Raw genomic sequence first — 144,179 nt, 5'->3', positions numbered from 1 at the left:
AGAAGCCTAAAAAAATTATTTTGTAAATACCAGTGGACTCGAAATACTACTAAAAACCACTTAAAAACTGTTAGAGGCCCCCACAATTATTCTAGATTTCTAGAACTGTCAGAAGTTGCCAGAGCCTTCCAAATACTACTGAAGCACTTCTGATAATGTTAGAGGCCTCTCAAAGTGTACTAAACTTTTCAAGAATTTTATTTCTAATTTCCGGTGGAGTTATTCTGGGAATGATAGAGGTCTCTAAGTACTACTGGAAACCTCTTAAAAATAGTTACAAGTGTCCTAAACCTATTTCATTATTTACGAAATCCCAAAGGCTTCTAAATACTACTAAAAACCTGCCAAAACTTGTTAGAGGCCACTGCAAGTATTCTAAACCTTCCAATAATTTTAAAAAGTTGCCAGATTAATATCGAGTCATTATGGAAATAATACAGTATAAAAAAAATTGTACTAAACGTAAAAAAAAATTGCTAATTTCTAAATACTACTGGAAACTAAACATTGTTAGTGCCCGTACAAGTGTCCTATATCTACGAATAGTCTTTTAAATCCTGTCAGTGACCTCTAAGATCATTTAGGAAATGCCAGAGACTTCTAAATACTACTGAAAACATTTCAAAAACTGTTAAAAGTAAGTATCCTAAACCAGCCAGAAATGTTAAAAATTTGCCAGATTCAGCTAAAGTCATTTTGGAATTCAAATTTATAAATACTATGTATAAGCTGGTTGCCAAAGTGCATTCAAAGTATGTAGTTAGTTAATTAAGTTTGACAACACTTCATTTCATTTCACACTTATTTTACACTTACTTCTTATAGTATATCTAAGCATTTCAATTTTAAGATATTTTTTAACACAAAACATTAAAGAGACCATTTTCAAAATGTCTAAATGTTGTTTTTTTCAAAACTTGACATAAAATTCCTTATTTTTGTAATGGTTTATCGGAAATTAGTAGTATGTTTCATAGATATAATTCTAACTGATATTAAATGAAAAAAGATATTAAATTCTTTATTGTTTTGGTAATGAGGTAGGTGTAATAACAGGTTGGTTGAGGTTTAATAAAACCATTAAGGAAGTCAGAAACAATATTTATTTTGACACTAAACATTTATTAGATTTTCAAGCTTTTGTAACATAGTGTTAAGTTAGGATTTAAGAAAGCATCTAATAATATTGCTAAGGAGATGACATAAGAAAAAACTACTTTACAAATTATGGTATACAAAGTTACAAAAGGAAATGGTATTAACTAAAATATGTATTGCAAACTGTTTTTACATTGTTTCTTAAATTAATAATTTTTGTTATTCTACACCACTCCACATAGTAATAGTAGATTTACTCTCCATTGAAATATTGTGGTACTTGATAAGAAAGTAACCTGTAATTTGAGTTATACGAAATTGGTTGATTCTTGACGCGTGTCGTCCATGTTCCCATAAATAAAGCTCTAAGTAATTTATTGACGGGCAATAAAAATGAATTTTACGACCGCGTTAAGCTCGCCTTGGAATTTATAGAGCTTTGATTCCAACTGGCTTCTTGACTACTGGTCTTCGTCTTCCACTATCTTGTATTTTTGCAACATTACAACTGTAATTTAAAACGTTCCACTAAAATTAAATATGACTATCGTAGTACCGTAATTCTTGCAACAGCACTAAAAATAAAAAAGTTTCAAACTGTCTGTGAAATTTAACGTTGCCCAATATGCAGGGTAAATTGACGAGCGTATCCAATCGCACCTGTTGGCTAAAAAGCTTAAAGAGAAAGTGCGTTTTTTTCCAATTTACGATCTTCACCCTTTATTTACAGCGTCACAATGGGATGCTGCAACTAAAAGTAACATTAAAAAGAGCCTTATAAAGGAAAGTTGTGCAACGTCGTAAAATTTTGAAAGTTTTCTAGGAACTTACAGTCGTTATAGAAAGTTGTTTAGTGGCGTTATTTACAACCCTTTTTTTCAATAATTATGCTTGTGTAGGTATCGGTTCGTGGACTTTTTTCTAGAAGCAACCAAATTAACAATATAAGCTCCTAGAGACATTGGACAAGAAAAACAAATAACACTCACCCGGAACTGAATAGGTAATATATCTGCAGCACCTGGTCGTCCCCAAAGGGGAATTCCCCATTTATAAGCTTGCGTTCCTCATTGCTTTCCGTTTCCTCTTCTGCAATTCTAGAATGGCCGTTTTTGAGTCGGGGGGGATCGTCCTGTGGGACAAAATAAGACAATAAATAAAGGAGAAAGCGTAATAGGCCGCAAGGAACAATCCTGAATGGGAACAGGGCAGGTAAAACAGAAATAAAACAAGACCGTAGGGTGGAGAATCAGTGGGGTACGTTGAGTTATACTTTAACTTAAACTGTGTTGAGTTTATTAAAAAACATTTTAGTTGCTGATTTTTCAGACAGTTTCTACTTATATCAATAAGCAGATTTAGCAAACAATTTGTTGTTAAAAAATTATTGTACGTCTTTGGTTTTAATATTGGCTACGTGCTGCCAGCCAATGAAATTAAGGTCGACCTTGACGATCTTGGTCGCATATTCTAGCGGGCCAAAGGTGGTGTTCTTAATAAATAAATTAGCCTTGGTTTGTTACTCTGTATTTGATTAAATTCACTGGGATAAGTTACGTCAATGTTCAGTGGCGTCCTTGGAATATTGATATTAACTAATATAACAGAGAATATGATGTTGTTTTTTCAGAAGAGGTATGGTAGTTTGCCATGTGATCTCCATTTCAGCCACGTGTTTCATGGTACCTTATTTTTTCATTTTGGTTATATTCCAGATTCAACTATATCAATTTACATAATATGAGTAAATAGGTTTGAACAGAAGGAAAATTGTTTTCCACACTAGCCACAAATCATATCTATCAGAAGTTTTTTGAGACAATAACAATTCAACTCAATTTTCCTCAACTTTTGTCCAGATTAATTTGGAGATTGAAGTCATTACTCTGGGTTGTGTTATATTTGGACTTTTTTTATGGTTTTTAAGTTTTGCAATCTACTGCCAACGTTTTGAGACTAATTTTTTGTGGTAAGTTAATGAATATGTTGGGAACTCTACATGTCCAAAGAATTCCAACTAATTAATACTCACTTGTATAGGTTACTATTAAGGTTCTATTAATACTTATACTAACAAATATAACTACATTTCAATTATTTTTACTCACTCACTTTTGTCACTTTTACTGATATCAGTGGGCTACTATAATAACTAAAATAATAAGAATAACTTTATAATGAATTTTTTTTATATGATAATTTGAAACTGTTCCTACTGAAAGAAACTCATGGTCGACATAATTTTTTAGATAACTAAGTCTTTTCATAAAAAAAATTAATGATACAACTTTTAGTGTCTCAAAATTGTATGTGTTTTTTTTTTTAATCAGACGAGAATGCAGAATGAGTCTAGGTATTAAATGATCCTCTGCAGGATATGATACGTAGGATAACCGGGTGTATAACAAAGTTTAAATGTCCAAGTGGGAGGAAGTTTGCTGCTTAGAAAAATATGTAGCAAGTTTTTAATACATTTGCAGTTGGTTGGTTTCTCTGAAACTACGAGACAAAACTTCGTTCCCCTATACGTTCTAAATTTTTTTTGGCTAAAACAGGAATAGTACAGTCGTCAAAGTAGAATTATTTTGGTATTTTGGATAACTTTATAAAACTGTCAAAAGTGTGAAAAGTAAACGAATTGTGTTCAAGTTTATGTATTCAATATGAGTGATTGAGGCAGTCAAAGGTAAAACAAAAACAATCAAGGTCTCTCTAAATCAACTGGAGGAAATCAAACACTGCTGTATAATAATGGAAAGATGTCTTCAAACTTATGCTGATTCTTTACAAATATTTGTTCAAGAGTAGTCATTTCCAATTGATATTTGGAACTAACGTATTTCTCAAGCTTTGAGGTAGTAGCCAACCCTGTAATCGCTCTGTTCATTTGACTCACGTATTTCTAATAAGAAGTATAGAAGACAGTTTATGATGGCTTTCTAAATTTGTTCTAATACAAAAACGAGGATAACTGGATAGTTAGAGCAAGCTCATCTGTATCGTAAATGTTCACATTTATTTGGTACAATTTTTTTTGCTTATAACCAATTTACTTGTCAATAATTTAATTCTGAGTAATGTCTTTTAAATGAACATTAACGTAATACGATCACTTACCCCCATTTGCACCGTCGAACTTTAAGCCTAGCTTAAATTAAGTTTAGTTCAGTCTGTAACCATGCAGAGGTGGAAAAAGTCACAGTCTGAACTACAGTTATTTTAAGCTAGGCTTAGAGTAAGACGGTGCGAATGGGGGTTAAACAACTATTTTCCTTAATAATTGTCACTATTAGTATTAGAGTGTCCGACAGTATGTCCGTTAGATGGTGAATCCCAATTAATTAAGATATTGGATTTGAATCTTTATTATTGAATCAATTTTGTATTGTTGCCGCGAAAGCTATAATTTTTCTCAAATTTGTGTTTATTTTAAATCCATAATAGCTCCTGAAGATGGTCATTTATGTGACCGAAACTTGTTGAGCAGACCTTACCATCTAAGGTCATAATAAAGTATTGTGGAGAAGACTGTTTGTCATTTCCTTCCTTTCGTACTCTTGCGACTCCACTGAAAGAATATGGACTACTACTTCTTTCTGACAACTTTTATAGTTTTTATGACTAGCAACAAAAACATTTTTAACTACTCTGTATAATTTCAAATCAATTTTTTCCTTTTTCCTTCTTTCTTTCCTATTCTTTCTAAGTTTCTTTTCTTTCTAGTCTTCTTTCTACTTTTGGTAGCCCTTATTAAAAACAAACTGTGACAAGCATGTTTTGTTTCTACGATTCAAGATAAACGAATGGGAACAATTTTATTGAAGCAGTGTTTTGTAAAAAAAAAATAATGTACCAAAATCTCGGAAATGATAAAAGAAGTTTAGAAGCAGATGGGATTCTGATTTATAAGAATCTACAGAGTGTCCCATTTAAAATAACTAGGATGCTGCTGCAATGATAAAACTATTTTAAATCACGCAATTTTTCAAAATGATCCTACGTCCAAATATCCATAAAACGTCTAAGGTACCATCCGTCGTCTAAGGTACTGTTGGATATTAGTTCATACAAGTTGAGGTTCTAAGCAAAATGAAAAAATGTGCCAAAACGGGGCTGCATAATTATTTTTTTAATAATTGGTACAAGATTTGCCGATATAATATGATAGTTTTGTGTAGTTGTGCTCTAATTTTTATTGTAAAATTTAGAGAGCTAGTGTTCAGCATGTTTTGACATCAATTTGTTGTACAATTTCTTGTTTAAAATGAAATACTTCTAATAAACCTCACCCTTTCTTTTGTATCACACATCAAAATGTGTGTTTTTATAATAAATGATGCTTTACCAAGAGAAATTATTAAAAGCAGCCATCGAAACAATAATTTGTTCAGAGTATGACATTGATATTTTCCAGCCGGCATCATGCATAGCTACACCCACATAAGATAAAATGTCTGCGTATTTTCAAAACGACCATTCGCCACCGAGTAGCTTCTTTAAATATTTATATTGTAAACATTTCCCAAACAGCCCGCACCAAATTTTTGTTTCATCCTATTATAAATCCTTCATGCAGTTATTGGTTTATTTACGTGTAAGTCAAGAGGTATGAGATTATCTCTAGTAAACTGTGAATAAACCTTTATCGTGCTTTTTAATTGTCGATTCCGACATTTTCGTGTAATCAAGATATATCACTTGTGATGGCGATTGGCTGGAGATTTAAGTTTCCAAACTCTTCAAAAATTTCTATCACGTTTTCTATTTATATTTTCCTTTATGGAATCTATTCGTGCTACGATGGCGTCCTTCGATATTTCCATATTTTCAAATCGAAATATCGCCGAAACGCTCAACGAATTTTAAACTCTAGAACAAAAGAATTCGTGTAGACAAATTAAGAATGTCCTAAAATGGAACAGACAAGGATAGGATATCGAATCGTGACTGGTTTCTCAGCCCGAAAAACAAACAAAGATGCAAACTAACAACAGACTCCATAAATTCCCCATTTTAAAGCCCCACAGGCACGTCAACAGTCTCCACGTCTCTTATTCCCCGTCCTTTTCTAGTTGTGATTTTCGGCAAGTCTGGCCCCCAGGACAAATAATATAAGTAATTTGGGTGTTGAGATAGGTTGGGGATACGATGTACTGTGTTCCATAAAACACCGGAAGATCTGAAATGTGAGACGATAATGTGCTTTTTAGAGGATTTTATGGGAAGATTAAAGTCTGGTTAAGACTTAAGACTGCTTGTTTTCAGACGAAAACATCTTTACACCTTTTAATTGCTTTCAGTAAATCACCTCTAAAGTTTTTTGTTTTATTGTAGGAAATGCCAGTTAACACTCACGTGCTGTGTATAAATAGTTTTTAAAATTAGCGTTTAAAAGAATGAAAGTATAATTTTGCCAATTTTTGGCTACGACATTTATAGGTAAGTTTTATCGTGCGAGGCATGCCAAGAATTGCACTCTCCCATAAAATATTCAAGCTTGAAAGGTTCGAATCGCCCTATACACAAATCAGCCTTTTTCTGTCCAGATTTAGGGCGATAGCAGCAAATTTGGCACCCTAAAGCAGACGTTGGCATTCGCTTGTAGAGTTTGAGCAGACAGAATATTTATGACAAAAAAGTCAACGTTTGAAATATTTAGTCTAGTACGCTGACCTTTGGGCCTATCTAGTTTTTTAACCTTCTAATAGATTAAATCTTAACCTTTCAAATCAGTTTCCATGCAATCAAGGACTGATTGAATTAAAGCTTCTCGACACGACTTTATTGGGGTGCTCTAAACGTCCATTCATATAAATATATTTTTCTATTGTATGTAAATCTTCGGCTTGATTATGTTCACTTCCTTAACTACAGACAGAATTTCTTTCGGTTTGGATTCAGTCGGTGATATGAAATTAATGTGAGTTATTAGACAGTTGAAGCGACGCATATGAAAGTCGGCGGACAATTTATGATCACGTTCCTGCAACGTTATTGCCAATTCAATGTATATGATAAATTCAACAGAAATTGAGTAATTACGAATTTCCGTTTTCATATATGGTGGTCCTCGCCAAGTCCAGCTGTATGAAGCATTTCAGAGTTTTCTTTGGAGTGAAATGAGAACTTATACAGTATGATGACCTTTCAAACAAAAGTTTGTAATAAATTACTTTTATTGTCGGTGGCACCATATACTACAGTGTGTTTCACAGGTGTGGAGCTTGATACAATACAACTTTTATGTGCGTATAATTAAAATTTCACACATTTTCTTAATCGAGATATTAACCTATAAGTTAATTGCATCAAAGCGCATGTAATTTGTTAAATGTGTGTGTAAAATACTGTTATTTACGTTATTCAAGTATGATAATATACTAGCATTATTAAGGCGTACAATACACCAGTCATGTATGGAAATTTTGTTTATGAAAACTAGAAAAGGTGCCAGAAGGGCTGCATTTTGGGAGTTTTTTAAATAAGCTCATTTAATCTTGTAGTAGGTAGTTAAGGATCATAATAAATTAGTAATAATTTTTGTTATAATTTAATAATAGTGATTTGTTTTCTATTAGAAACTTTTCTACTTAAAAAAACAAATTCAATTTTGTTCACGTCAATCAATCAATACATTGTTAAACAGAAAATTTTAAGCTCTATCCCATAATGTCCACAAGCAAAATTTAACACAAATTTTTTGAAAACTCATTGAATTCTTCATAGAAAAGTGTCTTAATAATCTTTATTTCAAAACTGCAATTTACGTGGTTTATAAACTAAAAAGCAACAACAGCGTATTCTACATCAAAAAAATAATGCTATAGTTTGCTATATAAACCTTTGTTAAAACATATTTCAAATACAGGGTGATTCTCCACTAAAACAAGTCTTTTGTTTTATTGTATAACCGCACAATTTTTGAGTAAAAAAATAATTCAATCAACATTGGGAAACCAAAACCAGATAATAAACAGTGTTCTTAATTTGTTTTTTTAATAATTTGCTTTTATATTAAGTTTTTGTTTATGGACCAGTTGTGTGACAAGTGACAAGAAACAAATACAAGTTATAAACAATTACTTTCCCAACCTAAGTTATCCATATTTATATTTTCTTCTTACGTTTTTTTGTAAATTATGACTGTAGTTTGGCAAAAAGTATTCCAGTTGTTTGACACATGAAATAAATTTTACAGTGAATTTGGTAGGAGTTTTTACAGATACAGCTGCATTGCATGCAATTGCATTGAAAGAAGTATAAAAAATAAAGAAAATGTTTTATTACTACCTGTGGGATAATTAATTAATTGTTATATTTTTTGTATCACAAAGAAAAGAAGGAAGACAAGCAGAGCGAGAAGAAAGCATGAAAAATTGGTCTCAAAGGTCTTAAAATCTTTAACTTACACTTCAAAATAAAGTGTAGAATATCCTTATGAATATAAATATAGAAAATACTAAATTACTAAAAACAAAAAAAATACCATACAGTTTTGTTTTTTGCCTGAAAATGTTAGATTATTGTCTCCGACATTAAAAAAGATAGGTACATTTTTCCTGAATTCTGAGCTCTGATTCTCTTAAAAAATATAAAACAGGTTCAATATTTCTGTTCAATCATATTAAAATGTTACCAACATAAAGCATTCTTAATTTTGTCGAACATTTATAATTATTTACAATTGTCTTGTTTTCAGTTTAACTTGTATTTTAGTTGTTAATTGATAACATTCGATTCGTGTTTAAGTTTTAGAAAGATTATTATTTAGAGTTTAGTAACAATTATTTTAATATCAGATTATATCATGAAAAAGTGGTAATTTCGGCTGTAATTAAAGCTTCAGCAACATCGGTTTAGCAATAATGGGATTTTGAATGCTGACAGTGGTATATTTGCGGCAGAATTTTATATTAGTAGTTTTTAGTAGAATTCATTGATTGTAGTAGAAAATTTCTGTACTATTTTTCTGAAAATCTGCTAAAAATTCTTGAAAGACTCTTTGACACAAAAAAGACAAAACTACGGCCTTAAGATAAAATAATAGGTCCACTTGATTCGAAACCACGAAATTGACCCCGAGGCAGAACAAGCGGCAGCTCAGACAAGCGTGGAAACCCCCGCGCCCCTCTTTTGCAACAGCAACCCCCGGGCCGTTGCCACGGTAACGGGGCCCCGAGTGGGGTTCGGCCATCTTGGCACTGCGGCTGCTGGTGCACTCCAGCTGATTTAGAGAGGTTGCCCGTTAAATTTCCATTGCTTGCACAAGGATGCAATTTAAGCTTTGTCGCTTCTAAGCGGTTTTGTTCGAGACGGGGATGGATAAATTCCGTCAGATTTTCGGGGATGGGGTTATTAAGATATGCGGCCAGTTTTGCGAATGCGCCCAGGTCAGGGTTTGGATTATAGCCGACCAGGGGTGTGAAGGGGTTGACAATGCGGGGGTGCAACTTACTGAGTTAGCTAAGTAGTTTTGTCTGGTTTCCCCAGTGGAGAATTATGATAAACGCAGTCTTGTGCAAATGTGATGTGACTTCACACACACTGAAAGGATTATAATCTTCATAATCGTGCATGTATTCTTTCATATCTACTCAACAAACATTTTCATCATTTTCTGTTTCAATCATGGAAATTACTCTATTTACATTTTTTCTGCGAAAATCAATAATAAAATATATGAAGCTTGAAAAATTAAATAGCAATGAAGTCAGAAGATACAGAAAAAAATCAAGTTTTACTGAACTTTCAAAAGGATTTAAGGGGGTTTATAAGTTTATGCTCCATGTATCATGTTTGAAAAGTCTGAGCCTATCAAATTAATGTAAAAAAACCAATCGTAAGTATCTACAATGTTGTTCATTATGAAATGGCAACGAATTTATAAAAAGTATTAGCCTATACCAAAAACCCTATACAAGTAACCAACCAACTGTGTATACAGTGTGTTTCAAATTTGATTCTCTACATTATAAACTGAGAAGCAACTACTTTCGATTATTCTGTGTGTAAAAAGTGACTATTGAAAATAGCCTACAATGCTAACATTAGAAAAATGTAATTTTATGTCTGACAACTTTAAATCTTATTTTCCTGCTTGTGAGATATAGGTAGATATCATCTTAACAGAGTTTTCCCGCTCAGTGTTATTCCAAAAGAAACAGAAATACGATACACTTTCTAAAACTGTCTCTAACCTAACATTAATATTTTAACCTTCTACAGTGACAATACCAGTTCCAGATCATAATCTACAGAGAATCAAATTTTAGACACAGGATATATCATGTCAATCGAAGTTTACAAACATTAATTAGAAATAGATAATAAATAATATTTTAGTTTTAATTATCTCAATGTTAGTTAAAGTGTCGTTATTAATCTCTTCTACTTGGAATTCTTGAATAATTAAGTTGTATTTTGGTAATGAAGAATTGGTTTTATTCCGACTTTTCAAAGCCTAAATCATCTTATTTCTTATGTTGGAAAAGTTCCACAACGATAGAGTAAAGTAATACTAAGTTTTTAGAGAACTATTCATAAGAACATTACCTAAATATGTTAAGTATACCGACCGTCAATATGTAGAAATTTGACAATATCTATGTTTTAGAAAGTTTAACAAAAGCAATGGTAAAAACGTAGAAAATTAAACGGAAATTATTAGAACTACGTACTTATAAGGCCGAGTATCAAACTTCGTAATTCCTTATTATTGTTAGTTCAGTTAATTCTTTATTGCTAATATTTATTTGGTATTTTTGAATCGTTAAATGTTTACTTAAAAATTGGTTATCGATAGAATGAAAGATATTGGGAAAACTTTGGATAAGTTGTGTATAAGTAGTTCGTGTTTTGGTAGTCCATCTCTTCCAAATCCCAATTTAGTAAACACTTCAACACGGTTTTAACTCCCTATAAAGTAAACCAAAATTTTTAGCTGAAATCATGTCTTCAAAAAATATTAAATTCTACTTTATAATTTTAATAACGATTTGTATTTTATTAATCTATGTTCTGTAAATTAAAATCATGTTCATATACTTTGTTTTTGGTCTTGTTTTAATAATATTTTTTGGCTATGTCACTCTGTAATTCAAAACGATAATTTATGCAGCTTGAATTATAATATTGGTTTTGTTTCTTGCAATTTAGGCAAGAAAAATACAAGATATGAGTTTTTATGAAAATTGAAATCAAAATAAATTTGTTTAAAAACGCTAATCTGCCAGTCTCTTTTTTGACATATTAAAATCGTTTACCATTACTTTTAGTTTAGTTAATCTTATTAAATACTGTAGTGATAACTTAATTTTTTAACAACAAAAAAAAACACAAACAACATTTTTAAAAAGTTTTCTGTTGATTTACAAAAAAAAAAGCAAAAGATTTAAGCAGTTTATTTATTACAGATAAACGGAAGTCTTGGAAAAAAAATTTAAAATTCAAATAGGTAATTTTCCTAATACTTCCGCGTTTACAATTTAAATCTTCCATTGAATTTCATATATTCCTTGAACCCATTTTCTCGTCTGTACTAATGGTTTAGTCGCAAATTTGTCTCACAAGCATTTTTTTATTTCAGTCATATTACGTTTTAATGAATAATTAAAATCACGACCAAATGTTACATTGGCATTAACTAAACAGTTATGATATAAACAGAATAGATTTATTTCTTGGAATACCAAAGCAGATTATTCAATTTGTTAAGTCCAGCACGTGGAAAAAGGTCACTTACCTTTGATTATACATATTGTTACATAAAACGCACATTGATTATCTGAACCCATTCATAAATGATTTTTTTAGAACGACACTTGCAAATATTTTGCTTTACATAACAGATAACAGAGAGCCTCAATCACACTTATTTTTTATTTAAATTGCAACTCACCATCACTGTACTCACTCCAAACTTTGAAATAGAATGATGTAACATCAAATCAACCCCTTCTTCATGGGTGATAACTTTCTCTTACCGAACAAACCCACCTTTACAAAGAATTACGTAACTTTCTCTTTTTTTTTGTGTGACCCAAAAATTGTTCGAAATTAATTTCTGTAAAAAATACCAATTTACAGGCAGTTGAACCACCATTTTATTCTTCAAGCAGACCATCAACATATTGTGAATATAAAGTAAGCCAATCAATGGCGTCTCAACGCTTTCGATTATACCTGGCTCCACGATAAGGGTCAAGAGCCTGAATATTTTTACTATCCTATGGGTCAGTCCAGTAGGCAACCCTATATACACGTGGATTTAAGACCATCCACCATAACATCGTTATGTTTAGATTACTTTCAAATTGTCCAGTTGGTTTTTGAGTAAAATTGCTAACATTTCTGGCTTTGAATTTGGAGGAGAATTTCCTATTGTTGAGATTCTTTCGAGGATCAAATGGAAGTTTGATAAGAGTATCAAAAGTGGGTAATGGAAGTTCAAAAGTTTCTCTTAGATTGAATTCGTTGGTTTCTTACAACAAACTCAAAGTTTGTTCAGTGTTTTATTTATAGGAGACTCGTAGTCGGTTATTTGATTGAGACTCTGCGATTTTGTGTAGTGAACTTAGTTAGAAGCTGGATAAGAAAGCTAAACTATCAACTGATTAATATAACCAGGGCTTTCTTCATTGGTTTTTTTTGTCAACCTAGTTCCTTCACCTTTTTTATTTTATTACTTCAAACAAAAGGTAAATATTGTTGGTACAAAAGAATCTGAACTAATTTGAGCGTACACAATTCTAAAAAAGTCTTGCTATGATGGACTTTTAGTATATTGACAGTATGTTCTTCCACACACATTGTTTTAATGCTTAATTTTCAATTACAAGATTTTTTTGTATTTGAAGTTTTACTAGTGTAGCTGTCTATATTAATACTGACTGGTCATATCTCACAGTAATAGGAATACAGGATAATTGTTGCAAACTGCTTCGTCAAAGAAACACTTTTGAATGAATGTACAAATTTATCACATTTTTTCTAAACTAAGTACTCACTTAATTATAAAAAATTATGATATAAGCAAACTAAACTAAATTAACGTGACGTCAAAAATTTGAAAAGTTCAAGCCATCTTAATTGGCACAGAAAAAACATTTTGGCGTAAAAAGTTCATTTAAATTGGGTATGTAGCCATTAATGCTGTTGCCAGATTTTATAGCCAAATATAGACTCTGGAATATTTAAAGTGATTTTTAGAAGCGCTATAATAACTATATTATACCTTTTTGAGAAATTTACAAAGGTTTAATAGAGATTTTTAGTTGTTATGTTTCGAAAGTCTTTAGAGGGCATTGCAATTTTGAAAATAACTGTATAATGATTCTAGGTATACATAAGTGAAGGTGCTACAGTGTATTTAGACACTCCTGGTATTTCTACAGTGATTCTAACGCTACCTTGCAATACTAAAATTTCTTTGAATTATTTCAATTTTTTTTAGAGGTGATTTTTATAATTATTTTTGAGGCCTCTGGCAACTGTACAAAGATTCTGTAGTTTTCCTAAAAATTATAGCAATAGTCAACAGATTCTTGAAGGTTTGAAAAGTTTTACAGGTCTCGGGCACTTTAAACTAATTCGAGAGGCATCTGGCAATACTGCAAATTTCTCTAAAGGTTCTTAAAGTTTTTAAAAGCCTACACAGATATAAAATGAGTTCAGACACTTCTGGGCATGTTTCGAAAATAATTTAGAGCACAATTTTATAAGGCTTAATAGACTTTGTTCTGCTTAATAGACTGTTGTAAAAAATTGTTGGAGGTTTGAAGACTTTTAGAGGATTAGGGATATCTGGCAAATATTAAGATTTTCTTGGAAGAGTTCTTGAATCCTCTGACAAAATGTTTTTTTGTAATTATAAAAAAAAATAATTTCTTTGACACGTGGACTATATCATCCTAATTTTGTTTGAATTTTGGTATCTGTGGAATAACTCCTGTTTTGCTAATGTAATTTATATTAATTTGCAGCCTCATTAGAGAGAACACTTTTTTTCAAAAAGAAACATATTGTTGTCTAATTAGTGATGATAGAAGCTAACTATAATCACATTATTAAATTTTCTTGCAATGTAAATAATGTGGGTTTTCAAGTTTTTACAATAATACATTTAGTATTCAATCGTACTCTATTGTTGAAAGTTCTGCATTAACCTCTTAAAAAGCATTTTGCAGTAGTTTTTTTCAAATAAATCATAATTGCTACAATTTGGATTACACATTGCAAAATACAGAGAAAGCTGGTTCAAACATTTATTTGTGTAATTCAAAAACAATCAAAATTAGAATATATTGAAATTACTTCTTACGTAAGTACCTATATATTTTAAACTTCTACTATTATTACTCTTAAGTGACTTAAAAATATAAGGATAATAAGATGTAAGAAGAAATAACTAGGTACTAAACTTAAAGTTAGTAGTAAATTTGCTTCTAATGAAAATAAGAAAATAGTCCAATTTTAAATTAGATTAATTTACTTAATACTAATTTTAAAGCTTTCATGACCCTATATTCTTGTTTCAGAGTGTATCATAGTTTGCTTTTTTTCAGTGTAGTTTTTCTGACATTACTAAAATTCCAGAAATTTTTTTTTAGCATTTTTCATGCATTATGAGCATCTTACCAAAAATACATACAAAACAAAGGCCTAAATCTCTTTCTTATAAATCAACGCATAATCTGTTGACTAGTCTGGTTTGTCTGTCTGTAGCCTATCTAGACTAGTTAGTTAGAAGGTTTGATAACCAAATTCTTGTGTAAGAGCACTGTGAAGATAACATTTTTATAAAATGAGTTTCGAATGTTTTGATTATACACATAATGCTAAATCATTATCACTTTTGATATGCCTACAGCAAAGCTGCATGGTAAGTTAGAAGTTAATTAACATAAAACGTAAGTTAGGAAAAACTATTTCTTGTTGTATGGAAATTTTATTTTCTTTTATTTTATTCAAGTAAGGCTAATAGCTAGATAAGCTTTAAAAAAGTTTTTTTCATTAACAGTTTTGGAGAAGATCTTCTTTTGTTTAATTAATTATAAATATTATTTTAATAACAACCCATTTAGATTTAATGATGATAGTTTGGATAAATTATCTGTTTTAATCTGTATTTTCCGAAAAATACTTTTATGGATTATTTGCTATTAAAGAAGCAGGACTAAAGTAAAGAAAATAACATTATAAAGTTTTATGATTTTATTAAGTCTTACTGACTGCTTACATATTTTCTTTGTATCATTTAATTTGCGTTCACCTTAATCAATCCAATGTGGTAGCCCACTTTCTATACTAATTTTAACAACATTCCTATAAAGCAAAATTTTTTTTCAAACTTCAAACTATATTAAGTTTAAGACACAACACATACATTTTCTAACATCAAACAAAATCTCTAGTCTAAACAGTATGAGTGGCCCGGCGCATTCACCATATTTGCCACAGCTCAATAAAAATTCTCATCCAAAAGTAATAAAACGGTTTGAATGTGATGTCGTAAAAGCAAAAAGGAATATCGACCCAGAGGCTTTGAACAAGCCCATAAACTTTGACCTAACCTTTTTTTTTAGTGCCGGTTTAATCTGAAGACAAATCGACTACAAGAAATGTCTAAAACAGATTATAAATTGCTATATTACAAATCTAATTACTTTAGTGTACATGTACATTACAAAATTGTATGTAGTATGAGTATAAAAAAACTAGCCTAAACTGTACTAATTAATTCCAGGATTGCTAATGGACGTTTTGATGTTAAATCCCATGTAGAAATGTCGCCTCCTGTTACGTATACTGAAGGTATACCGGACAGAAAAACACTCAGGATACATTCAGTATACGTACAGGGGGTTGCATTCGATCATCGAGGGTGGACTCCATCATGGTTTCGTCATCTCACTCCAGCACAACTATAGGAAAAAAGAACACTTAATTTATTGTACCTTACTGTATTAAGAACGATACTAAAGGAGGCCCAAACAACCCCCTAGGGACCCAAACTACAGTGAACAAGGTGCCTCGAGTCTGTCCTGAGGGAGCCATACTCGCCGCCACGTTGTTCAAGGGTAACTAAAATTTATTTCGAACCCTTCGATATTGAAGGCAATAGATTTCGAAGGGCCAAATCCCTAGGCAAGTGTTTGGGTTTTTAGGTTGCCATGCAATAAGATGAAAACTACAAAGGGGTGCAAGAAAACATTAAAAAATCAAACATGCATCATACAGGTGTTGCGAGTTGTTTACTTACTTGTCGGTGTTTTCTGTTTATGCGAACTCTGGAAGGTCTGAGAGACTAGAGAAGCTACCAGCTGGAGATCTGGAATAGCAATGGACTAGGCAGCGTCGCGACGTTTCTATCCAGAAATCCGACGCCGACGCAGTGGCGTCCTCCCCCTTCGGTCGTGGGCTGGATTCTTCGTTTATCTGGCGTAACGTTTAGACCGTGACGTTCGGGGTGTGGTCCCTATATACTGGATGATCTTTATTTACACGACGTGATTACTCTGCATGGCAAATACATAAATTTGCCTCTATTACTGACGGTGGACTTTAGACTGTGAATCAGGCCCGTCTGGTGGCCGGGCTTTATCACGGTTTAAGCCGGCGGACGGGCACGTTCTGACGTTCATGAATGGTGTACAGATTAAACGTCATGGCATGCATAAGAGGAGGGCTGCATTTAGACGATCGGTTATAAAAAGGCGGAGTTAGTCGGGTGCTTCTGTTCTGTGAGTGCGACAAGGACGTCGACGTCGTCAAACAGAGATACCGCAGGCGTCAATACCATTACCTATAAAAAAGACTAAATTTATTAAACTATTTCCGAAGGGTAGATTGGAAAACTAAGGATATTAAGATAGAGTACGTTTTTGGCAGTTTAGGGCTTACTCTGTTTTGATGGACCTTTTATGATAGCTGTTAGATTACTTTTTGGCTGTTTTATAGTATTAATAAGTACATAATCGTGTATTACATTCATAATTAAGGCAATTTTATAAATAAACACACTCGAGAAAATCGAAAAAATAAAAAAATTTATAAATTCAGAAAACCAACAAATTTTGTAAAAAAAATATTTTTATTACAGTTCATACACAATAGACAGATAACCCCACACACACACATTGTTATCTAACTTTACCCAACTAACAAGAGAATGCGGTATCGTTAGCGTTAAAATAATAACGCTATACGATAGCCCCTTATTTCCAGGCTCATAAAGAATAAATTATGTTTTCTGTAATTTTAGACCCTCTACTCTCTGATGTCTCTGTTTTCCTCTTATATGTATGTATGTCTAATAATTATTGAGTTTTTTAAAATTTTTACCATACATTTGAACTTAGGCTTGTACTTAATTAAGTATACATACTATCAGTAAATTAGTTATTAATAAAAATATCAATGAGTTTTACAGAATTGTATCTTTAATAGAGATCCACATTTTTGAGTTATCAAGAATATTATGAGTTTCACTATTTTACAAAAATACATTGAAAATTCCTTCTTTCAAAAATTTCAAACCTGAAAATATTAGTATTCCACAAAATACTAATGTAATGTTGTTATTATCCAGTTCAAAAAAGTTTTTTTTTTTTTAAACACTATTACTTTGTGGCATATGTAATAAATTGGGTGGAGTGTGAAGGCAAACAAATACCTACCTCAAAAACAAATTGTTGTAGGTATCTAATTTATATAAGTCGAAGTAGCTGCTCTTCATTCAATTTATTCATAAAATTGTGCAAGAACTTGTGCTTTTTTAGAATGGCAAAAATCATTAGAAATTTAACTTTTTGGAACCTCTATTTTTGTCAATTTTCAATAACAAATTACCCCCGTACCTACACCCTGTAGCTCAAAAAACTTCGGCATTTTATTAACACATTTAAGTTACCTTGATCTTTTTTGATCAACAATTTCAACACATTGATGTAGGTATACCAAATAGTACTTGTACTACTAATAAGTGTAGGTACTCAAATTACTCTTTTTACATACACAATCATCAATAATCTAGGTATTTCGGCATTTCATAGGTTATTGTTCTAAAAATGTGATCAACGACAACCATAACTCGCATAATAGTTTCGTACAAATTGTATTAAATTGTAAGAAATTTCAAATTTATTGTCAAATTTAATTACTTAATAAGTAGCTATAAAACTACTCATCACATCATCAAGCAAATTAAGTAGCTAAAAACAGTTTTTAAAGAAAAGATACGTAATATTTGACTAGTTAAGGAAATAAATCCAGCTATTTCAAAATTTTACAGCAATACAATGTGTTAAATAACCGATATTAACGTCAAAAAGTAATTCTGGTGGCAATTTTGTTAATATTTTTGTGACAAATTTATGTTACCCAGAATTACGAAAAATCAAACGTTGAAAAATCATACCTTTTAGATTTTTTAAGAAGAGTTAACGTTTTTTAACTTACAAAATTAAATCTATAGGTAAGTTAAGATTTTCTAGTTCTATACAGGTCTGGTTCTTTATTGTCTCAATTAAATTAATTTCATACGAAATAAGTCTTATTTATTTTATAAGAAGTTTATTATTATTAGAAAATGTAACTATACAAAATAGCTATTAGTGTAAAACTGTATAGATATCGCCATTCCTAAGGCTTAATAGAATTACTACATCTTGATGTAAAATTTGGCACACCTTTTGTTAATGGCTGTAAAGACCAAAATTTTTATCTATAATTAATAGTAAAAATCATTAACTACTCAAAAATTATGGAAATTAAGAGAACACTGCAATTAATTTATTTTTAAAACTCTTCTTATGTTATTTTGACAAAAAATTGGTCCAGTTGTCATTAGTAATACTGTGTGCTATTCTTAATTTTACTTTTTATAATGTCTTTAAATTAAACTCCTTTAGTTCTGCAGATATTAAATGCCAAGAATAACCATATTATTGCATGTAATATAATACTTGTAAAACATTATAATTGATAATCATACCTTTGCGACAATTTTCCAAAGACTTACTACATAACTCCTGATTTATAGGAATCATTAAATTTTAAAACATAAATTAGTTTAAAAACTCACAAAATCAAGGTCGTACATTCAAAAACACATGGTTCATTCACACAACTGGATGTATATTAGTTTGTCATGGACACAAATACAAAAGGAACACGTGTTCGTCTAGACTTTAGATACTTCCTTATTTGTATTATCGATGCACAAAACTTATGTGGAACACAATGCCTTATTCCATACCTTATTAAGATAACGTAAAATTTCTTTATTGGTTTTTTTTATTTATTTTTACCTGCAATTACTTTCACCTGTTGACATTTTAATATAGAATCACCGTGTATTTTTTTCTTAAATTTCAAAACATTCATTTTGTACATAATTTTAAATGGGCACATTTATTGAACAATAATTTGACTGTTTTGTTTAACTGACCTAATCAAAGCCGAATAAATTAATTTTCGATCAATAATATAGACACATTTGCCACACCAACACCTTAAATCGATAAAAATCAGGCTAAGTGAATTTATGAACCATAAGAAGCTCATAATTTTTGTGATAAATGCTTAATTAACGAGACCGATTTGCAAAGGTCAAGTCATATTGCACTTGTTTGTTATTTTAACATGGTTTCTGAATGGGAACTATCAATAAAAAATATTGACAACCAAGTAAAACAAACATAGCTACTTACTATATTTAAATTTTACAAAAAGTTTAAAAATTAATATTCAGATTACTAACTAAACTAATTTTAACTTTAGTTTGCAGTAATTTTTAATACACTAATTATATTTCTGCCATTAAAAAGCAGCTGCTAGCAAGGTCAGAATATGTATTCTCTACTACTAATAGTCACAAGGAGACATAGACTAACAAACATACATTATTAACGACCGAAATTAAAATACAAATTACCCGAATGTAAATTTTAGGTATGTGACAAAAGAAATCCACTATTTATTGCATTAATTATATAGCAAAAATGTTCAGACCGGTTTGCTCGATTTGGCGAGGCCTCATAGCCGATAAGCTCAATCTGTGTTATTTAAATGTTTATTGAAATTTTCAATTATGTCACATTTAATGCTAAAAAATATACACAGATACGGGTTATTGAAATTTATAACAACCAGGGAGGTGAAGCACTTTACATTATTTGTCATTTACGCACTTTGGCAAGCATTGATTCATTTATTACGTTTGCTTAATTGATTCTGTTCACAGTTAAGTTTTTATTCTAGTAAACCCACTTTATCATTTCAAATATATAATTAACTTTGATTTATCAGCGTTTTATAATAAAAACAGTCACGTTTTCAGTTCAACGATCTCATCGAATCGGGTTTCCTTTTACATTCCTGACGTCTCTTGACAATTTAATCGAGTATTAATTTACTATCGCTGTATGGTTTACACATTAAAAACACCAGAAATACTAGAAAATTTAGTTTTTTATGTAAGTAAAAAATCTAAAAACTATCATGAAAGTTTTCCTTAAAATAACAACTTTTTTGCGGTTAAGTTAGCAACAGACTTTTTCGCTCACCTCACTTATTGTGCTAGCAACTAATTAGCATTATTTTTCCAGTAAATTTCCACTAAATGCATTAATATTGTTTAGCAATAAATTAATTTCTTTACTGCGTTTTATAAGCTTAACTGTTAGAGAAATATGGACATTTTATCTGACCGGTGTTTGGCAAATTGAGCTCAAACAAGATCCAGGTTCTTAATTATTTACTTTAAATTAATGCACAGTTTAGTTAGTTGTCAGGTGTAATTGGGTATTTGTATACAACTTTTAGTTTCACACTCACTTGGTATCTGCGTTGGTATTTAATATTTTTAACTGGATTGAATAAATGTTTATTGCTGGAATAACCCTAGTTTTATAAGATTTTTTTACTTTCAGTTCAAATATGTAATAATAAAGAAATTACAAATTTTAGAATTCAAATTATAAAAATAGTATACCCATTTTTTCAAGGTTTAAGCATGAACATGATAATAAAACAATTAAACAATTAAAAATTGTAAGCTAAAACTTCCGACAAAGAAGACTTGAAATATCAAAAATAATAAAATCAAATTATTACTTTTGTATTAATTTTACAACTCAATTAAAAAATATGATCGATCAATTAGCACACTTTTTTTTCTCTTTATTATGTGTCACTTTTGCTTTGTTCTTTATTTTATTTTATTTGTTGTTCACCTTTTTTCATTATTCCTTATACGATAATTAAATAGTTACATTGAATTCATTTTGACTATTAGAACGTAAAGTTTAAATTTCCATTTAAATTGAAAACAGAAAGATACATAATAACTATTTGTTGTTATTATGTTTTTAATTTCTAAGCATGATACATGGTTAATTATTGTTTTGAAAGTCAAAGAGAGAGATAAGACACAGATTTTGCGTAAATAATCTAGAACAAGACAAAGAAAAGATCTCTTCTCTCAGAAAACTCTTTTAAAGCCAAAAAATGTACTTTCTGGAGTTAGAAGAAACTGCAAATTACCTTATTATTTGAAAAGTTATGTAAATTAGTATGGTGATTGAGACTGGAAAATGTTATTTTTTATTTTTACTATTTCTCAGTAAACACACAAATTGTATAGATTAATAAATAAATTTTAAAGAAAACCATTTAAGTTTAAGTTAAAAATTTGACATGTAGCAGTAAAGCAAAGTTTAATAGCAAACATTATGTTCCTAATACTTAATTAAAATTGTAATTACGTAAAATTAGTAATTTTTCAGTTTCTGTGACTTGTTTTAAGACGTTCTTTTAAAAGAACATAATTTTGTGAGACTAAGTGCATTACACATGTATTAAAGGTCACTTTTACACATAAATATTAAGAGACAGGAAGTAACTTACATTGAACAATGGTGGAATACTATGAAAGCTCCATCTAGATCGGAAGTAGGTTCGTCACATGCTACAAGGTGGCCATATTGGGCACTGTCACTTGTCACGCACAAAATAAACGACTGTCGAGCCTAGTAAGTGGAGGCGACGTCACAAAATCCCAACCAACTCAGCTGTCAACACGATCCTTTCGTCCTTGTTTCCGCATCAAGATAACTGCAACAGACAGAGAAAAATTACTATTTCACTCTGGCGTGACGTATGCGTATTCGTATACGTAGGCAGTTTATGGGAAAGCTCTTCCCATGCATCGTGTGCTTATTGTTCGAGCTTTTTGCAGCCGAACAGTGGCGTAACGTTAATTTTTTGCTGTCTACTTATGTCATTTAATTAACTTATTTATATGTCTTAACTGCCAGTTTAATTCAGAATATCAAAAAAATTTGAGAAACACATTAATGAATCTTTTCAATTTTTTTTACAAAATTAGATATAATTAGGATCGAACTTGGTATGAAATTAACCAGCATTTCAATGGAATTTGTCGTTATAATTGAAATTAGTGATGTGCGATTTTGTTCTTTATTTACATGACTCTGTATTTTTTGTTCATACTAAATCTAGAAGCAATTCAGTAGTGCAGTAGTGCAGACCACTGTACTAGAAACATAGTAGTGAATACAATGCGAAAGATCGTTTTAGAATAACACAGAACAAAATATAGGCAATGTTGTCCTATCACGTGCCCAATTTTACAAATTCTTGCTTTCATTTATGTATTTTTGCGTCAGGCAAACATTTTTCCTTCCTTTTGTCTCTTTTCGAAATTTTTCACATTATGTGACCATTGTTCCTATTTATTCAATAATCTTCAAGATTTATTCACAGTCACGTGACTAGTTTTTTCCTTTACATTTTGAAGTTTTCCCAATCACGTGATTGTTTACCAAATTTTTAAATCTTTTACTTACATTTTAAGATTTTTGCGATCAGGAAAAAACCAAAATTTGGACATCCTGTATTTTGATTTACAGGAACTTTTAGTCTTAATATACCTTTTGTTAAGTAGAGCATCTGACACTCTTCACACTCTGTCTAGTAGCTGTTTTAAAATCTTGCAAAAATTCATATTTTTACCAACAAAGTTTGACATAATTGGTAGAAATTGTCAGTTTAGCAACATTCTGGTAGGATTGTCAAGTTGGCAATATTGAAAACAGATTTCCAACCAACTTGGTAGAATTTGACAGTTTTGCTTACTAATTCAGTTCTCCATATACTGGACATTGTAGTTTTTAAAGGACTGTTCAATAAAATATCGTCCATGTTTTCTCATAACGTTTTAATAGTAAAATCCATTGCCTATCCCGATCCATGAGTAATGACTATCATTATACTAGTTGAACCATAAGCTTTTTTATTATATTTTACTGTTTTCTAAATAGACTTTATTTTGGCAAACCTTTAAACACATTTGATGCTCTTGATTGGGCGACTTTAAAAAAAAGTACGCCCCTGGTATCAAGAAAAATCAGTGACGTATTGTAGGCTCTTTATGGTAGCGAGGGACATACGTAATGTGCTCGAATAATGGGATTGTCGGCTCGCAAAAGGTGGGTGCCTGTTTGCCATTCTTAAATGCCGAGTAAACTGCAGAATTTATAGCCAGTGCCATCTTGCACCGCACAATACTCCTGCTGGCTATCCGGACCCTGTTTTGCTCTTATGCAAATTTTCTCACTTTTTTCTTTCTTTCGCTAATGGCGTGGGCAACACTAGAATTTCTTCATTTTGCATATTATACAGCCGGTACCAACGTTCCGGCTTTAGAGCTGTTTTTTTTAGATATTCGACCCCCGGACAAGAACTGGTTAAAAATTTCCATAGGAAAAGGCAATAACTGATGTATAAATTCAGCGTCATAGAGTGTCATAAAAGCAAAACAACGTTGCCATATACGAGCGTTCGAAAAAGCGAAACACAGCAGATATGCAACTGCATAATTTATAGTTCATTTTCCTCTTTTCCGAGCTTTTCCAACCCGCCTGAAATAAGCTACTGAACCATTTTACATATTTTTTCCATTTTTAATATGAGCTTGCATAATTTTGTTTGTCGGTGCTATTAGATACGCTATTTTTGTATGCATACTGCCTGCATTACCGAGGCAGTTCTGTTTTTAGAATACCCGGTGTCACTGCGTGGAACGTTGACTTTAAAAGTTGTTCCTGCTATTTACACCCCTCACATTAAGAAACCAGTTATAACATAATTTTAAATTGCTTGCTGATTGGATAGGAAAAGTTCAATTTCCTCAAATTTTCTATTAAATAAACGAGTGCACAGCAGTGTTTCATGACAAGCCACGATAACGGGTCTAAAAACAGCACATTCTGATGCGGGAGCAGGTTTGGCATAGATGCAAAGCAGTTTGAGAAAATTGGTTCTGCTTCCGATACCATCTGCACTGCATAGAAAACGCGCCCAGTTCTCTATTAAATTTACGATTAGATTTTAACAAAGTTTCAATTAAAAACTTCCATTTGCACTAGCTAGTTGAGTCGGATTTAATCAAATTCAGTACGAAAATCGTTCGAAACTAAGACGGCTTCAATTAAGATTTTAATATCAAGATGAAAATTGGGGGAAACTGGGAAACTTTGCGAATTTCGCTAAGATAAGGAGTCATCCGAAGCCCGTAATAAAATGGCTGCGCTCCGAATTCTCATCCGATATGCAAACTAAACACCGGCTGCCAAAAATGGGAAAAATTGAATACAGAGGGAGATATGCCGCAACACAATACGAACGGTCCGGCCCCTAATGGAATCTTTTATGAGGGGTTTCTAAACAGTTTCAACGGGACTCAATTTTGGTTTGCTATTGGATTCTATTCTCATTTAACCTATTTCTTGTTGATATGCTGTAATAATACAAAAAAGTAAACTCAGGCTGATACAATGTGGAGGAATTTAGGTTGATTATTTAGGAAGTAGAGTGGAAATTGTTATACCTACACTGATAATTTAAAATCAAACATTTTCATTGTATATTCTTTGTTTTAAAGCTTGTAATTTTGTAAAGGATTCAAATTTAGGCCCTACAAGTACTTGCGAAGAAATCTAATTAGTAGGAGTGTTTCATATATGAAAGTTTTTTATTTTAAGTCTTTATGTTTTATATTTTTTGAGATTTTCAGTTTTCTTAGCAAAACAACCTAAAATTGAAACTTTATCTTTTGTATAGGTGCTAAAAATAAATCTAACCTAACTTGTGCCAATTAGACATTAGAGATTAATTTAATGAATTGGAAAAATTTACAAATTACATACAAATTAACCAATTAACTAATTATTAAAAGTTACTAAACAATCAACAATTTCTAAATCATTTAATGTTTAATTTATTTTTAAACTTAAAAAAAGGGTCAGTTTTTTGAAAAATGTTTGTAATTAATTTTTGACGTAGAACGCTTTAAGGCTTTAGAAAACGTTTTGAAAGCACACTTTTTTCAGTGGCGTAGATAGGGGCAAAAAAAACATTATTAACCCAGATTCTGAGCCACTCCTTTATGAATGAACTTCTTACAGGGTGAATATCTTAATTATTCTTATAATTAAATACTTGAAAATGATGTCAAAACTGGAAAATATTACCAATAAATAATTTGAAAGCTGTGACAGTCACAAAATAATGCAGATTACAAAGTCCTAAATTAAAGCAGATATTAAAAGGCTATAATATTCTTCTCCAGTGGCGCACCACAAAAAAGTTCAGGGTGACAAAAGGGGGCTAAATTCCAGAAAAACTTACATTACAAATTTGAGGAAATCATTCAACCCTTTTTTTAAGGATGTTAGGTTTTCGCCAAATGTCATTTTTAAGTCCCTTCTATACGTAGCAGTAGCAGAATCACACTGTATTTAGCTAGAAACTTACGTTGATTTTTTTCGTATAAATGATACTATACTATACTTTCTACATTTACGTTTAATCTCTGGAAAAGTCTGCTCACACGTAAGATCGTATTAAACAAAACGTGTGTAACGTTCGTTAAAGAAGCGTAATAAAAGCGTCTCCTAAATTCAAAAATATATTTAGCCAGCACCCCATATTGAATACTTTCCCCGTCTTTTATCCCGGCAGAAAAGTTTTCGAGAACCTTCCGCAAAACATAAATTTCCGTTTATTTCCAAGTTCCTTACGATAACCTGGCCGTTACCGCTGCAGCGCTAAGAAATTCTAAATTGTAATACCGGGAACCTAAGTAATCTTAGCTCCATTCGTGCTTTTCGCTTTATCTGCGAGGAAAATATAATTCGGAGGAAAATTTCTATTCGGGAATAGAACTGGACTATGGGGAAATAAGCTGCCGTATCTCGCATGCGGAATGTTTAAAGATGCAAAAGAACGAAAGCGGAAATCTGCATGAGTCCGTGTTGCATGAATTTATGCGGGGATAATCCGATCTCTTTTGAATTTTGCAACGAAACTGGGACGTTTCTAGTTTCGTTACGGAGACGGCACGAATTTTAATTTTCTACGTGTCTCTCTTCCCTTAATTTCCTACCATTCCCAGTTACAATATTCAAAATTTAATTTCAGAAATTTCGTAATTCTACCAACGTCTGCTGATTGTGCAAACCAGCTGACAATTTATTATAGAAATACTTCAACGAGTCAAATATTTACAATCAATAAAAGACAGAGTTGAATGTAGAGCGATTACAACGTCAATAAACTGGACTGATGGCTGTAAAAATTCATCGACAATTTACATGATCTCTTTTCTTCGATTTTAAACTTTGTTAAAAATTAAACAGGACGCCGGGATATTAAATAAACCTCCGTTAAATTATAGTTATTAAAAGGACGACGTTAATCAGGCCGTAAATCACTTGTAGCATATTTATAACGGCCATATGTTTAAGGTAGAATAACGTCGGCCGATGTTTTTAGAGGAACGCGCAAATAAACACGACTTGTATATGCTGATAATGTCCCGACTTATGGGATGTATAAATTTACACCCATGCACTTTAATAAAGAAACGTTCCTCTTTGATCCATTATGGACGCCATATTCATTACGGAAATGGTTAACGATAAGATTGCTCATAGTTTTGATTGAGGGACGTCTCACAATGGTTCTTCTAATTTTAGTAACCTAACGCCCCACATTTTCAGTGTATGTTTATTTCAGATTTCAGGAAAAATGTTTGAATGGTGTTTGTTTTTAGAACACACCCCAAAAAAAGCACACTCTCCGTTTTCGTCTTAGGAATTTAGCATTTATTTGTCGTATCGTAAGGAATTGTGTAGTCTAAAATTAAATCAAAATTGTTTTGTTTGTGGAAACCTTAATATTTTCTTATATTTATTATTCTATAATGCCTTCTTCCATCATATCAATAAGTATTGTTCCAGCGCTGTAGGGATATGAACTGTGATGTTTGTGTGATGTTGACCACCAGGGCATATTCTTGAAATGAGGGAGGGAGTTATCAAAAGAACGGTATGTGGGATGAAATAGAGTCATTGTTAGCTACTTCTTCTGAGAATTCTGTTTTCAGGAATTAGTACCCTGAAGGCGTTCGATAGAATAAGTCAAGAAAGTTAATATGGAAGAAAAATCAACACAGTAAACATTCTTCGAGGAGTCAGGCAGGGCTGTACTCTCCCCTCATATTTAATTTCTACTCGGAGCAAATCTTACATCATACTCGGAAGAATCTCCACACACAGGAATTTTGCTGAATGAAGAACGACTGAGCAATATCCGGTTCGCAGATGATACTGTCGTTTAACGAACGACTTAAGAGCTAATGAAAAAATAAAAGACGTCTGCAGTAAATATGGCTTAGAAATTAACATTCAATCAGTAGAGTAACTGGTGATGGAAGATACAGCTTAATGATCAACAACACACCATTAGACAGAGTAGCATCAATGACAATTGGGATCAAAAGCCGCCTTCAACCAAATGGCTAAGCTGTTCAAAAGCCACCTCAACATCGACATTAAAATCAGGCTCCTCCATGTTTTCTCAATTCTTTTCTATGGGATAGAATCATGGACATTAACCGAGGCAACACAAAGAAACCTTGAGGCTTTCGAAATATGGCTTTACAGGAGGATGCTGAGAATATTATGGATGGACAGAGTGACCAACTGATGGAAAGAATGAAAAAAAAATAGTTGGAAGTAATGAAAACCATCAAGAGAAGATTGAGTATGAAAGGAAATATCACCTTTAAAAGTCCGTTCTTCAAGGAAAAGTTTATGGCAGAAGACCACCAAGAAGAAGGATAATATCATGGCTTAAAGACTTTAGGACAGCCGTGAAAAGTAATCATATCCAGGATGTTCGCTACTAGGTCTTCAGAACCAATAGACACTTGAAGAAGAATCGTTGCCTTCCAAATAACACAGTATATGACTTGAGAGAGATTTATTTACAAATGAACGCAAGTTTTAGTTCCATATTTTATTCAATCATTTTATAGTGTGTGGTTTGTAACAGAGAATAGATTATTAAAATCCAAAATTGATACAGCAGTGAAGTGACGTGTGTCAATCTATCAAAGCGGTTGTGACGACATCAAAAAGTTTTAGCCATTTGTATCGAGAGCATTGATATTATATAAATTCCTAACCTCATCATTGAGTTCCTATGTATAATTTTAAAATTTGCTTTTCTGTGGCAGTGAATTCTTGAATGACCTCTCGTGTTTATTTAATGTATTTTCTCAACATTTTGCTCTATAACATTTACGAAAAGTAGGAATTAATTATGATTTGGTTGAAAATTTGATAATTGCATTTGCCCCATTTGCAGGTTTCCTTAATTATAGGAAAAATTATAAACAGAAGCGAGAAATAGTCATAGAATTAAAAGTTTCCAAGAAACCTAACCTCTAGAAATACATTTTGGACATTGGATAAAAGCTCAAAAACACGCTAATAGAAAAAGCCACCGTTTAAAATTTAAGATAAAACATAAGAAAACGTTCGTCATTTCTGAAGTATACAATAAAATGTAGTACAGTACAATCTTACATCTTAATTTGTATTAATTATCATTGTTTTTTAAGTTTTGCCAAATAATGAAATTGGTTTAATATAAAAACACATAATACTTGAAAACTTCTGTTAGAACTAGGTATCAAAGTAAAAGTTATTAACCCGAGTTCCTACCTTAACAACTTTTTTCTTTTATTTTTTTTCTTAATGAATTTCCACTCCCTCTTATTTCATTTCAGCTTCGTAATCCAAGTCCTCCAGAGTGCGGCAAAATACAAAAGAAAAATAAATTTACTGCAAAAAGGCAGGAAAATATTTTCTTTACCGTCTTAAGTGTGAAAGCGTGTGCGAGATAAAAGATTGGTTTGGGATTAAAGAAGGTGGCTGCAGGGCCATGCGGCCCTAAGACGGCTCCCAGGGCGCAATGTTAAACCCTGATCGAATGTTCGTTGCTTCATTGAATCTTCCTCGGTTTTTCTGCATCTGCCGCAAATTTAATATCTCCGACCTAGTATTAAAAATCAAGTCGTGTTCTATTCAAACTGCTGTATAAGTTGTCTCGAACTGAATCCATAACAATATGGATTCCGAGCAGCAAAGCCATTTCCACATAAAAGGCGACGAAAAGTCAAACGGATCGCAATTTTCCGGAATGTCTGTTTGAGAATTCCGAAGCTGTGAAATCGAGTACGTGATGGGAAGCTGAAGACAGGAATTTCGAGACGTTATTAAACGATCTAAAATCTAATAATTTAGTGCAGATCGTGTCTGGAATCACTGCTTAGAGGAGGACGAACTTTTGTGTTCAAGTTGCGCTTTTATGACGTCCTGTCCAGGATTTCTCTCATTGATTTCGTGTGAGGCCAAGTGGGTGGAAAGCTTTCCCTGCTGACTCGTAAACATCAAAAGATATGCCGTTCATTTGGAAAACAAATAGCGTAGCTAGTTAGCATGCTAAAGAGAGGCACCCCTTTCGAAAAACTCATCGGAAGCTGAGCGCGCTTTTTTAATGTGCGTCTGCCTTGTTGCCGGAACAATTTCTCCAACAACTATAGCGCGATATCCCCCTGGAAATTACCCTGATAACAGGGAATGGCCACCGCGAGATGCCTGGAAATTTTCCTATTTTTCCACTCAGTCAGGCTTGAAATCCAGAACCGGATTTTGCCACTCATTTAATTTCACCTACGTTAATATTGGATTATTAGAAAATCTTTAATTTTACTATTCAATATTTGTTTCACTTTATTGTTTTGGTCTAGATCAAATATTAACCTCACAAAAAATTAAAACGTAAAATCCAAAATCAAATCATTTCACAAAATATAATTTTCTGAATGTTATGTACTTAAGCCCCTGATGATTACCCAACATCTCCCATTTAACATGTCTGTATCTCTAATAGTTTTCAAGATTCTCATCATAGCCTTCCTTATCCTGGACACAGTAAACATGATGTCCCATTTTTGACACTTTTGTAGTAACTACCTCAGTTATTTTTAAAGGTACAGGGTTGCGGTTTTTCAACACCCTGCTCCTTTTTCCTGATAATAATTATGGCCCCAGCAGAATTTTTAGAACCCTTTGTGTTTTTAAAATACAAGGGAGAAATTGAATTCACTTTTGAGGTCAACTCAGATTTCAAAAAAACGTATAAATATTTCGAAAATTGTAGATTTCTATCTGTTTTAATTCGTTTGCTACAGACAATTTTGAAATTTGTAACTGAACAGGGCTAATTATTTACTTCCTTACATGTATTGCATTTATTTTAAAAGCATCTTCTCAAATTACAGAAAACTCAAATTAATAATAGAATTGTATAAAATGAAAAATGTAAAGAGAAACTGTAAACTCTTTTTAAAAATTATTTTTCAATATTACGAAGAAGAAAAAGTGTGGCAGATTTGAAATTAAATTAATGATGAAATTAAGTTAATAAATAAATAATGACTAGTCTCATTATCAATGCAAATATTGTGTTACTACGTTAAATCATACATTATTATTAAAATTGTTATCAAACCGGGCAAATCAAGACTGATGCTACTTTCTATGACATATTTTTGTTATTTGATTCTTTTCTATTACCAAGTCATTTATCCTTCTAGTTCTACTGTAGTAGCAGAACTAGACTTCAAATAGCCTGCTATTAAACTAACTTAAATAATAATTTATTTTTCAGTCTATTCACTTATTTATCAAACATAAGCTCATTCACTCGGTTCACTCGACTATTTTCTAGTTCTTCAAGAAGAAAAAAATACAAATACTAAAGTACGAGCCTGTCTCTTCTCATCATTTCCCAGTGGGAAACGTAATGAAGGCTTATGCAAATGAATGAGGCAAAATGGAAAGCCGAAGAAGAACGTATTATTGCAAGGGTGTGTTAAATTTCCTTACACCTTCGTTTTTCCGGCTACTTTGTTTGGATAAAAGTGTTCCTTCAAGTGAAGGGGGACGGACGTCTAAGTGGATTATATTTTGCCAATTACCTACGCTTTGATTGGCAAAATCCAAGAAAATTAACGCTTGGGAAAATCTTTGAAAACTTGTAATCTACTTTTTTTGAGAATGTCCAATAAATAAGCAGGATCCCGCGGTGCTGACACCCACTCAGGCTCCAATACAGTCTGAATACCGCTCATTGTCGACGAATTTATTAGTGTTATTATTCAATATCTCCTCAAGTCTAATTATTATAAATAAACTGTTCAGACCATCAGTTACCAGAGCACAGCAAATTGGATGATGCACTTTGGCCAGTGGCGGGTATAATTGAAATTGCCTTGACTGCTTGTTTGTTAGATTTTGAAAGTTAAAAAACACCAAGAATTTTAAAAACAACTACCTGCGTTGGGTTGTAATAATTTGCGACTATATCAGACTTGCATCCTCAGACATCATATTTCAAAGTGCATAATTTGAGTCTAAATTATACCAATGCCTTACACCGTTTGTCGGCGCATTAAATTAAAAAATTAATGGCTATATTAAACTGCCTTTGAATGGCAACTACTTTCATAAGGACAGCCTTAAGTTTGTGTGTCTTTTATTTTGTCGACGAATGCAAATTGGTGCTTATACCGGACAAAGTGGTTGTTTATTTCGCGAAACGATTAATAAATATTAATTCAGCGCAATAATAATGAATATCAAAGTAAATATAAGCGTTCATGTGCGGTTAATTGAATATGTCAACATGTTCATTCTAAATGATTTGGTGCATATACAGAGCGACCGGATAAGTGTGCATATTTTAGGAACATTTTGTACTTCATTCTCAAGATCAAAACAATAATATGTAGTATTATTAGAATTACAGCACGCTTGTAAGAAACATTTTTCAAGATTTATTTAGTAAAAGTTGTGTTGAGAAGAGAGGAAAAATGTTGAAATCACTACAAATTACATGGAGAATTCCAGTAAACTTAAAGCTGCTTTCATCGATATACTTCTAAATTTGATTTATAAGAACCATAAACCTAGTAACTTTTTTCCTGCTGACCGTATGTTCAGTGTAGATTGTCATTTTGTGATTTCTCCTAAACTAGGAAATTAACTGTTAGTCAGATAAAATCTCTTATTGTGGCTGAATAATAAATTCAGTGCCATAAGGTTATGTAGCATTGTTGAAATTTTTATGTAAGCAAGATCATAATATAAAGATAAAGGAATTTGTTTTAAAGTCTGAAGATTTTATTTTTTTATTATATCGAAAACTAGTTAACCAAAATGCAAGCTGTATTAGTAAAGAGGCAAACTTTTTATTTCTTAAATTATTGTAGCTAAATTGAGAATCACTGATGAGAAAAATTATGTAATAATTAAATTTACTTTCGGTTGTTTAGTGGTGTTTTTTGCATTTTTGCAAACACCGACTGTATGCCTATTTTTTTTTTGCAGTTTTGTACACTTTCAAGAAGCTTTTCTTATATGTAGCCACCCAATCAAATATTTGTAGAAATTTTGGACTGTCATGTCACTTCCGGTTTAACCGGAACGTTATGTCAACTGGTTTTCTTTTGAGTGAGACACCCTGTAAAATTTCGCAGTTTCAGTGATTTCTAGACATATTTCATGTATAATGTCAAATACCTTTCTGTATCCGTTTCTGAGATAATTACCAATTCATGTGAAATTTCACGTTTTTAGTCCCCAAAACAATTTTAATTTACACGTATCAAAAAACGGTTTTTACTTGGTTTTTGTGTTATGTCGTGTTAAACAAATTTTATTTTAATGAGTGGGTGCAGAAAATAGTTATAGAGAGCGGTCAAAAATTGACTTCAAAAAGTCAGTCATCTTATTTCTTTGTGTCCTTGTTAATTTGTGTTTTACCATGTTGAGGTTAAAAATGAACAACTTAAGGGAGGAAGTTTATGGAATTTTTTAAACCAACACCGTATTTACTTTCGGGTCCTGTAATATGCTGAAATTCACACAAAATGGGGATGATGTCACCAATTAGTACCATGTCAATGCATGTAAATCTTGTCAGATTTACATAAAAGACATCTTCATCGTTACCACTAGACATATCATTTTTGTTTTTCTGTTAATCTTACCTTTTGGAGGCCTCCGGCAATTTTAGAATATTCTTGGAAGGTTCAGGACACTTGTAGAAGTGGGTGGCATTCTCAGAGAGATTTTTAGTAGCATTTAGAGGCCTCTGGCTTTTCCAAATTAATTATAGAGGCGTCTAACAATTTAAAAAAAAAATGACGATTGAGAACACTTTTAGAGACTTCTGGCAATGTTTAAAGCTCTTAAGTTGTATTTTTTCGGATGTGTAGAAGCCTCTAACACATCCGAAATTTTTCTAGAAACATCTGGCAAGTTTAGAAAATTCTTGGAAGGTTTAGGACACTTGGAGTTTAGGACTCTGGCAAATTTAAGTGGATTTTCTATACTAATTAGAGACATTGGCTATTTTAGAAAATTCTTGAAAGGTTTAGGATATTTGTAGAGCACTGACAATTTTAAAGGTTTTTTAGAACTATTAAGAATCCAAAAATGTTTAGGGGTTTCTGGCAATTTCGGAGAGATTTTTAGTAGTTTAGTAGGTTTAAGAGACTTGTAGAGCTCTTTGACAATTTTAAGGGTTTTTAGAACTATTTAGAAGCCTCTAACAAATTTATGAAAAATTTTAGGAAACTTGTAAAGGGTTCTGGCAATTTTAGAAAATTCTTGGATAATTTAGGACTTGTAGAAGTTAGTAGTAATATAGTTTTATAGTAGGTTAGGTTAGGTTAGATATGGCTATATTTAGAAGCGTCTGGCACATCCAAAATGATTCTAGAGGGGTTTAAAAATTAGGGAAAATTTGTATTAGGTTGATCCCGGAAATACAGGGTGTCCCGAAATTCTAAACATAATCTTAACAACATAGTTTAAATTTTCAGACTGCTTTCCTGTATTACTTGGAAGTGTCCCAATTTAAACATTACATAATTTAAAAGCAATTTAATTGCTCTCATAAACATTATCAAACATCTACTGGGAAGCTTAGTTCACTTCGCATTACAATCCAGTGTGCACCAGTTCCTGTTAATTAAAAATTCTTTGATAAATCTCATGAAGTAGAATCAATTTAGCGTCCATAAACCGTTTTACGACCCCCATAAAGATTACCGCATTTACGATCTGTTGTAGTTATTTTTTCAGACTAGTATGTGTATATTTATAAAGTGTTAAGTGCCTCGTGATTTCCCTGATGCAGATTTTCTTTACGTATCAGTGGTGGCTCTCCTTAAGGCAGAAACGGGGGGAAATATTAAAACAATAAATAACTTTTAGCCTCTTTACAACAGACGGGTTTACAATGTAGCCATTACGAACGAGAGCAGCTGCCCTTGACGAATAAGAAATATTACATGAATATATTAAGCAATTTTGCCGACGATATGGCTCTGCGTTTTCCGAGTATTGTGCAGGCCATGTTCCTGCTATAACTACCATTTCCAACATGCGGCGACTTCCGTTTGTTATATAACTAGAGATGGATAATTCCCAGAAATTTATTTTTGAAGAAAATGCCTAAAATAATTTAAGAAATTTTAGGAGATTTTTTAAGATCAATAAATGCACATCAAGCAATGCAATTTGGACTATTTGGATATTCCAGTTGTATATTAACGCTGAATGAGTTTTGGCAGTTGACAGCTGTCGAGTCAAGTATAACTAAGTCATTAAGTATAACTAAGCAGGAAGAAATGTCTAAAATTTTTAAGATCCAGACTTTTTGTTGTTTTCCTGGATTATAAACAAAAAAATCTCCTTTTGTTTACTTTTTCTTGTCTCTCATTTTCTAATATTCAGTCAGCGGAAACTGAAAGATATTGGAGTGAATCATACCAAAAATGGATTGGCAGAACTATAAAGGTTCTTGTAACAGGGTTAAATGCAATTTTTGGTTTCCAGCCCCCTTTTTTCCCATCGTTGAGCCCTATCGTAATTTCTCATTTCGCATATCTTCGACCCTATCCCTGCCATTACAATAAACTCGAATTCCCATTGCATCCATGTCCATGTCGGGATTATGAGTCTACCGTTCACAGTCTAGTTCCTTTCATGCTTATGCGTTATGTATTATATAATATCTTTGGTCGATTTGTGGGGGATTATCTGCTTGTGGAGGTATGATCTGGTTACAGAGGGTTGCTTTCGTAATTTATGGGATTAAACCTAAGACAGAGTGGTATTTTGCAATTTGTTTATTTATGAGTCATTTTCTGAATAGAATAATATCATGTGGATTACATTAAGCCGTAAGAAATATAATGGGAATATTTTAGAATCATAAATGTGTGTGTAAAATGTATAAAACTCTAATGAATTCCAAATGTTTATACTGGTGTAACGTTTTGTTTTGACGTTTTAACCTAATCAAATTTTCGTCAGTCTTTGTTAAAGGGCTGAATTTACGACCATTTAAAGTGTAAGAAATATAAACATAACAGTGGGGGCAAAACACCAGCACCTAAACGAATTATGGCTTAATACTCTGTCGAAAATGTGGGAGAAAATTAAACCACCACCATAAATCACACAATATTCTGCAAAGCCGCAATTGTGGTCAAAAAACAACATCTGGTTTTACTTCAGTGTCAATAAAAAACAATTTTTTATGTAACCTTAACTCAACCCTTTCCAAGAAGTTAGTCACACTGTCTCTTTTTTATGACTCAACCTTGTAAAATGTTTCTGTCCCTCCAATTTACAACCCTTTTTTAGCCCAAAAAAAGCAAAGTGACCTTATTTTTATATGAGCTTTTTAAGGTTCAAAGAATGCTGACTTTAAAATACGATATGTCTGGGATAAAGCCAGACAACAGTATATTGTATATAGCAAGTCAATATATAAACACTTAACTGATAACGTAATAAATATTCATTCAAGTTGTCAACGAGTCCTAAGAATTTAATGTAAATTCAATGTTTTGTTGAATTTATGTTCACTCTGTGTAAATCTCAGAATTTTCTACGTGATAAGTATACTTATGTAATTATTTAAATCCGGTAGAAGGTATATAGAAAATATTATATACTGGAATGATGGTATATGAAGAGAATCAAAGTAATGAAAGATGTCACAATAGGATAGAAATGTCAATTTTGTGAATGTGTTATTTTTCACATTCAAAACATTTACCTTATTATTACATTGTTGCAAAAATCAGAAAATTGAATTAATTGACTTCCGATGATATCTTATGTTGCATCTAAAATAATAAGTTCAATTTAAAAGTGTATGTTTCCAAAAAAATGAAAACCTCTTTTATATTTGGTGAACTGAATGAAAAACAACGTAATGTAATTAATAGAAAAAGAGTTACTTACATTTCTGGCTGGATCAGTTCATCAGAAAAAGACGAAGGTCAAACCTTGAAAAAAACCTGAAAAAGACATTTTTGTTTAGACAATTTACCAAATTGTTTATACAATCAATTGGAGTTATGTATTTTTTGAATGTCAAAATTACATAAACAAAGTTTATTATTTTTGAGACAATATTCTAAAAGTGTTATTTTCACATCATTCGTATATTTAAATTTGTTTTCAAACAAACAATACTTATGTCTAAATTGTAACATTACCTTTCTAGCATTAATCATATAAATATGTTAATATTTGACAAATCAAATTATCCTAACTTGCTTAAAATAAAATTTCTAAATTGAAAATTAATTTTTTTGAATATTTATACTTGCATTTAGTATACATGGTGAATAAAAATCTAGTAAAAGTGTGTGAAGCTGAAAACTTTTCTCAAAACCGATAAGAGATACAAATTTGGACAAATTTAGGCATACATGCAACCGTTTTATAGTGTGAATTTTGATGAATATGTCGCACAAAGTACGAATTTTGAAACAAGTTGTATGTTGTATTGAGTGACTGAAATTATATTTGAAATGTACTCTCTAAACAGTCATAAATGTAGTCAAGCACCGTATTGATTCATGTGACCAAAAATGGCGAATTCCTAACTCAAGAATATTAAGAACATTTTTTCCAAAAATGTTTTATGACAAATCACTGAAAATATTTGAAGAGACATTCTAAACCTTACACCGTTTCTTACATTTTCTGGCAACAAATTGTATTTGGTACACCGTAACTTTACGTTCTATTTTACCAACAACTTTTACAGGGTGTCCCAGATAAAAATTAACACATATGGAAATTGCAGGAATGGTATAGGTATTTAAAAAAAACAATCGTTATCGAAATGCTTTAATCTCTTCAGAAGTTAATTTTCTAATTTTTAATTTTGTTCCCAAAACTTTCTTACAATGTTTAGTTTTCCATTAATATTTGATTCAAAAACTCTGTAGATATTCTCTAATACTTCTATACAGCATGTGATTGGTCTCAAAGTTCTTTTCTCATTGAACTCATGCCCCCAGACAACCCATGTGGAGTTAGTTACATTTATCTGGAACACTCTGTACAAGCTCTAGTTTTAACTATAATTTTGTTAATTTCAGATTCAGAAGTGGACATTATTTTCGATTATATTTTGAGCTGTTAATATCATGCAATTTTCCAATTATTCTGTTAATAAAATATTTATCTTCTCGTGGCATAGAATATAACCTAAAAAAACAAATCTCATTACTTATGACACATTTACCTATACTTAATTACATCACATATGGATTTCTCAATTAAACCACCAGTCGGGTTGTCTAGCATACGATCTTCGATCCCGTTAACGAAACTTCGGAACTGGAGAAATTTCTGCTTTAATTGCTTCAGATCCCAGAAGGAGCTCCGTTCGTGTTTTACGACTGTTATATGTGAATTTAAGTTATTTTTTGATCGTAAAATCGGGAATGTCACCTTTCTTTTCTTCCTTTGTTCGAATATTCCCAGCTAGATTTGTCTCAAATTCTGGTAGTTTATTAAGCAATTCGATTTTATGGTCGGATATAATGTTATCGCTATCGGCGATCAATATTCCGAGGGATTTCACTAAGTTTCTGATAGAAATATTTGGTGCTTTTATTGTAAATGTAAGCTGTCAGCAAAGTGCAATTGCTTGCTAAAAAAAGGGTATTTTTATGATCCTTGAAAATTAGATACGGTAATAACAAACAGGTTGCTTAAAAAAGATTTCAAAGGTGTAATAACAGGTGCTGTAAAATAATTAAAAGGGTTGAGTTCTTTGTCGTAGAGTCCAAGAAAGGGTTTGTTGTCGAGAACTATTAAAAGCCATAAAACGTCCTAAAATTGTAAAAGAATTCCTCAACAAGTCCTAGACAATTATACGTTTTATTTCCAAACTATAAAAAAATCTCAGGTGAAATATGGTCTGAAAGCAAACACGCAACTTCACTTTTAACAAGTGCAAAAAGTTAATTTAACTATTTATTAATCAGAAGCAAACACGATTTGCAATTTAAATTGCAATGAGCATATAAAAGCGGGTGCGTGTAAAATATTCATTACTTTATAAGGCTTTTTTATTGTTTATTATGCATTTTATCGTTTGTTATGACTGGGCAGATAATTAAAACATTACCGTTCTTATCTTGTGTGAGAGTTAAGTGGGGATTATAATATTAGGAAATGAAAACTTCTTTAAGCACGAAACGCTTTTAAACTTTATAAGAAGTGCGATATGCGAGGTGACTATTAAAAGTTTAAGTTCGTTATTAATAAAGTAGGACAAACATTTTAGTATGGACACTATGCGTAAATTGCCACCCACTACTGAGGTTGTTAATCAAAAACCGAAACATGTCTATCTATAAATAGGAAATATACATTTGGAAGTCATACTAAACATCCAACAATAGGCTATGAATATTTATTTGTTATGTTTATTAATTATTATGTAATTGCGATTTGTTTATTCATGCAAATTTGGGTATGCGGAACAATGAAATGTTATTTGTTGATAACGATATAATTGTATTAATCTTACAATTTTTTTGTATAATTTTAACAAATGGGAAACCATACGTTTTTACACTTACGAGTTTACAAATACGTTTATAATTTTACGAGTATTTAAATGGATTTTAGACAACAAATAATAGTATTTTAAAACTTTACTTAACTATAAATAGGTAATAGTTGAAATAAAAAAACAAAATTTTGTTGACAAACACTTGACACATTTCTCTGATGCTAAAAAAATGAAAACACCTACAATAAGTCACAACTATCCTGACCGAAATTAGTATTATTTTCCCAAAGAACAGATTTTGTGAGTTGCTCCATATATTTAGATAGCTTGTCGCGACTTTATTTTTTCAGGTAGAAATAACTAGAAAATTATATTGAATAAAACAAAATACAATGACAAAGGTGAAAACACTTAGAAACACCCTTACACAAAAAAGACAAAATTGTCCAATTTTTAATAGAATACTCTGTAAATTTTTTAAAACTTTCTGATTAATTGATAGATCGTTTTTTCTGATTAAAAAAATATACGATATGTTGACATGTAGTTTAGTCGGTTTCGAATTAATAAAATGTAAAAATTGTAATTTTATTGTTTTTTTAAATCACAGTCGCCATGAATAATCAAGTAGACTGTTATCATTATGACAGTTGGTTAACGTTGTTTTGTTAAATTACGTCATCGTGACGTCAAATGATGACAACTTTCAGTCTCTGATTATCCATAAAAACTGTAATTTTAAAAAACAACAAAATTGAAATTTTTTAAATTTCATCGAACTCGAAACCGACTAAACTAAATGTTATATGTATACATATAGGTATTTTTGAAATCAGCCACTCAGAAAATATACAGGATGTTCTATTACAAATTTATTAACGTTTATTTTTTCACCGTTGCGATGACTTTCTATTTTCCTCAATTTTTTATTTCGCATTTAACATATTTTGGTCGTTTAGGAAAACCCTTATTATCTTTTGTTTTTTGTATACATAAGAGATATTTTATCATTTTCCTTCGCTTGTCCTTGATATAATTACACATGTAGTTTCCGTGAATCATGTTCTCGGCACGACGTTTAGAGTAAAAAAAATTGTTTATTTTTTACCTTATCGCTGGTCGTTGTCCGGATCCTGGTAATCATTCCGTTTTGTCGTGTTTAAGGTACGCGTCGAAAATAAAATCGCGTAGTGGATTATTGTTATCGAAATGCCGAAACGCAAAATTAGTAGTGTGGAAAAGAAAAGTGAAGTGAAAAAACTCAATAAGAAGCTTAAGAAGATTCAGAATAAGCTGAGCTCACTGGTTTCAAGTGATTCTTCTTCGTCTCACGCCTCATCCAGTGAAACCTCCAGTACAAGTTGGTGATCCATTGACTTACAACCTAAAAAATGATTTAGAATTCCTAACACACATTGTAGACACTGGTAAGTCTTATTCTGTCATTAATTCGTACAGATCGGCGTTAAATCTAATACTCTCGCCGAATGAACAAGATCGAAAATGCATCAACAGATTTTTAAAAGGTGTAGGAAATACTATACCTCCACAACCGAAATATCCCTTTATATGGGATCCAGACTGTACTTTCACTCTCAAAAACATGGTATCCATTAAATTCTTTAAATTTGGAGCACCTAACCTATAAACTAGTTTTCCTAATGGCAATTTCGTCTGCAAGCAGGGTACAAACTTTGCCAAAAATAAAAATTAAAGACATATTAAAGCACGCATCAACTTCAGCGGCCTCTAGAAAGGGCGTAAACTTAGATTAACTTAGATCTATAAACTTAGATTATAGACCTTTGATTAAGCCCAGAGAAGAGTTTGCTAAGGTAGTGTTAAACACTGAAAAGTAAAATTTGTTTAAACTTATTTTGAGTTACTTTTTAAAAAAAGTTAAGTTACTATTACTAATTCTGTAGTTAACATTATTGTGTGAAGGGAGAATTATCCCATACGTTATTGTTAAATAGGCAATTATTTTGTAGCGGCTACCACCATATTTCTTTGTGTGATTTGTCAATTACCTGTATTATTATACTTTGTTCATTAAATTAATATTAATGTTAAATACATTTTCGCCGCTTGAAATCGCTTTTCTACTTTAAACATCTACATGTGTAATTATATCAAGGACAAGCGAAGGAAAATTATAAGATTAATCGACTTACCTGTAAGATTGATTAATATTAATCATCCTTACAGGTAAGTCGATTAATCTTATAATTTATGTTTGAAAATTAAATCATAACATGGTAATAGTCACCGAAAAAAAATTGTAAATAGGTTTTTTTTATTAATTTCCTGGAACTCTTAATAAGGACACTTTACTTACTTTTCTAAATTTGAACAGTTCTAGTTTTCTGCAAAAACTTAGCAGTACGTACCTACTATGCAGAACAAATTATTAAATCTATCAAAAATGAGCCAGAAATTTGGTATTTACCTTGTCAGTCCGTCTAAAATTCAAACTTAAGTCTCAAAAAAAAAACTCCTACACAATGTTAAAAAAATGTATCCATACCATGAATAATGTATTTTTAAACTTTTTTAGGTAACGATAATCTGCAAAAGGTAGATTTTCTATTATAGATTATTGATAAAATTTTCACAATGAAAAAACTTTTTTGATTGGTAAAATTGGACTTTAATTAAAATTAGAATGACAGTTGACACATACACTGACAGTTGGCATTAACTAATTTTGGTCTCGATTTTGGTTTAATTGAATAAATAAGTATTAGCCATATACTAGATTCTTCATTATTGATTAAACAAATATTTCTGGAAATTTTTGTATGCGCGCTAGTTTAATCTTTGTCAGTTTTCAAGATCTTAATGACTTTATACCTACACATCACCGCCTTTGATCTTATAAACTGCTCGTCAAAGAGAATGGGACAGAAAATTTTTGGTAATTTTTGAGCGGCTGTTTCTTCAAATTGGTTCATTCGATTTTAATAATATTTTCTTCCCCTTCCTGATGACGTAAATAATCTTTTTGAAAGTTTTCACGGATCTGAGTATACAGGGTGTAGAGTGAGGTGTAGTTAAAAAATAAAAAAATCGGCTCTAATTTTTTTCTGTTTCAAAATAACCTTAATTGAGTCTTGTGGTCAATATCTCTAGACGTTTTCGCCAATTTGATGACAAAGGACCGCAAGTTTTGTTTCAAAAATACCTTTTAATCCTCAAAAAAATCGTTAAAAATTAGTAAAATCGAGTAGGTAAATCAATTTGAAGAAACAGCCGCTCAAAATGACTAAAAATTTAGCTGTCCCATTTTTTTTGAAGAGCAGTTTATTTAAATATTCCTCGTGTTATACACCGAATAAGGAATTTAGGCACGTTAACGTTGAATGTTACAGTAAAGTTAAAAAATGTTACAGACAAAAGAATTAAATTCAATACTCCTAAGTTACAAATTTTTTAAAAATAAAAAAAAGAGTTGAGTTATACAATAACTAAACAATAATCAAGCAATTTTCCTTTCTTGTATGAAAAGAAAACAGCAGTTTTTCCTTAACCTTGAAAATCTAGGCCTATATGACCTACCTTAACCCGTCAATCAGCCGGTTCAACAAACTGTTACGTCATCATCAGGCACGCAAAATAACGTAAGCTGGCGCGTATTACGACGTCATGGTCATAATTTGCACAGACACAATAACCAAATAATAAACAATTTTTAATAGAGCAAAAAAAATGATGAAACATTGTCTGATCATCGCAAATTCGGACTGGTCGTTTTTTTTTGTTTGGATTTCGTCTGAGATCCGACCATGTTAAGTGTGACGGCAGCCTTAGCGGCCATATTGCCATATCGACCAACTGGCGGCGTGGCAACGCCCTTGATCTTTTGTCCTCTGGTTTGGCCATTGTCGAAATTTTAGGGGGGACCCCCTGAGATAAAACCGTTTCAAGATTAAATCTTTTTTAACCTTTGTTAGATGGAATATATTGTCTAAATGGTGATTTTGCAGCTGCAGACTGGATGATGGTGCTCCTAGCAGAGCCTGGGGTGGGGATAAGGTGTCTGAAGTTCGGTTCATACAGGACGTGTCAAGTATAAATCGAAAAAAGTTACTGGAGATTTCAGTTAATAATTTCAACTCATTAAAAAGAAGAAAAGTTCAACTTCTCTCAAAACAATAACCTGAGTTATATTAGTACAAATAACTGAACTACACAGGGCGTTTCAGACAAACTCTGTTGTTTTGTGGTCACAAAAGCAAGCAAAAGGGAGATTCTTCATCTGCCAAAATAGAGCAAAAAACACTAACAGCCATTTGCACCATCAAACTTTAAACCAAGCTTAAGTTAAGTGGTGTTTCAGGCTGTGACTTTTTTACCTGTATTGTCACAGTCTGACCCACACTTAGCTTAAAATACGACGGTACAAATGAGGGTATGACTTTATATAGCATAATGTTTGCTTTTAAATATTATAGGATAATATTGATAACTAAGATCAATAAAAATCCTTTTTGTTTATCAATCCCAATAAATCAATAAATAATTACTACTAACCTAACCTAACCTAACTCTACAAATACTAACCTAACCCCAATTGGAACGTCGTAAACCATGTCAAAAGTCAAAATACAGTTATTGTTACATCCAATAGCAATGTCCATAGTTAGCTACGTCATACTGCCAGAGAAACAATCAATTTAAATTTTCCTTTGGTTTTATTTTTAGTTAAAATTTGAAAAAATATTATATTTTTCAACTCATACTTTCCATTCCAAATGATAAAAAACAGTTTTTTAGTTTATGAGATAGGTCCCTTAGAACTTTTTACATTATGGGCCATTGCATGTAATTTTTTACTATTTTTGTAAAGAAAATTTTGATAAGAAATAAATATACAATATTTTCTTGACCAAGCATATTTTGAATAAAATTTATATAGCAAACTAGGCTTATTTTTGGACGTAAAAATATAGCTCTGATGACTGATGTAAATTTATTAACACTTATTTGAGTGTTTTAAGTTATTGTTAACCAGTTTTAATTATTTAATCAGTAAACTTTTCTTTGCATTTATCCATATAGATAGCGTACAAGTATGCTAAATTATTGTTTTAACACCACGAGTGCCTAAAATACAGCATAAATTTATTTTTAAACTGATTTGAAACGCTTTATTTACATAATTATCCGCCTAGTTACCTAGTAGAATAAATGTTTAGGAAATACAACATTTTCTTCTATATTGTGAATATAAAAATAAATTAATGAATAATTTACATTTCAACCTGCAGTTTATTTATTAACATAACACATTACCAATATCATACTTACAATGTTTGGGCACTAGACATCGATATGAGATTTACACTTTAAATTGATTACAAACACAAATTTTTATATATAACTGAGGAAAAACATACTTTAAAAACTATGTAATAAAAATTACTATAAAACTGAATTTGAGGTTCCTTCTGTTAAATTTGAAATACTTGGAGATTGGAAGCGATAATAAATATCAATAGTTCAAAGTTTATACAGATGATCTCTAAATTTAGATGCTTGACGACCGGTTTATCGATTCGATTAATCTGTAAATATTTGATAGATCTATCTAGTTTTTTTAAAAGTATATTGGATAGCTATAGAAATGATAAATAAATGTTCAATGAAATTATAATCTTAAAGAAAGTATTATTTATTTTATAAAAGCTCAATAAAGTCAGTATATGTTTCTTATACTAAAGTTCTTATATAAATGAATGTTATTTCAATCAGTTAATTTACAAATTAAATGTTATAATGCAAATAAAATAGTAGCAATGCAAAATTGCAAAACAATTGCTTTTAAAAATATTAAGAACACTTATATTATAGGAAATATAAATAAACATTTAGGTACTAAAAATATTAATAATCATGAACCACACAAATACAGAATGTTAAACTTGACTATATTTATACTACTATATTATTATTTTATTTTAATTTGCTTGTTAATTGGGGTAAAAGAATTTTAACGAAAAGCACCAAATAAAGTTAAAAAAACCCATGATTTTTAATTATTTTAAATATTTTGAATCTACTGTCACAGGTAGTGAAGAATATAATTGTTTTACTTCATTATGGTCAATTTTTTTATAATAAAAATGTTTTTGTTTTTATTGAATTTGTCTGAAAATTTAGAGGAAATAAAATATTTAAAACTTCTGAAGATGACTTTTCAGCAATCTGCAGAGTTGTCAAAAAGGTTAAAATTCTGTTTTAGAAAATATAAGGTTTCTTAATTTGTTTATTGAAGAATAAAAGGACATTATGGTGTATTCTTGCTTGCTATCGCTTAAGCTAAGCTCGCAATTTTTCTCAAGCAAATTTGACCTAAAGTGATATTGGTTTTTATTTATTAAGGGTTAAGGGTTGTTGCTGTTAATTGTGTTTGCTTGCTATTACGTCTAGTGTTATAATACTTTTAGTTCTTATAACAAAACTTATCATGACAGTGACTTTTTTTAAACAAATTTGAATCAAATTGACACTTATTTTTGTAAATTAGTCTTTCCTAGTCCTGAGATCTGGATAACGTATATAAACTTGGTTATTGGCATGGTTAAAGAAATTTATCAGAAGATTTACATATTTTAAAAATTAAAATTCCTACTCAATTTTAACTTATGAATCTTGTTTTTTTCTAACAGAAGACCAGCACACCTTATTTAAACAGAGTGAGATAAAATTAGTGAGTTAGTTTTTAGGATTTATGATCGAAAAGTGGATTGTATTAGTGGTCGAAGTTTCGTGTGTCGAATGATCGGTTTATCAGAAACAACGCTGAGTCTGAGTGGTTTATTAGGAGCAAAGCTCCACAGTGTAAAAGATGAACATTTCTTCGTTGTCCAAATCCTAGAAGGGTTAATTCTAAAATTCACCCTGTTTAACCAGAGCAAGACAAGTTTTATACTAAAGTAGGTACTTGGTTTTGAATGAAGAAATATTGTTGTGCTTCTTTCTTAAGTAAGTTACGCATTTTAGGTAATTAAGTTCACTTCTCTGGTATCGTAATAAAACATTTTAAATTTCAAATAGTCGTTCAATGATTGGTCATTTTTGTCCTTTTTTAATCATAAAGCATACTGACCCAGCAGAAAGTTTTTATCTTGATTCACCCTGTAAGTTCAACTATGTCACTAACTTTTTATCAGACAGACTTAAATGTATGGTCAAGGTTAAATTTTCCAGCACTCGACTCGTTTGGTATTTCCGATTCGACAACAAAGTGTTCTCTTATAAGTTACATAAGAATGCTTGAGACGTGATTTAGGCGACAACTTTAGCTGGCCATATACAATTTCAAAACAAAACGTAAAGAGAACATTCCTCCTATATATGCGCAGTGTTTAGCAAACAGTTAACCGAGTACTCTACGCACTATTGGATTGTGAATTGAAAGGTTAATCGAGCATTGATTTCGGCAGGGCGTTGAACTATCAACGATACACCGAAAAGTGTGATTGTATTCAAAGAAATAGCTTTTTTAGTCATTTTGCTTAAAAATCCGCGACACAAATCGCATGGAAAGCGACAAGCTCTCGGTAAAATCGCCAAACTTAAATGTCTACCCCTCCGGATTCTGTACTTCAAAACTTCGAAGAAACTGTTGCAATCTACTTACATGACTACGTGAGAAAATTGAAAAACTTACTTTCCAACTTCCAACTTTACCCAGCCACCTGCCCGGCAGTCTAATGTTTTGTGACGATAAACGGTTTACTTTTTGTAAAACATATTGTTAGGACGAAACTTTAGAAGCGATACAACTTTAAACATAGTCTGGAACTTCAACTAAAACCACATCACACTCGGACACTACTCAGATACAACTAAATCTCAGTGTAGTATTCTTAGACCTTCACAACAAAAAATATTTATTATACGGGGGTGCAATAAAATCAAGGGTACACCTAACGAAGGTCTACAACTCTTTTTTATTACTACTAAAAAAAATCTAACCCTTTAACTGAAGATTTTTCGCTATGTCCTTGTTTTTTTATGGGGTTTCTTCGAATTTCAGGAAGGTCAATACAAGCTGACAGGTTTGACGGTATATAGTGGTTTGTGTTATTCAACCCTTAACCCTTTTTGTAACAGTTTTATTGCCTTTAACTGACGTAAGAACAGCGGGGATGCTTTTAACTTAACTGGCGTAAAGCACGCCCTGCACTAAAACGGAAAACGTCTTGCATGTCCTGGGTTGTTTAGGATGTTAAGACCAAAGCTGGTTAGGATTTTCCGTATTTTCAATGGAAAATTGTGCCACAAGGTAGCCGGGGTATTTTACAATGTTACGCTTGAGTGTTTTTTTTTTCTCATGTAGATAATGACAACACGGTCATTAATTTGTCTATAGTCTTGATTATAAAAAGAGCACATAGGAAAGATGGTTTTACAAGTTTGTATTTGTCGAAATTTGGGTTAGATTGAAACTACCACCATGATTAAAAATTACAATTTTGCTATATGTACAGAGTGTTTTTCTAGTATTAGCATGCAGATCTCGGTTGTTTAAATAAATACATAAATTATAGCAAAGGTGTCTCGATAAAATGCCACATTAAAAATCGAAAAATTCTGATCGTTTTTATAATGTGAGCATACTGTAACGTTAACATGAACATAGCATTTAAAAAATGGTGGACACAAATTAAATTAGGTACATTTTATTTTAGTTATTTTATTTTTAAAATGCTACCGCTAAACGATATGATTGTACTAATGATTTTTTATCATAAATTTAAAATTCATACAAAATTTGTTCTTCAGTTCAATTCAAACCATTATCTTGTACGCTACAAACAGATATTCCGTTTTCTTCACTATTCATTTCCAATAATATACGGTTTGCCTGTATCTGATTTCGGTCCTGTCTTAGCTTTCATTACGACAAACACAGGACCATATTAAAAAAAATTACTAGTGAATTTTTTAAGGTACGAGTACACTGGATACGTTTGTATCGCAACAATGTTGTACAAGAAGCTATACTGCTACTTGTACTACACGGCAAATAGAACATGTTTCACAACAGGAAAATGAATTTCCGGCGTCTTGTACAACATTTTTGCGATACAAATGTATCTAGTGGACTTGTACTTTTAAATACCAATATTGTAACTTTAGACGTTATTTTCACTACATACTAAAGGTAAATAATGTTGGCTCCTAACTTTTTTCTGTTAACGATGACAGTAAACTCACTCAATAAAAGCATATAGTGGTGTTTTTGTGAGACAAACGGTACATTTGGTGTCAGAAGTGGTATTGGAGATCCAGAAAGACAGCGAGTACTACGAGGACAGAACAAATCGACCGCAAAAAAGACTGTTGAATGCCTGTGAGTACTCGACTACAAAGTGCGATGATGGAAGATACAGTGAAACAACTTATGGACATGATGAAGAAGATGAAAGCAGAAATGAAAACAAATCAAGAAAATCAAAACCGTGAGTTTGAATAAATAAAAGCTACGCAAATTAGTCGAGACCAGAAGAGATGCAAGCAAGCCAAGGAATCAGACTGGAATTGTCAATTGGAAACTGGACTGGAGACTTACCGGAAGGAACTGATGGAAATGCTGATGGGAGGAAGGCAGAACAATGTAATGGAGTAGTTCTAAGTTAGTTATTTTAGGAACACCAAAGAAAAGTTGAAAACTGTGTAATATTGCCTTATTGTCTTAAGAGTGAAATTTTCTTTAGTTAATCGACCCAACATCTTTAAAGATAAACGAAATTCCCGTAAATAAATTGCCAATTTTATCGACACTTAACATGTATTAAGAAATTTAAATTCCCAGGATATCAAAAAGTAAATAAGAAAATCCGAAATAAATCAACAAAATTGTTTACACAGACACCTTAAAGTGTGATAAATTTGTTTGTCAATTAAACTATATTAGATACTTAAGTTTCACTAGCATAGGCATCACCAGGCTGTAAAAATACAGTAAGTATAATTACGAAAAGATGACAATATAACCTAAACATAAACGACTATAGGGTGTTTAATAAACAGCAAATAGGTAATTAAAGAATTTAATGTATTGAAGAAAGTATTAAAATTGTACCATTTGTTTATTAACCAATTTAACCCTTCTGCCAAAAGTTGCTATATTTCAACAGTTTTTTAAATAGTCACATATTACTTTTGTTAACTCAGAAACTATTTTTTTTATTTAATTATCCTACATATTTCAAGAAAGAAACAATGTCACTGAATTAGACTTTACCTATTTCTTAGTGTGTTCCAAATAAGTTCTCTCTCATCTAATCAGTACTATCCTTTGTTAACGATAATAATTCATTAGTCTCATTTTTTTTTAATGTCTGCTGTACTTATCCTAGTGACTCTTTGTGATATTTAAAAAGTTGTAACAAATCAGCAAAGTGAGACATCCTCCACTTCTTTTGGATCTTCCTAATTTGCTATAGTCACAAAAGGCTCCTTTTTCATCGCACAATTTTAAATCGATAAACTAGACGAGAGACTAGCCAAAAAGTCAATATTGACATGGGGGGTAAAGAGCCCTATAGAAGACCCTTACCCTTAAATTTCACCCTTGTAAGGTTCGGCCAGTTTCTGACAGAGGGCGCTAGCTGAAGCATCGTTGACAAACGTGGTTATTGATCCGATTTGGTTTAATCCAGGGTCCCTTTTTAGTATGCAAAATTATTCTAGCTAAATTTAGAAGCTACTTTTGTAGAGAAAATAAAACGTCCGTTTTTTTTAGTTGTTTTTTTTACTCTACTTGCTGAATTAGCAACCAAATATTTAGATTAATTATTATTAGCTTCATGAGGGCCACGTGTTATAGTAGTTTTTTAAACTTTCATCCTCTAATGCTATTAACACTTCAATGTAGTGTTTCTGAACGTGGGTATTTTAGTAATTTTTTCACACATTTCAATTGATTTCTTAGTTGTCTTTTTTTTGCCTTTTATCTGCCAGTAAACATTTAGATCTCTAAAAGGATCCTTCTAATTAAAGCCTGAAAATAAGCGTCCTCCACCCCTTTGGAAAATTCGCAATCATCCAGGCGAGACGCTTGAAGCCTGGAAGGTTTCTGACCCCCATGTACATTTCGCTAATGGCAACATTCGGAGGTTTGTTTATGGATGCGTTAATGTCGAGATGTTCAAGAGGATTGTCTAAGACTTAAGGGTAATGGGTTGTTTGTCTTAAGAATTTCGGATAACCGCAGAAAAGGTTTGCAAGTCTGCTACCGAAATGGTTTATCAGTTACGTTTGTTGCCCAGGAGGTCACGCTGCAATGCAAATTTAAGCGTGAAACTTGGCGGTTTTAAACTTAAGAAGCAGATTATTATTATGGGCCAACATAAAGCTTTATTGACCGTTTAGAGTGTCGTATAAAATATATGGCCTGCTACTATTTAAGCAGTAAATTTCCACGCTAATAAAACCCACTTGCTTTTATTTTCCCTTGTTTAAAAACTAACCACAAGTGAGGCTAGAATTTACTACTGTTCAAGGAAACTAAACAAAAAAAACTTTTTTCTTTCCAGGTAAACCATCGGCGATTCGTGACCGGCACAAAGGTAAGTCTCCGAGACTTAATAATCGTTATCAAACCCACAAAGCCGCAGGATACCCGTAAAATGTATGGCGGCTGTGTAATTTAAAACAAGGGCTAAGGGCCCATTTTTTTCTCTCGGGATAGCGGAGGCGGACAGGCCCTTAAGTCGGCGTTATGGTTTATTTTGGACCAGTAAAACACGGCTAAAGTGACAATAGCCACGGGCGGTCTTTAGATAAAACTATACAAAGGTCGCTTGTAATCTGGTTATGTATTGTATTTTGTATTTGGTTTAGGTAGTCGACAGAACCGCACTAAGGAAGATGTAATATGTATAATCAAGAAAAATGGTTGGTTTCATAGGAATTTATATAATTATTATTATATAATACTGTAAAAAAAAAGTACACTACTATAGTTCTTAAAAATTTCTTTTCGTTAAATAGCAAAATACACTAATTAATCTCTAAGAACTGTAATGTCATAAACATTTTAGGGTCTCAAGAATAATTGGTTATACGAAAATTATAAAAGACAACTGTTATAAGCCAAAAGAGCTTTGCTACCTACTGATTTAACTAGGTTATTGAATTTTAAAACCATAAAAAAACATAAGACTGCTCCACAGTAATTTTTTTTTTTTTTTATAAGTTATCAGTGAGATTTGTAGGGTATTTTCTAGCAAGAAAGTTGCACGTCCCTGCTTTTTCCAAATACTAAATATTCTATCTTCTTCGATTTTATACTAAAAAAGGCTATTCTTCTAACTGTTTTTAATACAAAATACCGCTTTTTGCAAATATCAAATTATTTCAGTAAGTACTAATACTTAATAATTTGACATTTCTCTTAGTAAATGGTTTAGGGATGGCCACTTAAATTTGACTCACCCTGTACAAAGTAGGATATTCATACCCCATTATGTAAATAAGATTTTTTTGTTGATGAAGTTAGAAATGTTAATTAAAATATAGCAACATTAATCATATTTGTACACAGGGTGAAAATGTTAAATACGAAAGTTTTGAAGAATGCTAAGATGCATAATTTATTATTATTTTATGTCACTTTTACAACGATATTTAAAAAAGCATGTTCAATATACCTAACATTATTAATTATTTTTTATTGAAACAACCTATTATTTGATAAATTTTTAGATTCTTTGCGGGAGCCTAAAACTGTATTGTTATAATGTCATACACCTAAACTTAGTGGTTTGGTAATATTTAAAATTTTGCAAAAATATAGTTTTTGGTTTTAACAAAAATTACTTTTTTTTGTGTATGCACAAGCTTGCAGAATCTAAAAATGTTTCATTAAAAAAAAACATTTGTCAAGATTTAAAAAATCATGGTGTATAAAATACCATATACTCATAATACAGTATATGAATATCTTAAAATAAAGAGTTGGTTAATAATAAAAAAGTAGTTTCTGGATCTTCTTAAAATCTTATTTACAGTGTTGCCAATCTGTTTGAGTTTCGCAAATTTTAGAGGCAAATTATTTTTTTTTCAATCAAAAAATAGATTTTTTGTGTCAACTCAGGAAACTAACGTTGTTACGTCGAAAATCCATCTTCAGGGTCGTGTGCTGGATGCTGCCCTGTATCTATTGTAAGAGTGGTGATGCAATAACAACTAGAGTGGAAGCTACCTACCTAATAAGTGGTAAAGTAAGGAAAGTAAGTAACTCTATAGTTACAGTTTTTATAAACATTTTAACAAGTAACAATACAAATTTGCTCATACATAATTATTAAATATGGGTCAGGTTAGGTTAGTTAAACTTTAATTTTTATTATACTTAGTTTAAATACCAATACATTATAGGTTCCAAGATATTTTGAATTAATGCAGTTACTCCTAATAAGTATAACAGATTAAATTGTCTGAATCATCTGTACCAGGCTAAACTTGACTTAACGCATCAAAATGGCTGGTGATCATTACTTAATTAATCAAAAAATCTAATTATCTACGTTTTCTAGTCGTAAGAGGGTTTCAAACATTGCAACTTAATAGGTAAGGTTATAAATAAAATTCATAAATTAAATTAAATATTTGTGGTAGAGAGAACAATGATATCAAAGGACTGAAACATCATAACAAAAAAAAAGTTCTCATATAGAATAAAATAAGTGGATTTCCAGCTGTAATTAATCATTTTTTCTGACAAGGTTCTTACTTATGGCAACACAGCAAATTTCTGGTTCCTTTCTCTCTTACCACTAATTTACCAAGAATAATTTTATATGAATTTTCCTTATTGCGGACGTGTAAATCAAAATGATTACGATTCATCGTAAAACGGCAATTATCACCAATTAATAGCCATCATTAGCACATTTGTTTGTTAATGACGGCTTACATAATTACCCAATTAGCTACTTAATTAAGTAATTATATAAAATGTACGTGATTTACTTGAACAATTTATATCTTTTAATGGCATTGAAAAATGCGCAAACAATATTGTGTGATGTGACACTTTTTTTGAATCGTAAAACTTTTATAGTAGAGTAAGAACCCACGATAAACCGAATACGGACCTGACCGAGAAATGGTCTTGTTGCTCTTTTATACTCTGTATCGCAGATGGGCCGAATGAGGCAATATTCCCGTCTCTTTTTTCGTTTCGAGGTTGAGAACGGTTTGCAGAGATGGCGCTAATGTCAAAGTTATCTACTTTTTTCTTAATTTTTTTTTTTTAGTATGGTTACATTTTTTGTGTGATGTGTAGTGAGTGAAGTTGGTTGGAGAAGGTATAGGAGAAACAGAGGATGGAGTAAGAGCAAAAGTTCAGATCCGAATCGCGGCAAACGCGTCGTCTAAATGCGGCGTGGTCAGGGCAGGCCCGTGCACGTTCCGCGCAGTGTTGCCATTGGCTCGGGCCGCACCTGCTCCGATTGGCGCCGGATGGAGGGGTGCGCCATTACGATCTCTAGTACCGCGGATAAGGCATAGAGGGCTATAGACTGCACATACATGGGTCATAAAGGATTCGAAGAAGTAGAGGAGAAGGACGCGTAAGAAAACACTCTGGGTTAAAACGAGTGCCGGCGGGTCGTAAAATAACTCGGCGCGAAATTGCTAACGTTCCGTCGGACTATGGTAATCAGTGCGCGTAACGGGTGCAGTGATCAGGCCCCAAAGCGATGAGTTCCAAATTCATCATCGATAGCATGCTCCCGAAGTACCATCAACAGTTCCAGCATCAGCATCTGTTCCAGACGTCCCCGGTCAGTACTTCTTCCATCGAAGCCAGTTTGGCCTCAGTGGTCAATTACAGCTCGTCCGCCGGTTCTCCAAGCGGTTCTTCGCCTCAACACTCCAATAGTAGCGCCTCTTCCACATCCCCAGCCTCCAGAATGTATCCGTATGTATCAGCTGCTACAGCGGCAGCTCATCACCATCACCAACAGCAGGCTGTAGCCGCTGCAGCTTTCAATGCTGCCGCTACAGGTTCGATGGTACCCGGTGGTTTTCCATCTAGCGCCAGTACAGCCGCTTTGGCAGCCGCGGCTGCTGTAGACGCAGCTAATGACAAATCGTGCAGATACACTGCCGGTTTAACCGGAAACGTGGCTCCTACAGATTCAATGGTCAATTACACGTTGGGCCATCATCATCAGAATGGGTCTGCAGTTTCTGCAGCTAGTTCAGTCAGTGCAGCTTCAGCTTCGATGGCTGTAGCTCAATTTTATCATCAAGCTGCTAGCGCTGTCGTTGATCCGTTGAATTCCTGCTCGCAACCTACAGCACCCGGCGGACAGCCCATGCCAGATATTCCCAGATATCCTTGGATGTCAATCACAGGTAATTATAAACATTTTATTCCATGTTAAACACTCATTATTGTAACAGGTAAGTTGTACGTTACAACCGGAGCGATGCCCTTTGACTTCGAAATGAAAAACGCAATTCACTAACCAAACGGAAGTAATAAAGATTATAATATATCGTTTAAAGTCATCAGATACAAATTGTTTATGACAACGCAATTGGCATAACTTCCTGATATACGATAGTCCCTCAATTATTGCAGATTTACTGGCGTTTTATGAAGTAAAAATATGCAAAGATTGAAACGTGACCGAGCGCATGTCCAATTTACAATTTAAACAAAAGCTAACAATCTAAAAGTGTAATGTTGTAAGGGGTATGGCAGTGTTGCCATTCAACCCCTATAAGCCTGCAGCACTTGCGCATTATGACAACCATGCAATGTCTTGTTTTTGTTGAATTTCTGAGAACATCCGACGGTAAATAATACAATTAATACAAATCAAATAAAAGCAATTTTGTAGTTCACTAAAATGTATTTTTTTGCAATTAAAAACACCAACAAATTGGGCTATTAATATATTTCTGTTGAATATTAAAAACTAATTAATTATGTAATTATTGACACTATTATGAATAATTGAGGTACATTTTAAGTAATAATAATAATTTAGATTATTAAACCTTTTGCGCCGATTTTATAGAAATATTCTGATATTTTCTCAATTTAAGTATTCTAAATGAATATTCTAAACTAAAACTTTTCTAGTGTCAAATATTGAAACTAAAATAAGCGTTTGATGAAATTTAAGTCATTGATGCGCAATTGATCTAAAATGTACTGAAAAGTTACGGACCTCAAAAACAGTAAGAGATGAGTTTTATGTGTTTATTCAATTTGTAATATTCCATAAAATGATGTTTAAATTGTTTCATGCAACTTCTACATTATAATTACTCTATATTCGAATTATTCGTGTTTTTAATTTTTATAAAATTCATATTATTGGATTTTTATCGAGGTTTTTATCAAAATTAGGGGCTGCTTGTAAATGGTAAATATTTCGCCTAGATGGTTTTTCATAGAAACATCCAAAATTTCGTAATAACTTGCAACTTTTTTTGGTTTAAATTTGATTAACTACATGATTTTACTGGTTTTGAGTTCCCCATTTTATACATCCCCTGTATATGACTATGTACAGAGTATACGAATAACTGGTAGGTTAAGCAGAAGAATTTTAGGAATTTGAATTTTTTGGAAGTTTACCCAAAATTACCAAATTTGTATTAAAAACCATAGAGAAGAAAAAGATCAAAATTGTTATTGTAATATATCAGATACCTTGAAAATATCATTTTTTTGAAAAACAGTTAATATTTTCAATCTCTTTAGTATGATATATTTAAAGTTTCTAAACCTGAAGCTTAAATACAACATTTTTATTCAAAGATCTCTTTAATCACCAGATATACCTATATCTGGATGCTAACCAAAGGGTTTTAAATGATCATCTCTTACAAAGTGAAAAACTTAATCCAAGTAACAATAAATTATAATGACTTGTAATCAATAGTATTTGAAAAAAAATACCAAAATGTGTGTTACGAAAATTAGTGCAAATTGGAGTTATCAGTTAATTAGCAGTGAACAGTAAACAATACCACCAACAATTGAATAACAATAAGCTATTATACATTGTTAGTAATCCTCGGGTTATCATTAAGATGATTGTTTACAACCTAATGGTGTAAAAGCTAAACCAGATCATTTTGTTAACTGTCAAATTCAAACAATATTAGAGGAAAAATCACACAATTAGTGTTTTTACTGTCGCTTTTCTGTGTCAAAGAATTTTAACAAAAGCCAGTATAAAAAAATGTCGTTTTGCTGTATTTTACATATTCCTCAGGACGTTACATCTAAAAACAGGTTTACCTGGTAAAAAGACAATCCAGATATGTTCTTAAATAAATTAGGATTTTGCCTCATTTTTCTGCAGTTTGCAGATGAAAATCAGATGAATGTTTTACATTACCTATATATTTAATAAAAATACATAATTAAAATAATACATTAAAATGGAATTCTCTTGTTGAAGACCTTATAAACTAAGATTTGCAGACGATTTTCATTTATCGACTAAACTGCTGTAGAAATAAAACTTATCAACATATTAACACAATTTACATAAAGTTAAAGCAATATTTGTGGAATAAGTTTTTTCTGTACAACTTAAACTAAAAAAACAGTGACGTTTTGATGTCACCATCACTTTTTTTTAATGGACTGTACCTACTGTAGTTTGTTTCACATTTTGTAACGTTATTTAAATGCCAAAATAAATTCTAATAAAAATTTAGAGGAAGTGAAGATAAGCTATTCACTTTGTCACTGTCCAACGAACTAAAAAGTTTGAAATTAAGTTGCAAATCACCTTTGTTGTAACCAAACTTGAAAATGTGTGAATTTCAAAACATGTTAAACTTAGAATGGTAAAAATTTCTATTTCAGAGTACTCTAATACTCGCATTTTTATGTTAAGACGAAGAAAACTGATTATTTAAGAAATCAAATATATATTGTACAACAAATCTGTATTAATTATTATTTTTGCTTTAATAATAAACGTGTTAACGTGCTAAATAGAAGATAAAAAAACTAAAGCTAAACTTTAGTAAATTTCTTCATGCATAACCAGGAAATTTAAGTAAACAGTTTTTTTGATATTTCAAATAAGTGTTCTCTAATAATTCTAAGCTTTACTGTAATAATTTGTAAAATAATTCTCCTTAAATCTCTTCTTTACCCATAATTTAATCAAATAAGCTGATTTAGTGGACAGCTAATTACGTGAATTTATCTAGCAAACAGCTGCTTAATGAAGAACCAGTCAAACCCACTAACTTTTACTATTTTTTACGATCTAATCCGGTTATTTTACAACGGTACGTAAAGCTCGAATCAGCTAAGAAAAGGCCACAGGCGTCATCAAACGATGATGTCACGATCTCTGTACGTCTCGCTTTAAATATTGCTGCTCTCGTTACTTTCCAAGTTGTTGCAGCCAATCAGTGGCGTGCTATTATTTTATCAGTAAAATGAAACATTTTCGTCGTTTTTAATAAAGAAAATAAAAGACAACAAGTTTTTCAAAGGAATGGAAACTCCTTCTGCTTCTTTCTTCATAAATTGTAAGACGTTACTGACGATTTCACGGCCTTGGCTGTATATGATAACACCTTTCTTTCCAACCTTTTTGAAAGACATTTTGACAAAATAACGTTTTTTATTCATAACACTATGTGAACTTCAACTGCGACCATCAACAATACAACCAAAACACCAGACTAAAACGGAACCTAACCTAACCCCCTAAGTCTCCCTGTCCGCCACTACATTTTTTTAAACTTGGCAACACCGTTTAGAGTGCCGGCTAGTAAAAGCATATAAAAAGGTCCAAATGTACCTGGCCGCTGCCGCATCTGTTTTAATTGTGTCCAAGTAAAAACCGTACTACGTTGCCAAGTGGCTTTTTGACCGCTTAACAATATATTTTCGGGAATATTTTAATAGGACGCCTCTGATTATATCTAATGCGACGGCAACTGTAGAAGGAGAAAGAAATAGTTTTAAAAACTGCGTCATTGATGATGCGGTGGCCTTTTCTCATCTGATTCGAGCTCTAAAACATACAATAAGATTGGGCAGTTAAAAACACATAATAAATTTACTTTTATACAACAAATTTAAATGAAGAGAAAGAAATTAGAATGTGGACTAAAACAGAATTTCAATATTTAGTGCACACAAATTTCCTTCTGGCATATTCAAATTCTGTTAGTGGGGCGTAAAAACTTAGATGATTTTTCACCATAAACAAACAATTTTTATCGAAGTAACACTTTACGAGTACTTAAAGGATGTTTTACAATCTTTTTATTGGCCAATATTTACACACTAACTCCTGTGGCAGGCTTTTATCACCATTTTTCCTAACAGTAACCATTTCGACAATTAATCGTTTTTAAAAAGCAATAAAGTTTTTATGGATACTGGTGCTTCCTTCTGGTTGTGAATGGCGTGCACGGGTTTCACTCACATTTTGTTACAAACGGCAACAGTGCCGATTTTATTATGGAGTTTTATTGAAACTGTATCGGTCATTAAAACACCTTTTGATTAACTAGGCCAAAGATCAGAAATTTTGGACATGAGATGTCAACAAATAACAGTAATCGCTGTTTATATTAGATAAACGTGTATTATGGGCAGTTAAATAATGTTTTATGTTTAAATAATAGCCAAATTAGCCCATTTAAATAAATTGGTCGTTAACACAGCTTTCGGGCAACATAAAATGTTGAACAAATGAACGGAATACTAATTTCGGATACGAATCAAAAAGCGTATCCATGATGCTTTTAGTAGTAACTATTTTAGATTTGTATAGTAACTAACTGTTTTGTTGTTTTTTTTTTAGACTGGATGAGTCCCTTTGACCGGGTCGTCTGTGGTGAGTACAATGGTACATATTTTTCTTTTTTTATTATTTTAGTTTTAGTTTAGTGCAGTTGCCTTTTAAACCTTTAAATTTAAACTGCAACTGCACCATATTAACCCATAAAAACAGAAACGAGTTGCGGACCTAAATACCAAACTTTCACCCTTTCATCTGACAACCCTTTTTTACCTGATCGAAAAAAAAAAAGAGAAATCTCTTTATATTAGCGGACAATAGCAATTTTGAGTAGAAAGTTTTTTTGCCTGTGTTTTCCTACAATCTGCAAACATGTTTCTTAAAAGGCCAAGTCCGCATGACAACCTAATATAGTTGAATAAAACTCGTAATAAATGACGATGGAAATTGCAAGAACCTTGACTGCACTTAATAGAAAAGACAGTCTGTAGGAAGCCATTTATATAGGAATTATGTAAACGATGAGTCCTTAATGGTTCAGCTTCACTGTGGTAATGAGAATAAACTCTATTCAAAACGTTTTTTTTATACGATTTGTGTAGATGGTTATGCTGCACGGTTTCTGAACAAACTTTATTTTTATTTTAGTCGATTATTGAGTGTAAATGTGGTTTTCAATTATTGAAACTGGCTACAATAATCTGCATAATGTGCATAAAACCGTGTTTTTTTTGAAACAGACTTAAGGTGTATTTGCACCACATATGTCACATTCTAAACTCAACTTTAAGTTAGTCTTAAAGTGAGAGTATTTTCTGCTAATATTTTTATTAGGCGTTGATTTGTTTTACAAATCTTTTTCTGTAATTGGCTACATTCAAATAATAGAAATTGAGGTGTTTTTTTTTAAATAATATAATTAATTTAAAAGTAATACAGTTTCATCAAATGTACCTTTTGTATTGAGAGTTACACATAAAACTTCGTTTTCTAAATAACACTTTATAAAGGTACTTTTTTACAACATAGATAGATGGATAGATAATTAATAATCTTTAAAAAGAAGGCAGGTTTTTAAAACTAAAAAGTGTTTTAAAACAAGAGAACTCTTGCTACACTGTGATTTAACATCTAGAGTATCTCAAATAATAGGAACATAAGACAAATAATTTATTTTCGAAAAAGTTCCACAAATAATATTTTATTAAACAGTTTTGAATTGAATTGAAAAGCCATCATCAAGCTTGAAAATACAAAAAAATATTGTTATAAATACTTTAAAAAATACACGTATTATGTCCGTAATGGAAAAATCAATTTTATTTTTATAAAAAGCAGTGGCGTGCCTTTTTTCTATAGAATAACAATTTTTTAATTGGCGAATAGTCGGCTCTTTATGTTTATGAAAACCACAAAGTTTCATTAAAAAATGGAATTACCGGCGTTTAAAAAAAATAATAATTTTCTGTTTTTTGATAAAACTTCTACACCCTGTATTGTGAGAATAATTTTTTAATATTTCATTTTTAACATTTTTGATGATCCTCTTAAATTTTTCAACTATTTTTTATTTTTCTCTTTTGTGCAATTTTAAATCTCTGCATAGTTAACTGATTTTGGCGGAATAGGACAAAACTCGAGACAAAACTACCACTTTTGTTTCATTTTATCGAACCCTGATGAAGATTTACTTACACTAGAGCGAAACGTTGGTGAAGAGTTTATGGTTTTATTAGTATATAGTTGTTGTTTATCTATATAATATTAATTACACTCTTTTTTAATTTATTTAGTTTTATTGTAATCTAAAACCAAAAAATCTTTTGTTCTTATATTTTTTATTTTCTCTATTAGAGGTACGTTTGATAAAATTGTTTTTTTAAGTTGCAAAGGTTAAACAATACTGAAATTAATTAATAAATCAGTAATTTAAATGTCTATTAGTATTTACTTTATAGAATTAACATTTTCATCACTTTTATAATATTTCTTTTGTGTTCATGATTTTCTTTTTCTAAAACTCCGCTAAATAGTGCATAATTTCAACTTAGTATCCGTTTACAATCTTCTATAGTGTCGAAATTTTGACGATTTTTTGATTAAAAACCTTTTTTCAAAAACGATCTGAATTTGGATTATTTTTTCTCAATTAAAGGCTGATTTGAAGTAACTTAATTTTGATAAGATTTTTGTTGAAACGGAACCTCATTTATTTTCAATTGAACTGATTGTGTTATTATTCTATCAAAATGTTAACATTGTAACTCCTGCTTAAAACGAAATTGATGAATTATCAATGTAAACTAATTATCATCAGCATTTGGTCTCTTTCAAATGCTATTTTATAACTTCCTTTATCTTCTGTTTTGATCTTTATTAAAATATGTGTCCGAACAACACATATTTGATAGTCTACTGATAAAGTTAGACACATAAATTTGTCAAGTCTTTCACACACACTAATTTGTTTATGTTTTTATTTGCATAACGGTTTACAAGACTTTCTCCACAATCTTTTTCCAGAAAACTAAGAAATTTTCCTGACCAATGTTTACAAATTTTAGTTTAGCTGCACTAAACTTGGTTTTAATTAGAAACAATAGTCGAAACATCCTGTTTACTAAATGCTTAAATATCATCTTTGGGCTGTAAATTTTGATACAAGTTTGCTTTTAAGAGCTATCAAGGATGTATCATCTGCATAGCTGTCAAGCACTCTACGTCTATTAATAAATTCAGTTCGAAACATATTGTCACTATGAAACTGACACTATTACCATATGATAACTCGTCGCTTTTACGAATTGTAAAAATTCATGAAATTTCTTTTGCACTTTGACTAGGCAGTTCTGAATTTTTTCAAACAACAATGGGAATTGATCCTTTGATCATCGTGTTTTAATACAACATTTAAGCAATAATCAACATTAGAAATTCGTAATTGATGGCGTAAAAAAAGAAACAATGTAATCGATACCATTGATGACAGCAACTGGATATGGGAGCACGTACAGTAATTTGAATTCTGAATGTAAACGACCGTGAACTTGCATTCGAGCGGCGTACATTTTTATTATAAATAACTTTTGTCAACAGGCCGTAATGTGTCGTTTTGTATTAGCACGAGTCCCCATCTTGAATTACCAGATTATGGCGAATAAACCATTTGAACGGCTATTTTTATTAGCGTTACGGCCAGTTTGTGGCTTTGAAACAAGCTATTTTATTTTTCACTTTTATTGTTTCATCGCTTTTTGACGGCCTCGTAAACTATGCGGTCGTTTTATTAATAGATTTTCCGAATTCGTTAAGTTTTTTTTACGTTTTTTGGTTCTTTATTTTGAAGAGCAAAGGTCGGAGGTAGAATATGTTAAAGTGTTGCAATGGGCGCTGGCTTGTATCCAAAAAATAGATGATGAAACAGTTGTGCTTAGAATTTTCATTAATATGCAGTCGGAATTATTTTAAGAGGCACTTTTCGTGGTCAGTAACAACAAATCGTTATAACTGCTGGGAAACTACATTTTGTGGAGTTTGGCACGTAAATTATTGCAGTAAAATGTAGTTTTGTGGTTTTTGCGGTCAAAACATGAAATTCTTTACATTTTCATTACACAGCACCGACGTTTATAACTTTAAAATGTTGACTACTCATATTCTGAAAAGTATTTTTTTCGCTATTTTATTTTGTCAAGAAATTTGTATACACAGTGTCCCTAAAATGTCCTTGAGGCTTACATATGTACGATCTAACTCAACTTAGTACATTAGTTCAAAAGTGGATATCGCAGAATTTATCAAAAAATAAAACTATTGTACTTTTAACTCTCTGTATCTCCGACATTATCGTCATACTAAAGCCTCAAGAACATTGTGGTAACATTTTTTACCCACATTTTAGAGGCACTCTCAAATGACTTCCATCAACAACTCAATGGACATTTTCTTTGTCTGCGTGCACTTACATATTTATTTTTAGCTCGATAAGGTCATATTTCTGCTGAAAGTTCAAATTTTAAACTAAACCTTCAACACCATCGCAATTACTAAGAAGATTGAAATTGGCAACGCTGATATACCTAAAGAAATGACAAAGGGTGTGAGAGAGCAAGAGGGGGGCTTTCGGTCATAAAATAGGTTGAAGAGGGCTCCAGGGACGTCCCAAGATAATATTCTTGGTACAGAAAAGTGGAAGTTGTGCATGCAGTAGACGTACGGCACGTCGTAACCAAAAGAGGGCCTGCCTTTCCTATATTTACGGCCCAGCCCAAATGAAATATGCAACTTTCTGTTTTAATCAGATTTTTTTGATCTCCAGTCACTATTTATCTAAGTGGATGTAGTAAATTTGGTATTTACAAATATACTAAACTAGGTTACTCATACAATCGTGTTCCTTGCGCATGGGAGATTTCAGTTCGCATACCCCGGTATAAAAATAACTCCCGGTTATTTACGACCGGCTTGGTATAGTGATATTAACAAGACAGGCTCTTAGATCTCTTAAAAAGTGAGTGCGAAAGACTTTTAAATTTATAACAATCGACTGGGCAGTCCATTACTACAATCTGAATTTTGTTGTGTCTAATAAATTTATTTTTATTTTTTATGATCATCTCGGCTTAAGCGTCCTAGGCTCGGACGTCGTAAATTTTCTCGTTGGAAACTCCGCTTAAAAATTGCACGAAAGTCCAGACTAGTCCACCTTAAGAAGGAAAATCATAAATCTTGGTCCAAGACTAAACGTGCTTGTAACACAAATCTCCCACGCGTTTGTTGGTTGTTTCCTTTTTCGCTTTTTTTGGGTTTCGAGCATAACCGTTTGTTATTGATTTAATGGACGGTTTGTATTTCTTCTACGTGGTTCAGGTGATTTAATGTTTTTGCTTGTTTTTTCTGAAAATGCAGCCTTACCGACCCTCCCAATTTGGTTACTAAACCAGCTGGTGATTTATCACCACATACACGAAGTCTTTGACTCTCATAAGTGCAACAACATCCATGTTGCTTTCTTAATCTCTGTGTCTAAGTGAGTGTTGGTTTCGACAAAGCGGCGCCAACTTATGCACCGAAATATTACGGAGTGGTTTGTGTCACTTTCAAGAGATTTCCATTTTTTTTTACGATCTAGATTGGGTTTAAATTAATTGCAGCGTGGTAATCTCAGTCGTATTCTCACTCGCATATGGCAGGTCTCCACTTTATTAAATCGTTAAATTAAATTGTTTTTAACTGATAGTAAAAGAATTTTGCTTGGAACAGTTACATATAAAGCTTTAAGTTTGGTGTATCAATCATCTAAAATATATTCTGAGTTTGTCAATTTGCAAAAATCTTCCAGGCAAGGTTTTTTTATAAAAAGATTAGTTTTAAAACAAATTTATTTCTTTCGAAAATCTAGGAAAACTTATTCCCCGCGTCAATATTCTTTGGCTGGGAATGAGGCCTCAGATAGATGGGTCAAGCTTTTTACGTTCCCATCGCTGTAGACCGAAAGTATAGGTCTCGAAGAGAAAGTCGCTACAAGTCCAGCAATTTTTTCTTTCGGGAAGTTCCCAGAGTTGCATCGGCATCCTCTCTCCTGGGAGAAGGATGCCCCCGCTGACGGAGGGGCTCTTCTGGCGCTCTTTTTGTCCTCCATTTCTTCTTTCTTCGTCAGCTCGTTCATCTCTCGTAGTTCTGGCAAACTATAGGACGTCCAAACAGCCGGCTTTCGTCCGTCTGTTTTTACCTCCTAAAGTTTTGGGGAGTTAGGGTCTGGTGAGTGGGGGATGGCTTTCCCTCTTTTGATGTCATTTGATAGTTGGTGATACATGATCATCGATTTAAAAAGAAGAAAAATCAAAGAACTTCAAATAACCGAGATTCCCATGTTGGAGCTTTAAAAACGTACACTCTGTATCTGAATATCAACAAATATATTGCTGACAACTTGCTGATGGTTTTAAAAATTTACATAAAAATATTTCAATAGATGTGTTTAAATTAGTAATTAAATTAGCACTTGTTATGTACTCTGCCTAATAATTATTGTAATACAAGGTAAATACCGATGAGGCAATCGCTAATTGAATTCTAAAATAAATACCATCAGATTTCCAACAAATTAATATAGCTTGATTTATTAAAAAAATGCACAACAAACTTATCTTCATGTTACTAAATGTACAACAAATTAGTCAGTGATATAGTCACAGCAAAAGACTGAGAGTTACTTTCTTATTGTTTAACGATCACAATTGACTCCAGTCTGACCAAAACGGAGACAATTTCGGATAACTTTAATATTTTTAAATAGCTCATTTATAATGCAAAACTAAAACTACAATTTACGAGCAATGGAATGCCAAAAAGTTTTAATATTAAGATGTTCTTACTTTTGTTAAAAAAACAATTGTCAGTCAATTTGAACTTAATCATCACACACAGCTGTAGAGTTGTAATAATTTAAAATTTGAAGCCAGGATAACAATTATCAGAATTGAGTGATAGTAAAGATCACTGAAAAGTTCAATTAAAGAATATAAAAAGATTTCTGAGAACTAAACGATATAAACACTTTTAAGAACCTCGCCCAAGGGCGTTATTGTAGCATATCGGTTCTGCAAAGCAAGGGCGGAACAATAACTCACTGGTTCCGGAGAAAACAATCTTTAATTATCGGATAAATTGATGTTTTTATTATTAACAATATAAAATACACTTGAATAAAAGCAATAGTTGCGGTATGGGAGAATAAGGCCCCGATCAAAGCCGACATCATTTACCCCCCATAACAGGAAATTATCAGAACGTAATAAAATAATTAGCACCCAATTAGAAATAGTCAAACAAAGAGAGTAATTTAGTGTTATCGCTGCCGCTGACATGTAACATGCCATTAGAGCACTCGTTGGGTACTGTTTAGTAAACAAACTAACCATTTGTGTTTATATGAGACACCCTTTGAACTGTGTTTATGTTAGTCTGTTAACCATATTTTACTCAATGCACTTTTTTAGCTACAATACAAAATTCTGTGTTTTGGGCTAAATTAATATTTCAGACCCCACTGTCTGTCCCCTACTAATTTAATGGGGATGCCATCGTATACACAGTTACCGCAACTGTCAAAATGGGCTCGTGTTTAAACCGCACCACCCCTTTGGCAATCTCGAGGATGATTCCCTTATGGGCAATATCCTCGTAACTGATCTCCTGTCCACTTGGAAAACCCTGGAAAGGGCGTCCAGAGCCATATTTTACATAAACAGATAATGTCGTTTGTTTAACTGGTTTTAGTGTTGGTGGTTTGGGTTTATTTTGATTGAATCGTAAAAAGCTATTTCATTGCATAAAGAAAGTTCCATTCCAATACTCGTTATCATTTACAGCTCTCTAATTAGTGTCAAAACACAACTTTACCACATGATGATACTTAAAGATAGCAAATTTAATATACATAGACGGTAAGTTTGTTAGAGAAAATCAAACATAGCTATTGATCTGTTTATACTGTTTAAGACACGTTTTCTATTAATTTGAACTAACTTTTAAGTTTGATATTTTTTAACTGATATGAATTATATTCAAAATAAAGTAAAACTTTAAAGCAAATTTAAACTATGACAAACAACATTTTTGTGATGAATTTGAGTCGTTTTAATTTAACAGAGTACTGCTTAAACGATCTCTCGTTACTGACATGAATCTAGTCTTTTTAAAAACCTCATAAATAGATTAAAAAAGCAATTTTACAAGTTACGATCAGACTGAAGAATAAAATTTAGTGTTACTGCGGATTTGAGTACCGTTCAAACTCGAAACTTGGAAAACAACAAACATAAAGTAAAACTTCTTGCCATCGTTTTTGATAATAACCGTTACTGCTTCCTTAATATTAAAGGAAATAACAAATCACGAGAAAATATCGGAAAACTAATGATAACCTAGAATTTTGAATATAAAGTTGCAAACTTGTAAAATTAGCAGTGACAAATAACAACATTTTAGACTTCCATTTAACTGGTTTTTAAGAGAAGTTTTTTATTTATTCAGAGAAAAAAAATACTATCAAAACATAGTCTGCCAAATATAAAAATTTGTAACTTTTAAAGTTTAAAAAATTTTAAATGCCAACGTAAACTTGGCAAAATTGAATGAAGAACATTTGTTTGTCAAAATACCGGCTGTCAAATGTCACGATCTGTCATTTTAGGCAAAAACTTGTCCCTATTTAAAGTGAAATTCATCGAAAAACCATGCAAATTGAGTTTGACACTAAAAATGTTAATTTTATAAGATTGGATTCCAAATGTCAAGATTTTTCATTTGAAGAAAACATAATTTGTGTTTTTTTTTGTTATATTTTATTATATATTATATATTATCCCCTTGTGCACAAAAATGAGCAACTTTTGCTTCCATGTAACTAACCTTGTTTCTCTTATGGTTTCCGAAATTCTTATACACATTTCCAATCGAATTTTTCATTTTGTTTGTTTGCTAATTGCTCTTTTTATAGTAAAGTGTGCTAAACATTGACTATTAATAGCTAAATATTGAATATACTAGATTAGTTAGGCAACACATACTGTGACCAAATATATGATTTTAGACCTTTGTACTACTCTTTGGCAACATTTTCCCTCTGTTATGTCATACAGCTTTTGTTGGGTTGATACTTATTATTTTTCATAATTTGAGAGATTCTTTTTAACAAAACTTCGCTCATGTATTGGTTGTATTGTTAAATTCTGTATTTAGATAGGTTAGGTTACGTTTAAAAAATACTCAACGATTTGAATAGCTATTCAATCAACGATTTTCCACGATCACACATGACCTACAACTAAAACGAATGCCGACGAAACTTTGAATGTTTTATGATGGGCAACAGAAAATCTACAAACGTGGACCACACAACATGCTGCTTAATAATAATTCAAGTCAGGTTGTAGTTTATCCAAGAACTGAACTTGACCAAAGATGAATAGAATTTATTAATGTAACATTATGATTTTTGACTGTTTTTGGTCGAAATATGTATGTGACAACAAAAAAAACTAAAACGATGTGCTTGCTTATTCAAAATGCGAATAACACTTAAGCAAGCAATTGGTAGTATTAATTTATCTTCTAATAGTTCTAAAAGCTTTGTCGGTATTGTTCCCAAAAGTAAACACATCGCCAAATTGGATAACTTTTATATAAACACCTACCATAAAAATAATTCCAACAGCCCGACAAAGGATTTTAATATTGTCTTTATCACTTATAATGGCCCACCAAATAACTTTAACTGTCGCTTAGCATTAATTATTACTATCGTAGTTGACCTGTGGTTATCTACAAGTACAAGGAAAAAATACTGACATGTCAACAAAATTTCATAACTTTAACATTTTTAAAATTCCTGTTTTTAATTGCGGTTTTAATACCAAAACACAGTTAACCACTCTTACGTTTCATATCAGATTAACACCTATCTGTATGCAGTTTCTGGTAAGCTGTGCGTTAATTATATTGGTTTAGGCAAATCAGGGAAATACCATTTGCCCCTACTGCCTAGTTAGTTATGCTGCACAAACTGGCTATTTGCATAAATACATGGAAGCTGTGTTTGGTTTAATTATCGAATAACTGTTACGTGCCTGAATAGGCCCCGCATGAAATAGGCAATTTGTTTTTGAGATATTGCATGGATTTAGGCTGACAGGAAACATAAAAAAAGTTCTGATTTATAGTTACCATTGGGTTGTTCTGAGTGCGCTCCAGACTTGCGTGCTAGTCTGGTATTAACTTCCAGATTTATAGGTTAGATTGAGCTGATAAAATGGTAAATTAGTTGTTTATTTTTGCTTGTTATTATTTGTAATTAGAGTCATTAATTATCGTTGACATGCTCGAGGTGCAGTTTTGAACGTGCTAGCAGGAAAAGTCTGTCAGCTTCATGGAGTAATACAGCACCAACTGAACGATTTTACGGTCGGGTAATAAAGCCATATAATCTACAGAAGAAAACGAGCCGAACGTGTTAAAAAACAAAATCATTCCTCAACACTCATTTATTCATACAACAAACAATAAAACATTGAAATCGTAAACATCGTTAAGTCAACGAGACCATTTCAGAAAAATCGCGTACGACTTTATTTTAATAGCTCATTGAACGATTGTGTTGGGCTATAATGGAGACATTTATAGTTATGACTGCAATTACTCTCAAGTTTAATCGGAATACTGTAGGCTGTAGCCACTGTAAAACTAATAAACTAATTAGGGGGGAAGACATGCCGCCGCATTTGGAATTTATTAGCAATGAGTCAGTCATGGGCGCTTTACGACACATGGAATGAATTTCGGAAGAAGGAAATTACAAGCCAATTCATTTCCTCGGCGAAAATTAGCATTACAACAGCACATTTTCACATCGGGGCTCCTAAAACCCCGGAATATTAACCGCAAGGAAAATTTCGCGAACGAATGGCAAGGGGGTCACTAAACTGCCGAAAAATTCAATCCCGGTAATGGCGCGGGGCTAATTTATGGAGCAAAGTGTGAAACGGAACGACTCTTGAAAACTTCTGAACTCATTAACTCTGAAAGAAAAGGCAATGGATCGAGAAAAGTTCCTGAGGAAATGGGGACGAAGGCAACGGAGCGAGCCAGACAGAGATGCTGTTACCAGGAAATATAAAATATGAGTTTTAATCTTGGAAATGAGAAAAGCTGTTCTAGGCTGCCAATGGTTATCGTTAATTTCAAAGAAATTTACGAAAATATTGTGTTGAAAAATTGGGTGTGGAAGGTTGAAAGATTCATCTAATAGCAGACCTTACAACCAGATAAAGGATGTTTATACTGATACAGGTAAACAAAGTTACATTATGATGAGATTTGAAATATTGCATAGGACAACAAAGTATTATTTATGTTGTAGGCTGAAGTAATAGAGTTGGGTCTCCTGAGTAGAAAATTCAGACAATTTCTATAAATCCTCGAATTTAACAGCTGCAGTCTGAATCTTGCAAAATTTCCGTAACTCTTTCGAGAAGTTTTTTTTTTGGAATTTGCAACAAATTTTTGAAAATGCCGTATCTTCGCGATTTGTGGGGTTTCTGCGATTGTAAAAAGCTCAAAATGTTCATCTTGACTGCTCTTTCATCTTGGAACTCATATACCAATACTTATGCTGTCCCCCCTTGTAAAATGACAGCCAGCAGACATGTGACAAATTTTAGATAAGCTTCTATCGTCTTGGCTGTTTTATTTTTATTTGAACATACTGTATATTTTGTAGCCCATGAGGAGCTACTTTACGTTTAGCTACTAAAGATTTTTTTGGAGATCGACTTTTTGTTTTCTCCTTACACTTACAATTAAATATATACAGAGTGTTCAAAAAACAAACAGAGAAACAATTAAACTTGAAACTAACGTTCTGTCAGTATTGACCGCGTTTACCTCCTTCTCTGTATCGGAAACTAGTGTAAACCCTGTAATTTAGGTGCCAAAAAGCATTCTGAACTTTTTCGCTAACCGTTTTCGAGATATTCGACTTTTTTTTACTTATTATGACGTTTTTGAGGTCACACAAAATTAGAGAGAAAAATTGAAAAAGACTTCGGAAAAGATCGAAACGCCGGCAAATAATGTAATTTGTTATTCATCTAAAAAAGACGTATATCAATCTTTTTTTAATTGTTTTTTTCCCTTTTATGTTCTCTTCTTCTCTTCCTTTGCTTTCATATATTAACTTTCTCTCGCTATTTCTATTTTCAGTCACGAGCATAATAACAAATGTTTGGATGACAATTAGTCTAATCTACTATACAGGGTAGACTATTATAAACAAATGTTCATTGGAGCAATTGTTCTAAAATATTTTCTTGGTGTCAAGATTCCTAAACATACCCGTGTTACTATTATCATAAGACCAAAATACGAATTGAATTTGCTTTAATCCTGTTCTCTTCAAGATTTTCATTGAATTGCGTTACGTATTGTACGTTAATCACCTTTTTAATGGAAATTATTTCAATAGTTCATTCATAGGCCGTTTTGTGTAAACGATACGTGACGAAATTAGTATTCAAAGAACCAGATTTGCGTTTCATTATACGGCGAATTGTCAACAGGTGACTAATAAAATTCTAATTCTATAATACCATGCAGGGATGCATGTTTTTATGCACATAGGAATCAGGATGTTGACAACTTCCAGTATCAGTTGCTTCTGGAAATATATTTTTATGTGACCGTGCTTTTATATTATGTAAGCCTACTTAATCACCACAACCAAACGATTTTAAATTCACCATTTTTCTAACCTAACTCTTCTCGTATTTCCGATATAGTCAGAATTCAAATAAGAACCATTAAAAATTGCAAAAAACTACTATACAAATTTCTTTATGTGAATTATGATGTAATCGTAAGTTTTAAACCTGACCGTTAATTATTATTTGGAGGATAAAGTTTAAATAGCAATTCACCGAAAATAACCATCAAGGCAAATTAATAATTTTTTGTTGTTTCTATCTATAAAAAATGTAGTCTTTTGAAGTACTGGGTGGCTAAATAAATAAGAGTTATACCTCAAAAACTATATAAATAGTGAAAGTGTGAAATGATAGTTATGTAGAAAATAAAGCCAAGAGAAACAATTTAAAAATATATTTTTTGGTTTGTAACCATAAAGACAGTATTTCAAGATCGAAGATCAAACCTTGCTCATTTTCTTAAAGCTCACATAAGTCTGCACGTAAGAACCCTAATCCAATTTTTCCCTAATATATGACTATCTATCGGCCATTTCAATTCAGAGAGTTAAAACTGCTTCCAATTCCTTTCATACTTTAACCATAAATACCCCTACATGGAAATTCGAACCCTAATCCGGAAAAACCTGCTTGTATGATAATCACGTATCATCCATGCTGCCCAAAGAGATAACTCCCTTCAAAGGGCGAATCCAGTCGCATCCCAAGGGAAAGGGTCAACGCCGGACCCTTCTGGTCAATCAAGAACAGGGTGCAAAATTAAATGGGGAATTACTATCGGGCCCATAAACGTCAACATAAAAAGCCCAACAAATGCAACTAATGAGTTTGTTGCAAAAACTGGTACACAACTTTTTGCAATGAGCGTAACTACGTCAAACCCCTACCCATGGAAGGGAGCTAAGAAGGAAAAACAGAACAATAAATTTAATTTGCTCTAACTGGAAAACGAATTGCTTGTCTCAACTGACACTAAACGAAGTTAGAAGTAGAAATAATGGGGCCCTCCCTAATAAAATCGATTAGGAAATTGTTGTTTGTGTTTCCAGCCAGGCAAGCGTCTTAGTTGCTTCTCGTTGCTTAATTGAAATTTACGTCTCCAATAAGGCCTTGTGTAGGGCCTCCCCGTTTTAAATTCGAAATTATACTCGTTTTTTTTAATAGGGACGTGTTATTTGGGGGGTTGGAAATTTTAGAGCTTTTTCATAGGCCCCAAGGTAAAAAGGGGAGATTGTTTAATCAAGTTATTGTCATTACAAAGACTTAAGCATTGCTTGAACAACTTTACAACGTACCATTACATGTAACTTAATACTGCTTTAACAAGCTAGTGTACATCCATCACTTGGTGTGTTTTACCTTAGAACCGGTAATTGGATATTCTTTCGCGCGTTTCTTATTATGTTTTGCTGACATAAAATTGCGATTTTATTATATTACGTCGAAATAAGTGAAGAAAGTTTATATTAACTAGACGGATTACAACTTGCAAAGGTGGCACACTACAATAAAGGACACATTTAGTAGATAAAAATCACAGAAAGATTAGAATTCACACACAAGTTTAAAGGATTCATGAAAAGCATAAACAAGAAAAGCTATTTAAACAGTCTAAGGAAATAACCAAATATGTCATTTAGATGTTAACATTAAACAAACCAACAAAAAATAAGTAATTATTTGTTTTGTATACTTAAATGTGTGCGTTTGTTATTACTTACTTACTGTTTGATAGTTATTACATCATTTAAATCTATTATTCTTCGTTTTATAACACTGAACCACCTTTTTGTTGCATAATCTACCTTTCATCCCTAAATATTTATAAATGAAAATATACACAGTATTAGTAAACATGGTCTTATGGCAGACACCGACAATTTTGTTTTTAATAAAGTACAAAAGAGGTTAACTTTAATAACGATAAAGGCAACTAGAGCAAAAATGCAACAATAACATAATTCAGAGAAGTAATCAAACAGTTTAAATTTGGTGTATTATAACTGCATGTGATAAAGTAACTAAAAACAAAAAGTTTGAAAGTTACTAGCAGATACATAAATATTTTTGCAAATAACACTTTTAAACAATCGATTAAACAATAAGAGCATGAAGAAGTCAAATCGGATTATAAATTTTATATTTGTAATTTATATGAATTTGACCATTCTATAAAGTGCCTATAGTAAAATTATTAAATAATTGATTTATAATAATAATAATTGTGTATTAATAATAGAAGTTTTAACTGTTTTCACTTTTACAGTTTACCACGCGATTATTTTGACAGTTACAGTTTCTTGCTTTTATCTGTCTTGTCATTTTTGGTTATTTCTCGCTTTTTGTCATTGATCCCCCTCTTTTTCTCTCTTGTAGCATGTAAAGTTTTTCTCTCTCTCTTTGACACTTTTTTCAGTTTTTTTTATTTGTGTTTTCAAAAATGTTGTACGTGTTTACTGTTAAATATCTTATACTTTGCACATCTTATATCTGCACGTAGTCTATGAATTATTTTCAAATTATATCTTCTTAAAAACTCAAAAAATTGGATTTTAGTGGTTGATTGACTCATTTTCTAAGTTGTCAATGACTGTTACAAAGATGAGAATTTTTTCACACCTAATTTCCCTTAATGTAACCATAACAAAACAAAGCCAGTCCAGCCTCTTCCATCCAAAAGTAACGTCCATTTTTTATATTTGAATACCAACAATCCTAAAAAAAAATAACGAATTATTCCCAGTCGGACCCTCAGCATTATGCAAAGTGAGCGGGCCACCGCACAATAGAAAATTATTCGGAATAATGCCGTAATGGCGTCCACAATAAAGAAAACGTCCTTTCGGTAATTTATTGTCCTTGTTCAGGGTTACATTTGAATAACATTCTTGTCTGGCGGAGGATATTCAAATTAGATATATGTAATCTGATGGTGGTTTGTTACGACCGACTTGAGATAAAACTAGTTTTCTGTTATAAATTCACTTTTCTAGATTCCATTATGAAATTAGGGTTGTGCTGTTTCTGTGTTAGAGTGGGAGAGGAAAATAGTCACAATGTTGTGGCACTTTTCCCATGGTTAGTCGAGAGTAACTTTGTAATTCAAAACCGTAACCTGTAACGGATATTACTGTGTTCCTTAAAATAACCGTCCAGCATTATTAAAATCCAAACAGAAATTGGTGCAAAGTCTCAATCAGTTTGACCACCACTTTAAAGTGCTATAAAACCCTTTAAAGGTCGTAATTTGGGTGCGTAAAACTCAGTAAACACCTTGAGTTTTAATGGCATCGTAAAGATATCATTACAACACTTGTAACTCCTATAAACAGGAGCTTCTGCTTAGGTGCGTGCAAGATTATTGTTTTATCGACCCTTGGAGTATTAAGATCTTAATTCCGGTTCACAATTTCTTCTCTACGGTTACATGGAATTCGTGGAGGTAGATCACGGAATGCATAAGCCACCACATAAATCATGTCGCCCATAAAAGCAACACCAATTTAGCGCAATTAGTTTTCGAAAAGTCGAGAGGCAATAAACATGGCTGGCATAATGAGCCAAAGGCACAATCGAAATCGACAAAAGATCGTTATTTATCCGCAACGACAGCTAATTATGGTTACACATCCTTGTAATTTTAAATTTGCGGTACTGCGTACTTATTATGGTGGATCATATTTAATGTTGCCTTTCTCTGGGTGTTCTTCGACAGGTAAAATGGAGTCGATGGTTATTTTCAGTCAGGTAGGTTCCAAGTTGTATTGTTTGAGTAAGCATTGGGTACCATATTGGCTTTAAACACCTTCTTCCAAGCCCACTTCAGCACGTCATTGACACTAATCCTAGAAAAATAGTAATGGGTGATGGGTTTAATCCATTTACCTAGAAAAGACGTAACTGTCAAGATTATTATGAAATTTACACTGTTCTTTGACGATTATTATCATCTATCTCTTCTCAGGATATTGTGCAGGAAAGTAAATAAGAATTATTTTTTTCATTCCTATGGAAGTATCAAATAAATTAATTTTCTGCTTTTCTTGGAAGTAAACTGCGCTCCACCACAACTATAGTACAGCGATTTTATTAGATTATTTTTAAATCCTCACCATTTTCAAACAAATCAACGGATTTTAAGACAGTTCGGACTGTCATGGGGCAGTGTAACTGTATTATACAGGGTGAATAGTTCCAAATTAACGAAACTTTGCGAGGTGTAAAGTTTGTGTTGCTTAAGTCAATATCTCGTTCAATTTATCCGAAAAAATGCGACATAGCAGTGCTCAATCTTGATTTAAGGCAGGAGCTTTGATCTATCATTCTTTGTCAGGTGTTGTTCCTATATTATGTGTTACATAATTTGAAATCAACCCCCTTGACTGATAAAACTATACAGAGTGTCCATGGACAGTTCAAATAGAAACAAAAATTAGAAAGTGTTTCGCACCCTGTAAGGTCTTATCAAACTTTGTCCAGAAAAGTACTCAAATTTTGAAACAGATAATGCTGGACATACACCCACATCAAATGACAGATATGGATAAGATATTCCAGACCTGCTATGGCTTAATTCAAAATTGAACACTGTTACATCCATTTGCCGGATAAATCGGTATTTCTTCAGACACAAGACGTTAATCAAGAAACGTCCCGAGATATTGACTTAATGAAGTTAGAAAAACTTATAAAATCTTGATTTGTAAAGTGACTTGAACTGTTCCTTTTTTTCCCACAAGTATTTTCTCACATTGATTGTCTCTGTACGGTCATGGAGTTGCTTTCATTATTTAACAGATGGGACCTACACATGACTTAAAGTGACAAATAAGAAGCTGCTGCCAATACTTAATTCGAGATTGGACACTGCATTGTCGTCTTTTTCGGTCCCGGGATAAAACAACACTTCCTTACATTAAAACAAATAAAAAAAAAATATTGGTTAATTGGGGACTACTTGAATATTAAACTGTTTTGCACGCGCTTCTTTTCCACCCTGTATAATACAGTTACAGTGCAATAAAATCAACGTTTCCTACGTCAGCAAAAGCCAATAAATCAAGCCCAATGACAGTCCAAACTGCATTAAAATCCGTTAATTTGTTTCCAAAATCTGTGTCGTTGACGTGGCACGCAGTTTATTTGTTTCAAAAATAGTTATTTTCCTAACAAGTGCGGAAAATACAATACATTTTCGCACGCTATTGCAATTGACGCAACGACGCGTAGCGTAGGAACAAACGGTCGAGTGTGGAAAAGATGCTTTGCACAAATGTTATAAGAACAACATTTTTTCTACGAGTTGATATAAATTATTCCTAGTTCAATAAAAATCAATATTTTTTTATTTAAATAAAATCCATAAGTGAGGAGCAGTCACGTAAAAGTTAATAAGTCCAAATTAGAGATTTGCAAGAAATTCATCTGTGCGAAAAATCTGCTAGTAAGAAAAAACTTTCTGCACGCAAATAGAAAAAAAAATGTAACCCAGTTGTAATAGGAACTAAAAGAAACCAACAACAAAATCGTTTTATTTGAATCCAAGGTACAACCATAAAAACTTGTATTAAATCTATTTACTTTATGAAAAAACGTAACTATCAAAACTATATTAAACCTACACTGTTTTTTGACTATTATTATAGAGCTATTATTACAGGAGACAATATCTATTATCTCCTGTATGTAATTAAAGAATGTCAATAATCATTATATTTATTTTTAACATTCCTATTAAAGTAACAAATTAATATTTTGAATATTGAAATTTTCTCTTTTGTCTTTTGTTTTTTTCTTCCAAGTTCCGAGCAAGAAATTGTTCTAATACAAAATTAGTTAAGCATAACCATGTATGTTATACAGTACAAACTTGCAAATGTTAAGTGCTGTATATAATTAAATACTAACCTACATAACCGCATAATTTAGTAAATTTATTTGTGTGATCTATGACTTATCTAAGTTTGTCGTAGTACTTACCGTATTTACTTTTCAAAGTTCTAGCAACTTATGAATAATATATTTCACTGTGACACCCAATTATCATAAAAAACTATTAGCAATACTTAACTACCTTTACTGATAACCGACAATTCATAGCTTAATTAATATCGTCGACTTACCCTGCCTTAAAAGCAATTAGATTTAGCGTATATGCGTGACAAAGCACAAAAAACCACTTAACATTTGCCATTTCTAGAATTATGCCTAAAGACTTACTTATGACCCATCTTTTATTAATTGCTAACCAATAAACTAGCCTTAAAACAATTTTCTTGTCCCACGTTTAAAAAAACCGCAACGCGTGAATTCTTGTGCATAAATTAGCTTAAAGCATGTACTTTATTTTGTTTTAATGGTTAGCTAAGAAGAAAATATGTGGTCGTGTTTGGATTAATTAACAACAGATGATAATAATTGAAAGAGCAAAAGATGTCAACTTTTTCCGGTCAATTTTCTTGGAATCTGCAGTAAAATCGTCATTCGGCAGTTCAATAATCAGAGGCCGTCCGATCTGGATCGTTTCGGATTCAAGCCTTAAATGCCAATCATAACCAATATAGCACATGAGCTCAAATTGCAAAGGTGGGGTCTGAATGGATCTCGTTTCGATCCCCGGTTATCTTGGAAGGAAACAAAAGGCGAATTCGTTTGTTTCGAGCCAACGTTTACGATTCCCCAAAGAGCAATTTTATCTGGAACACATTTTGACCCATCTCCATCAATCGATTCGAAGGGGAAAACCCTGAAAATGACAATTTAGTGTTTTTGCTACGCCAATGCGTGATGATCGCTAACCCCATGATGGTAATGGACACGAATTGAAACCTGGAAAATATGCCGCAGAATGGCACCCAAACTAAAGTAATTAAAATTCTAATAAGACTGGAATTTTGCAATGCAAATCAGTCGCCGTGCTGCCACATCAATAAATTAAGCTCCGAATATAGAGTAGGGCTCTAATAGGATTGGGATGGGAGCAGTAATTAATAGTTTAATGACAGTCAGGGCTGAATACTAATTACAATAGAAGCAATATTTTATGCGAGATGGTGCGTTAGGCGTGTCAATAGTATGCAAAAATTGTTCTTTAAAATAATCTTAAAGCAGCCCTTCACGTTGGAATAGAGTAATTCCAAGTGCGCCATATTGCCAGGGGTAAAAATAAAATTTTCCGCATGGCGGATTTAACTTTGCACCCCTGCGCTGCCTAAATTATGCAAGTGATTTACGATGGTGGAGGTGGAGATTCTTGTAAGAAAAAAAAGTCTGAAAACTTTACCTATTTATTTCACAAACTCAGTAATACATTTGCTCATTGCATTATTATTAACTTGTATTTAGTAATGGCGTTTTTAACGAGATAGGTACGTTCTCAAAATTTAACTATTTCATAAATTATTCGGGACTATAAAACTGATGTCTCTTTTAATTTACAACCCAATTAGCATATTACACATTTTTATGTTCTTTGAAATGCAGATTTTCCCAATTAATGGTAATAAAAATTTAGTTTTTGATTGCCTCATTCTTCGTCCCAAACAAATTATGTTCCTTTTTTTAATTTTTAGAGCGCGCATATATGAATAAGTCACACTGTTTATACATTTTTACAACAGGATGGTTTTATTACATGTTTGTTCAGTTTTTATTTGTGATTTTGAATAATTTTATTCTTTATTGTTTGTATAATTTGTATTTGTTTTTTATAGGTTTGGTTTGAATGTTAATATAGTGTATGAAACATACTAAATGGACTGAATTGATGATGGTTTTATGAGAAAATTGATCTTGAGTAGACTAGTTAGTGCAAAGATGTTTTTTTAGGGTAATAGTTGTGAGGCTCAGTATTTTAAATAAACATGTAACGTTCGAATTTTATGAAGATCATACTCACTTCCTTCCTATAATCTAATACACTTACACACTAATCTTGAACTCTGTTCTACAAGCAAACTTTTGACTGTATTTTTATGTGCCTATTCAGAATACCTAAACAGTATTCTGTAAGAATCACATTTTTAGTACAATCGTTTCAGATTGGCAGGCGACATCAAATCGTAACTGTATTTTCTGTATGGGTTATACTACAATCGAAATTTTCGTCCAAAGTCGCTTGGCAATACCCAATCCTGAAGAACTTTTTCAGTTTAAGTGAAATACGATATTCGTTGCACGTATAGTCGGCATCCTTTGCTCGCATTAGCCTTTTTTGGTCTCCAGTTCTTTCGTTGCACTGCACCCGGTGCTCAAATCGTGACTTTCCTCAATATTACATCGGTCCCCCATTTTCCTCCTTTTCTCGTTCCACTTCTGTATCTGTTAAGTGTGTATACGTAAATGTTAAAAACGAGATTTAAATATTCGAATCGGTATTTATGACGGTAATAAAACCGAATCACTAAAACCCCCGACATTTGAAAACGCGTAAATCTCTTGAAGAAAAATTTTACAAAGAGAGAGCTATTCAAATAACCAGACATTATTTATAATAATCAATAAAACGGGAGTCTTCGAATATAAATATTCAACAAACAAAGTTAGTATTTGTTTGAACGATTTCCTGACGTTTACGACGTGCTATTCCCTTTGTACGGTGTTGGGCAATGTAAATATTTTCGGCTATTATCACTCCTGATATTGTTATTGGCACACTTTTGGGCCATCGAGGCAATTATTTGTTTACCTTTTATACGCTTGCCGCCCTCACCTAAACGTATAACATTCTTTTTGAAGCCGCGATCGTCGAGAATAATAATAATTCCAAAGCAGAAGGAAAACAAACACTTTCGTAATCCGACTTTATCCGATCGAGCAAATTTTCGCCATAGAGTCGCAAAAAATGACACGCAACAGTCTCATCGCCCTCCCTCTATCTAGAGCCTCGTAAAATGTGTCAATGTCCCGTCTAGATGGCGTTGTCAACCCCCTTTACCTTTCTTCGCACTTTTCATTTCCCTCACCAGTTACTTTTATAGTTATGGCTTCCTTGCCAAGGCTGCGAATCTCGCCTTTACTTTAACGCAGACGAGATTTCCTTATCAGACCTAATTTTGGTCGTTCTGATGGGATTTCGTACCGTGTCGCTAGATAATGTTGTCAACATTTCAACCATAGATAAAGATAAAATGAGTATTTTATCATTGAGTTAATAAGGTTTCAATAGACTTGATATTATACGAAGAAAAAAACTTAATGAGTCAAAGTTTCGTTGTTTATAAGCAAGACAATAGAAGGTGGACATTTTTTAATAATTATGGTCTAAATTAGCTTAAAAAAAGTGCTTGTCTTAATCGAATATTTACATTACATTTACATACAGAAAGGCATCGAATAATTTGACAAGCAATCACATTTTTTCTTTTAGTTTGTAGAACGCTTATAATTTTTTTTTCTCGGATTTTTTTTTTCAAAAGCAATTTTGTAGCTTTCAACCAATGTTCTTTACCTTAAAAATATTGTGAAAGTAGTAATTATACGGTTTTTATCTGATTAAACTGGGCGTCTAACGAATGTACCAATATTGCTAACTTGGCATAAAAAAATACATAAGGATAGAGAAAAAGTTCGTTTCCAGCGTTGCCAAATTGCTTAAAGTGACAATCTATTTTTTGAATAACATTTCTGACGGTTCGCTGTCGAAATTCAGCTTCTGCACTTTATGAAAAATCTTTATTGTTACAGATTATTACAGATTAGGCAAAGTTGGAAACGAGATATTAACAAGCTAAGCAACAATTTTCTAGCTACAGTACTATACTACTTTATAGCTATAGCTACAATAATTTTTTACACCCTGTATAGATATATAGTAAACAATTATTCGAACCTTTCTGAATGTCTGTTCAAATCAATATAGTACGGTTTTCTAGGCAACTTTTTCAATTTTTTAACTAGTAGTAGTGATTTGCAAGTTTTGGGCAGTCTAAAACAATTTTAAAACTGATAGATTGCAATGTAAAAATTGTCCGTTTGGCAGCATTGCAATAATTCTGAAATAAATTAAGAAAATGGTTGATTTTATGTACATTTAGACACATAACATTTCTATTAATATTAATTATCTACAGAGTGATAATTTGTTTATAGTCTCCAGTCTCCAATTGCCTTCTTAAAACTTTGTTTTGAGCCGCTACTGGATGAGTATTTTCAATTTCGAATTCTTTATTTTCTTTACAGTTTTCAAATAACTTCAATGCATTTTCGTAAATTTGGAAAGGTTAAAAATCTTCAATTACACAGGGTGTTTCAGTATACAAACTTGGAGGCCGGGTAGAGTTACTTGTAAAGTTACAAGGTTAAAGGAGTTGAGTATTTGAGATACAGGATTCTGCGAAAAAAATTAACATTACTATGAACAAAACTATAATTGAAATCAAACTATAGATTGACAGATAAGCAACTATTAAAAACGAATTGTATAAGTTTAACTGTGCCTAACTTTGGTCTATGCTAAATTGACACATTTCCTGTTATTAAATTATTATCTCAGGATATGGAAAATATGTTTATTTTTGCCATTAATGGTTAGGAAAACTGTCGGGAATGACATTTACAAACATCACGGTTTTAGGTTAGGTTAGGTTAGGTTAGGTCCTTATGAGTTTATACAGGGTCGGAATTAACAAGAAAAAATCAAGAGAAATTAATTCAACAGGGATATAAATATTTCAGAAACAGATGTCAATGTCATTTTTGCGTTCAACTATTAGGAAAACTCTATAAAATGACTAAATTACGAATATTGGTTCTAGGTTAAGTCATGGGTTTTTACAACTGAAAATACAAAAAAGACCTTAGTGTAATTTGGCTGATTTTTGGTATACTATTTAAGCACTTTTCCATTATAAGCTTCAAACTTTACCAAAAAATTTGCACAGCCAAACAGGAAAATAGGCTAAAAAGAATAAACTTTGTAAGGTCTGTTAATCAATCATGTTAACCAAAAATACAAAATAACACAATGCAAACCAGGCCTAAAATCAATGTTATGCATGGTGATGTTTTATATCCGTAGTTTACTACCCATAAATTTCTTTTACTGTCGACCTGCTGGTCAGAATTTTATTGACACGCTTCCTACTGCAACATTCCTAACCTACGACGTTCCTTTTAGGAATAGGAAACAATCAATTAAGTAAAGTGGCCTAGTCTAATCTAGGTTGGGTTAACGGCTCGACGGAAAATGTAAAGTTAAAATCCTGGTGAGAGTTAACCCGAAAGCCCGTAAACAATCATAAACAAAACTGCTGATTGCATAGAGAATGAAAAAAAGTACAGACAGGCAAAAAGTGCTATGCCATTCCGCAGCTTCATTGTAAAGTCTCGTTGCAATTACAACCCTGCTCTATGTCCGTAGTGAATGGTTTCAATGGGCGCTTGCATACAGAGTGCAGCATAAACGAGGCTCTATTCTGTTGGCGACATCGATGAGCGGTTTGAGTTGCGCACTTTTGGATGCGCTGCTGTAAAACTTCGATACTCACATACGAACATTTTCAGAGCTCAGGGTATTTTCACGATTCTTGATAAAACGCAATAAAATTCGTATATAGATTTCAATGAACGGGTAAATTTAATTAAGCCAGGAAACGACCGAATCATGTTTAAAGTTGTTAAAGTTACGATTTGAATTGAAATATTAGCCGTAAAACTTATGATTATAGTTAATTTGCGTTGGACTTAAATAATGACATAAGGGAATTACTCGCATTTATGTTGTGGTATGCATTAAAACGTTGTAAAAGTGAGTTGGGTTGTGATTTAAATGCTTATTAACGAAGTCTCTACAGGTGGAACTCATTTCACCAATTGGAATATTACTCGAAGTTTTATTGATCTACTTGTGTGGCTTGATCAATGTTATTAAAAAATGATGAACCGCAAGGCAAATACTGCAAAATTGCGTAAAAATTGATATAGCAAAAGAACAGCTAGCAGGAATTTCGTAACATGTTCAACTATATAAATTTAACATTCTAATTAACCTAATTGTAACTAACAACTTAAATCTGAAGTTAGAAGGTAATTGCGTTATTTTTACAGACTTAAATTGGGTAATATGACTAATTAAAAAATTATGCAACGTTTTGTTAGGTTGGATAGGATTTTTATGTTATTTGTTGCTCAATTACTAGCATTTGTTGTCTAAAGTATAAGTAATAAGATGTGCAAGTAACCATTTTTCTTCAAGCAGTAATTCCATACCCAACTCTTCTTGTCAAAGAATAAATTGCATTTTATGAAAACCAGCAAAGATTAATTAAAACTTTTGGTATAGAAAAAATAATCAAACTAGTGTTTTTGAAATTTTTTACTGATGGTTGAAAATACTGGAAGTACTATTACTTTTTGTATCTTAAATGAAAAGAATCTGTATTCTGGGAACTAACTATTTTATGTAACCAACAAACTAGTCACTTATACATTATAGTAATAATAATTGTTCATACAAGTCAGTAGTTCAAGAAGTCAGAGGCGTGATACGTGGTGATAAATTAATCAATAAAAATTGATAAACTTCTAATAGGATGTTGTTTTAACCATTCATCAGGAAGACCTCCTACATCACCAAAAAATATTCTAATAAAAAATGGAATTTATTTTCATTTGATTAAAAATAATCTTTACGATTTATTAATATTCGTGGATGCTTATAAGAAATTTAAATTAGTGGGAAGACTCAGTATTATTTTTCAGTTTGGCAATTCCTATTAAAACAGAAAATATTGTTCATACAAGTATAACTTTAAGTTACTTAAGTATAATGGTAACTTGAACTTAACTAAGTTTTCTAGGAAATTCTTGATTAATTTAAATTCTATTTTCCCAATAAACTCATAAAAATTGAGTTTCTGGTTTTGTAAGATCAGATTGGTTAGCATTTCAATCAAAAAGGATCATTAAACGTGTGCCAATGAAATTTTGCTAAGACTAACAAGAAATTTAAGCCAGGCGGTATGCAGACGATACGTTCTTTGTCATGTCAAGACAGATTACAGAATATAGAAATAATTTTTGGTAAGGTTCTTGTAGGGAATAATTTTATGCACTGCAAGGAATATTGTCTAATTGTTTTGATATTTTCTTTCTGCCATTATTTCTGATCAATATTTCGAATTTACCATAAACATTTGCTTATTTGGTCAATAAAACTTCTCGTGTTGCATGGGAAACCATAAAAATATTTCATCTCCTCCCACTCGAAAATCTGACCGGTACAGTTCTCGAAAAGCATCATGAAACTTCCAACAAAAAGTACAGTATGGTTTTTTTTTGCTCCCGTTTCGGCGATACGATTCAACGTCATCCAGAAAGTCTCCGAATGCCCCTGGGGAGCGCAAATGAAGATAACGCCTCGCTTAGCTGCCTGGAAACGGCAGCAGTTGCAGTTTCTGGATAAAATGTATGAAGGCAACGGCGAATGTGAAAGATCATGTAGATAGGGCTTTAAGCTGGGCAAGTGCCAAGAGAGATTTCGTTAACCATACTTCTATGCATTGGATAAGACGTGTTAGAGGTAGGAAATCCTAAGTTTTTTTTAAGTAACAAAATTACAACTGCATAGATAATATTTTTAAATCTGTGCAGAAGTTTGGTACGGATATAGGGCCCGCACATCGACCCTGTGGGCGTGCATTCTTAACGAGGTCCGGAACTCCAACACGAATGCATTTGCGAGCACGCTAAAGCACCAATATGCATTCAAATATTTAATTAGGCACAGGATTTTGTCCATTTTCAGACTCAGAATGAAAATGGTTATGAGGAAATATGGTACGAGGTCGTTTGGGAATATGAGACGATTTCACCGACTTTATGAAAACTGTTTGTGCAGCATCTCCGGAAAATGTTACCCTGGATAGGGACGGTTGTGTGCTTTACGACCCCTGAACACTTATTAATCTGCTTTTTTATTCCTTATGGGTTTTCCACAAGAATGTGGAAACATAAAAGATGCAAACCTCCCGGAAATACAATTAACTAACTAAAATTTGACACAAACAAAGGTATTGCAATTTGCTTTGAGCGTTAGCCATGAATAACAATAGCCAGTAACGTCAAACGGCAATTTCCTGAAATGGTTATTGTTAAATTTTTAATTAATTTTGTTTGCAAAAGTGTTCATAATGAAAATGCAATTATTAGTATGCTACAATGTAAAGTTTTTATGGAGACGCAGGAATTCATAGCTCAGAGCTTTTTAAATTACGTAATTACCTAGTTAAAAATGGTCCATAAAATAATGTTATATGGTTATTTCTGTTATGGCTTGAAAATGATTCATTGCACACCAATATTTTCACGACAGTTTTATTAGTATTGTTAAAATAGCAAAGAATTGTCTCGTTGGTTGAAAGTTTTGTTATATTCATAAAAGGTTAATATATTCTTTATGACGTAAAATTTTCTCATTTGTAATATGTATGTGCCAAGAAAAATACATTTGAAAATTAGTTGCGATTTAACAATACCATAAATACCTTTCAGTACACTCCTAAATGATCACAAAAAACTCACAAAAACGTTGGATAATTACAATTACAATTTACATATAACAGGGGCAGTTTTAGAAATTAAGATAAAAAGAAAAGTTTGTATAGACCACAAATACCCCAAATTTTGGGGTATTTGGGGAATTTGAGCTATAAGTTCTTAAAAATTATATAATTTTTGTTAAGAAAAGTTTATAATCTCACTTAGACAAGGTTTCAACTAAATTTCTTTCTCTCTGTAAATATTATCCGCCAAATGGTTAACATCGAATTTTGTCCCCTTGCCGACAAAAACCAATGCAACAAAATGTGAGGACTACAGACTAATCAGCCTCATGAGTTAGACATTAGAGAATCCAACATCATAAACTGATCGAAATCCTAAATAGATTGGACATAGACCAAAAAGACATCCGCTGCATTCAAAGCCTATTCTGGAACCAAATGGCTGAAGTCAGAGTTGGTAACGATCTCACAGAAGCAAAAGCAATTTGTAGAGGGGTCAGACAAGGGTGTGTTCTCTCCCCACTTTTCTTCAATTTATATTCTGAAGCCATCTTTCAGGAAACCCTAGAAGAATGCAACGTGGGCGTTAAGGTGAATGGTGTATGGGTCAACAATATTCGTTATGCGGACGACACAGTTCTAATTGCAGATAACATGGAGGATTTGCGGGATATGCTTGGGACAAACATGGGCCTCAATATCAACACCAAGAAGACTAAATTTTTGATAATTATTCGAAAGTCACAAGAATTTCAAAACTCTTAAAAAACTGGGAATCAGACACAGAAATCAGATGCCGGATTGAAAATGCCCCTGATACTATATATAGATAGATAACTGATTTCGATCTTGGCTTGAGAATTAGATTTATCAAATGCTATGTCTGGACAGTGTTGCTTTATGGCATGGAGGGATGGACACTGAAGCTGAGCACTATGAACAAGCTGGAAGCATTCGAGATGTGGGTCTATAGGCGTGTACTAAGGATTCCAAAATTTGCCATATTGATGCCTATATATTTGTCAAAGAACAGTTTATTAAACACTATTATTTGAGTTTTTAAGTTAATTTTCTGAAGCATCTACTTATAGCATTGTATTATACCTAATGCAAAACTGCTTTGTTCTTTAAGTACTAGGAAGCGTTGAATTAATTACTGCATGGATTTTAGCTCATTTTTATTTAATTAGTACCCACAGATTCACTTAGAGCCTTAATTAACTCTATAAAAGAAATTTATAAAAATCAGGAATTCAGCAATGTTAATTCTGAGAAACATAAAATTTTGCATTCTACATATATCTGTAATCTTAAGGAATCATTGCAATTTAACACGTTTCCTTGCAAAGAGCCTATACCACCAGCTCCCCTAAGAATTTAGCATCAATCAAGGTTCTCCCCCACTTAAAATCAACGCGAAACGACCCGCTCGCGTATTTTACCCCGTTATCTCGACGGTTTTATCTCTATCTTACGGTGAAGGTATACAACAGTAACTGCGGCCGTTAATATCCCGCCAGGGCCTTATCTTCCACCATTAATCTGTTGGAAATTGTCTAAAGTACAATGTCGTAAACAATCACCGGAATGGCGGCGTTATCACCAAGAAAACCACCTAACTTGTTTATTTTTTGTCTATGGTATTAAGCAAATCAGAAATTCGTCATTCGTTCTTAGAACAAAAATCATAAACCACATAAATGTCCTTGTCAGTCGTAAAATAGGAAATTCAATGGCAATTCAATGTAATATGTCTAATGCACGTCCGAGTCGTTTCAAGAAGCTATAGCTTTCAGGTTGTTTGGTATGCTTTAAAAGCGGTTAATTAAAAGTCATAAGGCGAAGTAGTCTCATCCTGTGGAATATTGAACTAAAATGGGCGTTGATAGAATGAATTTTACATCAAACATCAGAATTTTTACAAAGGTGAGTCAACTTTCCACGTATTATAATAGGAAAAACTAGTTTAATGGCTTGGCACAATTTCGACACATCGTTTAAAAGCCATAAAATTTTAATTTTAAATCGGCTTAAAGACTATAAAATTTCAGTTATTTTTATTTTGTTTTTGTTTCCTAAGGAACCTCTATCCAAAACCGTATTAAAACTTAAGGGATCTACAAATAGAATACTACTTAAAACTACATGTGTATAACAAAAAGTATATGGGTAGACCACAAACTTTCCATCAACGTTCTCAATTGCTCTGTTTTTTGAATAAAAAACTTAAAACTTAAGGGAAAGCTGTAGAAATGGCATTTTGTCATACAAAACACAAAAATATTGCTACAAAGGTCAAGAAACTCACCATCTCTATTACCGTACGGTTCCTTATACTGAAAAACTGAATTTTTGACTCCTTCGTTTCCTTTTGACCTTTCCTAATGAGTAGTGTTTTACTCCCCAGTTTTTTAAATTTGTTGTTCATTTTGTTGACTGAACATCATTTTCTCCTAAACGAAGTAAAGAAAGATTTGTCTCAAAAAATATGTAAATTATTCGCTATTCAACAATTATTGTTCTAACATCGTGGAAGTAACTACTGGACATGGCCCAAGGTAATTGACGAAGAATCTACGGAAATCAGTAACTTATCGAGAATTATCTATTACAGATGTTCCCAAAATTTTGAATATTTCTTCTTTGTTGGTATGGATTTGCCACAATTCAGACAATGGAATAGTAGACGTGTAGTCTTGGCGTTTTAAACTCACGCCAAACCTTAACAAACCGTGAAAATGTCAGTTTTTCACTCTAAAACACCTTTTCCACGTGGAAAGCTTGAAAATTACATTCATATCAACGTTGCCAAAACTAAAACTACTGATTCAGTCATTTTGGCAACGTCGAAAAGCTTAAGCAGCTTTCAATTCGTGTGGTTGGATAAACATGGGTCATGACGTTTAATGACAGACCTATAGTCACGTGAAAGCTGTCAATACTCATTAAACGGTGGTGTGAAACTGTTAAATGTCAAATAGTCTAGCTCCTTTGATAAATTACGTCGCACATTGTTATTCGTAACTCTGTGGAGTTAAATTTGGCTTGTGACAATTTAAGACGTTAAATTTGACAGTTATGATACTTAATGACACCTCACAGCGTGGCTTACAGTCAGATGATACTTGTTATAACTATTAAAACTCAATCAGCAGTAAAATGAAATTATCAAATGCAAAAAGTTGTATCTCGTATTTACACCTCAATAGAGCCCCAAATTTGACATTTGTGAGGCTAAGTGACACTTAGATATGTTTCTTACGTCACACCACACAGCTGATTCAAAACCGATTCAGCGTTAGCATACTTCTGGAATACGCAGATTAGTTGTATTTCTTGCATACATCGCATTGCAAGCTATATTTTTAGCTCCATAGAGTTAAATTCAAGAGTTGTGACATTAACAGACATTACAGACAACTTACAGTGCAATTTCTCAAAGAAACGGTGGTGAACGGGTTTCGACAATTATAACACCTGTCCCGTTAACAACGTCAACTGTCAAATTTGGTTCCATGAACCTGTACTTTCAGTGTGGTTCCACCAAGAAATACATCTACTTGGCATTTTATATTTCCATTTAATCCAAATTCCATTTCCTGAATTGTTGACTCTGATATGCATTTATGGATTATGCCATTTCTTCATCATTCTCTTAAATTCTCCTAAAATTACTTCAATTTTCTTAAGTAACCAGTGATATTAAAATATTTACCTATAAATAATAACTTATGAACTCAATTTTGAAAATATTATTTTGGTTATGTAGTGGTGTCACATTTCCAATTCGGCAACAAGTGTGTCTGCAAAAAATCTGAAATAGATTACGTCAAAAAAGCAGTATACAGTAAAAAAAACAAATACATAAACGTATAAGAATTTAATATCCAGAGTCCGTACCTGAAAAATGCGAATCCTTCCCTGTGCACATACAATGGAATGCCTCCACTGTCGAGAGTTCAATATGGCGCTATCCTCGGCCTTTGTTGCTATAGAAACGGGGTCGTTTTCGACGACCACCCCTTATGCAATGCAGCCGAAACAACGGTAAATCATGGGGGCAGAGGCTGGGGGTGCAATTAATGGGCCCGGACCCTGTAATTCGAAACGAGTTCCGGATTAATTAAAAAATTGTTCCGGACCTGTATTGAGGATGTCGTTCACTAATTTGTTGGACGCTGGAAATGCTGGAATAATTGAATAGGGTTGCTACAGACTGGATTAAGGGGATGTAAATGTGATTATTTAAGTAAAACTAAAACACTAAAATATGGTTAAGGGTGTAATAGAAACTTACCTTAAGTATAGGAACAACTTAATATAGAATTCATGAAAAATGAAGTATCTGCCTTTCAAAGTCATTTAAAGGGTCTCACACGGTTTAATTACTGTTCACACAGCAAATCTGTATTATTTTCATTTCCATCCAGAAAATAATGTCCAATTCAATTTACAACCACTCTGTATAAGATACTACTACATTTTACTTCCCCCCTAAACAAGGCAACAGCTGTTTCGCAAAAAACACCTCTATACAGATCAAGTCGTGTATTTCTTTTTCCCTGCCATTTAACTTATACTGAAAAACATTTCTGGCAACCAGGAAAACGAAATAAAATTGGAAAACTGCCCAGTAAAGCGAGATTTGTTGGATAGGGAATGCGTAAGGCCAACCTCACACTTAACATCTCGTTATGTAAAGTGAGCGTTTACCAAACCATCATTCAGAGTGATTTTTTTGCCAGACTAGTCGTAAAAATACTGACTGATTTGTGACCCTCTTTCAGACGTTTTTTTACCTATCCCTTACAAAAAAAATTAAAGGGTTTATGGTGCATTGAGTCAAGCCATAAAAAAAGAAAGTTGCATTGGACAGTGTGATGCAAATAAGAGAAAGGGTTGGTTCAGAGAATTGTAGTGAAAGGGTTGTTTTTACCCTTTTTTTAAGGTGCAGAAAAATAGAAGAGAAAGTTGCCAAGCTTTCACCTTGCCTCAATAAACTGACCTATTATTTCAGCTACTCGTTTCTGTTACAATATTTCTAATACTCTCTCTTGTACTTGTAATATAAATTCTACCTAGTTTTTATTCAATTTCAGGTCCAAATGGATGTCCAAGACGTCGAGGTCGTCAAACTTACACCCGTTTCCAAACCCTGGAGTTAGAAAAAGAGTTCCATTTCAACCACTACCTGACACGACGAAGACGAATAGAAATAGCTCACGCTCTTTGTCTGACAGAACGACAAATAAAAATTTGGTTCCAAAATAGACGGATGAAACTCAAAAAGGAGCTGAGAGCAGTGAAGGAAATTAACGAACAGGCAAGGAGAGAAAGAGAGGAACAGGAAAGGCACAAACAACAGCAGCAAGAGAAACAAAAACAACAAAGTATGGGTGGGGATAGTTTACACCAACACCACCATGACCCTTTGAAGATGAACATGACGAAGACGGAAAGTTCCTCAGATCTCCTGAAAACAGTGACAAAAGTTCCGACTTAAGCTTCTGGTGCCATTGACTATATTGTTTTAGGTCTCAGTTACTTTAAGATTTTTTCTGTTGTGTTTGTTGGTGTTGTAGATGACGATGTATATATTAGTTTCTCGCTTTTTGTACGGTTTCCTGAATCGTAACGGACATTAAAACACGGACTGAGGAAACTACATAAGCAAGAAACGTCGCTTTAAGTCGTATTTCTATTTTTTTTGTTTTCCTTCTTGGCTATGTTAAATTTCGTTGTATATAATTATTAATACGTTCACGTTATTATTTTTATACTTAAAGTAATTTTATAGTATTCTATTTACGTCCTTAAGTTATTGTATATTGTTGATCAGAAACGAGCTGATCCCAAAACTCATTTTTATTAACGTTATATTATTTTACGTTTACGTAACGTTGTTGTGATTTTTTTCTTGTTATTTGCGCGTTTACGCCGTTCTGTTCGATTTGGTTTGAAAGCTTTATTTTGGTGTTGAGGGTACCTAAAAAAATGGTGAATCCAGCAATAAATCGCGTAATTATTTATTTCTTTAAGTATTTTGTGTTCCGTTACTGTGGTGTTAAGTTTAATTATCTCTAGAGTTAAGCGAGTTTAACTCTAAAAAAAACTAACAAAAGTGTGCCAAGCTCACAGTATGATTAACAACTAAGATAAATCAGCCATTTATCCACACCAACCCATATACATGTTATATTTCTCCTAGTTGATTTATACAAGGGGAGTTCAATTCATTCTGTCCCCTATCTCTGGAAATATTCTAGTAAACTCTATACGTAATTTGGTGTCAGGGTAGAACAAACTTATACTTATAAGCCATAAAAATTATTGAATTTCAGTCGGTTTTAAAAAGTGTGGAAATGATAGTTTGAATCGTCTAAAGATTTGCTTTCATTTTCAAAAAATGGAACTAGAAAAAGTCAAATGTACTTATAAGGCGAAAAACAACGTAAAAATTGTAATAGAAAGGTAAATGGTTTAAATATGATGTTTGCTTTCTTATTTGTTATATCAAAACACTTTCTATTACATTTTATGATTTTTGCCATGCTCAATTTCATACACATTTGAATATCAAATGAGTTTAAATTCAAGTTTAATTTACTACACCTCATTTGATTTGTTGTTAAGTTTGTGTTTCTACTTTTTTAAAAGTTTTAATAATTTATAGAGACTTTAATAATTATGTTTGCAAATATATTATTTTTAGAACTGATAATTATCAAATCAATTATTGTAATATAATAGTAAGTTTTCGTATAAAAACTTTTACAGTTTTCCACTCATTTTAAAATAATTATTTATAATTTGTCAGACAAAAAATTAAAACAGAGAAATATTGAGATAAATACCGTTTTGGATCTATTTAAATCTAAAATAATGCTGTGATTTATAGTAGAGATCTCAGAAAAAAAATACAAGAGTAAAGAAGGCTTTCTTCAAATATGATCAATTTTTCCTGAAGTTCATTGATTATTTGAGTCGAACAGAGCTACAGGGTGTACAAAGCACTACTAAAACCTAAATTATCTGTAGAACAGACAAAACACCAATTAAAAAAAAACCTTCAAAATTTTTATTGTAAATTTATCTTAATTTTAGGTGCCTTATAATTTATATTATTTGAGTACAAACGTCAAACATTCTTGTTTTTACTTTTACCTATAACTTACTTATATGTGAGGTTTGACCTTCTGAAACTGACACAAAGTAAGAAAACGACATATTTGAAGAAATACTAACATTTCACTGGATGTGAACAGTTTAAAACAGTTGGTACCTATCCTTGAAAGCACTCTAAAAATACTGTAAAAGAAAAAAATTAAAATTATTGACTCTTTTTTGCGTTTACTTACGAAACTCACCAAAACATAATAATTTTAAAATTAAAGCAAACTGTAATATATTTATGCACCTTATTAATTATTACTGTTGGTTCTGGTTAATATTTTTGCATCTATAACTTAAATTGTTTATTTTTAAGCAATAATCTGGCTACAAACTTTATGAGATCAATAGAGATTAACAGCATCATTTTTGACCAAGAAAACTATCATTTACCACATTTACTCGTGATGTTCATTGAAAAATCCTAAACTTGACATCCTATTCATGCAATGCACATTTACCTATATCTAAAATACAAATACGTAAAACTGTACAATATTTTCGATACAAAGACAAAAAAATCGAAATTGACCCTGTAATTAAAAAAATATATATTATGTATTTATTCTACTTCTGACGTGTATTTTCTCGTTTGTGGTATTTGTAATTTGTAAAAAGTATATCACGTATACGCTATTAAGTTTTTCGTTGTTGAAACGGTTTTCTAATTAATTTTTAAAATAAATGTCTAACCGCTTCGGATTAAAATAGCAGTTTCTCTACAAGACAAGTATTTCGTGTAGTCTGTTAGACCAGTCGCCATGATTAAATGTTACTAAATGTACAGTTTAAAAACTCTCGTAACTATAACTTTTTTCTGTAAATATGCTTACCGATTCCGCAGCATGTAAACCCACTTATTTAAGTGCAAAACTCCGTTGTATTATTTTTATCCATATCGAAGTGACATACTTACAAATTTTATATGTTTTGCCAAATTGTAATAATTTTATCGAGAAAAGCACCGAGTTTATTTTATTTGCATAATTCCGCTTTATTTAAAGCGAAAACGCTTCTTTTAAACGGGGTTTAAGTTTCAATTTATTACCGCAATAAGAGGAGTGTAGAAAGCGATCATTGCTTGCATGACGAAAAAATTGGTCGTTATAGAAAGTTTCTCGATTGTTGCTGGTTGAGTTTTTGCTGTTTATTTTAAAATAATGTGCAATAATAATTTAAATTTCGTTTTTGTTTTCCCTGTCATCCGTACTCACACAAAGTTCGCTCATTGTATGCACTACAAAAAAATGCAACTATTTATTGACTTGAGCTGTTTATAGTAATGTGTAAGACTAGACTTTAAGTTTTCATAGTAATATCGTACGTTGTATTATACGTTTTAAAGTCGGTGTATTGGCCGGACATTCATACCCTCAAACCGAATTAAGAGATTAAATGTACTATAGATAAAGTGTACTATTAGTGGGCTACAATTAAGCTTTGATGCCATGTTTCTTATATAATATTTAACTGTAAAAGCGTAATATAATGTAATTGTACAGATTGTCTGAACTGATTAAATATTTCTTTGGAAATTTAAGTTTTATTTATATGCTTTCTACTATACTACGTATGCCGTATGTTAGCACCCATTCTGATAGCCGAAGGGGTAAAATAGCAAATTTCCCTCGCAGAAAATTTCTCTAACGAGGCTAAAGCCAACCAATTCCTTTAACCCTGAGAATGTTTCTTTATAAATATAACAGCGGCTGGAAAGAGCAGAGGCACACATTGCGGTTATTGAATGGATCAATTTAGGCCGATTTGCCCACATCAGGCTCGCTCTCCCGATCCATCCCGCCTTCGTAAAGGGCCTTATTACATAGTAAAGGCAGAGGAAACCCCGGAAAACTGTCTGTTATGACCCTGGAACATATTGTTATGCGCACTTTTTCATTATGCATTCACATTTCGCAGCTCCAGCCTGCCGGTTCTTACGCCTCTATTTTCCACGTGCTCCGTCTCTTTCTCGATTACCAAATGATGTCGATCGTTGCTGTAATAGCTTTTTAGAAATCTCATTTATCAACTCTGTTTTTTCATTTCAAATCGACAAATATGCCTGGAAGTTAGTTACTGCGATAGTTTAGTTTAGTTTTTGGTAGTCACTATTACAAGATCTTGGCTACTGAATGAAATAGGAAAATTCTTATTAAAGACTCAAATCCGTTATCATAATTGTGTTAACAGTCTTTTGTTAAGTTCAAAATAAATAATAAAAACTGCTACATTTTTAGCTTTATTCTACAGCTTTTAAATAGAGGTTTGTACAATTTTTAAAACCACAAATTTACAAAATTTGGTTGTAAATTGTCATTATTGTATCCTTTGATAGCTTGTCCAAAGTTTGACTTCTTCTTGGGCTTTGTTATGCCTAAATAAGTTTGACAATACTCTACAACTCTCATACATAAAGATTTTTTGCACACTGTGCATATTATTTGCAAGGCAATAGAAGTATGTAGGTTAAGTTGATTGTATTTTACTTAATATCTATCGTTAATTTTAAACTGACAGTTTAGTTCAAATTAGCAAAGTTCCAGTATTTTTTCAATCAATTGCTAAACTTTTGACACATGTTTTGATTATGTCAAACGAAACACCCTGCAACTTGGAACCTGTAGAGACCAGTTGTCTGTCAAAATTAGTCACGTGACATTTTTGAGCTTGCTGTAACACTGTAAAGGCCAATTGACACCTGGTGAAATCACGTGAAGATAAAAAACTAAAAAAATTTGGTAAATCAAATGTAGACAGTTGTAGGAAGCTAAAATTGTAAAAAACACGTGGTTTGATTATGCAATTTTGTACTTGCAAAGGCCAGTTGACATCTGGCCTTCAAAATGTAGTTTAAACTAGAAATTTTTGCGTTTTGGCAAACTTGGAAAAAACATATTTTAGATAAAAATTAGTTAGTGTCCTAAGGCAAATAAAATTTGAGAATTGGATAAATAGACATCCATGTGCAAGGTCTTTCATAGAGCTCTATAAGAAAATCTAGAGAACTGAAATCCGGTGATCTAGCAGGCTTGACATTCTTGACAACTGATACTTGATACCGATTTAAGACTTACGAGTAACTTAAATAATAACTTAATCGTTGTAGTTTTTAATGAGGATTTGAAAACCAAATATAATGCATTAGAACTTGTTTCAGTAATCTTGAAAGGAAAGCATTTTTAAAGAGTAAAGAATCTTTTGTCAAGTGAATTGACATAAAAGAAATGTCTTGATGTTGTCAGTCATCGTTCTGAACATTTATTGGGTGACTGCTGTCTATTTTTTCACTTAAATCAGATGATTTTTTGATATTTAATAAATTTAAGATTAGGAAAGTAAGAAAAAAATTATTCTAATAAAAGCTAGGTACTCATTTTTCCACCTTATTATTTACGAGAAAATCCTTGAAAACGTAGTCAAAAATCAAAAACTGACCAATTTAATTTCTATTTAAAAAATGTTTTGTAGAGTAAGCTATTTTGGAAATATACAGCTTTTTCAAATTAAATCGATCACCATAGATTCTAAACTGTTTTTGAAATCTTACTTTAGATACGTTATAACTGTCAGAATGACAACTACACATGGAGAGCTGCAAAAATTAAATCAATTGACTATAGTTCTGTGTATATGGAAATTGTGGTTTAACTTTCTGTTGGCTCTAAAAAGGAGAAACGTTTACGTGACGAAGGACTGGTAAATAAATTGAACAGTCACGTGACTATAGTATATAGTATGTATTGCTCAAAATTACATTCTTTAGAATCTAAATGTCGTACTGAAAGTGTCAATATGATAAATGACAAAAATGTCATTCATCAAATTTCATTTCAATGTAATTCAAATGAAAATTGTTCTTAAATGAAAACTATGACAGTTTCTAAAACTGTAATTATTACTGTACGTATTTTGACAGCTGTCATTTTTACATAACTGTAATGGCAGTAGAGGTTTTGGTTGAAGTACCAGGCACACTTCTATGGCAGAAACAGTGGCGTCTCAAGCCAATCATGTTGAATATAGGTCAAAGAAAATGAAAACTTTGAAAGTTAAAGTAAGTCAGTCTATCAATAAACTAATAAAAAAGTGATTTTATCCCAATTTCCGCTTGATTTCATCGTAGCAGACTTATGAGTAATACACTAACAAACGAATTGCAAAACTTCTTAAAAATCAATAAACAATAGATTCGTATTTTTTTTGTCATTCAAACTTATAGTAATAAAACGCATGTAAATCAAAATCCAAAGGAAATACAATACAAAAGAAACAAGGATAGTGCAGCCACCATAGCAATTCAAAATCTTATATACCAGTTTCAAAATATAGAAAATTGTTATATAAAAGATGCTTCAGTTAAAATTTAATTCTTAATATCAATTAAAAATTAGAATTTTTTACTTCACTTTGTATATCTTTAGGACGTTTTGCGGACGTTTGCATTTTGATACTAACCTAACCTAGTGATTTTCTTTAGATTTTCAAGAAAAAACAATACTTACAGAAAATATGACACAAGTAAACCAATTGCCTCAATCTCATAGAAGCTTATAGAAAAAAGTATTATCTGAACCATGAGTTTCTAGGATTTAATAACATCTCCAAATTTTTAATTGATGAAAAAATGTATTACAAAATAATAAGTTTTTAGAACAGATTTCCTGACTAGCACTCTTGTAGCTAAAAATTGTGTAGTAAGCATATGTTTGTTGTTAAATAAATAATCTTATTGTAAAAAAAACAACATCAAAGTGTTTTGAAAGATGATCTCTGTAAGCTTGTAAGTAAAAAACGGAACTCCGGGAAAAAGCCGCGAGGCGTAAACATAGAAAAGCCGCTTAATAAACATGTCGTTCCTTAATTTACGAGGCAGTAATTCATTTATTTATAAATCACTCATAAAGAAAAAGCTATTATTGAAGACAATGTTTCTGTGTGATGAGTGTTGCTTCGGCGTTATAATTCTCAATTTTTTTACCCGCATAAAAGTTATTAGAGACCGACAGTCGTTAACTTTTAAAGACAAGATATACACTTGGGAGTGTGTGAAATGTCTGTACTTGTGCTAGGATTCAACATAAAATTTCAGCCCCTTAGTTTTGCATAAAACATCGAAGCTCAATTTAAAAGTAATTTAAGCTCAGCTTGAAAAAAGATATAACAATAAATATATCTCGGAAGACCCCACAAGAGAGAAATTGTAATTTCATGCTTGGGCACTGATACTTAAAGCTGATCAACCCTGTATCTGATTATCATATATTTTGACTCAAGATTTAGGCCATTCTTGACTGGGAAATTGAGTTTTTACATCAGGAAGCGTTAGTGTAAACTGCGTTTTGCCAATAATAATCAATGGGTGAAAGTTTATTTCTGTTGTGCACTATATTTATGGATTCGTGAATTAATAAATATTATGGCTTTCTTACAGTAAATAAAAGTGCGTGAAATATGTTTGAAATAGCAATGTTCAACAGAGTTTTGAGCACTTTTTCCTTATTCGATTTTGTTCTTGTTTTGTTAATTTGTCACTTACTAGTTTACGGATAAATTCAATGTGTGCCATATTTCAAAAATATTTTTATAATTTGTAGAAGAAAATGAAGAGCCAGGAGGAAATATGCACAACAACAAATCAAGTTCACTGGATGCCAAATCCATTCTGCATATTTTTGGTCTTCCGTCAAATTTCCGTAACTCTAACCGTTTCCGAAATAGTCGACTCCTTTAAAAAAATTTTAATTTGCAGAAAAATTTCGTATCTTTTCCATTTTTGGGGTTTCAGCGACCGTAAAAAGCTCAAAATGTTTGTCATGAACTGCTCTTTCATTTCCTGCTAACAAACTATCGTTCTGCCATTTTGTGACTGCGTCCACACGGTTTTAAGTGAACGAAATCTACAGGTTCTGAACATTTATAATCGCTTTCCTTCGTTTAGTCAAGTGGGTGCAAAAAGTCATTATAAACATTGTTCATCTCTTGCAAGAATTCCGTAACTCTAACCATTACACACACATACCTACACCTATACTACATAAAAAATAAATATTTCTGTCTGGTTAACTTTTTCCGGAGAAAAATGGACTTGTCGTTATTTCCCCCGGTTCGTCAAATGTCAACTTGCTTATTTTAAATAGAATACTCTGTATATTTTTGCGTTTTCAGATTCCATGTCAAATTCTAGACATTTTGTGTATAAAAGGTCATATACCTGTTTCTAGGATTTTGACATTTTTTTTGTGAAATTTTTTAGTCCTCAAAATAATTATAATTTAATTATTTATTAATTTACACATATCACAAAATATCGAAGGAGTACAGTGGGTGAGGGAAAATTGTAGTAAGAAGGTACTGCCTCACCCACTATACCCATCGGATTTTCAGAACGACACCATTAAAACGACCTCAATAATCTTCTTAATACTGTGTTAATACCTTCATGTTAAAAGTGGACGTATCAAAACAAATGTTTTTAAGTCAAATTACACTACATTTCCCTAATTAATTTGCGTTTTGTAATCAATTCCATTGTAATCAACGTAACTGAAACGGTGCGTAAAACATTGGTTTTCTTGTTGGAAACCGTAATAAAAAACACGAAAAAAGCTCAAGCTGGATACAAACTGCTGTAAAATATGGCACCCTTATATACCTGAGAGCTGAAACTTTCTTTTTCCCCTTTTTTGGATTGTTCCTTCCGTTAATTAGCGATGGCTTACAAATCCTGGCCGACGTTATCGTGAAAGTTTGTTACACCCACCCGGGTAGTTGGCGGGCTATTTTATGAGAATAGCCCCGTTCAATTTATTGCACGGTTCGGTGCTATATACACACCGACCTCGGTTCTCCAGAAACTGGTAAATTATCGAGGATTTAGATCAGGGAGATATCCAGCCATTTGGGAACAGGTTAAACCGTATCCTGAATTATTTCGTATAAGGCACATAGATCGGGATTTCTGTTTTTTTTTAATAAGAACTTTTTACCTGAGGCACACATCATCAAACCCGTTTCATTTTGTTGCCAGAGAAATGTCAGACGCATGAAATTTATTAAGGTCGTGTTTCTCGATACGACGACCATTCCAGGTAAATTAAAGTTACTTTTTGAATGGTTTGTTTGACAAATAAAGGAGGAGCAAAATGATTTACTTGTCCCAAAGGACCGTGTTTTACATTGCATAAGACTGCATTCAAATAGTTGCTCCAATATTTTAGAGCTTTCTGCCTCATATAACATGAACGTATCGACGGTTTTATAGGTGTGCATTTCAATATTTTGTTTGTTCCAGCAAGAGCAAAAAACCATTCTCATTCCCTCTTGAGTTTAGGATAAAAAATAGCGTTCCATATAGGGTGGTTTGCGAACGATCTACACGTCATCGTTCAGAGAGAGCATCCCCATTGTTAGAAAACTGAAGACGTCCTTTATATTTTTATTAAAGTCGATAAATCGTAATTTTCATATTCCCAATTCGCGCAGCTCCTCGAGATTGGCCCTGCCATTAGGGACTCACAAATTACGTTCCCGCTGTCAGACACAGGTTGCCTCAACTTGCAGGAGAATGTTTTATAACTCCGTCACGCGGTCTTTCGTTTTATGACCGTTTTGCCCGGCCTATACAGGAATTGTTTTATTACTGCCGCCAGGCGGGAATTAATATTTGAAGCTGCGATACGATCCTCTAATCGCGTTATGCCCCCTTTAAGTTGAATATGCACCCTTATTAGGCACATTACTTGGATTTCTGATGACTATGGCGTTCATTTTCTCAAGATGTACTTGCTTTTAGTAAAAGTTTGTGGATTTTCCCATTCCGCTACACATTTACTCCGCCATTAGGAAGAATCACGATGCATTAGACAAACTTTGATGATCAGTAAGTAGCGGTCAAAGAGTACTCAAGTTGCATCAACGTTTGATAAGAGAATACATGATTTTTTAGGAGAGATGTTTCAAAGGTTCCGCAGATTTCTGTAAAATTCACTGGCAAATATCATCAACAAGATTTCCTGCACGCTACTAGAAATTTATTCTTCAAAGGATGTAGTGGCACTATTCATGTTTTCCTTGCCTATCTTGTGCAATCTTTTTATGCAGTTAAATTAAGGGATTGAATTAAGGGATTTGTTTCATCTACCCATCTAGTTGGAGATCTGCTTCTTCGGCGTTTGCCTTCTTCCCTTCTATTATTAGTCGTTCTATTGTTCCTGATCTTCTATCTATATGCCCAAGCTACTGCAATTACATGAAATTTATTTTGGTTAGCAGTCTTGTACGTAGACCAATTTCTTGTAATACGAATACGTTGGTTTGTTGTTCTGTCCTCGATACTCGTAAGAGTCGTCTCAATCAAAAGACTCTATTCGGTTTCTAAGTACTTGATGGTTTAAAGTCCATATTTCCGCTGTGAACATTGCAATAAGAAATATAAGAGCATCAGCTACAATCTTAGACTTTGATTTACACACCCTGTACAAGCTTCTATAAACTTAGTCGTAGGGACCACTGTGAGCTAAAAAAAACCATAAAACCTTGTTTTAAAAACATCCTGAAAAATCTAAACCTTTGAGGCTTTAGTAAAGATGATTTAGTAAACTATATTTCAGATTTTTTCAGAATTTCCGAAAAAGCGCGTTAGACTGTTGTCTCATAGATGTGAAGACCTTTTACAAATGTTTCAAGTTATTAATTTTTTAGTCTAAAAGTTGATTTTTTCAGAAACTGTAATAAGACATTTTAGTAGTCTTATGGAAATTTATTTGTTGGATAAATTTAGTACAAAAATGGTTGTTCAGTATTTTGAGCATTTTATAATAATCATTAGTGAGTTTGATTAAAGCTGATTTTAAACTGATACTCATTTTTGATAACTCCACACTGAGAGGATCTCCATAAAACATACATACTTTATTATAAGATAGGAAAAGAAATGAATGAACTACTTGAACAGCACTTGATACCGGCTTCGTGTCTTTTATTATTTTTTGATGGGCCTGGTTTTATAGCCTTTCTTCTATCCGGCCAGAAATTATACGGTCCGCTTTTACGAGCGTTCCACTTTTCGGCGTAGTTGTCAGTTTGAAATCGATTTAATAAGTCTGGAACACCAATTTAGGAATTCCACTTTATCTTTTCGAACCGCCCCGAATTCGTTCAAATTACGATTTCGTAATTATTTTTTTCTTAATTTTTATATGCTAAATTAAACGTTAAGTGAAGCTCACGTATATGATGATGATGACCTGAAGCGTGAACGTTTTCAAGAATTCCGGCCGGTTCCTCGACAAAAGGGTAAAAAAGAGAAGCGAGCAGACAGAAAGCATAATTCTTGTTGCGGAGGATTGGTGACATTTTAAATGGAATGGCGTATCACGTTTCTTTTTGCTGAAGAATTTTAAGAACCCGATAGTGTACTTGACGTGCCTGTTATTAATGAAGGTTCTTATTTTCTGTTGTCCGAAGTAAAAAAATTAAATGTCTGCTATTTTAACAGGTTACGTGATGTTCTTGCAGACTACAACAAATCGTGTAATTCAATATGTCAGTGACGTAAATATGGAAAAAATCATATTATAAATTCCGGGAAAGTACTATTCAGTACTGACCTAACTTAAGCGGTTTTACACGAACATTCTCTATTATATTTACATGGTAGAATAGTTTATTAAAAGAGTGTCCACCAAGGTGAAGTAGGTTATTTAATTTAATGACTTGTTTTGCTTATGTACGTGAATTATTGTCTATATGAAGAAGGCAAAAAATGCGGTTTTGCTGTTTTAATACCCTTGAATAATTTTTGTTTATAATTGAATTTTAATTAGCATTTTTTACTTTTGTTAATTGAATTAACTTAAATAAAAATTCAAACTTTTAGAGCGAAACTGCATTACTTAAGTATTGTATGTAAACATGTTTGCTTTTTTACTAGACTTATTTTTATCGTTAGTAAAATTACTGTAAAGTAATCTTGAATGGAGTTGAATCAAAATCTCATCAAAAAGAGAGACAGTTCTGAATAGAGAGAACAGAAAAGAAATAAATTGAGAGAAAATGTCATAATCGAAATTGAGGTTAAAAGAGAAATGGATTAGAGCGTTGAAATAATTATAGTAGAGTGAGTTACAAAAACGTGTTAAATGAATACAAAAGACTGTGAAACATGATTGCATTATACAGCAAATATTTTAATTAAAATTTTAATTTCACTATTTTTAGTTAATTTCCTATTTAGCCAGTTTATGAGTTTTGTGGAGGAGATGTTTAGGTACGTTGACAGAAGCCAGGGAGATGCAAAATCAAGAAGTGTTAAAGAAGACAAATAACAATTTAATATTAAGCATGCAATGTTTTTGTTTGTTAATTTATTTTAGAGACGTAGTTAAATAGAAGTTTAGATTAAAACAGAAAAATAAGTAAAAGAAAAAGCAAATTGCACTCTTTTACAAGAATACAAGAAAAAATTAGGCAAACACTAAAATGAATGGAAATTTTTGTTATTAATATTTTGTTACACACTTAATTTATAATAATTTAGTAAATTGATAACAAAAAAATAAAACTTTTTGTTCATTACTTGCCCTTATGTTTCATTTGAATTAAATTACTCTATGGAGCAAAATTTACAATATCACATGATCAGTTTACTTAGAAGTCCATAGAAAATGCTTTAAATTGTTAGCATACGAAATTGAGTGTTATTGCTAATCATTTTGCATAATATCAACCGTAATAGTTAGAGTAATTAGAAATAACATCCGTTATTTATTAGGTAATGGAATACCTAGTAAAACTACATAAATAGTTATGTGTTTTTGCTGTCAGTAAAGTTTGATTTATAAATTGGCGCAGCACAACATAACCCTTGTGTCTAACCAGTCAAAACTGTTTATTTTCCTGATATTATAATTTTGATTGATTAAATACAAGTATTATGATGTATTATGCTGCATCAATCTATACAGTGTAAGTCCCAATTTCCTGAATAAAAAGGAATAGGTATAATAAAGAAAAATTAAATAAATTACTCACATTATATTATTGGCTATGTTTTTTTTATGGTAAATTCAGTGTCAACTTTATTATTTTTTCAAATTGAGACACCTATTTTTCAGTTTTTATGTGAATAAGAAATATTATTCAGTATATCCCAGTACCTATTCTGATACAGGCTAATCACAGACACGATGAACCGTAAATATCTCACAAACCGCCCACATTAAGTATACGATATGTTACATGAAATATAACATAGAAAAATGGTATTTCAATCTGATAAAACAAAGTCGAACGTATTTTTAGGCCACCCTGTATACATAAAGGAGTCTAATAAAATTTGATGCCCAAAATTTCCTTGATTTCAACATTGCATATCATGGCCAGATGATATTGATTGCGGTTTCCACTATGTAGTCACGTGATTAACTAGGAAATATCGCGTGTGATAGGTTAGGTTATAGGTAAATAAAATTCTCCGTTTTTAGCGCCTCTTATCTGTACATCACCCATCTAGATATGTCAAAAAGTTATTAGTTAATTTTCCACCTCATCCACAGAGTCGAATGTGTACAACGTAAAAGTCGTAGTAGCATTAACGCTGCAGCAATAACCTCCCATGAAATAACTGTAATATTTTTATAGCATGTTCCCGCATCGGAAACCTTAATATTATCACACTATTTCAAATTTCAAATATTACCAAAACAAGCAATATACACCAACCCAATTCCCTGCAACAAAACATCATCAAACGGCACACAACACCCGGTCCGTATAGCACGAGACAGAACATGGCCATCCCCACTCTTGTCGTCCTTGTCGTGCTTTAGGTGGGGCGTGTGACGTCACCGTTTTAGTGCCCGCCTTTGCCTGGCTTATGGGCGGGAAATAAACGAAATTTACGAGGTGATATAACTGCTATCTGCCGGCCGTCAAACGAACCATGCGGAGGCCATTACCAACTCGCTATTGGTTAAAAAGCGGAGACCGCGTGCCACCGTAGCGGCTGCAAGCGCCTAATCACAGCGGAGCGACAAAGAGGCAAACGGTCGGCACGTCGTGGATTGAAGGCGAAATCGATTCGGAATCACTTATCCGTCGAGAGTTACGACGCACGTTTGCGGCGAGAATCCATTGGATTGCTGAAGTGGGAGCGTGATGGAGCTATAAAACGGTCGTGGAGGATCGGGAACGGTCGTTTCGGAACGTTTCGCGGGATATTTAAGATATTATAAGGGTTCAGGTTAAACGGAGAATTTGCTTGGAAAAAATATGTTATGACCCGTAAAGGTCTTATCTTTTTTTATTATTTTATTTTGCGAGGATGGAATGACTTTGTAATTTGTTTGGGGGGTGTGTGCGGATTTGTTATTTCGTTTACATGCACGTCTTTTTTTGCTCAAGGGGGTGGCAAAGTAAAGAAATCTCAAAGAGGAGGATTCGGTATCCAGATGATTTCAAGTCTCAAGAACTACCCTATAATATTTTTTCGATTAAGTTTTCATTAAGTCGAGGTTTGAATGTGACAGATCAGGTGCAAAATACACAGCCTAAACTAAACTTATCTAACTTGTCCTTAAACCCAACTTAGCCAATGTTAGGGAAATTGACATACCTTACATCCCATGAATCGAAACCATATAGTAACCGTCAGTTTGAACAATTCTTTGACGTTTGAAAATTCAACTATATAATTAAATCAAGCTTGCTTATTTAATTATAGCTGTATAAAGTACCAAATTTAAAAATTTAGTAGGTATTAATTTGAAAATAGGGGAATATACAGGAGATCATAATGATCAAAGGAATGAGTAAAGTAAGTCCTTTTTTTAAAAAAACTTGATTGATTTGCTGAAAACAGACAAGAACATAAATTTCAATTTCATTTTCTTTTCTGGACAGAAAAATGTGTAGCAAATGTTGTTGAGGGTTGTAGATGAAATAGAAACAGACCACACAACAGACAGACAACTCTGGGAACTTCCCGAAAGGGAAAATTCCTGGACTTGTCCGACTTCCTCTTCCAGAACTATCCTTTTGGTCTACAGCGATGGGAGGGTAAAAAAGCAGTAAGTAGTCTTGCTTGACCCATCTATCTGAGACCGTATTCCCAGCCAAAGAATATTGGCGCGCAATCAGCTTTTGCCAGAAGAAATAATTCTTCCGACAAAAATGGTTATCGCACATTATCCTTTCGACTTTTGGTCAAAAGGTAGAAAAGAAGATCTTAAGAAAAAACTTTACAATGAAGATCTACATTCTTATAATTTTTTTGTTAAAAACTATCGTTTCTTTAGAAAAAGAAAAGAATCCTATTGATGCAATGTTGGCGTAAATCGCAGCACTGTTTATGGTTTGCGATTAGTCAAGAAAAAGCAGAAAGTTGAAAGCTGCCTTTTTGACTCACTGTGTTGAGATTAACGCAAGTGCTGCACATGCGGTTACTCTTTTTCAGAAAGGGTTTCCTGCCAAATTATGCCATAATCAATCGCACTACATGAAATTGCGTATCACAGATCTTTGCAAGCAGGTTGGACGCAATTTCATTACAAAATATATTTTTTTACTTACAAAATCCTCTAGTTAACCAACCATAGTAAATTTTATTTACATTATTGTAGAATATACAAGTTTGAAGAAAAAACGCTACTTGCATTTGATAATACATACTTATTGATGAAAAGAATGTTAAAACCGTTAATACAGATTTGACAAGATTGATACATTGACAAAAAAGTATTGGAATCAAAATATTGCACCTTTCTTATAACATCTGCAGTCTACCATCCAGAAACACTTGATTGAAAGATTTTAGCCAATCTTCTAATATTTAAAATTCTAGTAAAGTAAACTTATGAAAAATTCAAAAAGGGTCGATTATTTTCTAAAACTTTGAAAACACTATTTGAATTTCTTAGATGATGTTCTAACCTGCAGACATTTAAGTTATAGTATATTATTAACCAAGGTTTATTGACCGTATGTCAAGTTTAAGACATAAGCTGTCTAAATCGTGGATAATATATCGTTTTTTCCACTATTAACTATATTTTTGATGGCCTTTTTATAAAAAACTTAGGATAACAACAACATGAAGGAACAACCTAATTTAGCTGTCTCTGTCAAGTCAAGTATATTTCATTTGTCATATGTCTTAATAGACATTATTATTTACCTAGGTCAATAATATATTTCATTTTTTGTTGTGTTTGTGCCAGACTAGATCTAGAAATTAGACTGAAAACATTAAGGTAGAGGAAACTAATTTCTCAAGTTACTTATCGGTCAATAATAATATGTTTACTATGTTGTAGTGGAAAAAAATTATCAACCTATTCCCTTAACTGACAATGTTGAAGAATTTATTTGACAACCCATAAATGTCATTTTAAAATCTCTGAGACCATTAATAAAACTGTAAACTAGCTGTCTGTTATTTCGGATCGTCAGGTAAACCACACAAACCGGAGCGTTAAAACAACCACCCAGCACATAAAATTGGCATTTACGATACTGCGCCTTTTTAGTTTAACGATCTTAGATGATGTTTATTATTATCCTGGTCGTCGTAAAGCTAAACTTGGATGATTTCGGGCGCGTGCCTAGCTTGAGCTCGTATATTTTCATCGGGCCCATTCTAGACGCACTTTTACAGTTTTAACTGCCGTAAAAGTCGCCTTAACGGCCTTTTTACTGCCGCTACGTTACACCAGCGTTACGGGTGTCCGTGTGCTTTAAAAACCACAAAGAACTGTCGCATAAAAATCAGTATTTGGACACCCTTTATGTCTCTATGATGTCATTTTGTCGCTTAGAAACGACTTTCACTCAGCTGGTTGTCTTTTTTTCTGTGCCTACCTGCTCGAATAAAACCAATTTATTTTATAGGACTTTTATTATAACTTGCTCAAACTTTTTATTTGGCTCCCCGTGTAGTTATTGATGCGTTTTATTTCTTTCAGGGGGTCGGCATTAAAGGAATCTGTATAAGCGGAGTGTGTGGCGCCACCTAAACACTGAATAAGGAACCGCTTGCTGTGTGGGATTACAGCAGTGATTCGCTTTAAGAGGTGAGTTAAGCGTTAAGTTATGAGGACCACTAAAAGATGTCAGGATGTGTTTTAAAGCGTAATAAAAGTTTTATGGGCCGCCCCTTTATAATCCTGTTCGGAATTGAAGGTTTTAAGTTTTGGGTTAAGCTTAATGGGTTAAACGAAATAAAAACTTTAAAAACAGTTAGGAATTTTGGGGTCACCCTTTAGAAACAAAGAAAAAGTATGGAATATTGCCAATGCCAGGGAAAAAATACAGACTTTCCTCAGATCATATTAGTAGTTAAAATGACTGCTGAAGCACATTTGAACAGTTTGAACTTTCTAAACGTTTTTTTATGAGTTGGTCGCCATTTTGATTGAAACAAAACCCCCATACTGGAACCACTTTATCCAAAATCATTTCCTCTGGATTACGTCAGAAAGTCAACTACCTACCAAAAGCAAGAAGAATAGAAAATGTCCAAAAATGTACAGGGTTAGGTAAAAATTAATTAAAACTATTTAATTTGTTCATTAAATTTGTTAGTATTGATTATACCCTGTACAAATAAATAAAAAGGAATTCAACTTTTAAATATTTATATTATAGTAAACTGTCTAATTTTAGTCAGTAAACACCGAAAACCATCTTAAATCATCAACAAATTTGAAAGTTACGCCTCTGTTATTAACAGAGTGAGTTTGCTACCAAATACAGAGCCGTAATTAGACAAGTTCTTAAGTGAAGTGCTACTACTATGGTTAGACTGTCTAATTTTAGTCAGTAAACAGAGAAAACTAACTATAAATCTATCATTTGAAATGAATTATATAAGTACAAAACAGTAAGGACTTAAGTAAGAAACGGTTAAATTATGTAACTCTGGTATTAATGTAATAGTTCACTAAACCACTTTTCAGAAAATTTTCGTTTTCGTTTATTTTCTTCAATGTAACATAGTAGGCCAACAACAACACATACCAATAATAATAGTATATTATTAACCAAGGTTTATACAGAAGCTTTTATTGACCGTAGTTGCTTTGCTCTTCGGGATTTAATCATTGACTTCAATTTTTGCAACATAAGTAGCAAACATGTAAACTGGGGAAACAATTGGAAAACCACAAGTACTATTAGGTACTAGACTGTAAGTCAAATATTTTTTTAAGTGTATGAATAATAACACTAGTGATTGCCGTCCTTAATGTGTTAAATGTTTATCTATAAGTGAATGCAAAACAGGTATTATTAACCATTATAAAGTTGTAATTACTTCTTAATTGATATAACGTAAATAATATAGAGAACTCAAGGTTTACGACAATTAACGAACATGCTACCATCAGCAACTTAATAAGCAATGTAATAAGTAAGAAAAAGTATTAAATTGGTAGTTGAAAATGTGTAAACTTATAAATTTAATGGGTTATGTTAATAAGCATAGTTTGTTCTAATAGCTTTTTTTCCTTTTTTAAATTTCGGATATTTTGTAAATACTGAGTGTTGTAAAGAACCAAAAATTTTGCGAATAATTTATTAAATAACTCCTTACCTATGTTTAAGTTCAATATGTTCTATTATTTCACTACACAGCTCCAAGTTTACTTTAATTAGTAGGCAACATTGTCTTGGTGTTTTTGGTATCATAATAAATAAGGGTATATAGACTCACCTACTACGATTAAAAAAATAATTTGTCACTTATGCAAAACGACCAACATACAAACTCCTGTCATAATATCACCATAAAAAACCTTGGTTTTCACTAATTTTTCCTACTAAAAAACACTCACAAGCACCTAACTCTTTACTTTCTCTTACTAACGCTCTATTTTCACTGAGCTCAGGTACTACTGCAATGTTAAGGTTTGGTTGTAAAACCCTTTTCTTTTTTTTCGAAAGTAGAACCAAAGAGTTATCAAAAAGGTTGTAAACCATCAAAAGCACCCACAATCAACTTTCTACTTTTACTACCTTACAGAGAATTTTTGTTCTTTTTTTAGTCGCACTATTGTGTCTAGATTTAAAAAATTATATTGCATGCCTTGTTTTTTTTTTGTGATAGAAACGTCGGAGTATTTGAATGATTTATTTATCTATAAAAAGTGTTTTTAAAGGCATTTTTCTTAAATGCCATCTTCTGTCATTGCAGCTAAAGAAGGGTGAGTAGGCCTCTAAAAACAGGCCTATGAGTAAGTAACGATTTTTCTTCATAGTTGAGCTGCCAAAAAACAGAGGGCTCTAGCTGGATTTTTGTTAAAAATAGTCAGTAACATTGCATAACCACCTGGATTATTGAGTCACCTTGTTGATTTATAGTGATTAAAAACCACAAGGATTCTATTTATGGCTATGTTTTCTTTCAGAAACAGGATACAACTAAATTAATCCCATCCTAAAAGAAAGCAAAACCAATAATGACTTTAATTTCCAACCAAAAACGAAAGCCGCACTATTTACGAGGCAGTTATGGGGTCCAGGTAAACTTGTTTTGGGGTGTGCCCCTGGTGCTTTCTCGCCGCCATAAAGCTTTCGGCCTCATCGGTTTCACAACCCACTTGAAAGATCCAATCTGGTTTCGGTTTGACGTTTTAATTATTGCTCCATCTGTGATTTAAATGGTTGGACAAGTTTTGGGTTTCGTTAATGCTACCTACCATTCACAACATTGAAGTACAATTGGTGAGCTAATTAAAGCGAATTTCGCCGAAGAACCCAGACGAAACTTTGCTTCTGAAATTATATGTTTTCCAAACTTTAATGGGACATTAGTCCTTAGTTAGTCCAGGGGACTAATGTAAAGGTGAGTTTATATGCAAATTTTGTGATGGCTTTGTCGGTGTTGTAATAAAGACGTCGATAAACCACAATAAACAAAGTTTGAGGTTCTTTTAGAGTGGATTTTAATGGATAATTATTTGGTTGTGTATATTATCAATATGTAAAGTACCTTTACCGACTTTGATAATTATAATTTAGACCCTATTAGATTGAAAACAGTGGCCTTGATGATCTGCTAAATGCAATATCAATTAAATTACAAAAAAATTAGAATATTGATTTATTCAACCTTGGTTACAGTAACAAACGAATAATCTTAATGGTATACAAGTTCTTCATTTTGTTAAGTACTACTTTTTTCTCTAGACACTTTTTCATACACGTTTTTGTTTATTATACTTACTTTGTTAACCACATACGATGAACTGATGTAATGAATAGCTTTTGTCAGTATAATGTAATGTCTTGTATAAATTTGCATATTTATCTAATACGGAAATATACTGCCCGTCAAAAATAATGGGACAACAAAATTTTTGTTATTTTTTGAGCGGCAGTTTCTTTAAATTGATTCACTCGAATAACAAAAGTGGCTATAAAAATGAGAATGTGATTGCCTACAGCAAGTGTGTTGGTTAAATTGAGTAATTGTAATTGGGTAATAGTAAAAGTAATTGAGTAGTTTTAAGGGTATTTTTTCTAATCCCGTATTTCTTCCGGAAAAGATCTAAAGAAGTTTTTGAATTGAAACGGGAAAAATTGTTTGAATAGAGATATTGACCACAAGACTCGATTAAGGTTATTGTGAAATCCAAAAATTTTTAATTTTTTGACCACACCTTTATTATATTATTAAGTTATTATTTCCTAAATGTTTGTTGCTGTGAACAATAGTTGTATGTTTAATATCAAAATAGTACGTAACAATGCAATATTCAGTTACATGTTTTGAATATGACGGTTTCTGATTTATTCTTTCTCTTCTTATCATATTCAAAACTGTTAGCCCAGTACAACTGTACAACATTGCTACGTCAACCGATTCTTGTTTGATTTTTCCTATGGATATTCTTTTAAAATTTGTTCTTAAGAATACTACTTTGGAGCAGCTATTTGGTTTGTTCAAAGTTAGGGAAGGTAAATTGAAATATATCTTTTCGGGAAGAAAGGAGATTTACCAGTATTTTGTAAAAAAGTAAGGGCATTGGGAAAGCAGAACGTTTTATGGGAGATTTAATGCATTTTATTGTGGTACATATTTTTTTGTGGTAATATCATAAAAAATAGAATTAGGGCTGTTTTTAAGTTACGTTGTTTCAATGTGTTTTATGTTATAATGTAAGTTGATATGTTGTTGGAAATAGTTACGAGTAATGAGTAAAACGTGTAATAATTGCTTATAATTACACATTTTAATTCGTTCATTCTATGTCATCTACAAATTCATAACCAGAAAAAGCTTCAGTACAATAACTAATTATAATCAAAAAATACGTAGCTAAAAACTTACGAAATCTGCAGGCTGCTTTTTATAAATTTTATAGTGTTCCGCCAATAATACCCCAATATTGTCACTCACATTTATTACTAAATTGATTCTTACATAATAGGAATATGATCTTATATTAGTGTTGTACTATTATTCAGGTACTGCCGTAACACATTAAAATACTAAACATATAAAAATTGCTAAACATTCCTATAAAAAACCACTAAAATTAAAAAATGTTTATATAAAATTCTCAATAAAAAAGTATTGTGTAACTGTTGTAAACATAACTTCCTGTTTTCTTTATACAACTATTTCAGTAACATTTTTCCATATCTCTTCAAATGAATTGGTTGGACCAAAGTTTGCTTTGAATGAAATAGAATATTTCAAGAACAACGAATCGTCGAGAATGTACTACTATACTATACTATTTACTGATCTTGAAATTCTGCAAAGATAAGGTTTCTACAAATTACCCGTTACGGTTATTTTATTTTAAATAAACTTTGAACCCGCTCATTTGATTTGAAGAATTAGAAAACAGTCAGTTAGCTAAAAATAATTTCCAATAGCTCTCCTTTTCTAATAAAATTGTTAATGGATAAATATCTGAGATATTGCACCGATCCGGACTAAAATTAAAATATGTCAAACTGTTCTCATAACATTTATTACTAAATTGATACTTACATAATAGAAATATGATCTAATTTTAGTATTGTACTATTATTCAGGTACTGCAGTAGCACATTAAAATACGAAACATATAATTTGTTAAACATTTTTAAATCCTTAAATACTAACTTAAATAACACTTAATTACAACTATATTTACATAAAAATACATCTAATACAAGTTCTTTTGAAACAATACTGATATTGGAGGAAGGCGATATAATATTTAAAAACTAAAAAATTGAGGTAAACCTGTTATGAAAATGAGCTCATAGGAGAAAAAGTACCCAAAAAAATAAATTGTGAAATACCTATATTCACTTTTTTCCATATTAAGACTTTTGAAAAGTAACCAAATTTAGTTTGTTGTTTTTTAGAAAGTTTTACAAAGGTTTATTCAATTTTTGGGTTTTTATTTTATTTTTGGGTATAAGACTGTACACCTTATTTTGATAGGTTATGCTTATGCCTTTTTGAAAGTTCTAATCCTACTAGGTAATTGTTTACATTATTGCCTGTTTCATCTAATTAAACTGAATTTATTTTTGCCGCCACTGAGTACATCCTTATCAACTATTTATTTAGTATTTTGAAAAACTGCAAAATTGAAGATCTCCTTGGACTTCAAAAACTTGAGATCATTAAAAACCGTACCGCGCAAAATACGAGAAAAAAACCCAACAGTCTTTTTCAAAAATTATAGTCCCTCTCCCTCGTATAGTTTCGGCAAACACGCAAGCAATTCCAATTTAAAGAAAGATACGAGGCACAGTTTAATCTTATAAAATATTCGCGCCCATTAATTTGAATAAAGGCAACATTAAAACTTCTCAAGGTGGCAATGAATCTCCTCTTGGTGCAGCTTCGCGGGCGGCCTTCTTTCCCGTTTCCATGGCGACTGTTCTTTCTCCGCCAATGGCGGCAGTCCTGGGGGTGGCACCGAATGCTTTAGCACCGGGGGACGGAGATAGTTCTCTTCTTCGTGCCGATCCTGCAGCTATATGCCGACAGCTTTTTGTTCGCCAGATCTGAAAAAAGTACAGCAAGAGCTTTAGTATTTGCGTTGTTTTTTTGTCCAAGAAATGGGCGGTTTTATGGACTAAAATGGGGAATGTAGTGCTTAGGTATATTCAAATGGGAGTAACTAACTCACTACAGAAAAAATAGTGTCACTAATTTTACAAGAAAAGTCTTAACGTACAAAGGAATAAAAAAGTTTTACTACAAATAAGTTACCTAAACAGCTCTAGAATTGATAACATTTGAAGATAAACTTAGACTTAGTTCAAGTGGAATTTCTGGCACAAATGTTTGACAAAAAGTCTTACGATTTTTGTAAAATTGTTATAGTAGGTACTGATAATAGTATGGTTCCATGATTCTTTTAGGGGAGAGTAGATTAGCTCACAATCCATGTCCCAAATCCATATTATACTGAAAGTCTCTTTACTATCAGAAATAGAAAACCTTATTAAAACAATTATTTAATAATTGTTATTTTGCGATTTTGTCTTTGTTAGTTATTTAGGTTTTGTCATACTTAATAAACTTTATGTAAAGAGGTGACTAAATAGAGTTTAGTTTTTAAGTAGTAGTGGACAAATAAAATAAAAATAAATTCTGTTACCATCATAAAAGAAGACTAATAAAATATCATAAAAAACAAGAAAAATAAAAGATTATACTTACAATGATCAAATATTGTTAAAACTGTTAGTGTCATCACCATCATTACGATCAAAATTAATCATCGGCAAATACTTGTCAATTTTTGGTTTAATCCGAAGACCAGTGGAATCCATTATGTAGACCCTCTCAACTGCGACTCCTGAAACATAACAAATACAGGGTGATTCAAAATCCAGTACTAATATATTAATTGAATGTTAAAAAATGAAAACAATTTGTATTTTGTAAATACTTGATGCCAAAGATTTGCCTAAACGAAATCTTGCCTTGCTTGGCCAATTATTGCCTTAAGTGTTGTTTGGCAAAACAAGACAACATGCTTTATGTACTGAAAACTCTTATCTTGCAATTTTCTTCTATAGAACCTCTTATTAATGTTTGCAATAGTTTTACAGTTGAATTTCCATGCTTGTCATGCTTTATACACTTTAAATATCGAAGTTTTCAAAGGTAACTCGGCAACACTGCAGTAATAATTATAAATTTTGTGGTTGGAACTTTTTTCAACATTAAATTCGTAAAAATTGTATTCATATATACCAGCATTTTAATAATTTGCATATTAAAATGAATCATTTACGTAAGAAACGTAAAAATGTTTAATTTATGACGAAGCTAAAAATTATTAATAGTTATTGAGTATTTTTAACAATAAATTAGAAAAAGGTTTCACAAGGTTGTGTTTAAGTTAAATTAAATGGACTTTTACAGATTATTGTTAATGTTACTTCAAACATTCAAACATCTCCACACATTTCAATTCTCAATTTTGTATGGAATTTTAGATACATTTTATGTACATCATAATAATAAGATATGAACATATTACTTATAACGTTCATACTTTCTTCAAAAAACTTTGTGGCTGGAAATAAGTTGTTAAAACGACAATAACTTTTTTAATAGTTAAAGTAGCCCCCAGAAGCAAGTGAAACTAAAATTAGCCATAGCTGTGATAGAGCATAGCTGACTTTGTGTTTGTTAGAATAATGGTCAAATAAAAATAACATAAAAAAAACCAATTAACTTAGTACAACAAAAATTAACTGAATGCAAATTAAGTTGAATGTATTTACTTTATACTCATCAAGTATTGAGCCTGAAAATGTGATCATTGACATTTGACAGTCAAAGAGTATCGAAATTTGGAATGCCTTTGTAGCTTTTACAATGATCAATCATTTCACTAGTGCATATTGTCGCTGTAATTGGTTTAGACTAGAGTAACCACAAAATACCAGTATTTAATTGTTGCAGCATCAATTTTGACAGACAATCAATTTTCTCGAAAAAGTGCAAAAATTGCACTTCTAAGAGCAAAAAGAAATAAATCGAAGAGCAAAGATATTTCAGAAAAGCTTATTTACATGATTTTAGCATGTGGAATTATCGGGGGTAATTGCACAAGTGCATAAAAATTACCGATAATTTTGCGTGAAAACTTGTTATCTCTTAACTGCATGAGTTTATTTTCATATTTTTTTGGCGAAAGATGTTTTAGAAAAAAATATGAAAATGACCGAATGCAGTTTGCAAAGATAACAAGTTTGAACGCAGAATTATCAGGTCATTTTTAAGGCACGAATGTAATTTTGGGGAATATTTCCCGAATAAATAAAATGTTTTGGTTTTGCTGCAACTATAGATTGCTCAATGGAGCTCAATGAGCAAGTTCCAAACCGTTTATTAATTTCTGTTGACATCGCATTTGACATTTTTTGGTTATAAAAAGTCAAAAAAATGCGCATGGACAACAATTAGTGTACTAGCAATAGGCTCTACAACAATGCAGTCGTTATAGATACGTACAGTGCAATTATCGAAATGCAATTATCACTTTAGAATGCAATTATCGCTGTCATTCTGGTGAAAATGCACTGCTCATATGGGACATTTAACACATGAGGGAAATATTCTGTCCAAATTTTAAGATACATTTCGGAAACACCCTGTAGTATTATTATCTGAAAAATGGAAAAACGTAAGAATGATAAATAGTCTAACTATAACTGACTTTTTTCAAAACTGATTATAGTGGCGTAATGTTTTACTTTACTATTTTTGTTACTGGAGTATAATTCGGACATTAACCAACCACATTTTATAAACCAATGGGACAGTGACATTATTGTTATTCCAGTACAACGTGAAGACTGATACACTACTTTTAGAGAATATTGGTAACAATTTATTAGATCGTGTGAAACACGTTTCAAAAATTTCTTATTTTAGGTAATTTACTCAAACTACAAACCGGACTTTTCGTAAAACTGGTTACATAAATATAGCTATTTCTGCATCGTTTTAGTATTTTTATTTATGAATTGACATGGGTGGATTGTTTCTATTTTCGGGTATTCCTTTTAAGCTGTCTATATGGAATAACAATCAACTGCAGGATTCCTTCGCGAGGAAAAAAATGTCATCCAGCCAGAAACACAAACAAACCAATAAATTTCCGGGCGTACAATTTTCAGTTCATTTTCTACGGGTTTATTCGAGATTTCGCTCAATAAAGTGTCTGGCTTTCCCCAGCTTTACAAACACAAACTGATTAATGTCGCTAAGGGGAAGTTTTGCTTTTATTTTAATGGCGCGCAGTCCTGACGTACGATTATAACCCCGTCGCCCCGGGGCCCAATTCAGTCCTTTCTAATGTGTTGTTTGGTTTTAAATTTTCTAAAAAAGTTTGATTTGGAAATTTTTCTGTATTATAAGTTACGTTAACGGGATGCAGGAATCGAAAACCGCATTTAACTGGCCCACGAAATGGGAAGTCAGGAGAGCGTGGCTTAACGGACGCAGACTCGGCCATTATCCGCGTTAAATGAAGTGTGCGGGCCAAAAGGTGAAAGGAACGGGCGCTCTGGAATAAGCCCTTTTCCATCCCGAATGCAATTCCAGGGTCCTGGATAAGGTAGGAGCGGATCGGGAAGTGAAGCGGAACGCGATCCGATAAGAGATATTGCCAGTGTCGCCTGAGGGATCTTTCTGAGTTAGCAGGGACGGATTTTAATCATTTTGTATAGAGACATAATAGAAGTTCTATACTATAGCAAAACAAGATGATATAATTGAGATATAAGCAGCTCAATGCAGGCTTATTTCAGTTATTTTAATTACTTTTTTTACGACTTTTCGGGAAGGACTGGTTCCTGTCGAATTTCTTGATTACTAGAACCAACCAACCAGGAAGTAATTTACTTAAAGTAAAATGCAAGACTGAAGGCAATTTTTAAAAGTTTTGACCTACCTAGCAGCTAGATTCAGAAATACTTTTATTTATTAAAATTAATATTGATCAAATAATTGATTGTGAGATAAATTTGCTGAACTACTGGTACTCTGACTAATTCCACTAAAACGACCTAGGCCAAGAAGAAGATGACCCCACACCAAAGCTGATCTCCACGGGTGAAAAGAAGAAGAAATTCAGAATTCTCAAAATCTGGGTATAACCCTTTTGCTGCTAACTCAGTCCTGACTGAGCTCTGGCTGCAATCCTAGAAATTTCCCTGCAATTGCTCAGCAATAAGGGAAAAATTACCATAAGTTGTCAGCTTGACTGGCTACTTTCACATTCTTTTCGACTTTGACATCCTTCCAACTTAAGCGAAGGAAGCCAGCTGACGAAGAAAGAAGAAAAAAAACCAGAAGAGCGCCGAAGAGCCCCGTTATCAGCAAGAGCATCCTCCAGAACTCCCGACATAAAAAACCTCAAAGGAGGCAATGTCCATTTTCTTGACATTTCTTCCAGATCTACAGCGATGGGAGGGTAAAAACCAGTAGTCGTGCTTGACCCGCTTATCAAACCAAATTTTGTATCTCAATTACTGCTAACATTTCCATCTGGATAAACTAGGGATTACTAAAGTTATTCTTCGTCTTCGGTCATTATGTTCGTTTAATTGTTTTACACTTTTTGTTGTTTTTGTGTTATTTTTACATGTTTTGCAGAAAGTGATTCTTTTTCTTCAAAACCAACTTTGGTATCGCTTGGTTTAAATATTAAGTTTTTGAATATCTATAGCTTTCTCATCCCTTCATTTATTTTCTCATCAAATTTCAGGGTTGATAGTAGCAAATAACACATATTAGATTAAGTAAAAAGTTATTCCTCAAATCAACGACAGAATTGATTGCGTTTATCAGAATAATACTAAGCATGATCCCATATCAAGGGTTAATGGTCGTCTGAATGACGCTTTCCATCTTGTCCATTCCGCCAATTCTTGGCACGTAAGCAACCCAACTCATGCTACTCAATATTTGTTCTTCGTCGCTTCTGTTTTATCGTGAGCTGCCTGGAGCCTTATCCTTTTGGAGGGTGCAAATCCCGATATTACTCCATCTAAAATTTTATACACTTTATGACGATTTCCTGTACAGATTTTTAAGTTAGCTTTGCTTCACCTAGTTTGAAAGTGGTAGGAAATACGTCCTACTAGTGGAAGACAAATTTTTGGTCCTTCCTGTCGTCCTTATACGCTGCTTACGTATTCAATGGCGTTATAATAAAGTCGTTTGCATCAAATTGTGATAACTTTCAGGAAATTTATTCACAATTTATGTTAGGGAACGGCCCGTCGCGTCGTTCTAACTTTTTATTCATGCGATATAATACCCCTTTCCTTTAGAATAACAACGTAACAGAAATGAATGAGTCTTAGTCTAGGACTGGTTTTCAAATTTGTTTGTCTGTTCATCAAAGGGCAACGCATACTTATAAATGGTTTCTTAGGGTTAAACGGGTTTTCAACTTAACCCTTTTGATATGGATATAACAGCTCAATTAAGGCTTCTGGTTTGGACCAAGGAAATTGCTTTATATTAACAGCAAAAAATATACAGTTAATTTTATAACGACCGTGTGGCCAGCTTACATTATCCATTTTTTTTTTTTTTTTATGCTTTCACATCTTATTAATATGTAGTAAGTTTTAAATATGTCACTTTCTAGAACCAGCTTAATATTTGAGTGAGAAACTCATTATTATACTCTTGGTTACCGAATCAATATCAACCTGATATAGTCGACATTGCCTGCCAAAAATGTTTTGTCTGAAATGTTGCTCAATGTTCTCTATAGTTATATTCTAGTGTTTTTATAATAATTAATAATAGTCAATGATATTTGATGATCTCTTTGGTAGAAATCAAGATAATATATCATTTGACAATATCTATTCCAAGTGTAGATATTTGACGTTTTTGAAATAAATTAATGCGTGATAGTTTAAACTCGTACGTTACGTACCTACATAATATTTTAACACAGTTAATTTGAATGCAAAAATGACACTCAGGGAGTTCCATAATATTGTCTATTGATTTACTTGTAACTATAATAATTACAATACTTTTTTCAAAATTCTTAGTAGTAGTAAGGGGTTTATTCAGCCTCGTATAATATGGAAGGGGCTAATATTCTAGTTATAATTTCAAATAAAAAAAATCTAGTAGCTAGTTGAGTATGAAAAGTATGAATTTGGCAATGTCACTATCATCTATCATTATTGCAGTAAGCAATATGGTTTGTAGAGATATCAAAACTTTCTTCTAGACATAAATAACTTATTTTTTAGTATCCGTACTAGAACACAGTAAGAGTTAATTATAAACAAACAACGTTAAATACAGTGTGTCCCAAATTAGAGGAGAGCTGCAAAATCAACTAAATGGGGTCCTCATAAAATACTCTAAAGTTTAAGAGTATTTTTTGAGAAATATATTCCCAGTCGCCAAATTGATTATCATATCCATTTTCGGAAAATTAGAAAAACGTCAGAGACTGTATTTTAAAAATTGCTTCTGAACCAATCGAAAATCAGTTTTTGAAAATATAACATTACATATTAGGACACTATACAGTAAACTATTTAGAAAAATTTTATCATCAATTATGATTATTTCTAAGATGTGCATGATAACTTTGCAATTTTTTTTGTCAAATTATTTAAAAAAAAAGAAAAAAACACATCTGTATTTTAATTACCTCCTTATGATAACCCCATAACATACTTATTGCATTTTGTTTTCCATAATGGCGGAAAATTTTTTCCAAGGCTTACGAAACAAAAACACGAAAACCGTCATATTGCACATTAGAAACTAAAATAAATAATATCAACAAGTACATCATTGAAAACAATTTTTTAGGCTTTTTTCAAAAAATTTACAAAGTCAACATTGCGTAAAAATTTCCATATCTCAGAAAAAAATGATTGTAGAATTTTTCTACACACGTCATCTATGTACACAAAAATGTGTCCCAAAATTGTTTTACTGTTAAATGTTTGTTTTTTTAATTAATTTTGGGAAAAATTTAAAATTTGGGATCCACTGTATATTTTTATAGCCTTAGGACGACAGTTTTTCTACAATTAGTTTAAAAAGTTAACTCAACTTCCTTACAGCATGTTTAAGAGTTTTAAAATTCATTTAGTTCCATTAATATGGTTTCTCCGTTTTAACTCTTTTATATATCTTTCAAATTTAAAAAAAATACAGTACTCCTCTGATTATTTGCTTACTTAACACTAACTTATAACTTCTTTCTGTATATACCTTTAACTCTATGTATTTGAAGCAAAAATTTGGCAAATAACTCATAAAAAAACATACTTATTGACTTACTTAAAGTTGATAACTTTGCATTGGTTCTTTTGTATATTAGGATCCCAATTACATTGCCAAGTGAGTTACATTATGCCTAAAAAAAACACATACTTACTTACTTACATACTTAACTTACTTGTTTTTAATTATCAAATGAGGGTAAAGATACTCTTGTGAATTTGAAACTAATACGTGTGTAATATGAACTTTTTTGATTATGGTAAAACGACCTAAAATCTCATTAAAATACTAGTCAAGGATCCCCACAGAACCAAAATTAAATTTTGGCCATTTCGAAATTCGCAACTCGAGGCAAATTTTCCTAAGTGAAATTCCGGCCGCAGAAGGCGCATCTGCGATTTACATCCCTCCGGAAAACTAATTCCGCTTTAGCGTAGCCCTGATTTAAAGGGGCGCAAAGCGCTTTCTAAAAGTTATTTCAATTCGGAAGCCGACTCTAATATCGTCTTGATGGAAACTGGGTGTAACACGTGTTGGGGTCCGTCTTAGAAAGCGACGGCGGCCATTACACGCATCCTTGTGCTTCCTTCCAACTGCTGTTTAAACTTGGATTTGGGCGAACTTTTAATGGAATTTTTCCGCGTCTGATTCCCGTTTTCAGATTTCATTTCCTATTTGGACCAAGGGGTCGTTTTTAATTTTATTTAACCGTTGCGTAAGTGGAAGACGGCAAAGAGAACAAACCCATTAAAATCGCATTTTTAAGTTGTGTTAGGGGTGCGGTAAAAACTCATTTTTGCTTCGACAGAGCTGTGGAAAATCCCAACTTATGGCTCTATCATCCGACTTGGCTAAGTGATAAAATTGATATTCAAATATGCAAATCGGGCAGAGTTGAGAGGGTCCCGATTTTAGGACGTTATTACTATCCCGTCTTACGTTGTCAAGACTAGAATAAAGCCTTGAATTTATTAGTTTTACAGAAACCCTCGCCATTGAGACTTAAAAGGGATTAACACCTCATGCAGACCCATACAGGGTGACCTATCCAGATGCAATATACTTTATAAAAAAAATTAAGCTTGAATTAGGCAATTCCAGTAATAAGTAATTAGATAATAATACTTCAATGTTTCAACTCTATGGCAAAAATTGGGCAGAGGTAATGGATGGATACTAATTGGTGGGTGGAAGAGCAATACTGGTGAAAAAATATGTAGAAAAGACTGTGGAAAGAAAAACGAAAGTGGTCAGAATGATTCAAGGAGGTTTTTCTCCAAAGACCTCTGAAAACCAAAGTGGTCTTGTTGCTCCTCTTATTGAAGAAGAATCCAATAATTCGAATTGCAGTAAAATATTTATAATACATAAATTATTTTTGTAAACTTGCAAAATTTCGATTTCAGTCCAATTAAAAATATTTATAATAGTAATTAAAGTTCTTCCTTCATTTACTAGAAATACAGAGGTTGTGTAAATAAGGACAGAGAGCATCTCTGCATTAGAACCATCCAAACAACACAAAAGATAAAAAGGCTCGTAGCAGTAACTCGGATGTATCCCAATTAAGTCCCCAAAAACCCCGTAACCCTTCTCTTTGTTTCAGTTTCGCAATCAGCGTATATCAGCCCGGAGGGGGGTGGCAGTTGCCCGCCCCCAGCAGACAGCCGGCTTGTATTTGTTCAGGGCGATAAAAGCTGATGGACGGATATGTCCGCACATAACCACATATATCCAGGGCATATTCCGGGAGCAGATCGACCGGAACTCCCGGAGTTGTCCATAACCGTACATCGTCCAAGATTGGACCGGGCGAGGGTCGCGCGCCCCAATTTGAATTTTAATTTACTGGCTGAGTAAAGTGTTTAAATTTATTGGAGCAATTTTCGCCCCGAGGGTACGTTCCAATCTCGTTGTTTTACATGCTCCCGTTTTTCAACGGTATTTTTGATTGGATTAAGCCGTTAGGAATTGTTTTTTATGGTCGCTTTTAACGTTTTCGCCCAGTTATTAATTTTCTTTCATTTCAAAATGCCTGAACCTCCTAATAACTACATCATCAGCAATATGAGAAATTTGCGTCCAATACAAAATGGGAAAAAAGTGGTAAATTGCTAATGAAGACAGTTACTAACAAAACTCATTCCAAAACGACTGTTCCTATCCAGTTTCTGGAACAATTGTCACGCGACTCTTGTACAATGGGCGAATCGTGTGCGTGCGAATTAAGCCGGTGATAATGAGCACGGAAAACAACGCACGGTAACGTCTGCTGAACCGTTTTTCGTCTCAAATTCCGCTTTTAATGGCACTTTAAGGGCATTAGGAGGATTATCTGCCGTTTCGGGTTTCGGTCTTGCTGTTTATTTACTAAATATTAACTTTGGATTATTGGATTTTGTTATCTTTTGCTCGACGATCTGCGGCATGGTAAGCGACACCATATTTATTGTTATGGCGATGGCGGGTTCAGTTCTGGGAAGGGTTACATTTTTTATCGATCAGATTAAGTTCAAATACAAAAAGTATGAACGTGTAAAATATACTGAAAACATAATGATAATCTGCTAATTTAGAAACTTTCTAAAGTACACAGATAGAGAGAAAGAGAAAACACAATTGATTAAGTTTAACATATGTCGTCTTTAATGTCCTTATCTCTAGTCATTATTCAGTTGAAAACTTATTCATGAAGCCGTATCCGAGCTAGTTCACTGACAATCCGACAAAAGCAGTAGCAACAGCAGTTTTAAATAGCAATTATGCCTGCAACTTTTAATCTACATAACTCTGCGGAACGGCCCATAAAAGTCGACGAGGAAACTCAGAAGCTCTCTATTCAAAAGCGAAAAAACTCTAAATGCGACTTCTACATTTGAATACGAGCTACGGACTATATTGCTATCGTATTTTAGAGTTAGTGCTTGTTTTGTACAAACTCGACGCTCTCTCTATTGCCGTTTGTTTGCGTTACTGCCATCGATTTGGCGTTATTGTAAATTTTTGTGGGCGGCGTTGATAGTGGACGGTAATGAATAGAATATTTCCAATTTTAACAGCTAGATTAATTTACCAGAATGGAAACCAATATTTGCTTTAGGGTTAAACAATATACTGACCCAAATTCTGGTCGTAAAGCTGTCGAACTGAAAAAAAACAAGCCATTTCCTTGGAGGATATGGGAAAACATTACCCAAGAAGAGAGAGAGAGAGGGAGAGACCAAAGTGTTCCTCTAAAACATTAAAAGGGCACCCCCGGAAAAGTTATACGCGATTTAGGGATAATTTACAAGCAGCCAAGCGGCAGTATCTGTCCGGACTACTGCTATCCCCGTTTGAATTATGAGGGGCCATTGCGAGTATCCATCAGGACTATTCCGTACCTCATTAAGACCTCTGCAGATCGTTTGTGGATTTGTTAAAAAAAAGCAGAAAAAATTCCTGAACGAGAAAAAGGAGTTTTGGTTGGTAATTTGGGATGTTTTTTGCTTGGGATAATGCTTAGTTTATTATTCTGTTTTTGCCTTTTTGTCGCAATACAAAGTTAGTAAAAGTAACTGAAAACTGAATGAGGACTGTCTAAAGAATGAGGAATTTACAACACGTACTAAATCCTAGCGTTTCTAAAGTAGGGTTTAATACACTTATATCCAGTTGTACAACAGTGGATCAACCTTAAGAACCTGTCTTTGACAGCAATGCATTTCATATGACAAAGTTCAAGTACCAGTCGCAGTTCAACTGAACTACTTGTAGTTTTTGAACTGTGATTGTACAACCGGACCTTAAACTGAAAAACATGCGTCCGTTCCTCATTATCTTAAAAACTACATCATGCCACGTTTTCTCACACTAAGTCACGTCTGATAACTGCTCGACATAATGATTGAATACCCACTGCACGTTTAAAAGCTTTTCATTTCTAGAATTGAGTACGATTTTCGATTGCCTCTAAATCACTCCAGAACCTTCAATACACTCTTTAAACTGTCCTAAAACTTTCTAAATGCTCCTGAAATAGCCTAAAAAGATTTCAGAAGCTTCCAAAACAATATGGAAATTCGAAAAGCTTTCAAAACAGTGGCTAAAAGCTTCCAAATGCTCCTGGAACAACTTAGAAGCTTCCAAAAGCATTTGGAACAGTCTAAAAGGTTTCAAATGTTCTTCAACTAATCTAGAGGTTTTCAAAAGATTTTAAAACAGTCTGAAAGCTTTCGTATGATTCTCATTTGCCTCTAAAGCAGTTTATAACCTTCAATATGCTCTTTAAACTGTCCTAAAACCTTCTAAATGCTACTGAAATAGCTTAGAAGCTTCTCTTAGTCTCAAAGCTTCCAAAATCGTCTGATAGTCTCAAAATGCTCAGTCTAGAAGCTTTCTATAGTATATGAAGTATCAAGAACAGTAAGTAAGCTTTACTGATCGATGACAAAGTTTGTCTCTAATTTATCTGAGACATTATTATGATACATTTATGTTAAATAAATTAAGCAAATGCAAAATAAATTAAGTCTGGGGTTCCTCGTAGAAATAATATTGCTCCTAACTCTTGTGTAAAGTGTCTTGTCCGCACTTCTCTGATGCCCGAATTCCGCTTCGCGTCGTTCGTACATATTCAGAAGCTTTCAAAATACTGTGGAAACTCCAAAAGCTTCCAACAGTGTCTAGAAGCTTCCAAATTCTCTTGAAACAACTCGGAAGCTTCCAAAAGCTTTTATGGAACACTTTATACAAGCTTGTTACTGCAAACTGTTGCTAAATAGGTTGGTTAACAAAATTGTATTACTTATTGATCAATTTCAAAGCCAGAAAGGAAATTTCAACATTATGGTTTAGTTAGATTGCCACAATAGCCTACTGTAGAATGTGTTAAAATGATTGAACTGACTAATCGGCCAAAATTTTCAAAAGAATCATCTGAAAGTGGTCTACATAATTTTTCCAATTATCTGGTACCTACTAAATTTATTATGGTCTTCTATTTATCGTCTTTGAAGCCTACGATTCATCTAGTTATCGTAGGCTTTTTTACACTCTGATCATACCAAAGTCACATCACGCAATTTTTACTTGTCTCATTGCAAATTGTTGGCAATCAAAATGTGCAATCTAACCAAAATTAATGTTGTGATTGTTATACCATTTTACTAGTAAATCATGAAAGTATCTATAGTTGAGTTGAAAAACTATAACAGTAAATTAATTGAAAATATCCTATATTATGGGTGGATCACAGTATGGGTGGCCTATTAAAAGCAACGATCTATGCTGATCAATCGAATCGATAGAGCAGGCATCAAAGTATTCAAAACGTGTTTTATACGCAGTTGCGGGTAGATTCTCTATGGAAAATGGCCTTTAATATGCCCTGCTACCTCATAAAACCCGGCTAAATCAATATTTATAGCGAATTCGCTCTGGATAAATGGGAAAATTATCGACATAAGCCGGGCAGATAGTGGTGGCAGAACCACGCGTCCACATTTTAAATTACTAAAGCTCCACAATCGGATTAGATCGCGATCGAACTGCCGCCTGATGAAATGCAACTCCCCCCATTGGAAACTACTCGACGTTTCGATAAAAGTTATATCGTCGTCTGCTGAAAACTCTCGGAAAATAATCGTACAATACTACGTCTTGAATATTTCAGCGAAATGGGCGAGTGAGCTCATTTGGCACGACATTTATATGTGTGAGTTAGGGCGTTTCTTTCGTTTTACTTTGCCCGGTTATCTCGGCACTAAATTCTTGATTTTAATGGAAACAGAGACCATTTTTGTGAGATACCGGGGCTAGTTTCTGGCATTTTTATAATTGGATATGGGGCTGTTTTACTGCGTCTTAAATTCCAATTAAAATTTCCTGTTTCTGTATTGGAAGCTGATGGGTTTCGGTACGACCTGATATGGGGTACCATTACTTTTTGCTGGTGCAATTTACTCACTTTCTCACCATTACGTTATCAAAATCACATTAATTAAGATAAAAGCTACTTAAATTAATATCATATCGTTGTTTCATCCATAATATGCGTCGTTTGAAAACTAGTGGCATTTAACCATTGCGTAATTAGTTACTCAATGGAATCGATTGTGCAACTAGTTATACAATAAAGCAGTACAGTCATTGGCATTAATTCGGCCATTGTATGTCATCAGTTTGAAGTTTTCATACAGCAGTCGTTTTGCTAAGCGATCAGGTAGCTGCGGGCTGTTACCTGTTACCCTCTCTTTCTCACACGCAGTTATTTAAAGGACACAGATTGAATACAAACGTGACACTTATAACAGAAAGCTTCCTCACTTGCTTAGTTTATTATATGGTACTGTTTGTCAAGATATCCAGGAAGAGTTTGATGCTTTACGAATATTTTTACCTTTAGTTGAACTACACCATTTCTAACTGTGATTCAGAAAGAGTCAAGGGTAATTTAGAATAGTTGATTGTAATTCAGAAAATGTCAAGAGTAATTCAGAAATTGTTAATTGCAACTCAGAAAGTTTCAGTTCAGTTTAATTTTTAACCTAAATTGTGTTATTTTTTTCATAACATTCATTGTATTATACAGTATATTAATTTATTAAAGTGCCTTCGAGTTTTAGCTTTGGTAATTTTATCCACAGATGTATGATGATAATGTTTTATGGAACTGCCTTTCAATGTTCTAAATTTCATTTGATGATTTCTGAATTAAAATTGATTTTTTCCGAATTGCACTTGATAGTTTCTGAATTACAGTTACCTATTCTGAATTACACTTGACTTTTTCTGAATCTCATTTGGTCTTTTCTGAACTACATTTGGAAATGGTGTAGAAGTGAACAATCTGCAATTTTTGATTATTGTACTTTTGGTGTTGAGATTAACGCTTTTACAGGTGAAAAGCTTGATTTTAACTTTTAACTAGAAAAAAACTAGGGAGGGGAAAACTACCGGTAAAGTAAATATTTTACTTGGCCAAGAAAATTTGACCGTAAATGACCAGTAAATTACTGATAAATTACAAATACTGTGTTGTGTACTGTACCAAATCTTGTTTTGTTTTTTCCGTATATTGGATAGGAAATTTAATAAGGATTCCAAAAATGTGCTTCAAACAGTAATTTTTTTACTTCAAGTAGGTTTTACAGGCAATTTTGTCCCTGACTGTCCTTTCAAACTGTGTTTCTGGCAGTTCAAATTTTGACCTCTCTTTTCTCCCTGACTGTTTTTGTGTTAATGAATAGAAAATTTAATGAGGATTCGAAAACTGTGCCTAAAACAGTCATTTTCTCCCTCCTAGTGAGTTTGACAAGCAATTTTGTCTCTGACTGACAAACTGAGTTCAAAAGTTGCAAAAATCAGGGTTTAGAAAAGTGTTCTTTCAGTATTTGATACAAAATGTGTTTATGAGATTTATGACAGTTATTTTGACAGTGGTCATGTGACTGCCAAGCTAAATTATTTTCTAAAAACCACGTGATATTTGTCACTAATGTCAAACTGTCAAAATTTGTCTAGAATTTGCAAGAATTACAGTTCAACACATTTTTCTGAGATTTATAACAGTTATTTTGACAATTGTCAGTTTCTAAACGTAAGTTACAAATTGTACATAATAATAGTTTCAGATTCGCTTTATTTTTCTCATCTCAAAGCCATATTATTTGTCATAATTTAAAGAAGAGGTAATAATGAAAAGTGACAAAAAGCTGAAAATGCCATTTTTTTAGGAAAAGCTACTTGTTAATAAAAAACTATATTAGAACTCATTTGGTATAAGAATCACTTTATCAGAAATGTTTTAATTCATTTATTTTTATTATTGATAGGCCAAAATCTTTAAAACAATAAATAACAAATCAAATCAGCTTTTTATTCAGTCTTTATTTTTGACGATTTTATTTTTATCAAAAGTGACTTTAATGAAATTAATGACAGCCATGATAGGAAACTGTTATTTTTCTAGCAAATTTTAATTAGACTCATAAATTTACTGGCCAAATTGGAATTTACTGGTAAAATTGGTAAATTTTCCTGTCACACTGAATTTTACTTACTACCTTATTATCACTAAAGAAGCTGATTCTAATGTCAGTGATACTACTTGTATTTAATAAACAAATAATCTTGTTGGTGGTTTTGCAACAGTTTATCACCTAAAAATTCAAACCCCCTAAACAGCTACTTCAAATACCGAAACAATCCATAAAAGTGACACTTATCGTTTTGCTAAGACGGCGTTTACATTTGAGTCGCAAGTGGCCGTGATCGTAAAACACACCATTACTTTGACGTTTCAATGAGATTCTTGTCCCTCGGGATTCTATTTTATAGCCACTAAACTTTTAACTATCATTTGAACGCTTTTTCTTCTTCTGAATATGGAAGTTTGATGCTAAAATCCCGAATAACTGGTAAACTGTCAAGTAGATGAATAAAGCACCGGGAGATTTTAATTCAACGAATAATTTAGCATGTTAATTAAAACGTCAGTTTAATTAGAAAACCGGGTGGGTGAAACATGACGATGCTGTGGCTGTTTGAAACTGATACAGGGATTCGCAGCTTAAACGAAGTTTCCAGGAAAGTTCGGTCCTTAGCCAGGATCTCGTTTAATGAACGGATTAATTTTAGGAAGATTCTTAATGGGTTTGAGAAAATGGCGTCAAGGGAACAAATCAACTCTGGGACCTTTAGTTATTTTAACTCGTTTACGAGTTGCAAGTAAAGTTCTGGTGGTCCGAAATATTTGTTAGTTTCAAAAGTTTATTTTGCAGAAGTTTTGCCTGCACTCTAAATGTAAATTCAGTAATTTACAAGCAAACAAACCGCTCTCCGGGTGGCTATTTGTAGACCCAGATACACTGAAAGGGATAGGCAAAAGGCAATTTTGAAATAATCAAATGAACCTTAAATATTCATGAAGGGATAAAGTTAATTCTCTGGGAGCATCTTATATTTCATGAATAGCCTAGAATAAACTGTACCGGGACCGACGAAGAAAAAGTTGAAGCAACTTCTTCAAAGTAATCGGAACCATCAAGGATAACGGCACCAAAGGGCGTCTTATCGAAAACGAGATTCAACCCATTTTTCTAAATTCTAATTTCTTTTCGCAGCAACTAAACGTGAGTTATCAGGGCGCTTCTTTTATTAAAACAGCAGCTCGATCTAGTCACGGACCAGTCGTAAGGACGTGGAAATGGCTCCGTACGGGTCCCAGGAAATGAGATTCAATAAGTTAGAATCCCGGGCAATACGTTTCATCTGCTTCTCTAATAAAACTACGTGCGAATTGCTCCACATTTTACTTTCCGCTTTTGAATCAGCAAAATGGAACGTTTTAAAACTTAAAAACGGAAATTTCAGCTTTGGATTTTCGGTTAGCTGCGAACAGCTACTGTTATTACCACCAGTGGCGTCACCACAAAGACATTCGAAACTTACTTTTATTAAACTGTTACCGTTTTGTAGATGTGTCTAGAATTTACAATTATCTGACTACAACACTACAAAATTAAAAAAAGTTATTATTGAATATCCAGTAAACCAAGATGGGTAACATAATGGAACAGAATAGCATCACTGGATTTTAATGGAAACAATTAAATCCACATTTTAATTTTTAACACCCTGTATATCCGAAAGTATCAGCATCAATATCCTGTATTTTAATAGTCTCTAAACAGTAATATTTTGCTTAGTTATTTGGTGTTTTTCAACTTGGATTGTGTATGTTTAGACAGTGGCGGCTCCTGGTCGTTATTGAATAACTTTCAGACTAAAAATGTTTAAAAATTCTATTACCGACTTTCTCAGCTATTTCAAAAGAAATTATTTTTTAAAGTTGCGTTTTGCAGTAACTGTCTCACAACTCACTAAACAGGATTTTGAGGCAATTACTATACTGCCGAACTCCTAGCTGGTTTATGATACAATAGTGTATTATACTGCGGTGAATAATACGAAAACTGCAAAAAATCACTTGTTTTATTTTCAGGGTTTAGTATTTACGTTGGGACTTCCAATAGGAATAACTTTGGCAGTTTAAGATGTAACCAACTTAACGTGCTTATATTTTGAGAGTGTGTTCTTTTTAATTATTTCTTTTTCCTTCTATTCTTCCTATTTCCAGTATCAGCTGAAAGTGCCATAGAATCGAAAATATTTTTTGGTTGAATAGAGTTGTCAATTTTTAAAACTTTCCAATTCGGAAATTTTCTTGAATCGATCAATGTTTTTTTCGGTAGACAAAAGTTTTCAATATCATCTTTTTCTTGTTCATTTTTTAATTCAAATTAATCACTCATTTGTTATCACATAACTAGCAGTATCTCTTGTAGAAAACAAATGTGAATAGTTTATGTGAGTTTTGCAATTTATTATTCGCTAAATGACTAAATAAATTAATATTAAAATTTTCTTGATAACAGGTTTAGAAATGTTCTTTTAAATTTGTAAAAACCATTAATCTATCTTGAATTGGTGAAATTTATTTACATAGCCAGCATTTAGAGGTGATTTCTTCCACTTAATAAAAATGGTAGTAAAACGAAATAACTACTAACAAAATGAATTAACAAATCTTAAAAGAACATCAAACTACAATAAAACCTAATAAACAATGTCCGCCAAGCCGAAACCGTTACCTGGCAGGGAACATTCGGCCTGCCTTCATATTTGATATGAAATGAAGTTAAAAAAAAAGTTAGAATGGTCCCCCATGCACCCGCCACATGCTGGCATAAAAGCTTTAAGGCTCAATTTAAATTACTGATATGGTCACGATAATCGGAGATGCAATGGGTCCTAGTGGCCATTCCTTCATACTGAATGCCTTGTTAATGAGGCAGTTATTCAGCGGAATTGCCACTAGGACCAGGTATCGAATGACACAATATGCTAATGAAGTCTGAGAATTTATGGATCAGAAGGAGGACCGGAATATCTTAATTCGATTTTTTTATTTCGGTAACGCCGTCTTAAATCGACAAACAAAAAAACGCAATTTTAATAAATCTCGTCGAACGTTCCGTTCCTTTTTCCCCGATTCCGGAGATGTATCGAAAGGAGCAATAAAGAAGGGTTATGCCGCTCCAGACTGAACTTAAATTTAGATATTATCCCTCGGCCAAAAAAGTTGCCGTAAATATAGGGTTTTATGTTTTAAAAACTTTTCAAAGTTACGGTTATGGCCCCACTAAGAAAACTTTACACCCATTGTTTAAGCGCGAGAGTTGCCCGGCGAGCAAATATTACCCGCAGTTCCCTTTACTTAACTTTATTGCAAATAACCTTAAACGCTATTCCAAATCTTCCACTTAAACTTTATTCCACTTTATTAAATTGGTGTAAACGGCTCAAGCGGTTTTCGATCGGCTTTGGACGGTTTCTGCCTTTGGCTTCAAGTACACACTATCAAAATACCTTACATTCGATTTGAAATAAACATATTCAGAAACACATTGAACTTGTAATTGTGTTTCAAGTAGTTTTAATATACTTACTGTTTTTAGAGTGTAACATTTACTAAAATTTGGTTAGGTAAAGTAACATATACAGTCCGTCAAAGTTGAGTAAAATATAAAAACAAGGCAAAACGACTTTTAACACAGTGTACTGTTATAATTATAATCCAAGAACTGGATTCGTGTATTTGGCATTACATTTGCTAATCACTGCAATGAGCAATCTCTTCTCAATAATTGATGTCGTATGTCTCTTATACAAAAATAATAGTTCATTCAATGAAACATGAATCATTTTCAGAAACTCTAACTTTGATTGGTGGTATCTCGGTTAAAGGTTTAAAAATTCACAAATGCTGCATATGTGGACTTAACACAGTTCAAGTGCAAATGGTTAAAATTTAGTTCTTTTTATAGATAGAAAATAAAGAAACATACTAATGTGAGGTAGGAACATGGAAGTCACAAAAAAACAAAGTAACTTTTCCGATCAAAATCAAATTGGATAACTTTGGTGGATGAATTATATTTAGCAACTAAATTCCCATCACATTCTTCATCTCCTGACAGGCGGGTTAAATTTACAACCAGCCATGAATACAACCTCTCCAGATTAAGCCATTTTGAATATTATAATTTGACCGGTGGACCCAGACCGATTTTTCTTGCTTTCACACAACCCAACCTTTCTCTACATGTCAAACATTCTCCGTCTAAATTATACCTGCCCTTAGGTAGACATATAGGTAGGTACGTCCCTCTTCCCGGAGAGAGAGGACGCGACCGCTTTCTTTGATTCTTTTTCAAAATAAAAAAAAAGAAAGCACGGCATGTGAATGTTGCATCACATCAATCAAGATGGACCCTCCCTTAACAACTCAATGTTCTTTCTCTGGCGATATACCGCAGCCATTAGACATTAATCTTGCGGAGGTCTTTGTTCGTGGGGTTATTTTAAACCTCACGTGAACTGGAACGTTATACTCGGGTAACGTAATTGGTTTTTAAAATAATCTTTGGCCAATTTTATTTAAGAGCGCTTGAAGTGACAGCTGAAATTGATCGTGTTGTATCAATAAATTCCCTTGATGTGCTATTTAGGGTTTATCGGCTTTGTCATGGATGAAATTGGTGGTGTGTGTATCGAATTTTTACAATGTAGCGTATATTTTGTATTGTCAAAAACATGCGGTCTTATATAATTTATTGTACTTTTTTTTAAGAAAGTTTTGTCTGGTTTTTTTAATAGCAATGTATTGGGAAAGCATCAAAGCCGTCGCGCCGGAGTATCAGAAGAATGACTTATATAGATATAAAGTATAGAGATATACATAGAATGATTATATTATAATAATTATGTAAAAAGTGTCTACCAGCAACAAATTTCCATATCGAAGTCATGAAAAACTATATCTAGATCCAATGCATAGGTATCAAATTCGCTTAATGAAAATTATTTAATTAAATTCCATTTACAAGATATTAAAACAGAAAATGTGAGTTTTCACTCTATAGCAATCTCAACAAGATAAAACCTATAGAAAAGCTATTCCCAGTTTCCAAAGTGAAAAACGGTCAATGTGTTATGGAACTTTACTGTTTTAATGCTCCATGGAGCTCCATAGACCAATTTATTAGCAAACTTGATTGATTTCTTGCAGTTAAATTAACATAAAACAGGAACTATATGAATAAAAATGTGCCATATTTGCGAAAAAGTGAAAACAGATACGAAAGGGCCCGTGAGTGTAATTTGCCCAATTCATATTGAGTTAATACATTAATAGGAGGAAATCATTAGTTCTTTTTATATGCCCACAAAGGAAAAATATAGTATGACCTCAATTAAACAGTTTTCAGTTTAATACTTTGACTGGCGATGCTGCTTTGTCTTTCAAGTAATTCTCCAAATAAGCTCCAATTAAATTATATTAAATTAATTAAATTAAATTCAAAATCTGTAATTTTGAAATATGCCTAAAGAAGTCTACAGGCATTGCAAATTATAAAACTAGTTTAATTAATAAAAGTTAGACATAGAGAACATAGAGAAACTATAGCATAGTTGCTAGTCTTACATAGAGAACATTTCCTTATGCTTCTAAACATAGTGGTTTATACTCAATCAAACAAGTAAAAACAAAATGTATACTCATATTACTTACAGATATAGCTTTCTTTATGATTACGGTGATCATATTCAGTTCAGTTTTGCAATTTCTCGGATATAGAAAAAAATATGTTTTTATTTTGTTAATGAGAAAATTCAAAGTAATTGACACTTTGTCATTGCAACCTCTAAAACATGACAACGTTATATTTGAAATACGTTTTGTTTACGATCATCAACTTTATTAATAGGTATATCCAAGTCTGTATCACACGAATTTGTGGCACCCTGTATATAAAAAATTGTCTCTCTTTCTCTCAACCAACCTTCCTGAAATATCAAACATTTGTGTTTTAAGCATAGCAATTAAAATAGATAAGCAAAAAAACAGGCGCCTTTGCTAACAATAAACAATTAAATAACATAAAACGGTTTTTAAGAGAGGCTATTTAGTAGCCCTAAAAGCATTACCTCAAACCTCAATAAAATCAAAATAAAAGGAAGCGAATTAAAGAAAATTGAGACTCGTCTTCCTTAATGGCGTTCCTATAGAATACATTGGGTGCTCGTTTCTATCCCCCGAAAAAAGGAAACGGTAAAAGTTAAAATAAAGATAACGAAAACGGAGGCATATCAAATAAGTAAGTGTCTTAAAATTGATTAAAACTGCAGAATAAACAGAGGGGTTAAGTCGATTTTACTGCGTCACTGTTTTATTAAAGCGAGTTTGAGGTTTTTTATGCTCAGGGTGGTTAAGGAAAAACAGTCAATATTCGAGAATATTTTTTATTTTCTGATTTGAGAAAAAAACCAACTTGAAATTAAACAGGTGTTGCAGCAACATGGCTTCCAATACCCAAAAAGATTTTTATCTTTACAGCTCTGTGCCGCAATATAAATAAACAGTAAAAGGCGTGGCTATACTATCGAAAACGGTTTTCATTGGAAACGACTTCCAGTCTTCATTAGACTAGTGGAGTAGCCGATTACAATTTTTTTTTTTTCAATTAATTAGAGACCGGGTTGAGGGGGGGGGGGGGGAGTAATAAATCGGTTTTTAGTCGGGCAAAAAAGCTTGTTGAAAATTCAATGCATGTAAAACAGACAGGGGTGTGGGGGCGAGAGAAGAACGATCCCGAACAAAGAAAATGTATTCATGAACTCACACAGACGGAAAGCCGTTTCCAAGACGCATTGTCATTCCCTTGGAAACGAGTCTCCAGGGGTGCGTTCAGACATTTTCATTTTAGTTTCCTCGGTATACTCGGAAGTTGCCGGCCCTCTGGGCAAAGGGGGGAAACTTTGAAACATGTAGGTGATTAGAAAAACGTGCTTTGCGTTATTTTAAAGTTATACCGGAGTTAGCTGGGTTAGGCGTAGAAAATCGAAAAAGTTTTTTCTTCAATTTATATAAAGCGTAGAGAAGATAAATGAGCAGGCGTATGATTCATACCACCCTCCTCTGTAGCCTCCTCCTAAATTTGAGTATTTACTTAGGAAATGAATTTTAAAGTACCTACAATTAAATTGATTTTTGCAATTTTTGTCATAAATTATTGCGGAAGTTTTAACGCTCAATTTTCTAAAGGAGTGGATCGATTTTAAAAACCTAAGCAGAACTGTGTATGAAATGATAAGCCCCTTCGAATGAGGTATCACTGGACCCCACATGGACCCTCTTCCCATTTTTAAAAAAAATATTGAATGACATCCTTACTTAAAAAGGGTTGAAGGTTTTACTATGGTTCTTGCGTCAAAATGTGTTTTTTGTACGTCAAAAATTGATACACCGCCAAACATGTTCCAGGATATCAACCAAACCCATTATAAGATATAAAACAAAAATTCTAAAATTATTCTATTAACTATCAAATGTACTGGGTTGAAATTCAAGAAATTTTTTTTAATCACAAATGTGATAATGAAAAGTATTATTTATTACACGTCAGAAATACTTTTTCCACGAGAAAAGGGTATTGTAAGTATTGTTAAACATACAGCCAAGAATAGCTGAAGAACAGTAATTAGTTATTTTCAAAATTAATACTCAATAATGTCAACAGTTCATAACGAGTTGAAGATAAAATTACATGCTGTTCAGAGATTGAAGAAAAAGATAATTGAAGAAAAACCTTTTGGCATATAAGATGTTATCTAATCATCTGACAGGAGAAGTGAAATTTTAAAATCGTCATACCTCCACGAGAGCTTTTTCAGATATGGATAAACTTGCTCAAAATACAATATAGTTTATTGAGTCCCTACCAGCTGGCCAAATTTGCCGTTTTTACCCTGGCATAGTCTAATAATTAACTGGAAAAACCCGGTTTAAAATAACCCGATTTGTCACTACAAAACTGAATAAACGTTAAACTGACTATTTAACACCTAACTGACTTTATAAAGCAAAACAACTTGCGGCAAATAATTTCTAATCACGACGCCAAAAAAAAACTCTTTAAATAACACGAAAAACGCCATGTTTTCAATAAGGAGACTAAATATTCAATGGGCAATGTTCTTCGAAATGGGCCATCTCCTCCTGGAGTGGCCCATTCCGGTGCTCGCAAGAGCCCATTCCGACGTTTCAGTGCTCGTTCTCTACAACGCTACGACGTCGCCAGGGGCGTAGCTCGGGGAAAATTCAATAAATCAACCCTAGACTAACTCTAAGAGTCTGCGACTAAAACCAACCAAAAGCAGGTGTTGTATAGTGGTTTTAGAATGATTTTGTTTGCATTTCTATGACTTTTTATCTAGTGTAAGTTGGAGTGTGAGTCGAATCATATGAGTGTTGCAACCCGCCACTGATCCTATAGCATGATTATGTTATGAGTTGATCATAAAAGCTTGACGATTATTTGATGATGTTTTAGGTAATTAGGAGAGATTTTTATTTCAACCTGTTGCTTTTGCAAAGGCGACTATATAATCATGTTATAGTTGTTTTGGTTTTACTGCCTCAGTGAAATTTTAGAAGAGAGTCATCAATCTGCAATTAACTAGACCTCACTTAAACTGGTCTGTTTTATGTCCTCTTAAAACTTAAAAATCCTCAAGGGCTGTCACGTAACTTGTAATCTCGTTAAGATTGTCTCGTATATAGTGGTAATCCGGCCTTGTCGATGTTTCAACACATGTAAAAGTTCACAAAATACGTCTTTTCGCAGAGAAACGGAATTCCATTAAAAAGGCGAATGCCAGCGGGTGGTACACAAACAAAACTAGCAATAAACTTAAATCAGTGACAAGCTTCGCTGCGAAACAACGCTTGTATATCGTGATAATGGTCTTTCGATTTCGCTAAGTAAGTTATAGATCTCGAGGCACCTTCTCGCACCTGAGCCCCGATCAATTTCAATCTGACTCGCCCCCATTGGCCCTGCTCTTCTTCTTCAATGTAATTTGGTTAATAGCCTCCCGCGGCGTTCACCTCGCCAGCCATAACTCTCTTCTTACAAGAAATAATGGCCGCCTGTCACGCTTTCAACCCCTCCGCCTCCTCGTCCCGACCCTGGTGCTGGGGCTTAACCCCTCAAACCAGGGCCGGTTTGTTCGTTTGCCTTGCGGCAACGTTCCGACCCCTCTTTTCTCGTTTGCCTTTTTTAGTCGATAAGACCTTTGTTACATCTAAATTTTGTTCTTCAATCCACTAAGAAAATTGTTCTTGTCTTCATTATATAATTCCTCATGTGCTGATGAGATCGATAAAATATGGATAGATATCCAACTTCGCTTTTAACTGAATTTGTTTATAATATTAATAGTGAATTATCACCAGTGGTAATGAATTACTTAGCAAAAGAATGACACAGTTCAGCTGATTCTACTGAACTTTAGGTAACCTCTTACCTAGCCATTTTTTATTAAAAACTTCCCAAGATAAGTCTTTTAACATAAAAGTCGTTCACAATTTCCAGTAGAATTCATAAATATAAGGGCATTCATTTCAAACTGAAGTATACAGGGTGATTCAGTAAAAAGCGTATGCTACGTGCAATTATGTATTGATCCTTTGTGAACCGGTTTCGGCCCTTTAGGTAATTTACTGAACCACCGTGTGTTCTTCACCGTGCACACTTGGCATTACCCGCTAAATTGAAGTATACCTGGAAGTGCAACAATTTTGAAAAGATCTTAGTTGCATCTGATGATAATAACGTCATTATATGGTGCCAAATTTTTCATATTTTTGTCGACAAAAGAGATATTGTGGGACACCCTATATATTACGTGATTATGTCAGTAGAACTTTTATTAAAATATGTTCTTTATTTAAATTGCAGGTTCTTTCCATAATTCTACTTATATACTTGCTGTAATACCTATCTTTTAACGAATATTTATCAATAATTGCACTACCTTTAGTATGCTACAGATATAAAAACGCATATTTTGGAAAAACCTAAACTGCGCAAAATACAGGTCGTTTTATACGAAATATTCCGCTTATTTGCGGTGTTGAAGACAAGTAGGAACAGTCTTTTGATCCTACTTATATGATAAAGGGTATTTTGTTAAAAATTATAGGTTTATAGGTACTGTTTTTGATACTGAAAACCCATTTTAATATATTTCTTTATTACTTGCTACTACTTTTAAATAACGTTTCAAAAAATCTTAGCTTTAAACAAAATCTCCTTTTAAAATTACATGTTAGACAACAACTTATTTTTAAAATTTCCTATTTTAGAATTAAGCATTACGACTTTAATAACCAACTTTCCAGTTGATTCATTATTACTTTTCTTAATTTTGAGTTTTTATTTTAAGAATTCCTTCCCTTCCAAAGTAATTGAAAACTTCCCCACTGACCGAAATAACAACTTTATGAGCGCCACGGGATTTCTCCAAGTGTTTGCCACTAAGGCTGAAGAAATTAAGGGGCTTAACTTTTGAATAGCGATGATACATCGATAGAAGGAGAATTTTAATTAAAACCCTCCAACCTGATTTACGTCACTTTTATTCCCGCTTCGCATTCTTAATTAGATTTGTTTGTTTTATATTCATCTGGAGGGGTTGAAAGCGGGCTTATTTTGGGGATACTTTACCCGTTTAATGAAGGAAACAGTTTTTCAAAGCTGATTCATAATTTTTGTTGATATGTGAAAATTGAGTGTGAAATTCTCTAGATTATGAAAAGGTAATAGATATAGATCTAGGGTAAGAGACCTGGACGACCCTTCATTATTACATCATAACTCGTCCAGGAATGTGGGTTTACTCGTGCGCCGCATACCGAAATGTACCTCCTGTGGGCATTTTCTCATCTAACCCTTATCTAATTGAGGAATGTCCTGCTTTATTATATACCCGAACCCAATAAATACGGACCTTTTTTAATTAACTGGTCTAACGAGAGAATCTTTGATAAGACTCGGGATAAAACCGCCTCCGGTTCTCTCTCTTTATTCTACGTGACTAGCCTAAACAAGTTATATTATACTAGCTTCGTAATGGTCAGTTCGACCATAAAAACCTACCACATTTATAGCCACAAACACGTAATAAACTGTAGAAAAAAAACTGTAATCCAATCCATAATTTTATTATAGTAACAAATATTTAAATAAACCCCAAATTAATTGCAAGAGAAATAAATCTCTGACGTGCGTGTAAAATAATCAATGAAAACCAGATTCCAAACTAACGCAAGATCGATAACGGTTTTGTTTGTTGGCCTATGAAACGTCGGTCTTTTGCTAAAGTTTTATCGAAAATAAATTCCCAATGGGAGAGAGATTTATATAAAGGAATCGGGGCCAAAATTATGGGATGCAATATGCTTTACCTACTTGTCGAGGGATTTGTGCGCAAACCGTACGTGAGAATAAAATCTTGTTTTGTTAAGACCTAAGTGAAAGCTTGTTTTCCAATACGTAATTGAAAAATTTGTATTTTAGGTGATTTTTTCCGGTAAGAGAAAAAAGGTTAATGTTTTGTTGTTTACTAACAGGTGATATAAATAATGCAAATTGCATACTACAGAGTTTAGTAGGAAAACCCAGTATAGAAGTTGGTTATGTCAACATTTGTAGTTCTGTGAAAAAGTAAAATTAATACTTAAAAAAACTGCAATTTTTGTTTAATAAATATGTCGTCCGAGTATTGTAGTTTATCAGATTTTTTATGATTTGTATTGTTGTTATCTGAAGAAATATTATTTCATTGTTGTTCTAGTCTTTTTTTCATCTCCCTGTATAGTCATGGTAAAAGTATCAAAATAAAAGCTATATTTAAATAGACTAACAAAGACAGATTTGAATACATTGAAATCTAAACACGACGGACCCTAACCCAAGTATTTTGGCAATTATAAAGTGATTCAAAATATTAATTTCCAGCCTTTTAAATGCTTTTTGATCACTCTGTATGCTTACATGGTCAAATCCAAAAAAACGGAGCTAATCATAATTACTATTATTAGTAAATTAATGAATAGATTTGACAGCAATAACTTGACAGTTACAAGATGTTAAAAGGGTAACAATACACTTAATGGGTTTATTATAATAATTGCTTCTATCACAACTTGGTTTTGGTTATTATGGTGCATTTTTGCTTGGTACTTTAGTTTTTATGGCAGAACATCATAAAAGCTTTTTGAATATTTTTAAGACCTGGCGGAAATCAAATATTTACTTTGTGAAAATGATTACACAATTATTACATAATTATTAGTCTGCAAAGTGGCAAAAACGTAAAATGCCTTTTTAACATTTGTTTATAGAAAACTAATTATGTGGTTATTATGATCTATTTGCTCTTCTCTTTGAGTTCTTATTAAGAAAGCCATTCGAATAGTGACTTTCAAGCAAAAAAGTTGGAAGAATAAAGTACTTAATCCTAGTCAAGATGTCTTAAATTGCTCTAGTCTAGAAGCATTAAGGGCCGGTTGTATAAGTTATAGTTAAACGTCAACTTAAAGTTTTACTAAATGATTTCAATGTTAATTTTAGGGTTTGAACTCCAAACTAAACCTGTGCAGTTGACCGGAAAAACCTCATAATCTTTTGAAAAACTGTTCTAAAAACTCCAAACTTCCTTCATAAATTGCTTATTTAGGCCCAGTTGTACAATCGCAGTTCAAAGACCGGTTCAGTTGAACTGCAACTGGTAGTTCAACTTTTCCATAAGAAATGCATTGCTTTCAAAGTGACATTTCTGACCTAAACCAGGTTCAAAGGTTGAACCACTATTGTACAACTGGGCCTTAATTAGTTGGATTGTATTCCGATTTAGTTTTCCTTGCTACCACTTTTAGCGTTTATGGAATTTCTTTTGAGTAAGCAAAATGTTGGAAGACAATTTGTTTTAAAAATTTAATTTTAGTATGCCGGGTTTTATAAAAACTACATTTATAGAAAGTTGTTGAAAATAAGAATAAAATGCAAGTAGGTACTCACTTTCTAGTTATTCTAGGTTGATCACTTTTCTCCCTTCAAACTGTTCACATATTCTCACCAACCTACAACAGAAATGCCGTTATCGAACTGATTTTTCAGCAACCCAACACTTTAAAAAAAAAATGGCAATTTAAACACAGACATACTTCAACATTCTCTCATGTTACCACTTAATAAACCCATGTAGTACACCGACTTAAGAACACCCTGGTTGATGGACGAGAACTGATTCTGGGCAATTTAAAGCACAAACAAACTATGTTTTGCTTAAAAGAGGCTTTTCTCGTTAAACCTTGACGAGAACGGCTAAATTGGCAGTTTTTTTTCGAATTGTAACGGTCTTTTACAAGGGTTGCTTTTATTGCACCTTTTTTCTGGTCGTTGTAAAAAAGTGGTCTAACCCTGAAAAAAGTGCAAGGCCGTAAAACCCTTGCTATTTACAGCAGTTACCTTGGGATGTTTTATATTTGGTTCTCGGAAATTGTAAATTCCTTCGGTGATCATATAAATAAAGTCCAATAACTCGTTGGGAAGTTGCAATAGTACAGCAAAATAAACAGAGCGAGCTTTCGCGCCATTCCGAACAAGTATAATTCAGTTTATGGCTTTTCCGAGCGCCATAGAAAGCATCCCTTAGAGATTTGAGGACCAAATAGGAAAAACTTCAATTTAGACTGTGTTCTCTCCTCGGTTTATTCTGGGGAGATGTGACATAGTCTAATGTTAAGTTAGTCTGTGATAACCTCATCAATCAAACGTGTAGAAATTTTATTGGTTCTCTTAAAATGCAACCTTAAAACGGCATTTCTGGGCGGTAAAAGCTGAATTAATAGAGCCGGTGCATAGTATGTTTCAGTTAAATCCCCAAACCACGTATCAATTATGAGATCGTTAGGTGCGCCCTCTACGGGACATCATAAGCGCATTTACGTGTTGCGACTAATGAGGTTAACGAGAATTCACAGTTAACCCGTTGACACTCCCCGTACACTTAATTACTAGGAAAATGTTTGATTTAGATGAGTTTAATTCGCTGATAACGTCCAATGAAACACCCTGTACGTACATGTCACTCAAATTAAATGCATGCTTAATAACTTCATAAAATTATAAATAAAATTGTAATTATTAGATTATTTTACATATTCCATCTTTAATAGCATAACTTTTGGACAGAAAAAAATTGTTTTTAAAAATCCACGAGACATGGATTTGTAGTGATCGTTCTTTATAGGACCTGTGTATTGAAGATAGTATAATGAGGATGTACAAGCAATAATTTTAGTTCACTTTTTTTGTAAAATTTATTTAGGAAAGGGAAATTACAAAGCTAAAAGTGTTATCCAATGAAAATTCTGCTAACAGCCTTTTTAGAGCGTTTATTTGTTATCTATATGAAAAAGTACTCTTTTTCTACTTTAACAAAAAAGTTTCTAAAATGAAAAAGAAAATCGAAGAAAAGGTTTTCACCCTGTAGAATTTAACATCTCGTGGTATGGCCAATAATGTAGATTGTAGAGCATAACAAATTAGTGATGTTTCAAATTAGAAACAAATATTTGAATAACTCATATTATTCATTAATTGTGATAACTAAATTTTGAATCTCCCTGAAAAAGATGGAAATTTGGTAAATAAATATTTGTCATTTTCAAGCTTTGAAAAATAACTATCATTTTTTAAAATGAGATAAGTTTTTGGTGACTTAAAAATCATAAGGAATTTGAATTTACTTAATATCTGTAGTAAGAAGCTTGTTTCCAAACTTCTTAGCAATTTGACCAACTTTAAAACTTAAAATCACTTAACTG

The 144,179-nt window shown here is 32.6% G+C and overlaps 1 protein-coding gene and 2 long non-coding RNA genes across 4 annotated transcripts; 1 reads left to right on the top strand and 2 right to left on the bottom strand.

Moving 5' to 3' along the window:
* Window positions 1-15,726: 15,726 nt before the first annotated feature.
* LOC145730674 (uncharacterized) lies at window positions 15,727-17,351 on the bottom strand. The gene is made up of 2 exons (XR_014178655.1): window positions 16,358-17,351; window positions 15,727-16,019 (listed from the first exon to the last, which is right to left on the bottom strand). It is a non-coding gene; the product is annotated as an uncharacterized LOC145730674 (long non-coding RNA).
* Window positions 17,352-53,769: 36,418 nt separating this feature from the next.
* On the top strand, window positions 53,770-94,679 carry LOC145731247 (homeobox protein abdominal-A homolog). 2 transcript variants are annotated; one of them, XM_081982929.1, is made up of 3 exons: window positions 53,770-54,822; window positions 59,274-59,306; window positions 91,074-94,679. In XM_081982929.1, the coding sequence occupies exons 1-3, from the start codon at window positions 54,162-54,164 to the stop codon at window positions 91,475-91,477; spliced, it is 1,098 nt and encodes a 365-aa protein (XP_081839055.1). In that variant the 5' UTR covers window positions 53,770-54,161; the 3' UTR covers window positions 91,478-94,679. The 2 variants fall into 2 exon arrangements, with proteins under 2 accessions (XP_081839055.1, XP_081839054.1); XM_081982928.1 differs by having other exon boundaries at window positions 53,773-54,822; window positions 59,274-59,318.
* A 17,675-nt stretch (window positions 94,680-112,354) lies between these two features.
* LOC145730651 (uncharacterized) lies at window positions 112,355-142,651 on the bottom strand. Its single transcript, XR_014178652.1, has 4 exons — window positions 142,515-142,651; window positions 142,369-142,430; window positions 114,818-114,956; window positions 112,355-114,156 (listed from the first exon to the last, which is right to left on the bottom strand). It is a non-coding gene; the product is annotated as an uncharacterized LOC145730651 (long non-coding RNA).
* Between the last annotated feature and the right edge of the window lie 1,528 nt (window positions 142,652-144,179).

The sequence above is a fragment of the Ips typographus genome, linkage group LG6 (genome assembly GCF_016097725.1).
Source record: "Ips typographus isolate SLU linkage group LG6, UJ_Ityp_2.0, whole genome shotgun sequence".
NCBI classification, from domain to species: Eukaryota; Metazoa; Arthropoda; class Insecta; order Coleoptera; family Curculionidae; genus Ips; species Ips typographus.
This window is presented reverse-complemented; position numbering and strand designations above follow the sequence as displayed.

Excerpts from the sequence above, each read along its gene's own strand:
- LOC145731247 (XM_081982928.1), top strand. The coding sequence starts at position 54,162 with ATGAGTTCCAAATTCATCATCGATAGCATGCTCCCGAAGTACCATCAA. Across the intron at positions 54,823-59,273 it reads TCCTTGGATGTCAATCACAG|ACTGGATGAGTCCCTTTGAC; the intron begins GTAATTATAAAC and ends TTTTTTTTTTAG. Across the intron at positions 59,319-91,073 it reads CGTCTGTGGTGAGTACAATG|GTCCAAATGGATGTCCAAGA; the intron begins GTACATATTTTT and ends ATTCAATTTCAG.